General features: G+C 47.9%; 3 protein-coding genes across 5 annotated transcripts in view; 2 read left to right on the plus strand and 1 right to left on the minus strand.

Annotated features, from left to right (window-relative positions):
- Positions 1-5,130, plus strand: part of LOC104640366 (L-threonine 3-dehydrogenase, mitochondrial) — a 13,702-nt gene extending 8,572 nt beyond the window's left edge. For all 3 annotated transcript variants that reach the window (XM_075750379.1, XM_075750380.1, XM_010308695.2), the window contains 4 exons: positions 42-214; positions 1,088-1,178; positions 1,653-1,922; positions 2,154-5,130. In XM_075750379.1, the coding sequence (XP_075606494.1) occupies positions 42-214; positions 1,088-1,178; positions 1,653-1,922; positions 2,154-2,293 (674 nt within the window). In that variant the 3' untranslated portion in view covers positions 2,294-5,130. The remainder of the gene's footprint in view (positions 1-41; positions 215-1,087; positions 1,179-1,652; positions 1,923-2,153) is intronic.
- A 35,796-nt stretch (positions 5,131-40,926) lies between these two features.
- Positions 40,927-63,508, minus strand: FAM167A (family with sequence similarity 167 member A). Its single transcript, XM_075750381.1, has 3 exons — positions 62,595-63,508; positions 53,508-54,049; positions 40,927-43,705 (listed from the first exon to the last, which is right to left on the minus strand). The coding sequence occupies exons 2-3, from the start codon at positions 54,021-54,023 to the stop codon at positions 43,442-43,444; spliced, it is 780 nt and encodes a 259-aa protein (XP_075606496.1). The 5' UTR covers positions 54,024-54,049; positions 62,595-63,508; the 3' UTR covers positions 40,927-43,441.
- A 5,508-nt stretch (positions 63,509-69,016) lies between these two features.
- On the plus strand, positions 69,017-113,366 carry BLK (BLK proto-oncogene, Src family tyrosine kinase). Its single transcript, XM_075750382.1, has 13 exons — positions 69,017-69,450; positions 85,826-85,928; positions 88,063-88,111; positions 93,983-94,076; positions 95,090-95,188; positions 96,427-96,530; positions 103,121-103,270; positions 103,781-103,933; positions 104,858-105,037; positions 105,630-105,706; positions 109,421-109,571; positions 112,094-112,225; positions 112,601-113,366. Exons 2-13 carry the CDS (start codon positions 85,827-85,829, stop codon positions 112,807-112,809), a joined length of 1,500 nt encoding a protein of 499 aa, XP_075606497.1. The 5' UTR covers positions 69,017-69,450; position 85,826; the 3' UTR covers positions 112,810-113,366.
- Positions 113,367-142,726: the final 29,360 nt, after the last annotated feature.

A 142,726-nucleotide genomic window follows, 5' to 3' on the forward strand; every position in this document is an offset into this window, starting at 1 on the left:
AGTGCAGTGTATGTTCTGATAAATCCTGTTGTTTGTTCCAGGTTTACATAATGTTCTGGATATTGCAGCTGAGCATAATTTGAGACTCTTTGTTCCAAGCACTATTGGAGCCTTTGGTCCCACCTCTCCTCGAGATCCAACTCCTGATCTCTGCATTCAGAGACCAAGGACAATCTATGGAGTCTCCAAGGTTCACGCTGAGCTCATGGGAGAAGTGAGAATTTTTTTATTTTCTTTATTTCATGAAAGTTCTGGGAGAACTTCATTGCTCTTCTAAGATTTCTCACTGCAGTGTTTCCCCACCCCCATTTTTTCCTACCTTCAGGCTTTAGTACTCAGTAGTAGTCTGAGGCAGCTCTCAAGGACAAACATCTTTTGAGTTTTGTTGGAAAAAGTACAAAACATTGGAAGCTGGCAAGCATCTAACTTTCAATATCGTTTCTTTCCCTGGTTCTTTTGACTTTGGCCTCTCTGCCTCATCTGACAATATGAACGGCATTGCGTAAATGACAGTGTACAAAGTCTTGCGAAAGCGTGCTAGACGACGATGACTTCTGAAACAAACAAACAAACAAAAAAACCCAGAACCCCCCCCCCCCCAACAAAAAACCCAAACAAAAAAACACCCAAAAGGCTCTGAAGTCAAAGCCATAGGAGTCTGTACATGCACAACTTCTCTTTTGGCTTTGTAATTTTTAACAGTCATAACATTGTTAAAGCTGATATTTTAGATACAGTTTCCTCACACTTCAAATTTATGAATGACAGTGGCCGATGTGAAGACTGTATTAACCTGAAATGTGTCACAAACTTAGGAATTTTCAGTTTCTGAAAGCAAGAGTGAGACCCTACATTAGAAATCAATCTGTGTCTATTGGTGTGGATGAAAACTAGAAAAGGTCAAGCAGGGAGATGAGCTCTGTGCCAGGGAATGGAGACTGCTCAGTAGTGTCTTTTCTTTCATCCCTGTGATGGGATGGTTACAGAAGGAAGGTTCATCCTGTGGCAGATTTTTCCTGTGGAATCAATGAGTTGTGTGGCTAAGTTGTAGGAGTTGTAAAGCTAAGTTTCTCTCCTCCCTCCATAGTACTACCATTACCGATATGGCCTAGACTTCCGCTGCCTGAGATACCCAGGAATTATATCCGCTGACTCTCAGCCTGGTGGGGGAACAACTGGTAAGTGGCTTGTGCATATTTATCGGTATTGCAAGCATGAACAGCAGAAGCGTAAACCAATACAGTAATTTTTAATGTGTTTGTAGAAATTTAATCTGTGTAGAGCACCAGTGTAGAGATGCTATTTCAACAGCATTACAACATTTTTGTTCATTCCAACCTAGGGCACAATTACGTAGCCTTTACGTTTAAACAGTATCTGAGAGATTTTTAGATAAATTATACTCATTGAGACTGTTTCTTTTAAAAATATTTTAAACTCTGCTGTCGTGCTGCAGTGTACAAATGCTAGAGTAGCATCGGGATATTTTAGGATGACTTCTTAAGCTCCTGCGGTACAACGTAAATCATATATGGTTCTGCTGTAGATTTTAGACAGGAGACTTTGGGGATGGTCTGAGGATTGTTGACCGTCGTGAAGTGAACAATGTATTAAGGCAGATGAGTACACACATCCACTGTTCTTTTCTACAGATTATGCTGTCCAGATTTTCCATGATGCCATAAAGACTGGCAAATTTCAATGCAACCTAAAGCCAGACACTCGTCTCCCTATGATGTATATTGATGACTGTCTGAAAGCGACTCTGGAGGTCATGGAGGCCCCTGCAGAGGCACTGAGCATGCGGACATACAACATTAGTGCCATGAGCTTCAGTCCTGAAGAGCTGGCGCAAGAGGTGCAGAAGCACGTTCCTGAACTCCAGGTGACCTACAATGTGGATGAAGTCAGGCAGGCCATAGGTTAGTATCAGCTGCTTTGGCAGCGGGTAAGAAAAAACATGAATATTACTATATGTTAAGGGCAAAACAAAGTTTCTTTCCTTTTTAGGCAACTTGCAAATTGCTCCTGTACAGTTTAAGTCTTATGGTTTGAAATTCAGCTCTAGTAGTTCAAGTGGCCAGTGATGATACATCTTAAAGAAATTTTTCTTAAACCTCACGGTCCTTGTTTCTTCTTTCTTTTTACTGCAGCTGACAGCTGGCCAATGAACTTTGATGACAGGAACGCCCGGAGGGATTGGGGTTGGAAACATGATTATGATCTCCCTGAGTTGGTGACTACGATGTTTAGCTTCCTTGGGTCAGATTCCAGGATTGCTCAAGCTAACTGAAATACTTCGTAAGGTGTTTCCAGATTTCTACAGAGGACCAGGAAGAAATGGCTAAATTAGTTTATAATTTTCTGAGTCTTAGAGCATGTCAATTATTAATTTTCGTAAGTAGCAATAGAGTTGGGCAGAAACATACTGTAGCTGGAATGTACTATTAGATAAACAACATCAGTTGGTACTGTATGCAAGTACAGTACCAATGACAAACACAGAATTCTTGAACTTTCACACTTAAGCAGCTAGAAGAGAAAAAAAAAAAGCGGAAAAAAAAAAAAAGCACTTACTCCTGGCTAATGACTCTCCAATCATTCCTGCTGCCTGCCTCTTCTTTGGCAAACAACGTGGGACAATATTGTCAAACCTTGGCGTATCCTGCCAAGTTAACAATAGGTTTTTCATTTTCCTGGTGGAGGATGCTAGATTGTAGTAAGATATGATCCTTTCTACTCTTTGCTTGCAAAAGAGAGATCAGAAAAGCTACTTCATGTTTCCAAATTGCAGGGGTCGTTGCAATTCTAGTTTGAAATCAAACTTTGGTCAATAGTTCCTATTTATAGAGAGATATATATATATATTAGTGCTGTATAAACATACACTTTTTCTATACATGGGGCATACAAAGTAGCATTATTCTTATAATGCTTATAAATGTGAAGGGGAATAGGACTTGAATTCTCATTATGCTTTAACAAAACAGGGTTTACAAGCTCAGCTTTGTCCTGTTCTTTGGAAGTGCTGCTGCCTTCAGTTTAACCTCGGAGGTAGATCCGAAATCTGAAGAGCTGTTACGTATATGTGAATCTGGGGTGTTTTTCAAGGAGGCAATGCCCAGGTATGGGTTTCTTGTTAATTAGCACTACTTTTGGTTATCCCAGTTGTTTGCTGTGCTAGCATGATGACATAATGCCTGGAGCAAGTTTTAAAGGTGGGCTGATGATGGAGCCTTATCGTAGAGTCAGGTCAGCCTTTGAAATCTGTTCATGTTCGCTGCATTTTCCGTGTGCACGGTAAGTGTATTTGTAGATGCTATTTATATGTAACTGTCATATGCTTTTATTCTTTAGAGAGGGATCCAGAAGCTGAAACCATCTTCTAGCTACAGTTAAGGGCTGTTCTGCTCATTGAGTTTTATGCACAGGAGGTTCTGGGATTAACAAGGGAGTCTTGCTAGATGCATGCAAGGAAGATATGTCTATTCAAAAGCTACTTAGGAGACTTTGAGAAATGACAAACTGGAGAGACAGGAAAGCCATTTTAGGTAAAATACCAGTTTCCATGGATGTGAATCTGAGCCATCGGCTACTATAGCTATAGCGTGCCTTGAGAAACAGCATCTGGGAACTTTTGATTTTATTTTTTTTCAAAGAAAAAATATCTTTCATTTTCAAAATGACTGGAAATTCCCTATATGAAGCCCTCTATCTTTTTCGTCTTGTATACTCCAATAGCATGTGTAGGTAAACACATTCAAGTAATTTTTTTTTTTTATTTTTTTTTTTTTTTTTTGCCTACAACTTGTTTGCTATGTTTTCTGTGACCATGCTTTGGCAGTTGTGAGTCTGTTACACTCTCTGTAGCCCTGCGGTGTTTCCTCAGTAAGTGGATAACTGACATGACCAGATTTCTGTCTCTGTGAATGAGTCTATGTGCTGCAGGGAATATGTTTTCTCATGAAAGTAACCTTCAAATGAAGATTCTGTGGTGAAACCCAGTTATTTTAAACATTTGTTAAACTTGTATCTCTTGGTTTTATATGTATCTTATTGTTTCATCTGTTGGTAAAGTATACCTTTCCCAGGTATTTAAGCTCAAAAACCTCTACAGTTGTGGCCTGTTATTGAAACATTGATTTTTGTATATTGTTTACGTCTCTGAAAAGACAAGTTTTTAAACTTTGGCCGCTGTTGTAACTATCACATTGTTCAAGTGTAATATTTGGCCCAATGGGCCAGGAAAGTTGGCCCTCCATTCATACCCTCCCAGGAAGGGCTGGCTCAGGTTTTGTCCTCTGCCCTGCCAAACCAGGATTATCTCCTAGTAAACTGTTAGCTGAGCTGTCAGACGAAGGGCTTAAATAGGAGCTGAAGTGTCTTGTCCATTCCAGTCTCTCATAATTCAGACCCTGGGAACTCCTCATTGCCTCTGTTCCATGAGATGTGTAAAACAGAGTTGTTGATGGGTCTCACTCAATTTCTTATCAAAGTCATGGGCTCTGCTCCCCTCCCCATTGTTCAGAGCTCCAGTTAACACTAATGAGAGTGAAGAGCAAGAATGTTTGTTCTTCTGAAACACACTGTTCATGGTTGCGATATTGCACAAAAGCTTTGGGTATGGTGTTGCAGCGAAGGTGAAATGCAAACCTATGGCATTTTGAACAAAAGTTTCTTATTTTTTTCCTGCCAAAAGTTGCTGACTTCATTCAGGAGCAGCTTTTTAACAAACTTTTATTTTGCAAAATCTGAACAGAGAGTTGTTTGGAGGTAGAAAGGTGGTGATAGGGAATGTGATTAGAGATGTCTACATGGTCCGAGTCCTGTTTGAAATTCTGGTTTTCAACCTGTGACCAATGATGCACGTGTTGGGTTTTTTTTTTTCTATATCTTTGCCATTAACTTCTGTTGTAACTATGTTACAGTATTTTCTGTATTAAACCAATGTCATGTGGTACAAAATGTATAACTTCTGCTACTGGTTTGAAGTTTGACTTCTGGGCAGAAACATTTGAGCATTGTAGCTGTTAAATTGCCTATTCAGGAGAAAAAAAAAAAGTTAATATTTTTTTCAAATATTGTAAGTTGTAGATGATGCCTACTTTAATAAAATCCTATGCAGATGTACCCTTGTTTTGTCATCCTTTTTTAGAGCATATAAGAGCAGTAGTGAAGGATGCCAGTTAGTGCTGAAGCCTTTTCTTCAGCCACAGAAGTGATGCATGATTTGAGGCACAGAGAAAGATACGGCCCCCCCCCAGTCTGCTGACTGACTCTCAAACATCTCTATGTATGTGTAAGTTCCTCCTGATCCTTGCAGTTGTTCTGCAGAGCAGACAGTTGCACGCAGGCAGATGGAGCATGGTTGCTCTTTAATCTTCACTGAGCCACTTGGCAGGTGCACGGGCTGTGCTGGTGGATGGCAGCCATCCAAAAAGTGCTGGGTTTCAAATATTCCTCTGTCACATCTAGATTTCTTAGCCCTTTCTCATGTTGAGGAGTCAGTTGGTCTGTCTTCAGCCATGTTTCTGTCTCTCTTTACATCCGTGCAGCTTTGAAATTGCAAGAAAAGAGCAGTGGTGTTCTGAGGGAGGAGCTTTCACAAAACACAGGCCAAGAGTTTAAGGCTGTAGGGTCCTCGTTTCTGCTTCTGCGTGGGTCTTGATTCCACCCGTTGCACAACCAGTGATGTTGGTCATCAGGAGAAGTTTGTGCAGACATGAGTGAGAAAGCGTGCTCCTCATAACTTACTGTGGACCCACCCTGCCTCGTTAATCGATGAATAAACACTCCCTTCAGGTTAAACAAGGCCTTTCCCTCCTCCTACGCCTCAACTTTGTAATGGTGGGAACTTCTTGTGGAGGAAGCATTCCGCTTGATCGCGATTTAATGACTAATGCAGCCATTATGTTTCTTGCAGAACGGGTGAGGGTGTCACAGCACTGCGCTCTTTCCAGCTACTTGCTTTGATAATTAGTTTGACTCGTTTACACATGCTCAGTCTGGCTTCTGTAAGCGCTATAGGTGATGGTGGCTTCATCCACAGCTGCTGCAGCTGAGGAGAAGATTGTCATTACCCTTCAGGTACTCCAGGCCCTGCAAAAACAACTATTCCATTTTTCTCCTTTTCCCTCCACCCTGTTCTTCAAAGATTCAAGAATATTTGACCCTGTAATCATAATCATGCAGCAAAATCAAGAGCCTCCTAACCTTTTTGCTTTCAATTCTCAGATACACTTCTCCTCCTTGCTGGTTTGCCTTGGAGTCAGCGATTGGCTTCGTTGTCCTCACTTTGCTTTTCCTGTGTAAGATGGGATGCAGGGAGCTGAGGCAATGCTGACACCATGGTTATCGCTAGGCATATGCTAAAAAGCTTTAAAGGAAGGAGCTCTGCTCCTTCTCGAGGTGTGAGTGCTGATGGAGCAGGCCTGTTCAGCTTTCCCTAGGTTTTGAAGTCAGTACTGAACTGCGTGCCTCTATGGCAATGCGCTATTAATACCCAGACTACTGAATCTGAAACAGGACCCGGGGAAAGGGTCTTTTTGTCATGCTGAAAGTCATTGCCCAGGCCTGGGGTAGAAATGCAAATCCTGCCTTGGTCCTGTAGCAATGATTAATTCCTAAGATGTTAAACTTAATTCCTTTGTTTCAGCCCATACGGATGCAGCTGTGTATTGGGTCTGGCTGAGATGGAGTTAATTCTCCCCACAGCAGCCCTCACGGTGCTGTGCTGTGTATTGGTAGTTAGCAAACTGTTGATAACACACCACTGTTTTGGCTTCTACTGAGCAGTGCCAGCACACATCAAGGCTGTCTTTCCAACATTTCTTTTCCCCCCCAGCAGCAGGCTGGGGGTGGGCAAGATTTTGGGAGGGGACACAGCCAGGACAGCTGACCCAAACTGTCCAAAGGGATATTCCATACCATATGACGTCATGTTCAGCAATGAGAAGCTGAGAGATAGGGGGAGGAACAGGGTGGGGGCATTTGTTGGGGTTTTTTTTTTGTTTTTTCTTTTTTTTACAATGTTTGTCTTCCGGATTAAGGGGCACGCATACTGAAGCCCTACTGCCCAGGAAGCGGCCAGACATCACCTGCTGATGGGAAGTAGAGGATAATCTTTTGCTTTTTTGCTTTGCTTCCGTGCGTGGCTTTTTGCTTTAGCTACATTAAACTGCCTTTATCTCGACCCACGAGTTTGGGATTGTTTTTCTATCTTCCTTTCTCCCCTCCTTGCCTTACTGAGGAGGGGAGTGATAGAGCAGTTCTGGGGGGCACCTGGCCCCCAGCCAGGGTCAACCCACCACAAGCTGCTTTCTGCTCTTTGCTGCTGAAGACATCTGAGAGGGGCGCAGAAGAAGAGGAACCTTCTTCCCTCAGCAAAACAGCGTGAGTGCTGCGGGCGGTTCACCTCTGTGCTTTTGGAAACCCCCTCCTTTTGCTCCTTAGGACGGTGTTGGGCTCTAACTTACCATTTGTCTGGAGCTCTGCCAGCCTACAGGGAGGAGAAGCCAAACCTGGGGAAGTGAGGAGAGCACCAGGGTTAGCCAGAGGGCAGGAGCATGGCTCCGGGGGCTGGGATGCCCACCTCATGACACCCCATGTTTCGGGCAGGGTTGGGGGCTTTCCTGACACCCTCAGAGCAGATTGTTTCTATTTTAGGTGAACGTTAGCTGGCGTTGTGACATCTTTGCCCTTCTCCTAGAGGCTCTGGCCAGACGAGTGCTCTTCAGGCTATTTTTGGATTCATACCATAATTGTACGTGATCCAAAATTCCCCGTGGGTCTGAGCGCCTATGGCACGCTGGGGCTGAGGGGGAGTGCAGGGGGTGTGGAGGGGTGGGCTCGCACGTACTCGCTGGGTAGGAGCGTCACATGAAACAGGCTGTTGCTGTCCTTCCTGGGTGCTTCGTTTCTGTTGCACTGGCGTGGCTGTGATGATGCCTAGACCTCTTCAGGCCAGGGCCAGCTTCTGGAATAAAACCGGGTTTTTAAAGATGACGGTAACTCCATGCAGCAGCTAAGACAGTTGTCACACACCACTGACTTTCGTCAGCAGAGGCAGGGTTCAAAAGACATTTATGCTTCAGCAGCATCGTTGTAGATCTTAAATCTCGAGTAGGCATTGCTCAGCCAGAAAAGAAATTTGCTTCCTGTACCTGATACTGCAATTTGGAGCAATTTAGGACATTTTCCTTCAAGCTGGCAGTGATTATCTGCATATTTTTGAGGAATTAAGCCAACAGTTTGATAAAATTGAGATCCAGTTCAGCACTGGAGTAGTTGTCCACTACAACCATCATCCATCCTGACTCAGGGGTTGTTTCTATGCATTTGATATCTTCCAGTAGATGTATTTTGTATAGTCCTCTAATGAGCAAACTGAAGCTCCTGAGAAGGTGCAGTTCAGCTTTGAGGGGATTTCATCTTCTTGCCAAAAAATATAAATGGCTGAGTGCCATCTACACCCTGTGCTGCCCTTTTCCCCCTCTCTCAGATGGGTCCCCACAGCAGAGATGATCTAAAGTGTAGGATAATATTTCTTCTGACCTCAAGTAGAGCTCTGAAGCAAAGTCCTACAAACCATTCAATATTTCCATTCTCCTTCCCCCATCCTGTAAAATGTGGTGCCACATCGCTTATCTCTCATCCTCCCAATGGAGGTGTGAGATTTGCCGACCAATCTGAAGGCCCACCAAGATCTTCCTGGGAGCTGCTGCAGGCACTCCCTGCTAACTATTTTTCTAGCTGGAAGTCCCAACCTTAAAAATAATGGAAAAGGGCTGGTTTTAATGACATTTAATGTGGAAAATCTTTAGCTCTCCTACAAACGACATTTATTTGAGTGAAGTCAGAAACTTCCCATATAGAAGTAGTACAGGATGTTCAGTTTTATTTTTCCAGAGCAGCCTTTTATCTTGAAATGTGTTTCACCTCGGAGGATTTCAGACAGTTGGAATTTCTACTCCTTCCCTGATCCAGAAGGCGTTTCCCCAGCACAGAAGTGCTAATTTCTCTAGCTGCCACTTCTTCCCAGGCTGCTTGGGCAGACCTCATCTGAGCACCAGGAAAAGCAGAAACCCCTTACAGATGTCAATGTTTGAAGGTTGTCTTATTTCTTTGTGTTACTTTAGCCACTTTGGACTTTAAATACAGAGTGATCCCCATGCCGCTGTGCAGGCTGGAAAAATCATTCTGGCTTTAGAGCTTTTGTCTTACTGTGTGATGAGAGGTGGATATGGACAGGTGGAAGAGGAAAGAAAAATGGGCTGGGAGCCATGGTTGGAGGCAGATAGACCTGGATACTTTGAAGACATCTCTGTACATCTCCTCAGCTCTGCTGAAGGTTTATGTAAAACTGAATGGACAACAGCTGCAGGAGGGTTTTTTTCTTAGCACAGATGTAACCTCAGGTTTCTCACCCAAACTTTCCCAGAGGAGCAACTGAGACCCTTCACACGAGTTAGCTCCCAGCCTGTGGGCTGGTTGTGGACATCCTTGGATCCATGGCTTTGAATGACACCATCTGCCACTGTCCTGAGGAGGAAAGCAGCTGAGGTTCCAAATCCCCGTCAGCTTGGGAGCGAGGTTTGGGGCGGGAAGAAGATTTGGGGCTGGGGTTGAACAGCACAGTTTTACCTGGATTACAGCTGATGGCATCATCAACCAGCTGATGCCTGTTTTCATTATGTTACCTGCCAGCACCATCCCTGGGAATAGGTCAGGGATTAGCCCAGAGCAGGAAGCAGACAATTTTGATGCAGTGACCCTGTTTTGGAGGGCAAACAAGTCCAATATATGGCTACGGCCAGACTGCGCCAGCCAGGGAGGGCCCAGGCTCTGCTCAGGTTAGTCATGCAGTCCCTCGTGTGGGTGTCTCTGTGTCTGACACGGGGAACCAAGAAGCAGGAGAAAGGGGATGTGGCACGGCAGTGCGGATTGAGATGTGTCCCTCCTTGGGGTCCCACACCAACTGGCTGGGCCATCTCCAGCCTACCCTTTCCACCAAGTCTTGGGACTTGGCCATCTAGCCACACATGGGAAAAACCATGAGGAGGCTCTTGAAAATCTTCCTGTAATCAAATCATATGTCCCCTGGCCCTCTTAAGTTCAACAACAGATGCATCCTCCACCTTGCTGCTGGTTGCTCAGCATGTCCCTGCCTTTGTTCCCAGTCCTGTGGGCCTCCTCAGCCCCCTCCTCGTCCAGGGGAAAGGGCTGAGACCATGCTCCTGGCAGGATAAACACATCCTCAGGAATTCCCTCCTGCCGTGAGGTCACACCATGTTGCTGGATGGGTGGGATGATGTTTAGACCAATCCTCAGTAGAGGAGGTTCTTGGCAGGGGACGTCAGAGTGCAGCTCCAAGGACACCAGTGACCGATCAGTTTTTGGCAAGAAAGGAGCGTTGCTGCAAGGATGATTTCTCCTTACCCATCTGGTGCAATAAGTCCTTAATCTCTCCAGCCTTTCCGTAATGCCAGGTTAAAGACCTGTCATCAGCAGAGCTGTTGCAAAAGCAAAGTGTCAGAGGAGACAAAATAAAGTCCAGAGTCCGACCACTGACCATCTGTTTCCTCTTCAACTGGTGCTACTGGTTCTTTGGATTGGAAGCCCAAGATTCATGGGATTTGGTGCATTTTTAAAGCCCTACCTCCTGGAGTCTTGTGATTCTGAGAGGCTTTGAGGTTTAGACACAATCCCTATCTTTCTAAACCTTATAATTTCAAGAAAAATATAATCTTCTGAAAATGAATAGGAAATGTATGATCTCAAAAATATGTAATTAATTTTAAAAGTGCAGGGATGTAATATTTTATTAGTTTTATTTATAATAATTGTTTATATTTTAATTATCTCAATTTAGTGGACTCACAGTTTTTCACTATATGGCCACAGCAACATTCATACATTCCTTTGGTAAATACAGGAATTACACTGTTATTGCTCAGATACGGCTTGCTAACATTTCCTAAATTGTGATAAACGCTAAAATGACATTTTCTGTAGAGTCTCTTATAGGGAGCTCAACACAGAGTGTCTGAGTGTCTTTAGTCACACAAAACATCACCTCAAGGGTGCCGTTTCACGGAGTATTGAGCTCCAGCACTACAGAAACCTGGTTTGGTATGGATCTGTGTCTTTGCAGCTGACTGATGTATCTAACAATGGAATAAAAAACGTTCCTTTTGCAAATAGATGCTTCCTCCTTCTGCCTGACTCCAGCCCCCTAACGCCCACACGTGTCCCTCCACACTCTTCCCCTTGCACTTGCCTTTGGGGAATGCAAAGGGAGGAAAGGACAACAAATGAGCAATTTCCCTTTCTCAGTATTACTCCTTTTTAATGTCATCTCTCCTCCCTCCATGCCTACTTGGCGTTTTTCCATGGTTATGTGTGGGTTAAGCAGGTTTGAAGTTGTGCCAGGGTCCAATAAGTGTCACAGCTGGCCCTGCTGAGGTCAAACGTGCTTTGGAGACTGGGAATAATCCCAAATCCTCCTGCAATCTCTTCCCCACTTGAAGGTGGTATGAAACCTGACATATACAACAACAACAAAAATCCCCAATTGGGTAACAGCCATCTTTACCAGTGCTCAGGGCAGGAGGAGAGGGGGTCAATGAGGTGCAGATCCTGCTTGTCCAAGCCCAGGAGAGCTGCTCTTCTGATTTCCACACCAGACCATGCAGCAACCTCCCTGGACGAGCTGCTGCTGCTCGAGTGTGCTGACAGAGACCGGAGGGGTTTGTGTACAACGTGTGGGTAGAAAGTGGGCTCTGACAAAATCTGGGCTCCTGCCAGGAGCAACAGGACCCCAGTGCTCACTAGGGACTCAGTGTGCCACCATCACTCCACTGTATTGCACGTCCAAACTTCCCCGTGGACATCAGCTCCATACATCCAATTGTTAAGGTTCTGCCCTTCATTTGCACCATGGCACCACCATGGCTCTTTCAGCACTTGTCCATGCATATCTTCTCCTCCATTAATGGCAGAGGGCTTGCAAAGCCTCGTGATGACATTTGTATCTACCCAGAGATTTGCTCAGCTGCTTTCTTTGCTGGCTGATGAAAACAGCAACACCTTTATTTCTTCATCTGCCTGACCCTCAGCCTTGCTGTCTTCTTGCTGGGTGGAAAATCTGTCCCATCCATTGCACAAGAGCAGCAGGCTCTCACTCGAGACATGCCGTAGACAGAACAGATGTTTGAGGTGCCGATGACCCGTGGCTGCCCAGGGTATTTGCTCTGTTGGCCGCATGTCCCAGGATCAGCGCCAGGAGCAGATTTTCCACCTCCAGCCTCTCTGCCTGGCAACAGCAGCCTTGGCATTTGCCCGAGATAATGCTGAGCCTTTGGGAGAGAGAGGGGACACGTTTCCTACCTATCCCCAGGCACATATTCCTGCCAGTCACCTCTGCAGGTCCTCAGCTGGCAGGAGACTGGGGCCAGCAGGATCCGCATTGCATGGGAACCATAGAATCACAGAATGGTTTGGGTTGGAAGGGACCTCAAAGCCCATCTAGTTCCAACCCCCCTGCCATGGGCAGGGACACCCTCCACTAGCCCAGGTTGCCCAAAGCCCCATCCAACCTGGCCTTGAACACTGCCAGGGAGCCAGGGGCAGCCACAGCTTCTCTGGGCACCCTGTGCCAGGGCCTCACACCCTCACAGGGAAGAATGTCTGCCTAAGATCTAATCCAAATCTCCCCTCCTTCAGTTTAAAGCCACTACCCTTTGTCCTGTCACTTCTCCAGGCTGAACAAGCCCAACTCTCTCAGTCTGAGGTCTCCGTAGCAGAGGTGCTCCAGCCCTCTGATCATCTCCGTGGCCTCCTCTGGCCTGGCTCCAACAGCTCCATGTCCTTCTTGTGCTGGGGACCCCCGAGCTGGACGCAGCACTGCAGGGGGGTCTCAGCAGAGCGGAGCAGAGGGGCAGAATCCCCTCCCTCGACCTGCTGCTCACGCTGCTTTTGATGCAGCCCAGGACACGGTTGGCTTTCTGGGCTGCAAGGGCGCATTGCTGGCTCGTGTTGAGCTTTTCAACAATCAATACCCCCAAGTCCTCCTCAGGGCTGCTCTCAATCTATTCTACACCCAGCGTGTTGTGGTGCTTGGGATTGCCCTGACTCATGTGCAGGACCTTGCCCTTGGCCTTGTTGAACTTCATGCAGTTCTCAGTGTCCCATCTCTCCAGCCTGTCCAGGTCCCACTGGATGGCATCCCTTCCCTCCAGCGTGTCAACCACACCACGCAGCTTGGTGTCGTTGGCAAACTTGCTGAGGGAGCACTCAATCCCAGTATGAATGGTTGTACCTTGGTCCCTGTGGACACACCATGGCCCCATCCAGACAGTGTGTCTGTGCAAGGGTCCAGGCCAGTTTAGAGGGGGTTTGTCTTTCTAGAGATTGCAACAGAGGTACAGCCACCATGGTGAAGGGGGTTGCAATGGGCAAGGGCAGTTGCGCCGTCCACAGGAGGAAGAAGGCGTCATTGGGATGGGAACCTGAGGAGGAGGGACAAGGTTGGTGTCAGAGGTACATCTGGCCCAGGTTTCTTTTATGACTCCACAGAAACTGCTCAAGGAGGGATTCTGGAGAAGAGGGGAGGTGGAGGATGCTCCATCCTCAGTGAGCCCAGGCCAAAAAAACTGCTTTGCATTGCCACATCCTCTTCCCTCCCCATCCTGGATTTTGAAGGCCTTGTGCACGATGTATTGCGGGGCCTGATGAAGCAAAACTTCCCAGATACTGGATTTTGTTTGTGGTTTTGTTTGCTTTGTCTTTTTAAGGGAAACTGATGGTTGTGCACAACTGGGATACACGTTTATGTGAAAACAGCTGTCCCCTTCCCAACAACTTTTTAAAGCAAACTATTTTCCCTGCCTTTTTCCCTGTCCACCTGTGGATCAGCATTTCACGGTGAATCCATCATTATTCTGCAACCTGAGCAGTGCCATTACTCTGCAACATGACGCATTTTGCTTTAAACTTCCTTTTCCCCCTGTATCTCTTCCATGTGTTGGTGAGGTTGAACTTGGGTATCTGATAACGTCCATGTGCATGGTGATAACTCAGGGAACCCTGGTCACGCTGTGGTTCTTGCAACCCCCAAAGTGACTCCAGGTACCATTAGGGGCTTGCACGTGCCACACTGCTGCCGCTGAGCCTGTTCCAGCAGCCAGGAGAGGTTAGCAGCGTGGTCCCCAGCCCTGGGGAGAGGAGATTTCCTGCCCTACACCGTGCACGATGTCTCAGAAACCCACGTGGCCCCATAAGCAGGAAAGCAGGATGGGGAACTTATGGAGAGAGAGGAAAGTGGTCCCTGGAATAAATCCCAAGGGTATTAAAAACGGGAACTGGGGGTGTGTGAACCAAATGTCTGCTGAGAAGGCCAAATTCAGGCAGGGAACACAGCCAGGTGACATGCAAGGGGGTTTGCACAGGGCCAACATTGCTCTTTCAGTTATTTTCTAGAGAACTCAAAATCTGGCCAGTCTCCCTTGCTCCTCCCCTTCCCCAAGCTCCTGCGCCATAGGCATTTTTTAGTCTACGTCCTAAGAAAATGAAGAATTATACGCCCAACTGTTTGTCTGCTCGTCAGTTCTCCTGCAGCAGTAATTGCATCCCATGATTGATGTCAGCCAGGCTGCATCGAGAGCTAGAGAGACAAAAAATGCCAAGTCTGTAGAAATTTTGGGACACCGGCAGCTGGAAGGAATGAGAGAGACGCCACGGGGTGAGCTGAACCCCATATTAGACACCAGAGAAACCCTTCCCTGGCACAGGTCTCTCTCCCTGGGGCTCACAGCTGGTCTCCCCAAAATGTGGGCTTGTCTTGCCATCTACTGGTGGGAACCCGTCAGAGGAGCAAGAGCAGGGGCAGAGGACACTCAGGACAAAGAGAGTGGGAGGGCTGAGCCCTGCGCTGCTGCTGGCACCCCCCCATGAGGGACCAGCCTGATCAGGAGGGAACCAAGCACAACCTTGCAAGTTAATTTCTTGCTTTCCAGAAGGCTTTCCTTGCTCCTGTGGTCTACTAATATCTGCTGAAACGTGTACATACTCGTGATAGCATTGTCCTTCTCCTAAACCCCCCTCAGGGGTCCCTTCCCACTTGGTTCTGCAGCTTTGCCTCAGGGATGCTCCCTTCTCTGGCTTGTCTCTGCTGCCGCTCTCCTGGTTTCACCTTCCTCAACGCAGAGGTCCCAAGGATGAGATGCAGGTGGTCTGGCCCACAGGGGTCATGGCGTGGATTTTGATGGGGCTAGGAGGCTGTGAAATCCACCCCAGGAGAGAGCTCTGGCCAACGGGGCTTAGAGAAGCAAGAGGCCCTCTCTCACGTGCAAACCCCAATGCACTGGAAAGAGATGGATGTATGGATGTGAGGGAAGCTCACTGTAGGTCTGGGGGAGAGATGTGTCTTCTATATGCATGGCCGTGCTTGGCATGGTGCTGCTGCTGCTTTGATTTGGTTCAGCATGCTTAATATGGTTTTCTGGAAGAAGATTTGCTGAAGGACATTGCACCTGGTTATTCCTTCAAAGATTTATATGTGTGAACCATCACCAAAACTGGATTTAGAGGGACGCCTGAGCAACTCAGTGGTTTTGTTCATGGCTGTGGTCCAGACCTGATGGGTGATAAGCTACCCCAGTGCCTTCCCCACCAGCTTTTGGGAGGAAGTTTGGACCAGTAAAAGGTGTCAGAAGAGGGAGCCAGAGCCTCAGCTGAGAGCTGCAAGAGCTGCTGGGAAGGGCTGCTCACCGCTATAGGGGCATCCCAGGCTACACAACCACCCCCCCCCGCCCCGGTTTGGAGCTGGTCCCAGCGGCATTTGGGGATGCTCAGAGCAAGTCCAGCAAGTCAGGCCCTTCAGGGCCCTAGTTTTTGGAGACACATCCTGGTGTAGTCAGCACAAGAGACCAATACCCTGTGGGACTTTTTCCTTGAGTTTTAATCGCACTGGGTGCTGTGAGTGCTATGTGCTTTGCTGTTAGGAACCAGTATTCAGCTGACTCTAAATACTTTCTGTATATCTGAACACGTTGGTGTACACCTGTGTGTGTCAGCACATGGTGGTGTGTCCGTGGGGCCAGCCTGTGTGTGCACTGGTACACGCGTGTGGCCGTGGGGCTGGATGTAGGCATGCACTAACCTGGGGCGTGTTTGAGAGTTCATCCAGGTGTGCACGTGTGGTGTCTGCATGAGACAGACAGGAGAGACTTGGGCTGTGTTTTCAGGGTGTGCTGACATCCAAATTGCTTGGATTCATCTGCCTTAGCAAATACAATCCCTCTGTTCGGCTGAAGCTAAGAGGAGGTGGACACCTGTCCTCCCAGAAGCTCAGCTGATGAGAAATGCATCCAAGGCTGAGTTGAATCCCCAATTTAGCAAGACATGCCCCCTGTGCTGTTGTGTTAACTTCAGCTTCAGCTTTTTTGTCCTCCAGTTCTCCTTCTCCCTGCTCGCTGAACTTAAGGGATGCTCAGAAAGATGTGACAGCCTCATCCCAATGTCTCAAGGATGGTAAACGCGAAGCATTTCTACAGTGCCGGGAAGTGCACAGTGCTGAACGGATACCCTAACTCCTACCTTACAAATAAAATGCTGTTCCAGCAAGCTCAAAACCTTACTCAAGGTAGAGAAAAGCACAGAGATGAGTGTGGGAAGAGGTGATAAATGAGACTTGTGTCTTTCTTGGGAAGGAGAATTGAGCAGCAAGCTGGAGCCTGGCGGCTTGAAGCCTGGAGAGAAGCAGGATCCTACCATCTTCATTTGTCAGGGAAGCAGGAGAAAGGATGGGGAGCCTGAATTTGGTATCTGCCTACCCCTTGAAATGTATGAGTTATAGCACTGCATCCCATGTGTTCACCCATGGCTTGGCCATCCTGACCCCAGGGGCAGAGTGGCGTTAGGTGCTTCAGCAGCTGAGCAAGCACCATCCTGCATCTCATCTCCAGCTCAGTTTCAGAGCTTCCTGAATTATTGATAGCTCTGATGCATTAGTCTATAATTAGCTCCCCAGACCTTTTCCCTGTGGGCTAAAGCTGGGAACATGTTTTCCTTCTCTTTCTGTGGTTTTGCTCTGACTTGAGCAGACTTGAGAGGGAGGAGGGGAGCAAGGGATGGTGGGGGACCTTGGGGAACATCAAGGGAGGACCAGGATGGCTTCAAATGCATGAGGTGGCTTAACAGAGTGGCCACCCTCATTATAGTCCATCAGTGAAAGGGGCCTGGGGAGAGCCCAGGCTCTCTGAGGGGTCTTAAACCCAGCTTGTACGGGGCGGGGGAGGCTGTGCCAGGACCCAGGAGAAGGCCAAGGATCTTCTTCATGTCACCCTTTGGAGCCTCCTCAGCCACAGTGCTGGTGGGTCTACAGGTCAGAGGGAGAAAAACACTGAGCCCTGGCTGCTAAGAGAAAGCCAGACTTTATCTCAAGGGGACAAAAGGCTGTGTTTGTACGTGTGTGGATATAGAAAACGATGGGTTGGACGCACAGATAGGCAGCAAAGGGTCTGTCCCGCTAGCAGAGTATCAGAGTGAGCTCCACTTTGAGAGCAATTCATAGAGTAAAATGGCTTCAGTGAGTTTCAGGAGGTCTGTGTGCATTAATGTTCATTCCTCAAAACTGTAAGTCCCAATCAAAACAGGACCGTGAATTCTCTGTGGTTTTGCAGTCAGAGGCACTAGCCCTCGAGTTTAACTCTGTGGATTGCTTTCTGAAAACCAGGCAGTTTCAGCTGCAGCAAAGAGTGGTACCTGCAAACTACCTTGTCTCCCACAACCCTAATCCAGGGGCTCTGTAGTTATGCTGGAGATGTTTTGTTTATAAAGACAGGCAGAGCAGGAGGCAGGACAGCCCCGCCGTGCTCCGGGAGCCCTTCGTGTGAGAGCCGCTGACCCAGTGCCCAGTGCCATCAGCTGGCTGGGCAGGAGATGCAAGTCTCTGCATGAAGGGCAAGGGGATCCCCACCATGAGATGCAAACCAGAAGTAGGGTACTGTTAAATCAGCTCATGGCTTGGTTTATGGGAAGGGATTGCTGCAGTAGCTTGACCAGTGACTGCTCGAGGCCAAAGGTCCTTTCCAGCTTGAGATCTCCTTATTTCAGCTGATGGAAATCCCACTCCATGGTGTTAGTGGGAAGGACCAGCAGGTAAATGAGACCAAGACATTTTTGGTTACAAGATGAACTGTGAGGCTGAGTCTGAGGACACTGACCTCCCCTTCCAGCCCCAGAGCCTGTGATCACCGCAGCTAAGCGTGGCACAGAGCTTCCTGCAAGCCCTTCTTGCAAAAACCTTATGCATGGGGCAGAGTTTAGGCCAAGGCCAGCGGCAGGACAGGCTCACCTTAAGATTTGTGCCATTGCTGCCAATGCTGGTTTGAGTCTGGTGATGATCAAAGTGTTGGTGGGAGGGCTCCCATTCCCATGCCTTTGCTCCAAGGTAGGATCACGCCACCTAAACTCATCCTGGCAGGTATTTCTCTGGGCTACTTTAAAAAGATGGATGGAGATAAAGGAATTTCCCTTCCTGAATGAGCCCTCTGGTAAGAAACCCTTTCCCAATCTCTAATTTTGCTGCAAGGACTTCCTCTTTCAGCAGGACTCACCTCCCAGGAGATGCAGCAGGTCAAAGGGAGGCATGGCAAGGAACTGGGAGGAGGCGGGTTCTCTTCAACCCCAGAAAGTCTTGGGCACCTACTTCCAGGGCTACAGCATGGTGACAAGGGCTCTGACTCAGGGAAAAGCTGGTGATGGGGTCAGCCTGGGCAAGACTGTACCAAGAACCGCCCTTGTCTGCAACAGCACATCCTTTGTTCCCCTTGGCTTCATGGGGACTTCAGCACCTGGATCAGGCCCTTAAAACACCGAGGACCAACGCTGTCCTTGTCCCATCCCCTTGGAGATCCTTCGCTCAGTGCTGGGAGGTCTCTCTGTCCCTGCCACGCAGCCTGCCTTGCTGTAAGCACTTGCTTCAAGATAGACATTAAACATATATTTAAGAACATTCCCTAGAAAATTGTCCCTTTTTTGAGGAACCTGGCATAATTAAAGAGTTGACTTAGTTTCAACTGCGTGGGAAGGGCAGTACCGGAGCCAGTATAAAGCCGCAGGCAGGCTCAGAGCTGTACTCCTGCTCTGCACCCACTCACTTGCTTGGCTGTGGGCAAAGGTTTGGCCAGGATGAGTCCTGCTGACCCAAGCCACCCCTGTACATGTGCATGTGGGGGTGGTGGACTAAAAAAAATATCCTTTTTGGAGAAAAGATTTTCCAGAAGACACCACTAGGACTTGAATGGAGGTGAAGAACTCTGCTACCAGCCTCTCTGGCATCATTCTGGGGTGAAAAGGCAAAGCTAAGGGACGGAGCGGGGTCACTGGGGTATGCAGAGTCATGGGACCAAGCAGGGACAAAGGGGATCATTCAGTCAGTGGCAGAGAAAACCCAGGGCAGATGGGACACAGGTGATGTACATGATCTAGGTGTGATACTTGATGAGACCATCAGATAGATGCCACCAGCACTGATTTATGTGTAGTTTCTCCTCTCATGGGGCTGGGAAATAATCTGAATAACCTTTCAAAACCCTTTCCAGATCTATTAATCATTTCCTAAGGGCCAAGTGAGCTTGCTAACCTACTGACTGACCTTCCCTTTCACCCAGCAATGCAGAAACCCAGAGATGAGCGGATAAAAGAGCAAAAGTGGAGGTTTAAATTCAGGGCACAGGTCATGGGAGCCTGTTATAAGTAAACAGGACTTGTTTAAAACATGATATATGCTGCACTAATATTGTTCCCAGTCTCCCACTCATCACTGCAAGCTAATTACACTTCCTGGAGCCATCAAACTTTCCTTCGCATCTCATATGCACTGTGCAAGGACACGGATACGACCTAGTAGCTTAGGGCTGGGGCTGGCCTTTCTGTTTAGGTTTGTTTTAGCTTTTCTGCTGTAATTGGTCATGCAATTACACAGTAATGAACTGTGGCCTGGCCTCTGAGGAACTCTGGGCCCCTGCCACGTTTTCTTGAAAGAACATGGGGTTAATATGAGGTGAAGTCTCATATAAATCTCACATAAGGCTTTGTGCAAAGGGATGCAGGCTGCAGTGGGTTTTGTTAGCTGCAGTGGGTTTTGTTAGCTGCAGTTGGGCTGCCAAACAGGGTCCCCACGGGATGGAGGATGGATCATGGCCATCTCCACTGGGTTGTCGTGCTCCCTCGCGCAGTTTTAGCCCACTGCTTACAAAATCAGGGATTTCTGCTTCAAATCTGGAAGGGAAGGGGTTAGTGGTAGGATGGTGGAGAGACTGGGAATGGTGACTTCTTCCCCACTCTTTGGCTGAGAGAGACCATTAATTCCCATTTAATTTGGTCAAAGTTTGATGTTTCTTGGGACCACATTTGTAGTGTGGCATCATGGTGGGCAAGGTATGTCCCTAAGCTGCTTCATGTCAGCTCCTACTTATGTCAGACTGGGATTGGTGGGTCAAGACCCTCTCTTGAAATCAGTTCTTCTGACCTTAACACCACCCCATAGCTCCTGAGAGGAGGCGTTCGGACAGATCCTTGAGGACTGCAGGTCCTTGAGGCCAGTTCAGAGGTCCCTTGGCTTTGGGTGGTGGGTGCTGCAAAGTGCCCCTTGGCCCTCACCCAGGGCTCAGGACGGCTGCTGGGATGTGTGTGGTCCTTAGGATGATGCATGCATCCCTCAGCTTCAGTGGTATTCTATAAAAAGCAGAGTAGATGCCCAGCAAAGCATCTAAAGCATCAGAGGATGGCTAAATTACGGGTAACTCCTTCTCTGAGAGAAATGGAAGCTGCTGCCAGCTAATTCACCAAAGGATGAGCCCCAAGCCAGGGCTGGACCCAAGGGTGCCCCTGCCCAGAGCAGGTAGCACATGAGGTTTTGGGGCTCAGTCCACCCTGCTCCTCTCCATCTCCTTGTGGAATGCCTGAGTGGCTCACGCTGCAAACTTCACAGGTCTTTTTTTCTTCCTCCTTTTCCATCTTGCCTGCATAATTCATCAGCAATGCTAATTCTGTCACCCCGAAACGGTCTCCAGGCAAAGTGAGCTGAGGGGCAGGTAATAAATCTGCCATTGCTCTGATCCACAGCATCAATGATGTTTCAAAAACTAACTTGTCATGTAGTAAGTATGATTCAGGAGCTGAGCACAGACGGCTTAATTTCCACCTAAAGCCCATGCACCCCTTCCTGCTTCCAACGCCAAAGATTCTTGAAAGTTCATATGAAACAATGCAAGGATTTTTGGGTGTCTGCATCTGAAAATGATGCCCAGGGTTGCTTTGCTGGGCGCTGGCAGCTGAGCGGTAGCCCTGACCCCCACATTGCTGACTTTCTGCAATGTCTGACTGGAGGAGAGGCAGTCTGCACCTACCTGACAATCCTGATTAGTCACAGATATTTAGCCATCAGTACAGGACATTTTGGGGATGTAAATATAATCCCAACCTCAGTTTAGCTCCAGTGCAAACATCGACTCAGAACAGAATATAGACATCTGGAAATCAGGTGTATGGTGGCATGGATGGGGCCAGTTACCTTCATGGTGGGCTACCAGGAGGTGACCTGGGAGTCTCTAGAGTTGCACGCACTGACCCCACCGCTCTCATCTTTTCTCAGGAAAAAACTGGAGCCAAGCACAGCTGAAGCTAATTCAGACCTCTTGTTTTGGGGAGAAATTCCCCAAACCCCAAGCCCTGTTATTAAGAACAGATCACACAAGGCACAAAGAGCTGGAGTCTGAATTACATGAGTTCAGAGACCAAGGAGGCAAACATCTTTTTTGGCATGGGGTGTACAAAACCAGGTGGGTCAGACATGCAAAACCATCAGCCCTCATGGGTTAGGTGTATCTTCCCAACATCTCTGCTACAGTGTCCAGAAGCTGATGCCTAAGGGAATACTATAAGGATAAGGGAAACCTAAAATATCTTCCTTCAAGGACTCTTCCAGCCTCAGCTGTACCTCAAGGTATTCCTGAATTTGTCAGTGGTTTCTCTCTGCTCATTTACTAACACTCAGTTTCACTGTCATAAAATAATCTGGTCTCCCATCAACTGCATGTCAACTTTTAGCAGCAACGTCTTGCAGCAAGGAGTTGAGTTCCACAGTTCAGGTGCTCGAATATGTTTTTAAGCACTTTCCAAATTGAATTGAGTCTGAGTGTAAAAAAAGGGTCACGATCAGTCTCTGAGAAATACAGACACCTTCCTCCAGGTTCTGGGCACAGGCTGTCCCTTGAAAATGCTGCTGCCTTTGAAGCAAAGATGGGGACAACAGATCCTTTCATACCTCAGCAGAGAAAGGAGGAGGGCCACAAAGCAAAACACCCAGATTTTCCATGTTTCTGGGCTAGACAGGTGGAAAACAGGACTGCCAGCAAAGCAAAGAGGGAAACCTAAACACTTCAGGTGCAGTGTTTCATGGTGCTCCAGCCAAATTTGGAATTCTTCCCCCTGAAGGTTTTAAAATTGCTTTTCCTGAGACTGAAGATTGATGGGTTCATTCCTTCCTTTCCCAAGTGTCATTTCTCTTACTCTGACCTTGTTCTAACAGCTCCAAGTGTTTAATGTCTGGGATATATTCCAGATGGTTTAAACGCCAGCTTCAAGGGCTGACTTGATGGTTTCCTGCTTTAGTATATCCTGCAGTTGGATGTATACTGGATGCAGGTGATTTCTGGCCACTTTCTCTGTAGACCAGCAGCTTTCCATGGGATAATGTCGATGAGTCTGGCTTACCCTTTCCACATATAACACCTGCTTTGTTTTTTGAAAATTACTCCAACATGCTGAATCTGAACAGCCCCCAGGAGATCCCCATTCCCACCTTTGAAGATCCTCCTGCAAGGCTCTGCTGTGACATTTCTGGATGAGTGGTTCACATCTATTTCAGGTATTGGTGTCACCAATGTTCTGGAAAAGTTCATTTAAAAAAAACCCAAACCACCAGATGTAGCCCCCAGGGGTGAAACTTATTCCTGGCCTGGTGACTGGTAGTAGTTAGTTTATTAGTACAGACTACAGCAGCAATTTAAAATCATGGAATAATTCAGGCTGGAAGGGACTTATGGACCTCATCTTATCCTACATCCTGCTCAGTGCATGTCTAATTAAATTAGGTCACCAGCGAAGTCTTGAATACCTCCAAGGATGAAGATCTCACAGCCTCTCTGAGATGCCACCCGGGAATTTGTTTCTACTCCTTTTCCAGAAGCTACTGCCTGTAGCAAAGCCGATAGTTTCCTTTCACAGGCTGGCACAGCAGCGCAAACCTGCCCACCTGCTGGCATGGGGCAGGGATTCCCAGAGGTGTCCACTTGCAACCTCTGCTTTGGGAGAGGTTTTGCTAATGTTGTCCACACCGTGACTGTTTCAGCTTAGCAGCTTATCCTGGGTGGGTGGGTATGATGTGAGATGATTGTCCCAGCGCTGTGAGTGCTATTTACACCATGCTCAGCCCCTTAGTGGGTCTGCAATGGCCTGGAGAGACCTGCAAGGACCCACCCTGGTCACTTCCCAGTCTTGCCAACACTGAACATGAAAAAACCAACCCGTTGTAACATCTGCCTTCACTTTTTGGTCTAGGCATGGTGTTTGTTGGCTTTAGCTGTAATCTTTGCACAGGGTACTAAGCAGGTAGCAATGTGCTGGGTATGAGTTATCAAAGCCCATGTGAGGTGCCATGCTTTGGTGCTTGCAGGCCAAGAAGGGCTTGGCCATGCCATGTAAAGCTTTGAGGCAGGATGACAGCCTTTTTCCCTTGTCCGATATAGTCTTCCTGGTCTAACATAGCTCTGTGGAGACATGATGAATGCATGCAGCCCTGCAGCCATGGTACACCTAGATTTGCACAGGGAAACATTGTTTGCTATGGCCTTCATGGACCTGGGCTTTGGAGGTTTGTGCCTTCCTTGGTCCAAACCATATGGAAGGCTCATCTGGCACCATGACAGACTTCTGCAATCACTTCATCTGCCAGAGATGAGCCTGAGCTGCGTCAGGCACCATGACCTGGTGTGATTCTGCCTCTAGGAACCACCATGGCCATGGCTGGAGCCATGGGTGTTAAGAGAGCCTTGAAGCTTAGCCACATTTGGAAATGGGTTAAATGAAATATGAGTCTGCACAGGGGCACTGGAAGGATAAAACAGGGCTTCACACTCACACCCATCCTGGTTTTGCCATAGACACCCAAGGTGCTCTTGCACTAGCTGGAAATCTGGCAGCAGAGCAGGACAGAGTCCTTCCAGTGTCTGGGACACCTCAGGTTGGAGTGAGACCCCAAGGTGCTTATATTCTCCATGAAAAGGGAAATACTCCCTGGTGTTTAGCCAGCCAGAAACCCTGGGGCTGGACAACCTGGCCGAGAGCTCTCTCCAACAGGACACATTTCCAAGGGCTGTGGGAGAGGAAGAGGTGTAAGTTGCATGTGTTGGATGGGAGCCACCGACCTCCAGCCAAAGGACACTTTCTGCTCTACCGTTCTGTTCCCTTTTTTTCCTCATTAATGCTACTTCCATGCTCGACAGTTGTGATTTGAATAATTTGGACTGATTAGTGTTTACATAGCAACATTTGGAGGAAATGAAACCACACCACAGCCAACAGCCAACCCAAGGCTCTGAAATGCTGTTTTGTTGGGTTTCCTGAAGAAAGGGGCTTGCATGGCTGTGCAGACCCATGCCACTTGCTTGTCTGCAAGGTTACTCACCTTGAAATATGTGACACATTGCAGCCATGTCTGATCTAGGAGTGCAGGTCTCAAAGACATTTGGTTCTTGCAGGTTTTTAGTTAAACTAGTTGCTAGCTGGGGGACAGGAGATGCATTACTGTTGGTACTGAAGGAAGGGCAGGGGTGGCAGCGCCTCAGACTGTTTTGTATCCACTAGAGCACAGACACAGTGCCTCTGCCCTGTTGCTCAGCACCTGTATAGCTCCAAACAAAGCCAAGACATGGTGTATCCACAGCCTGAGAGCCAAGGATGGGTAAGAGACAGGAGGATGGAGGAGAGAAAGGAAGTATTGCACCTGGGAGATCAAGGGGACTTGGGAAGGATAAATGAGGGTTATGGGATTATCTGGGAGTCTTGTGTGAGTGGGTGAAAGAAGTCTAGGAGTTGTGGGACACAAACCTGAACGCTGTAATGATTTATCCATTGCCTGGATTGCCTTTTTTCCTGATCAAACACCATTTTTCAAAGGTAGCTGAGTATGCAGAAACCTTTTTAGTGAATCCTTTGCCTTTCTTCATCTCTGCAGGCAGAGACCTTATCTGATCTTTTTCTGGGAATGGATGTCCTGCCCCCTTTTTCAAAGGTGCTGGTGGAAATTGTGATCCTCGAAAATGTTACGTGCAAAGCCAGGAAGATTCATCCTCCCCAATCTGCTTTTGGCACTGACCATCTCTGCTTTTTACTCATCTCCTTGGGGCTCAGCAGTTTTCTTGAGCTGGCTCAGATGACCCCAAGAAGTATCCTGGTACCTCCAAATTCTCCGGAGGAACAGTTTCAAGGAGGATATCTGAGTGCAGGGGGACATCTGAATGACCTCAGTGGAGCTTTTGATCTCTCCTAGTCAGCAGTGGAGCTCTGAGAGCAGCAACACTGGTGAGACATGGGATTCCCCAGCACAGAGGGACGGGGATGGGACTAGCATGAAGCTTCAGAGATCTTTTTGTGCTTTGGTCCCTGTAGTATTTGCCCCTCTCTTCCAAATCCAACCTGCAATTTCCCCCACTGGCATTCACCTGACGGGGGGGCATTTCCCACCACCCTCGCTCTTCCTTAAGCCCCAAGCAACTAGGAAGAGAAGGAGAGGATTTAACAGAAACTGAAATAACCAAATCCCAAAGCTCTTCCCCCAAAGCTGATCTTTTATCTGAGGAAGGGAGCAGCTCCCAAGCCCCCTCAGTGCCTCCTGGGAGTTTAAGCCGAGTACTGATATTATTCAGGAGATGCTCCGATCTCCAGCAGCGAGCTGAGGGTAAAATCCTAGGAGAACTACAGTAACCTTCCTGTATTGACTTGTTTATTTGACACTGTGTGCGTGGGCATGTTTGTTTGTATGTATAGGGATTTCTAAATGAACACAGGCTTGGATTTCCTTGGTGGTTGTTTTGGTTCTTTTTCCCTGAAAAGGCTAAAATGTACCCTTCTAATTTAGGTAGATCTGAGTGTTGGCAGTGACCACACACACCCCAGGTGCCTTCTCAGTGTCTCTGTGGATGCCTGAGAAGAGCCTGGCTCTGGCCAGGTGTCCGTGTGCTCTCTAAATGCGGGAAGAGACAACATTTCTGCCTTTTTGTTTCCTGCCTGCACACGATACTGCCAAGGAAATGCGAATGCATCCCCTCCCGGCTGCAAGAATTAATAACCAGTTTACTGAGACAAATGACACCAGCCTCTCCGTGTTCACAGCTCAGCAAACACCGACACTCGGCTCTCGGTTGCTCCCAGCTCTGCTCTGCACGTGATGCAGATGGAGATGGAGAGCTGCTCCCAGGGAAGATTATCTCCCCCAAGACACCCATTTCCTCTGTTTTCCAAGGTCTCTATCCTTGCAGGACTTCTGGGTGATGTGACACGTCTCTGCCTTCCCCCATCTGCTGCCCCGCTCCCCGGCTGGACCGTGGGGTCCCTCGGGATGTGTTTGCACAGCCCCTTGGGCGGGGGGCATCAGTCCCAAGAGCGATTGTGAGGATCTGAGTCGTACAAGCAGGAGTGGATGTAGGAAACATCCCCGAGGATCAGAACATGGTCCCTTCAGCCCACGCTGGCCAAAGAGATGATTTTTAGGGAGAGCTCATGAATCAGCACCTGTCCATGGACCAGTCCTCAAGTGCTTCCCCAGCATCCTTATCTCTGGGGTTAGGGACACTCGGGAGGACATCCCAGCCTAGTCTTTAACATCCATTTATGGCCTTGCTGTCCACAGCTATTTCTTGCTCTTTTCCCAGAATCCTTATACTTTCTGATGCCCGCTGTGCCAAGAACTAATTTGTGTTACCTGTTTTAAACTGATGCCCTGATGGTTTCATCACTTGCTCCCTAGGACTTGGTGAGAGGCAAGTCTGCAGTTATCATATCCACCACCTTCGTGACCACTTGATACGTCCAGGGGTGCCTTGGGACAGAAGACAATTCCAGGGACTGATTAGTTAACTGGTATGGACATCGTTACTCTCAAGTATATCCGCTGCAGGATAAATACACTGATGGAAAAGCACTTGAGAAACATTTGTGGGAATGTGACATCCCTGAGGTTTACTGCTCTGTCAAATCTGGCAGGGATCAGGAGGTTCCAAAGTTGTTTGGAGGGAAGAGGGGGTGGACAACAAACAGCGATACACAATTGGCATAATTCATAAGTGTCGTAGAAAAAAACACAATGACACTCCAAAACCAGCTTGTGCATCACAATCAGAACTGATACCAAGAGAAGGAAGATCAGGACAAACAGGGAAATCTTACAGGCATAATTAATCAGATCCACAAAATAAATCACAGCGCTGCCTCTGAGGAAGCCGGAGAAGCAGAGAGGCACAAAACGAGGCTGAGCCTCTCTCTCCCCACACCCAACATGCAAATCCATCCCAAGCAATTTCTGGAGCAGCAGAAGGTCAGTAATTGATTTGGAGACCTGAGTTTCTGACTACATCACGATGCAGATGTGCTTCCCAGCCCGGCTGGCGGCTGTGCAGCTCCCACTGCAGCAAATGAGCTCGGAATACGAATAGAGAAATGGAAGGGGAAGGAGCACACTCTTCCCTTAACAAGCAAGCAATGGAGAAACAAAAAAAACCCTTCCATGCCTAATTAACCCTGTTTTGTCTCAAGTTGCAACCCACTCCCTGCCTCCCTTTGCTCCCCAGAGCAAAATGCTTGGTCAAGGTTGCCTTGCTAGGGTAAAAGGATGCTGGAGGCAGAGGAGGAGGAGGAGGAGGAGGAGGGGATCGCCTGGGGTTGCTGCGGTTGGTTTTTGCTTGAACTGGAAGCTGTTTGCTCTGGAAATGATGTTGCAGCTTCAATAGCCAGAGGGACTCTGTCCCTCCCCGCATCTCATCCGCCCATCTCAGGCATCTTTTGGGAAGGACTGAGAGCGCAATGAACCTCGTCCCAGGGCTGAAACCATCACAGTGCAGTGGGGAACAGCTGCTCCTGGCAGTGGTGGCTGAGCACTGGCCCAAGCCTGTGCAACAGAGGCATCTCCTAGCCTGGACTTGAGCATAAGCCTTTGGAAGCCCTCAAAAACCTCCTGACTCTTGGGCTACTGCATCCTACCCTGTGCAGCCCAGGGAGTATGGAGATTCAAGGAGGGGAATAAGAGAAATTCACGGAGGATTGGTCTATCCGTAGCAATTGAACACAGTCTTGCTCAGGAAAACCTTACACTGATGGCAGAAGCTTAAAAGTGGGGCCCAGGATGAAGATGCACCCTCAAAATTAAATCCTGAGGAGGGCAGGGTGACTTCATCTTTTTCCAGTGAAATCCTGTGCCCACCTAGCCCTTATGATAAGGATAGCTGCTGCTGTTGCCCTGACCGAAGGGCTGTCATGGTTTAATCCCAGCCAGCAGCTCAGCCCCACGCAGCCGCTCGCTTGCTGCCCCCACAGCGGGATGGGGGAGAGAATTGGAAGAGTAAAAGTAAGAAAACTGGTGGGCTGAGATAAAGACAGTTTAATAGGCAAAGCAAAAGCTGTGCATGCAAGCAGAGCAAGACAAGGAATTCATTCCCCACGTCCCATGGGCAGGCAGGTGTTCAGCCATCCCCAGGAAAGCAAGGCTCCATCACATGTAACGGTGACTTGGGAAGACAAACGCCATCACTCTGAATGTTGCCCCCTTCCCTCTTCTTTCCCCAGCTTCACATGCTGAGCATGATGTCATATGATATATCCCTTTGGTCAGTTGGGGTCAGCTGTCCCAGCTGTGTCCCCTCCAACTCCTTGTGCACCCCCAGCTACTCGCTGGCAGAGGGTGTGAGGAGCAGAAAAGGCCTTGGCTCTGTGTAAGCACCGCTCAGCAGGAACTCAAACATCTCTGTATTATCAACACTGTTTCCAGCACAAATCCCAAACACAGCCCTGTATTAGCTGCTACGGAGAAAATTAACTCTATCCCAGCCAAAACCAGCAAGTTGGCCAATAAAGGCTCTTGGGGTGATGAAACCACCCTTCAGGACCTGGATGGAGAACCATGACTTTGTGTAGGGGATCTTGCAGATCCAAACCAGCTGCACCTGTGGTTTATGGGTTTTGGTACCTGATCACCATAACTTCGTAGTATAAAGCAGCTGCCCACAGCAGTGACTGTGTTGGGAGCTTTTGCTGTGGTTTTAAGAAGTTCAGAGGTCCTCTAAGCTCAGCTTTGTAGGTTTTTAAGCCCAGCCTGCATGATTACCAGCTCTGGATTGTGCAGCAGTGGAGTTGGATGAGTATCTCAAGAGTCACTATGAAAAACCCAGGAAAAAAAGGAACATGGTGCCCAGAAGAGCTCTGGAAGTGGTGCATGCGTGGATGCAGCCCCAGCCTGGCAGAGACAGAGGAACGTGGTGAACCAGCTCCATCTAGAAAGGGATGTATCTCCAAAAGCGCAGCTGGGGCTCCCTCCCTCATCATCCTTGAGGATGATGCAGGTCCTGCCTGCTGCAGACTTGGAGTTTGTTTGTATATAATGCTCCAAACCCCACAGCAGTCGAGAGGAGGGATCCCCTTGGATACAGCCAGTGCAGGATGAGCACTAACAACTGAGCAGAGAAATACCTGGGAACATGATTTAACAGTAAAGCAGGACCAGCACAGTTTTTATTTATTTCCTCTTTAATTATGTCCCATCTTTTAATGAGATCTACACTGGTACAGAGGACAGATGGGCTGGGTGAACTGAGACCATTTTCTCCTCCCCCTCCCTTTATTTCCACAGAGATGCTGCAAGGAAAAGCAAATATTTGACTATTTGGGATGCAGAGGAAGGAGAAACCTAAACATGAGCCAGTGAGCAGCTCCTCACTGAAGCAGGGCTTTCTGCAGCATCGGCACGATCCTCTGTCTATATTGGAGGGGCTGGAGTAGCAGTTTCTGGCAGCCAGCTGGAAGGCAAGACTGAACGAAGAACATCTGCATCCTTTTGAAGTATGTGCCCTTATCTCAGTCCCACAGCTGAGGGCATTTCAGAGAAAAAAGGGAGGGAAGAGGAGCTGGAGGGATGCAAGGAGGGGGCTTGGGATACTGGTGTAGAGGAGGAGAGGGACATTTGGGAATGAAATGTGCCAAGAGGATCTTTCCTCTGATAGCCCACGGGGTGACACGTCCCCAGGGCTGGTTTGCAACCCCACTCTGGAGCATCGGCGTGTTCAGCTCTGGAGCCCGGCTCTGCTCGTCTTCGAGGACACATCCTGAAAATGAAGATTAAAATGAGTGTTGCAGTGAGCTACGTGCACCGTACCAGCCCTACACACTCGTGCACGTTGTGTTTGCGCAAGTGCACAACGAGACACACGCAGTGGTACACAGGCATGTGCATGTAAACGTTGTGCGCATGCTTTGTGGTCTACACTTACTACACAGGCATTTTTCACACACACACTGCTGTGTTCAACACACAGTGATACACATATGTGCACAAGCATGGTGGTACACACACACACACGCTGTTTATTACCACTTTATTATGTTTTGAACATGTTACCTGTATATACACACATACAAAGTATGTTATACACACGAGCGTGTTCAGCATAGTCTATGGGCATGCACACACCTGTGGTATACACCCGTCTACGCACTGCGGCACACACAGACACACGCTCCATGGTTCACGTTGTGGTACATACACGCAGTCATGCCCAGCAGATACATCACGCTCCTGGAAGCCGATCCCCAGCCAGAGATCTCTTTACACATCTGAGGCAAATTAATGGGTTTTGGCAGCCATGCTAATAAGTTATAGTCCCTTTATAACAGTGCACGGAGCCCTCAAAACCTCAAGCTCTGTGACATGTGATTGCCTTTCTGAATGCTCGATGCCGGCTCCGACCCCTCGTACTTCACCACGAGCATCCTCGCCTGGGTTGGTGAAGGCAGCCATGCTCTCAGGGAAGTCAGTACTGAATTTTGTTTTACCAGGGTGGTTTCCTGATGCTCTCAAAACCAGGGCTTAATAAAAAGTGATCACTCAGAGGAAGGGAGGTTTAGCACAGATGTGACCCCATCCTCCCTGGTCCAGGTAGACAACAGCATCCTGGATGTGTCAAGGTGAGATTTGTGCTCATGAACATGTACCCTGGGGCTTGGAGACAGATGACATCTGAGGAAGGGTGTTTTCATGTAGGGAGGAGTGTTAACGTCTGTAGTGCAGGCAAGCAGGAGGGCTTTGGAGGTTTGTCTGGGGACGTCCTGCAGCCCATGTAGGCATCCAAAAATCCTGACCCTGCTGTCTGCTCCTGTGAATCTCCCCTTCTCATCACTCACACCGCAAATGCAGCACCATCTGTAGTACATAGGCAGCCCTGCGTGGTGATGTGCTCCCCCCCAAGCCATAACCATCAGTGGGGTCCTGATGGCCGCATCCAGTTTACGCTGGACTTTGTGGGACGGATGGCAACACGGTAGCCAAGGGCTGTCTGGAACAGTGACCCAGACGTCTTGCTGCTATGCAAATATGACTATAAGTCAATCATCTTACTCTATAAATAGTGGACAGCCCAGAGCCCATTGAGCTGTCCTGCATGGCAGAGGGCTGCATGCCAGCATCTCCCCTTGCATAGGGATGCCTCTCAAGGTTACTCCTCGAGGTGGAGAGATTCCTTGCCAAAACAGATTCTCAGTAAGTGACTAATAGCATGATAAACTTAGAAATTTTAGCTAAGTGATGTAAAGGATTGATTACTCAAATAGAATCCTCTACATATAAGCCATTGATCAAGTCTGGGACTAGGATTGGATCCAGCCGCACCTAGACTACTGTCTGAGAAGGAGTTTAGAAACCAAGGGGGTCCTCTCTGAAAGTCATCACTCAATGGGAGAGTGTCCCTGAGACAAGTTCTGTCTGACCCTGTCTTCTATGCAGTAAATAAACAAGCGTACCTTGCCATCAAAACTTGTTAAACCACTGTCGCATTTACCCTTGAACTTTGTTAACTCACTGTTTTATATCGATAAAGCGTATTGTTCTTCTCTCTTGCAAGTGAAGTGCATGACTACATCCGTGACAGCCTGCAGGAGAGCACGGCCAGGAGCACGGCAGCATGCTGTGGAGCAGGCATCCCTGGCACAGGGACATTGCCTCCTTATTTCCCTAAATATCCCATACCAGAAAATTTTGGCCCTTCAGCCTGGCACAGCCACTGGACAGATGGTCGCAGGAGACAGCTCAGGTATGTGAAGGCAGCTCCTCCATGTTCAAAACCCTCCCTTTTCCCTCGGGTTCCAGGCAAGGAAGGGGCTGATTAGCACAAAATCCATGGCAACCCGGCCAGCAGCCTCAGAGCCAGCTCCTCGCTCCCTCCCCGCCTTGGCGCGCCTTCATCTGCCACCGGCACATCCCTCAAGCCCTCACGTTTTGCTCTCCTCCCAGATTTCAGAGGGAGCACCTTTGCTCTTTCCTTCCCCCCGGGCACTGCTGGCTGGGGACAGAAAAGACAGGTTTTCCCCTCCTGCAAGAGACTTAACCTGCAAAAGACAGCTTTGCACCTTTTCCTGCATCACCAGCATTACAAAACCCACCAGCGATGTGCACAGACGCTCACTGGGAGCAAGCAGCGTGTTGGCAAGGGCACGGGAGAGCTGGTGTGCATGGGAGCCTGCAAAAGCGAGCCAGCAAAGCTCCTGGGGAACCTCTCTGTAAGAAGCCAAGCAAGGGCTTATGCTATCAGGATTCATAGCTTGTTCTGGAGGTGGGTAAATAACCTGGACTGCCACTCCCAAGCTGATTTCCACCTGCAAACAGCCCAGTGGAAAAAAAAAAATAATAAAAAATCAGGCTGTGACTGCAAAAATCTTCTCAACAGCAACCCAGCAGTTACAAATCAAGGTGTTCCCCTCAGAAAAACCCCTACAGTAACACAGAGGTACAGTCACCTGTGGGGTTAAGGGCACTCCCTGTCAGCGAAGCAGTGTGCTTTCCCCACGGAGGGGAACAGTAAGAGCTCGTGCTCAGCCTGCTGTTTGCGAGCAACCCTGCCAAAACAAGCCTGGAGTCGACGACTTGCACGCAAGGATAGAGGTCTGCAAGTACAGCCTGCAGAGGACAAACCAGTACCGTCGGGGGAATTTGCCACCTTTCCAAGCAAAAACAGGCCAGAGGGAATCCCAGAAAACCCTGTCTGAATCCTTTCCGGCTAAGCTGACTCCAGACATGAAATCCATGTTTCCTCTTTTAAGGGCAGCCGTTGAATCCACCCTCTTCTCTGTTCAGGCAGCTTCCCCCTGGGAAACAGCCTCCTCTGCAATGCATGAAAACCCTGCAGGTACCTGGACACGTTGAATTGAATCTCTGTATCCCAGGAGGAGTGTCAGCACTGTGCTGTTGCCAGAGACTCTTGACTTTCCCCCTGTCCCCTTAGCAATCACCTCGGGAGACTGGGGTGAGCCCCTGAGGAATCCTGTGCTGGCAAAAGCCCCCCCAAATCCTGGCCAAGCAGCCCAACATCCCTCTGGCTGGCACTAGTAAGTGATGGCAGACAACCACGGCAGCAGGAGCACCATCCCCTCTGCATCGCCTCGCCTGGAGGCTTCATGTTCACCACCCTGAGTGCAGACCTGGGGGAAGGCACGGAAAAAGGGTGACTTTGCAGCGTGGGTCGGGGCAGGGCATTTTTGGAGTACCCACAGGAGGAGCTCCGATGCCTGGCGTGATGCATTCCTCACCTCAGTATGCGAGCTGTCTTGCTGAAGCCGGTAACGCTGCTTCTGCTTAAAGATAAGCATGTGCTTGCAGCCTGGGCTGGCTGGAGCCCAGCGCCAGCACAAAGAGGGCTTTGTACGAGCAGGATGCACAAGGCGATGGGGCAGAGCTGCTCTCCGAGGGAACTGGAGGCCTGTAGACAAAACGGGTCCCTGGGGAGAAGCTAAAAGGGGATCTTTCTTTCTTTGCTTTTTGCGGAGACGGAGGAGAGCTGCACATCATAATTAATAAGCCGCAGGTGATCAAACCCCTGCAGCCGCTGAGCGGTGAAAGGAAAACAAAGAGGCGCGGGGGGTAGCGGGGAGGCAGGAGTAAACACTCTCCGCAGGGCACTGCTAGGAAAGAAAGGAGAGCTAAGCTGGGAGGGGTGGGAGGCTGAGCCACGATGGCATCTCTCAGATCTGCCGGGCTTGAACTCATCAAAAGCCTTATTTCCTATGGGCTACGCTGCTGACAGCCAGGCTTGAGATAGACTCTCCTACCAGTTGGAGCAAGGGGAGAGGAAGGCAGCCTGGTATCGGGGGAAAGTATGTCCCTGTGCTCTTTACAGGAGCTAAGTCCTTGGCCAGGCTGGGCTGGATATCTGGCCCAGCAGAGGAAACACTGCTGGTCTGGTGCTTGGGGAGGGGGCATCTGCAAATCCCACTTGCCACAAGCGTTGGCTGAAGTATTGCAGCTGAACTTTAGCAGATGCAAGACCTTGGATTCAGGCTCTGTAGCTACATCTATGCCAGTACGTAAAACAGGTCAGGAGTTGGGACTCTGGCCCAAGAACCAAGTGGCATGATACAGATCATGTCGTCCATATGATGACATCCATACCTGTAGCTAAACATCGTTCCACCCCCAACAGGGCAGCTGTATCGCACTGCTGCTGGAGACCAGCCCATGCTACCATCAGTTCCCAGGTGCGGTTTGGGAAGGCGTTGCTGGTACGTGCCAGGGAACACGGGGCTGGCTGTGGGGCTCACCCTTGGCTCTGTTTTCTTTGCCAGTTAGACACAACGTGTAGCTCCGCTAACAGCACAGCCTGGTGCTGAGGAGTTGAGGGCTCCTGTCCCTGTCCCCTCCTTCCTACCCTTCTCCTGTGTGCTGGCACACACATTGGTGCAGCCATGTGGTGAGCTGGAGTGATGAACCCATCCAGATTTTAACTAAGGTGGCTAAACCATGCAAAAACCCCGAGGCATAAAGTCGATCCTGCCCTGCCATGCTTGGGATCATCACATGGGGGAGAAGGAAAAAAGTGTGGAGGGTGGTTAGCAGGAGGTAGGTTGGCACATGGAAGGGATCCAGGCCAGTTCCAGCGAGAGCAGGACTGGCCCTATTTCTAACCCAGTTTTCTAGGAAAGAAAAACTTGCACCATCAGGGTCTGTCATCTGTCTTTAACTACCATCCTTGCCTTTCTCTTGCTAACTTCTAAGCTCATCAGCTCTCCTTGGTCAATGCCTGTCCGTGTTCATCAGTGTGCTTGACCTGCTGCTCATAAACATGGAGGAGCAGAGGGCAGTTGTGGTGAGGGATGGCAGCTTTGTGTCTTGTAGCTGTGAGATGACTGGGCTTGCATCTGGAGAGAGGCTTGAGAAGACAAGCTGTGGATTGAGGACTCTGGACCTCAGGAGAGTTGACTGCAGCTTATTTGGGGAATTGGGAGGTTGCTATGAGGGGAGAAGGTGTCTAAGACAGCTGGCTGCTTTTTTTTTAAAGAAAACTTATTCAGAGCTTGGGAACAAACCCTGCCTTTGCACATGAAAATCAGGAATTTCAGCACAAAGCCTGCTTGGCTAATTAAGACGCTTCTTAGTGAACTGAGCTGCTAAAAGGGAGCATACAAGAAATGGAAATAAGGAGAGAAAATGAAAGAGTGCAAGTGCATTGCTTGGGTTCTTCAGGATAAAAGCAGAAGGGCTAAAGACCAGCTGGAGCAAAGACTGGCCAGGGATGCTAAGAGTAACAAAAAGGAGGTTTGCAAGTATTTTAACAGCATACTTCAGAGAAAATGTAGGTTGATTGGTGGATGGGGGAATAGCCTAGTGATGGATGATTATGGAAAAGCTTGAATACCTTTTTTGCCTCAGTTTTTATAGGTCAGACTAGCTCAAAACCTCCGCACATAACAACAGCATTTGGCAAGCAGAACAGTCAGCAGTGGGGAAAGAAAAAAGGTTAGTGACTATTTAGTGAAATTAAATGTATTTACACCCATGAAACTGGATGAGATTCATCCTAGTGCTCTGATAGAGCTCTCTGATGTGATGGTGAGGCTGCTGCCTGTCATCTACAGAAAAAAACAGCGTCTGGCCTCTGTATCAGGTGTCTCCAAGTGTTACACATATCTTAAGAAAGGGAGAAAGGAGGATGTGGAGAGCTATAGAGGTCAGCCTCACCTTGGGCCCTGAAAAGATCATGAAGCATGTCCTCCAGGAATTAATTTCTGAATATATGCAAAGCAAGACCCCAAGGGACCCCAAGCTACAGAGCATGGTTCTGTGGAGACTGGTGTACAAGCTGCTCTGCAGAAACAGATGTGGGACATACGAAAGATTCTGCTTTTCTTGTTCGGTGGCAATGACTTCGAATTGTGGCCAGGAAGAAGGCTTGCATTTCGGGGGTGTGAAGAAACCCCTTAATACTGAAGTCCTGGCACTAAATCCTTTCCTTCTCTGCCAGAACCCTCTGATAAATAATTCCCTTTTCTTTTACTGATTGCATCTTGTTATGAGGATGTCTAGGGAGCATCCTGGCATCCCAGACCACTGCTCAAATTGGCAGCTAATGAAGGTAATTATAGTAGCCTTTCTTAACAAGCTGGGCAAGCTTTCCTATGGGGATCTGAGAGGACTGGTGTCCTCTACCTGTGTTAACTGGGCTTGTAAGAGACCCAAGCAGGGAAGAAAAACTTCATCAGGACTTCGGTAGTTTTTGTGCTGTGGCTGTATTTGTGCTAGCAAACCAAATGGCTGAGGACCATTTCCAGGTGCTGGAGTTCAACTGTTCTGTGGTCATCATAGTCCCTGGCAGGATTTAGGCATGGGACAACATTCCCCAGGCAAGGTTTGGGACCTTGCTTGGGTCAGGAACCATTGCAGCTGTGGCTGCTGTGTTTTGTAGTCAGTAATATGGACCTGGCCAGATTGGCCTCTTGGCCTTAGGTCAGAGAGTGGATCCTGGTTGCTGGTGGAGATGTGGTTCTTAGTATTCCCCTCCAAATGAGTTATCCTGCCTTTGGGTGGGAGGTTTGTATGTATGTCATGAATCAAGAAAACTTTGTCTCTACAGCCTTGGCTTAAAAGTGCACTAGGGAACTGTCCCTTCACAAGACTAACGAGTCACTAGCGATTGCTGCTTTATCAGAAGGATTTATTGCACACTGTTCTGACTGCATTTCTTCATGCAAATGTTGCAACTCTATTGGTGAACAGCACCAGGGCCCCTCTTCTGTCCCTAAGACCAACTGGTACGGCCCAGACAGGTTCATATGGTTAAACCCCAAAAAAAAGTGACAGCTGCACCCAGACTGCCTGATCGAGATGGTCCCTGGCTTACACTAACTCCTGAGCCATACCTGCTGGTTGTTTGAGTAGATGCTAGCTGGACTGGACGGACACCATGCCAGGAACCAAGCTGATTATTGAGCAGGCAGAGCTTGTACCAAAACCACTGAAGCTGTGGCAGCAGGGTAAGGGGGACAGGGCTGTCTAACAAGCTGCTAATTTTACAGGATGAGCCTAACAGCATTAAGAACTTGATCCCTCTGACTTGGTTAGAAGCCTTGCAACAGGCTTCCACTTTTAATTCACTGGCAGGACAGGCCTTCTTCTAAAAGCCCAGTCCCAGCAGCTTCCAGGGTGGTGAAGGACATGCTGAGCATGCCAAGGTGGTGACATCGGAAAGTCCAGAAGGTCCAGTCTGTATCTCAGACTGAGCAGCCACAGCATGGGGCATCCCACATCTCATTTTCCACCTTATAATCAGAGGATGATTGTTCTAACTACCTTCCTGGGGTGGTAGGAAGGAGCTCTTTGCAGATCTCTGCACAGCACTGTTAACATTCCTGCTTCCCATTGAGTTGCCTCCTTAGCTACCCAGGCTACAAACTAAAGCAGTTGGGGGGAACTCTCTCTGCCTCCCCGAGCAATCCCCATCCTAAAGAAATCCCCTCGTACCACATGGCATTTTTGGAGCATCTCCTTCCTACCCCCATTGTTCCCGGGAAGGAGAGACAATGATCTAAGAATGCAAAGCTCTTGAAACCCCTCCAGAAAGCTGAAATTTATGAGCAGCCTGTTCCAACTGGCAGAGGGAAATCATCAGTGGAACAAAAACATTGTGTAATAACCCCTGTCCCCCTCGGGGGGGGCTGAGACAGCTACCAGGGAGAGGGGGTGTTGGGGTAAGGGCAGCGGGTGAAGCACTGAGCATCTTCCACCAGCATCTCAGGGCTGGGGCACTACAGACCACTCATGGTGGCTCACCCAGAGTGTTTTGCAGCACGGCCAAGATGCTGAAGGCAACTGCGACCAGAATGGCTTGGCTGCCCCAAGGCTTGGACCACAGGGACTCTGCACTGCCCTCCTTCTGCAAGGATGGGGCAAGTCCAGGTCTCAGCTGGTCTGAATGAAGGCTGCATGGAGCTGGCATCTTGGTCCTTCTTCATAAAATATATGGAAAGAATGAGAGAAGAAAGCCTGAAATCAAGGATTTGCCCCGGATCTGACCATCACGTACCTTACAATCCACATCCAACCATTGCGGCTTGGGGGAACCGCTACACAAGAGCGAGTGCAGTCATCCAAGGCTCAGGGGTGTCCCCTGGTCAGAGAGGGGAGGCAGGTGCTGGTGTCATTTCCACATCTCCTGGGTAGCACGGAGACCGGTGAGGATTTCTGGGAGCGGTTTGCACATCTTCTGGTGCTGGTCCTTTGGGGGACTGCACGGCTGCTCTGGATACTGGCTATGAGGGGTGATTTCTCCCCGAGGTTTGGGGATGTCTTGCTGCCTTGTGCGTGTCTCCTCAGACACAGCACTCAGTTGTAAAATGTGCAGCGAGGGAAGTGAGTCTGATTCTGGTTTCGGTGTGTAGCCTGCCACCTCCTCCTTGCAATCCTCCCTCCCCCCCCACTTCTGTCTTCCTTGATCTAAAATAAAACACACTTAGCAGACAGCTTCAGTCTGCTAAAAAGAAACACAAGGTGCCTGGGAATACTCCAGCTGGGTTTGGGTTGGGTTTTTTTTCATATATATATATATATATATGTATAAAAAGGTTACACTGTGATATCTGTGATAGCAGAATCTGAAAATTTAATCTTTAAGTCCTTAAACATGTCATCTCCTGGCTTTCCCGGCGTGAGTGGGACCTATTAGGGCATTTCTGTGATGATATCTCTGTTGAATTTCATTAAGATTTATATGAAAGCAATTGTGGGAGACGTCAAAATACAAATCACTCGCAGATTATACGATAGCACTTCCCAGTGCCAAAAGAGTGAGGAATGAGACACTCTCCGAGGAGCAATGACCGTTTTTATATCGTTGCTGCAGTGGAGCTGTGACAGATGAGCAAGGTCTTGTCCATTAGTAGGTTGTGGCAGATCGTGCCAGGGAGCGTGGCCAGTTGACCATAAGTTAAAAATGTGTAAAATTGCTTTGTGCTTCCTCTTAATTGACCCAAAGGAAGTCAGAAATCAAGCTGGACAAATTCGTTTTTAACTCATATCTTCATGCTGAAAGATATATAGAGCTGTAGGTTGACTAAAACTTCAGGGATCAGGTCTAGCTGGATAAATGGCTGATACCCAGTGAAAAAGAGAAAGCAGAAAAGTTGCATTAAGGCTATTTCAGGGAAAATATTTTGACTGTTCATTACAGAACAGTTTGAAAAGAAAATGAGGTGTTAATGGTTTCAGTTTTAAATTAAGATTTTTAGAACTGTTTTAAATAAAAGCAAAATGTAACCAATTAAAAACTAGACTGACTCCTCCCATCCAAAACTTGCAAATATGTGAGCTTTTTGGGGCAAGAAAAAATTATCTGAAATTTGGTCTTCTAGTTAGCCTGGAGAAATCCATGATCTTCCAGTCTGGACATTTAAATTAAAAATGCAGTTAATTATTTACATGGACTAGTCTCAAACTCATTCTTTAATTTCAACGAGGAACGTATCTCACTGCTGGGAAGCTGTGGACAACCCTTGAACCAATGTCCAGCAGAGCCCTGCTTCAAATGGAGCAGCACCCACCTTCATGATGCTGCGGGTGCTCCAAATGGAGATACCACAGCCTTGATTCAGTGGTCCACACACATGGTTGTATTAAAGGGTATTTTCAGGATGGACCCCAGAGATGTCAACCTTGGTTGCCAGCAGCCTTTCTCTGCAGGCTTTGTAGGCCATCTAGGAAAAGGGACATGGCTGTAGGCCACTTGTATGAGGAGAGGAACCAGCACTTGAGGGCAAAGCTCATCTCATTGCAGACAGCTGAGACCTGGATTCTCCTTTCTGGGAATTTTGTGGTGGGAGCAGTGACCTGAAATCATGTTCCTCAAGGTCCTCCCAACCTTTGTATGATTTTTTTTTTTTTTTAAACAAAGTTCAGCAAAAATCAGACACAGACCTATTTATTTTTCTTCCCTAGCCTGCTATATTTTTTTAATGCCTGGACCCATTTTTGACTCAGTGACTGACTAACAAAACAGCATCTGACATAAAAGAGTGGTTTGTTTGGGGTTTTTTTTGGCTTTCTTTCCTGTACATTTTTGTCCAAATACGTAATAAGTGCTCCCACCTTAATTTCTTCCCGTCTCCTCCAGACTGCAAGGTGGAGCAATTGCTGATGGAGCCGTAGGGGTGTCTCGGTGATATGTATGGATAGAGAAACCTGACTGGAAACCTTGCACATCTGTAAACCTTGAGCACACCGGACTGGGGCTTCCCCGACCGCTCTCCAGACAAAGCTGGAGCCATTGAACACAGAGACAGAAATCAATACGGACATAATTTTATAATTAAAAAATTGTGCATTTCGATGAACAGCTGGCAGTTATAACCATATCCCGTTCCACTTAATGCAAAAAATACATGTCTGGAACTCAGACATCTGATATTTCTAATGCCACATATCATGACCTCCTAAGACTGTGCTTGTACTAACCTCCTGCATTCAGTTACCAGACAAGAGCCCAAAGGCAGGCCCACCCTATCGTCAACTCTAGCTGATCCTAGAGAGAACCAGTCCCCCTCTTCCAAGGCATTATTTTCACTGAAAAGTCATCATTGCTATCTTTTGATCGAAAATGCCTCTGAAAATCAACATGTGGGACATTAATTGATTTTTTTTTATTAAAAAAGTAAACAAAGAATTTTAATGAGATTTTCTTTTTTTTTTTTTTTTTTCTGTTTCAACATGTCCATGGGGAAATAAGGCTGTTTCTCTACTAGTAAACTAAACAGCATTGTGGCCCGTTGTCTTGTCCAGAGGCCAACTGGCAGCCTGGCCTCAACTCAATTAAACCTTCACAGCCTGGGCAGCACAAGATTCAGCACCCAGGCATGGCGCTGATTAACTCACTAGTATAGACGGAGCTCCAGTGCCCAGAATACCTCCTTCCTTAGCAGAAAGAAATGATACTCAGTGAGCTTTAAAGAGGAGGGGAAGGCATCACCGAGGGGTTACATACTATGGGAGATAGAGGACTGGACTCAGCTCTAGAGTCCCCTGCCAGTCCCTAGCCCCGTGTGGCTGTGAACCCCTTCGTGATGTCAGTTTGTTCCTCCCACAGAGACCTGTGGAGGCAGATGGATTATTTGTCTTCTCTGCATCGACCTAAGTTCTCTGTGGAAACCCCCAAGTCTCGAAGCCTCATTGCATCTTCCCAGGCATGGCAGAGTCTCATCGGTTTCTGGTTCACATCACGTTTGGGAACAAAGACGTGGGTCCACCACTCAGCCTCCCGATAGAGGCATCCTGTGGGCTCACACGCACACACACACACAACAACTTATGCACACACACGGCTTACAGACACAGTCAGGCACAGGCACGTCAACACGGCCACACAGCTTTCAGCTCAGCGCTGGCTCGCATCTCCCACTCGTCCCCAGGGCTTGGGCTGGTGCTGCATGGACACAGTCACATTCACCCAGCCACAGAGCTCTCCGTTCGGGCACGTGGCAGAGAGCAGAGCTGGGGTGATGGGGTGAGAGATTGCACCTCTCTGACATGGCCAGGAGAGGTGTCAACACAGGAGGGAGAGCCTAGAGGCACCCACGCTCCCTCTAGACAGACTGTCTTGGGTGCCAGGTGTCCCAAGATTGCCATGGCTAGACCACTTGTGTCCCTGCCCTTGCTGGGCTACACCACGGGTGTCTCTGCCCTCCGTGCCACATACAGGCAGGTGTGCAGCTGCGTGCACTGAAAGGCAAGAAAATACAGCATCCGTCTTACATGCTGCCAAGCAGGGAGGGAATCCCATGTGTTTGCAGCAATATTTCTCCCTTTAATTTTAGTCACAATTTGTGTTCATTACACAGAAGTCCCTTTTCTCCTCTTGAAGTTCCTTTCTCTGATGGATGTGTGTTGCTACAGAGGATCCAGGATTTGCTGGTGCTGCTATTGGGAGAATGTCAGTCTGGGGTGATTTCTCTGATACGAGATATCTCAGATGTAAGTTACCTCCTGTGCCTTCCTGCTTGCAGGGGGCAACCACACAGTGTCTTGTGGCTACTGCTGACAAGAAGATCAGGAACATGTATTGCTCTGGGTAGGACTTCTACGGCACACAGGTGACTTCTGGCTGGCTGGAGTCTCTATATAGATTTGTCCGTGATCTGTCCATAATCTATACCACAGGCAAAGTTAAGCTAGAGTACACAGGACTGAATGGAGCAAGCCAACAAACACATCCCACCACTTCTCGGGCCTGCGTACCATTTAACCCACAGTCCTTCACCTGCTGGAAGGGCTCCTTTCCACTGGAAATCAGCTTCTCACCTGGAATAGCCCTGCGGACCCTGTGCTTGGGCGCAAGGAGACATCCAGGGAGGAGGCCGACTCTGAAGAGATGGCTCTAACCTGGGAGGAGGTAAAGGGGAAGGGAAAAGGGATTTTTCTTTGCTTTGTGGCTAATCTTTGACACCCTCCTTTGATTTTTTGAGTACAAACAACCACACTGGAGCTGCGTCCTCTTAATTACTGTGGGGGAGAAGAGAAGGAGAAGGGACTTTGCAAAGGAGCAGGCTAAGTGCACATTTTGGGTTCAGATGCTCTCCGCGCTTCCTCCGTGCAAGTCCTGTCTTCTCGACAAGCATCTCTGGGCCATCTCAGTGCCCAGCTCTGCTGCTCTGCCCTGCCATCAAGACCAGCTGTGGGTTCCCTGTTTGCTCCTGTTCCCTCTGCCCCTCTTTGGCCTCTTTTCACCCAGCCGTCAGGCAGAGAGAGCCCTGGCACTGCCCAGTCCTCTCTCTCTTTCTCCCCCATCCTTCCCTCTTCTTCCTCCCTTCAGCACAGCGAGAACCGGCGGGAGTTGATATTCATCTTCGTGACCCCGATGAGCTTGAGTGGCGTGGAGAGGCTGAAGGAGCTCATGAGGGGGAAGTCGCAGAAGAGGTCGGAGAGCTCGTCCCTCTCCTCCAGCTCGTACGTGGCGTCGTTGAGCATGCGCTGGTGCAGGTGGCAGGTCTGCTCGATCTTCAGCTTGTTGATGTCGCTGCGAAGGCGCATGAGCTGCCTCGCCAGTTGCTGGTCCTGCAGGCGCATTTCTGCCTGAAACACAAGATGGAGGGTGGGGAGGGAAGAGGGTATTGGCAAGGGGCAATATTTGCAAATTTGCTCATCATGCTGCTTCCTGCTAGAGGCTGCACCAAATCATTGGAAATGTAACTCATCTAGAGATGCTACGCCATTGTAAAGAACTGGGAGGAAGACAGGGTCTTCCAAGCCACCAATGCATCCCAGTCAAATACCAGCTCAGGATGGTGAATTTTTAGCATTCAGGAAGCCTGTGCCTGTCCAGATTTTCAGGAGCACCAGGAAAGTGGAATTAAAGCCAGCCATGCCAAGGCTATTGGCTTGGGTATCCATCAGCCCAGGCTTCACAGCCTCCATCTCAACCTTAAGCCTGATTTAATTTTGCTCATAAGGGAGCAGCCACAGTGAGAGGTAGCAATTAGAGATGGAAAGGACCTATTAAAAGAACCCCAGAGAACCTATCCCCAAATACTCAGCCTGGGTTTCCAGCCTGCATAAATCAGAGCTGATTCACGGCAGCCGGGAATGTGGCCCTCCACATCCCCTGTGGCTTATCTCGCTGATTTAAAGTGGCTCTTGGGATGGGACCTCCATGGTTTCTCACAGGAGAGAGAACAACTATCCCGCAGGCTAATGAGCTAAGTGTTTCAGATGTTTTTTTTTCCTCCCCTGGCACCTAAATTCAGAAGGTGGAAGATTAAGAAGTGATGAAAGAAAAGAGCTTTATTTTTTTAAAAAATTCCAACTTATAATTAAGTAGAAAATTTATTGCCACAGGATATTGGGAGCAGAGAAGGAAAGAGGTGAACCCGTGGTGAGATTCAGTGCAAGAATCAGCCTTTGTCTGCGGAACAGAAGCAGGCAGAGCTAGAACAGCAGATGCCGAGAAGACAATCCCCACGTCTCACCCCACATCCCTCCTCACAGAAAAGCAACAAGCCACAAAAGCCACAAAGAAAAGACGGTGGTGGGGGAGAAGCCAAACATCTCTTAGCAAACTTTGAGGCTTAAATCTTTCTGTAACAGCTGGAGACAAGGAGGGAGCAAAATGAGCTGGAAAACAGTCCTACATCTGGCCCAATGAGATGTCCTGCCTCTTCCCTTGGTGTTGCCTCCATCGCAGGACATGGACTGGCACTGGAAGGAGCCCCTTGGCACCAAGGCTCCAGATTTTGTTTGATTTTTTTTTTTTCCCCCATGCCAGTGGCTCCCTGGGTGAATCCTGTCCTCACCGACTTCTCAGGGCGTGAGATCTCATCCCCAGCTGCACTGTGCAGCTGCCCTCACCCCAAACCCATCCTTTACCTCGCTCCTTTGATTTGCATCACTGGTTTCTTGGCTCCCTGAGGTTTGAACGAGCTCAGAAACAGACTGAGACTACAGCTATATGTTAAATAGTGCATTGCAACAAAGTCTTTCCACTCAATTGCAAGCAATATCCTGGCATCCTTTGAGCTGAGGACAGCTCTCACAGGCCTAAGCAATTTCCCACAGGCACTCTTCAGGAATTAGCTCAGAGGGATTCATCCTTGGTAGGCATTTGGGATACAGCCACTTTGTCTGGATTTTAACAGCATGGACGCAGCCAAACCATACCAGTTTGCCTCCAGGCCTGAAAATGAACTGTTTACAAGTACAGATGTAGCTCTGGGGGTGCGGGGTAAATTTATTCCTGGTCTTGTAGCTCGTACAAGAAACTGCAGAAGGGAAGGGAAGAGGGAAGATTCCCCTCGGGAGGCTCCGCAGGTAGCCCGGGTATTTCTGCATGAGACCTTTCTGATGCCTGGGCTGCTGCAACAAGGCTGTCAACCTCGGGGTTGCTCTAGCTTGTGGCATAATCCCTCCTCCTCCAGACAATGCCTCCAAATGCGTCAGGATTGTCCCTTGCAGCATTGCCAATCTCACAACAAGGTGAAGCAGCCACCTTAGGAGGTTGAAGGTCTTGGAAGGAAGCCTGGCTCTGCTTCAGCTGTATTCTGCACCTGCCGGGAAGCCCTTTGCAATGCTGTGCTCAGAGACTAAGCAGAGAGCTGACATGAGTATAATGAAAGTTAATCCAAACTAAGCAAGGCTTTTCTCACTCCTGCACCATGGAGGAACCCTGGAGGACCTTGCCTGGTGCTCTCAGCCAGCAATTGGACTCCCGCTCGGTTGCCTGGAGAGGATTAAGTCACCTTTGTGCAAATCTCGGAGTGAATCTCTCTCTCTCTCTCTCCCTCTCCCTCTCTCGTGAAATCTCTCTTGAATTGTTGGCAGGGTTGTGGCCATTTACCTTCTTCAAAAAAAACCAGTATTTTCTTGCAGACCTCATAGCCTGTGCCCCCAGCAGAGTAATGCCACTCAGCAGGTTTTTCTTCTCCCATGTGAATTGCAATGAAAAAAAAAAAAAATTGTCAATATTTTTCTCTATGTCACAATGAATGCTGCAACTTGACATTTTATCAGGAAGGCAATCATGGATGTTATTGAACATGGATGTTATATGACCCTTGGTCATTCTTTCTTGTCAGTTTATCAAGCTACATAAGAAATTTCAACAAATGCTTTTATTAAGTGCTTTGAGGAATGTGGGATTAAAAACCCAACAACAACAAACCACCAAGAAGGGTTTAAAAATGAATTATGAGGCCATTGTGGAGAGGGATGTGAGTTTCGGATTGCTATTTTTCCCTTGCAAGCCAGCTTTCTGCTTTTTGACTGGTTCTTGCTTTCCCTGGGCTGCAAGACAAAGCCCTCCAGTGCAAGTCCTTCAGGTGCTCAATCTCCAGTCACACTTGTTTCCCCCATCGGACCTACTGGCCCTGCTGTTTGCCAAGCTAGCCACGTGGCCCGCTGGCCCACCTGCAGGGTGGGGGCAATGTGGCATGGGGCGAAGCCACTACCCATCTACATTGATCACCTAGGCTGTGGCACCGTCTTGGACACAGCCCTTTCTGGCTGTGCTCTGGGGCTGAACGGGGAAGCAGGGGTGACCTGTCAAATGTGCACTACCAGCCAAGGCTTTCCCAGGGGAATAAAGCCTTCTTCTGCCCTCCAGGAAAGAAAGGTAGATGGGTGAGGAACAAAGTCTAGCAATGGTAGACTAAAGGATGACTTGCACAACGAGGAGATTGCACAGGGGATGAGGGCTGTCACAGCTTGCCTTGGCTTCCTGAGGGCTTGGGATCTCCTTGCATGATGACAGGTCCCATGGAGGTAGGTCCACAGGGTGACAACTGGGCAGGGGGCAGAGCACGAAAGGCCCACTGTAGGTGGGGAGGGTGGGCTGCTCTGCAGGGCATAGCCTTTCTCACTCTTCCCACTCATCAGTGGGGCTTGGCTTGAGATGTAATCACCCTGTCCTCCCTTCATGGACTTGTCCTGTTAAACCCTGCTTTGCTCAAAACCTCCCAGAATATTCACAAAATTTGGGTCAGAACCCAGAAATCCTCATTCTCCTGCCCTTTCCTTTTCTCATGAGTACGAGAAACATTCACTCCGTCCCATGCTGAGGACCAAACCATTGCTATAAATGAAGAATGATCTCTTTTTAAAAGGAGCACTATTGGGTCAGCAGAGCTCCACAAAGCGTCCTGGAAAGATAACGGGATTACAGGGGCCACATAGCAGGAAACCATTGTTTTTTGATTTACACAGTTCACCCAGAAGGCCAGTCACTACAAAGTAACTGGATGCACCAGTTCATCTGTGTCGGATGACAGCATGATCCCACACACTGTGCAGTGTCCTAGAGAAACCCGTGGGGAGCACCCAGCAGAAGCCATGCATTTTGCTTCCCTCGAGTCTCACACACCAAATGCAAGAACAGCCTCAGGTATGTCTTGCTCTCACAAACTGCTTTTTGCCTTTCTCCCACCTCTTTCTGCACATCCAGCTCCATCAGGCAAAGAGCTGCCTTTCATCTGCATGGTTGGATCACGCTGTTGGGATGGACAGGCTGCTGGTTTGAACTTCCCCGGGTGGGAGTGGAACCAAACTTCCTGGCAGAGGAGCTACTGCAGCTCCTAGACTGAATCACAGAGCTGGACCACAGAGACCCAAAGTCTTATGAACTCAGGAAGGATTTTCTGTTTGGATTGAGACTCATAGTCTCCTGGGGATGTTTAATATGGGGGACAGAGAAGTTTTGGATGTATCTTTGCCTGCTGTCCAGTCTAGGTGGCTTAGCTCAAATAAATAGGTAGAAGTAGCTCAGGGTATAGCCTAGACTTGTCTTCAAGTTTGCCTTAACCATATGGTCACAGAGGGGAAGACCAATAATGTTCCTATTGCCCGCGGTCCATCTCCTTGTGTGGGAAGTACCAGCAGAGAGCACCTCGTGGCATGGAGGTGCGGAGCTCCTTGGGACCTCTTCCCAAAAGAGAAGTGCCCTGTGGACAGCATCCCAGTCTGTGGTCCATGAAGCTCAGGGTGATGGTCTATGAAGAAGTGGCTGCTCCCATGGGACTAGTCCTTTTTATTTCCAAAAGCTCAAAAGAAACTTAAATCTAAACTGGTGCTTTCCTGAGTGCAGACACTTGGATTCAAGCATGGAGAAGCACAGGCCAGTTATTAGACCCTTGCCGAATGCTTCGGAGAAGTCAGTGAAGTCTGTGTTTTGGTCTGAGGCTTCATCTTCAAAAGTGCTCAGATGCCACCCTGCCATGGATAATTTTAGATGCTCATGCCCTTGTGGTGCAAAGCCCCAAATCAGGTGTCTCATCTCCTTCTGCAGTGCTTGGGAGTCACACATGACCAAAGTCCAGGATACTTGCTAGCTGACACATGCAAAGCCTGATGTGTGTCCCAGATCTCACCCTTCTACAGTGTTGAGTGTAGTCTGTGTTGACTCCCTCAGAATTAATCTTCATATTACCTTTCCTGAGGGAGGTAGTTACATCTCATTTTTGTTAAATTAAGAGGTGCTAAAATGCATTCAGGTTTGGGAATGGTGTACCTAGGACAAACCCCAGTGCCAGAGGAAAAGCCTGGCTGCTTAGCATGAGTGAGACGAACAGAAGAACATCTCAGTTGACTTACTCAGGAGAAGACCACATCAATTCTCAGATGCTTCTGCAGTTACATTTCTGCTACGCACATAAATCCACAACCACTCCATGAAACACCCTCCCTTTCCACAACAGGATGGCTGCACCCAAGCTGCCCCTTGGGGATGCTCCTGTTCTGTGATAACTCCTAAACTGTGCCCCAGTTCTAGCAATTTAACAGTAGAGATGACCCCACTCTGGTGCCTGTGCTGATTTCCTTTCACTGCTTTAAATACAAATATGGACAAATCCTTCCTGGGCCTGCTACATAGCAGAGGACTCCCAACACAGGCCAATCATCTCCATCACAATATCCTTGCTCTAGACTCCTTCTCCTCTCCACCTCCAAACAACCCCAGAGCAATCTGCAACAAGGCTCATGTCAACACTTTTTTTGGTGCTGCATTGTTTAAATTCACTTAAGTACTTGTTCAGCCAATATCAGTATCCCAAATGGAGATAATATTTTATAGTAATTGTCTGACCAACAGGACGTAGGTGGTTTATGATTTCCCAGGAGAGAGCATCAGACATTTGTGTCCCTTTTCAAGAGTCTTTCCTACATTCTGGCTCTCACACCTCAGATTTCAGTGCCAAACATTAGTGAATTTGAGACAGAAAATGTATTTTCATACTGGGACAAAGTCAGAACTGTCCTAAGATGTCCCAGTTCATAGCAGAGTTTTGTTCTTTAACCACATTTAGGAGGAAAATGATTTTGAGGGCTTAATTTTAGAACTTGTAAAACCTGACAAATTCCAAAAAAACAAAGAAGAAAGTACAGTCTGACCACTCTGATCCTTGGGTCTGTCACCGTACCCTGGCTGATGATGGCTTCACTTTCAGCATTGATGAAGAGCAGCTACACTTGACAATGCAAAGGCAAACACGAGGACAAAGAAGAGGCAGGAGGAGCTGAGGAGGGAAGTGGTCTAGCCCCGGAGCAGTTCAGCACATGCTGAGCAATGCAATTTGCTCGTACACCTACACAGAGCCTCTCAAAGGAAAAATAAGTGCAGGAGTTTGCATGTCTGAATAAATCAGCTTCTCTGGGCCAGATTCTCAGCAGGTCCCAGCTGACGTGGCTGGCTGGAGCTCAGTGGACATATGTCAGTCCTATAAACCAGGGCCAGGACTTGATGTGCAGAATCAGGTCCTGGGACAGGTCATGTGGGGTGAAGGACCAAGAATAGCAGATGCACGATGAGACCTTGGGGTTGTCCTTCACTTCTGAACAGGAGGAGCCTGGACCTGGCTGAACCTGAACCAGATCAGACTCTGGAGACATGGAAGCAGATTCCTTGCAGTGTTGGATGGCCGCTTTTGTGTTGACTGGGAGTAATGCTTCAGATTTAAAAATTAACTTTAATTTTAAAGATGGGCACTCCTGGACTATCAATTCACCAGGCAACTAACCTGTGTCACGACCTGTTCTGTAGCACCATGGACAAGCAGAAGTTTGGGTATATGCATACTACTAAATTCACTTTGCTGCCTCTACTGGTTTTGGCTTGGATGGAGTTAATTCCAAAATTGGGTGGTCCCGTACAAGTTGCCTGTTGGGAATAGTCCCCAGCATGTGCAAACTCCTGAAGCTCTAACTGTTTGGCAGGGTACTAACTGATACAAGCCAAAACTATGCTGGGGCCATGCTATTGAAATAACCCAGCCCAAACGTGCTGGTAGCTGTGAGCGGGGTTGCACAGTGTGGGTGATGGAGCTGCACGCCCTGCATCGTTGCACTTCATTCAGTAAGGACATGGGCTGGTGTACTTCTTTCCTGGGTAGAAATCTCTACATGGACCAGGTTTTGCCCTTTCATTGGCTAGATGAATCCTACATACTCTAAATGACTTCTCATGAAGGACTATGTAGAGTGGAGGAGAATTCACCCTGCAGCAGAGGACAGCGTGGTGGAGGCAGATTTCACCCCAACTATGACTACTGGATCATTTCTGGATGATCTTCAGAAAGCTTCCTGGGACACCGACACTTGCTTGGGCCAAGGATGGGTTGTGTGGTGCTCCGAGGTCTATGGTCTTCTACATTAAACTAGACCAGTTAGGTGTGACCTTACCCAAGGTGCAGGGTGCTGACCCCCTGCCTGGCCCCCTCGAGCAGGGTGCTGAGAGATGCTGCCCTTTCTGGCTTTGGCTCCTGCCTTAAGTAAACATAGAAACTTAGACATAACCATATCCTGCTATGAAGTCTTTCTGATTGCTTTACTATCACAACATGGAGATAGATAAACAAGGGAAAAAATCCTGGCTGTATTGGGATGTGTGGAAACTTGTTCGTTTATTTGAAAAGAATCTGGGTTTCATCCTTGAAATGTAATGTGAAATGCATCTTTTTGTTCCAGCATCCTGTGATGCGATGGCCTTGCTGTATTCTCACTGTTTGCTGGCAGCTCTTACCCAACAATAGTGCCTCCAACGTAGCTATTTGGCTGTGTGGTCAGTCAAATACATACTCTCTCTTTTGGGGAAATTGTTCTAAATTACATGAGTCACGTCCAGATCCAGAAAAGACTGGTATAATTAAGAGGCAGGAAAATGGAAAGTGAGGAACAATTAGGGTTTGCTTTGCCCTTTTTCCTCTTTAATTTAAACTTTTAGTTTTCATCAGATGGTGGTTTATACACCACACCCTAGTCTAAAGGGTAGAATCAGACTCTGAGACAATTTATACTTCCCATCATGGGCAGAAACTGACAGAACAAACCAAACCTTTGAAAATTCAGGGCTCTGTGAAGGAAAATCTGCTTCTTACTGTCTTTGGGCATCTTGAGACTTGGGTTTTACATCAAGTGCACTGTGAATTTAAGATTCCATCACAGTTGGAAGCACGGACTCAGATTCAGGTCTCAGATCAGGAACCGAAATTCTCTGGACCACTAAGTGATTTTAGGAGATCGGCTCAAAACTCATCAAAATAGTCCTCGGCTCTTGAAAGCCCTCACTTGCCTTGTGGAAGCCATGGTCCTGAGAAACACCTCAACCACCAAAACTGTGACATCCAGAAGTGTTTCCATAAATAACGTCTCTAGAAATCAATCTAGCTGGGCAAGACTTGATGATCCTAGAGCTCTTTCCCAACCTTAAAAATTCTATGATTCTATGAAATACAGCAAGAGCAACCAAAAGTTGACAAATAAAAATTCTCTGGAGGAAAAGTCACAGAGAATTTTAAAAAGCTGTTATTTGTCGTTGTGCTTGAGAAGTTTTCCTCAAAGACTTCTAGTGCTTATCAAAAGCAAAGCATTTGCACATGAACATTTTCACAAGTGCATCTGAACCACAAGTGATGTCGCAGTTCCCTGGGACCGTATTGCAAATATTTCTTCTGTCAATACAGTTGCAAATGCTGGTGGGACTCACAGGCAAATGTCCAATTAGGCAACAGAAACAAAGCCATGTGACACGCGTTGTTTCCAGTCATGTGGGCCAAATAACAAAGATTTTTCATTGCAATGAGAAGGGAAGGATCACTGAGAAGTGTGGTCTTGTGTCTGCTTGCTCCTATTCTTGGGAAGAACACTGGGGCCCATTCTCCAGCCCTGAAAATAGCTGCTCTGATCTGGTCGTGTCCATCCTGTGGCCTCCAGAAAAGATATGCTGCATCCACGCTTCCTCCTGGGAATTATTCCCAGGCTGTGCTGACTCCTGAGCGGGGTCGGGAGCTGCTTGGGTCAGCACTAGTTGGCCCAGGGCAACTTTGGGCCAAAGACCATGATAGCAACATAGCATATAAAAGATGAGCTTCCAACGTCCACGCCCTGGCTCTGTGTATTTTCCTAGCATAGGTGTAGCATTTTTGTCTTGTCTTCCTCTCTGTCAAACTACCAGTTCATAACTACCAGAAATAAACATATGTGCAAGATAGGTCCCGAGATTGGGATGGGAGGATGACAGAAATGTGGACCAGCTTCTAATGAAGCAGGAGCCAACAGACGATGAACCTGTAAGAGCTGGATGAGGATGGGTCTGAGATAAGGTTCCGATGTCATGCATATGGCATGGAATATTATTCATTAGATATTTCATGGTCAGAACAAGGGGATCCCACAACAGTTTGAAACAAAAGGAAGCACTTGCTCTCACCGTGCAGAAATGACTTGGGGGAAGCAGGTTACCACAAGACCTCATAGAGAGTTATGAGTTTAAAAAAAAAAAAAAGAAAAAAAAAGGGGAAATCAGACAAACACTTGGAGGTTAGATCTGCTAATGACTGCTAAATGCAGTGGTCAGCATACAGTCTTCTGCTGGGGGAGTTCCTAAACTGCCAATAGCCACAAGCTGCAAGAGTAGGTCCAGGGGATGGATCTGGTCATGCTTCCTTCCTGCAGCCCTGAGGAAGCATCCCCTCCCGATCCCCATCAGAGATGAGCTATTGCACCAGCAGTGTCCACATATTCATGGTGTATTCATACCTGCTGTATTCATCTAGTGTTGAGATATAATTAGAGAAGCAGGGGAGGGGGCAAACTGCTAAAAAGTCCTAGCCAGCAGAAACTACCTTATTTCCCCAGCCTGCTGGATGCCAGCAGCGATGCTGAGAAGGGCCTAGCTCCTTCTCTGAGGTTATGGATGCTCTGGCATTCACCTTTTCCCTTCCCTGGGCTGCTCTTGCTCCTGCCAGCCACAGAAAATGCAAGGATTGATTGTTGTCTTTTCATCTGGGGTTAAAGGCAGGTAGGAACAAGGAGTCACTTGTTTCCTCAGTCTTTTTTTTGTTTTTTTCCCCTCTTGAAAAAGCGTGCTATCTAACAGGGACAGGTAATCACTTACCAGTTCCTTCCTGAGCCACGTCAAAGCTTCATCGATGCTCTCAAAGCCACCTATTCTCCCTGAGGTAAGAGTCACCTTGTCCTGGGCAGGGTTCCCATTGAGATGCAGCTGCACTTTCCTCAAGGGGACAGTCTCCCCTGTGGCTTTTTTGTCCTCAACTGCCTCCTCCTCTCCCGCTGACTGGGGGCTCTTCCATGCCTGCTCCTCCAGCTTCGCCTTCCACTCCAGGTAGGACGGGCGCCTGGTCTCCAGTCTCAGCTTCTCTGTCAGTGCCTTGAGGCTCCTCAGGTGGTCATCAGGAGGAGCAGCACCTCCAGAGCCAGCTTCTGTGCTGTCCAGTGCCTCTTCTATTTGGATTTTGGGTAGAGACATCCTCTTTCGGAGTCCAATGGCATATGGGTGTGCTGCAAAGGACCTGGGATGGAGGTGGGAGACCCTCAGCACTGGACCAGTTCCTGCGGTGTGCCAAACACAGCCCCTTGGAGGACAGCTGTGGTGGTGGTGGCTCCTGCTCATGCACCACGCTGGCCCTGGATGAACACCTGGAAGAAAAGCAGATGGTTGATTTCCAGTTTGAGAAGGAAAAGTGAGCGAGAAGGGAGAGACGGCTCCTGCTGCAGTGGAGGGAGCAGAGCGAGGGCTCCGGGAGAGGCACAGTGCCAAGGTGCTCCTGGGGAGCGTTACCTCATCTCAGCTATCTGACTGCTTTTGGGGCAGGAACAGACAGGCTCTGGCTTTTAGGGAAGCTCTGGTTACCTGCATCTCCAGTCTTAACTGATGGGGCCATGAATGGGTTGCCAAGGAGCCCAGGACACATTCGCAGACTCCTCTGGAACTTTATCACACAACCCGACGTCCTCTGGAGTTGCTGGGGGTTGGAGTGTCTATGCACACTGTATTGCTGATTTCCTGGCTGGCAAATCTACATCTTTCCACTTGGGCAAAACAGGACCAGGTGAAGTAAGTCAACCCAAACTTCTCCCAAGAGTTTGAGCCAAAAGGAGAGCTGGGCAAAGTGACTTCCCCGCCCCCCTAGTTTTACAGATTTGTGTTTAGGTCTAAGTTTGCTAAAGATGCCAATCTACAGCCATAAGATTCAGCTCTCTCCTGTCCAGCAGTCTCAGGGCAGGAGCATGGTCCCCAGCCAAGTGTGGGAGTAACTGGGGTGCTGGCACGGCTTGGGTTCAGATGCCTGTGCTCAGACAGACTTGGCCTGTGGTTTCCATCACTGGACACATCTAGTCTGCCCACTGGGAAGGGTCCCAATGCTCCCCTTGAAAACACCCAGGTGGAGGACTAGCACAGAGTCCTGGAAAAACTCCTAGTTCCTCCTGCCATGAGCTGTGGGCTTGGAGAAGCCGTGCCCACAGCCAAAGGTGGCCTACCAAACCTGCCTCCGTGGGACCTGGTGGGACAGAGGACTCTTAACAACTCCGCAAGGGTTAAGCTCAGGCAGCTTCTGCATTCATTTCATGGTAGGATCAGATAAGTGACTTTCTCAAGGTTGTAAGCTCATCTATGGCTGAGCTAGGAATAGATCCAGAGCTCTCGTCTACACGTCGAACACAAAACAAAATACTTTTTTGCTTGCCTGGTAACATGCCAAGAAAGACCAGCCGGGACGTATTCAGCTTTCTAGCTGGATGCACTAAACCGCAGCGATATGAGTTACTCAGCCATTCTTTTCCTTGCTATTTGTGCCCACAAAGACATGTGTAACTCTGAAATCCAGACCATAATTATGCCGCTCGAACCTTTTCAGTAAGAAGATTCAATTTAAAATAAACACCAACAGAAAGCAAGATTTATCCCACAATTGTGTGCAGGCACATGAGCTGAACGAGGAGTTGATAGTATACACACAGACAGTCTGGGGGTGGAGAATTAATCATGTTGTGGTCTTATTCCTGCTCTTATTTATGTTAATGAGAGTTTTACGGTGAGCGGGAGCAAGCACAGATACTATATCTGGTTGAAGCCAACAGCTCTCACGTCTGGACCAGCAACAATTTTCCTTTTTCTGTTAAAAAATAGGTTGTATGGAGGGGAAGGCAGAGGACTGCCCTGTTGGAGAGTCAGGTCCTGCACCAGGTCTTGCACGGATGCTCTGCAGAGCTGAGGGCCTGTCGATGAATTTCACTTGCCTCCAGAAATCAGTAACGGAGAAACACCTAACGACTTTAAAGACCTCATCTTTGAGGTTTTTTTCTGTCCATTGAGATGGAGATTGCTAGGGGTGGCCAAAACCAGCAGCCCAATAAAGTCTGCTGCAGCTCCACACTGGGCTACTGGGTTTGGTAACCCCTAACAGAGATAATATTTTTATTGTAAGGCTGACTTTTCTTAATGCCACAGCTACAAAGCAGAGCCCCAACAATCTCCTTTGTCTTGTGTCTTCAGCATGTATAAAATCCTCAGGGTGGAAGAGTCTATTTTGAGTCCTGGGTACAGCTCAGTTAGCTTTAACAGCATTAGACTCTGAAAGCACAGCAGCAGTCTGGAGCATCCCCTTTGCCAGGACCTTGCTGCCATCTCTCCTTCCCCATCACCATCTCCTGGCAGCTGTGGAGGGATTTGATTTTTCTGCCCCGAAAACGGCACGGATCCAACCCATCCTTCACCTCCTCCCAGGTGCAACGCGAAACCTCTCATTCATTCTGTAGGGACACCCCCTAAATAGGTACGTCTGTTTCCCAGCCTGTCCAAACTCAAAAACGACAGAAAGGAGACGCCTATAATTTCCTATCAATATCTTGGACTTGGGTCAAAGATCTGCTGTAGAAAAAGAGATCTGAAAGTGGTAAGCGTGTGAAAAATGTCTGTGTGTGAGGCTGTAATACAAACCTGTTTGCTGCCTGAGACCTACTTAATTCCCAGGAATAAGCCTGGCCTCTGGCTCAAGACAACAGACGTCTCCCGGTCTGCCTGCCCCAGGCTCAATTTCCCCCTAGGCTGCTCTGCGCAGGGCAGTTTAAGTGATTAACCCTTGATTTGTCTTCATTAACACACTTGCCAGTCTCAGGGGGCTGGTGCCATGCCTAATTAGTAGTAACAGGAGTTCAACACCAAAATGGGATGAGGGTCTGCTCCCACCTCACTAAGACCCTTTGCTCAGGGGTTTCCCCCTTCCCTTACATAAACCCTGTCAATCCTGAAGGCACATGACACATCATATCATTGAGACAATTAAAAAAACCCTTTAATTTCTTTCTTGGGTTAGGATTCCATCAGAGAAGTCAGCTTAACTGACCTACTCTGCAAGCCATAATGCAAAGGGATTAGCAGAAGCACAGGACACGGATGGAGAAATAACAGGACTGGATTGGGTGTGAAGTCCTACCACGCCAAGACTCACGGAGCTGGCATGCCCTGAGGCTTGGCTTTCGCATGGTTGCAGGTCAGCCATGCAAATCCTTCCCTCTCCCACACCAGACACACCTTGTGAAGCTCATGGGGTGTCCTTTGCTCTATGAAACCAGGTCCAGCGGCAGAATCTGCCACCACAATGTCCCACTGCAGCCATTCCTCCAGCCCTGAAGCAGATGCAGAAGAACTGTCCCCATCACACACCCTCGGACATCCCTGCCCATGCATTAGAGCCAGGGAGCAGGAGAGCCACGTGAACATCCCCTGACAAACCAGGTGCGATGGGGCAACTACTAAGAGGCAGAGGAACGTGCACAGGGGTGTGAGAAAAGCTTTGCTTTATCATCGCTGATGATGGATAACAATAAATTCAGATGCTGTTCACAGTCAAAAGGGAGATTGCACAAAATGATGCTAGGCACAGCCTTTTACCCTGCGGGAGTTTTACGTGCCTGAGAAGTTTCATACGTCTGTACCTTCCCCGTCAGCTCTCTGCCCTGGTCAGCTTTGAACATGAGGCATTCATGAAACAGCATTGCTTGGTATGTGCTGGACCAGGGCAGCACAAATACAGCCTGTTAAATTAAGGGCTATAAATAAGGATACACGGTACTTTGGAAGGTCATGTGCTAGGGAGCAAGAGGTCAAGGAGAAGAAAGAAAAAAAAACAAAGGGAGAAACACTCAGGATGGAAATGAGAGGGAAAAAGCAGAATAAATAAAACTATCAGCTAGGACAGAGGTGTGGGGAACAAATTATTCTTCTCCCTTCACTATTCCTGGTGGACTGCAGCTGTAATACCATTTTTTATTGCAGAGGAGCAGCAATAAGATTCTATATTATTCTGATCATCTAATCTCTGAGAAGAAAAAAGAGCCTCAGTATGAGACAGAGCCCAGGCTGAGGGAAGTCTCTTTGTGAGATGACGGCGTGCCTGCATGGCCCATGGATGACATTTCTGACATGGGTTAAACAGGGCAGAGATAATGGTTCAGCTTGTTAATGACCTTCAAAAAGCATTTCAGCCCCTTTTATGCCTCAGTTTCCCTCTCACTGAGTAGGCAGTTCATGCAACTCTGATTGAGATTCAGCTCTGGTATCTTCAGGTCTCTCCATCTCATCCGGGACCCTATGCTCTGACTATAATTGGTGCAGGGGTAATCTCTGTGAGCCAAGGAGTTTGGAATGTGGTTCCCCTGACCATTTGCAGGCATTTGCTCCAAGGGTTTCTATAGGTGTCACCCTATGTGCCGTATAGACACCCCTTGGTCCTTCAGAAGAAAACCCTAGAGTCAATTGCACCTGCTGACACCATCATAGAGCTCTGCAGGTCCCCGTGGGTGAGGACAACCCTGAACCTGAAACAGCGGGCTGAAAAAATACCGAGGTGGAGCGAGAGGTGGGGTGACAGTGCCCGGTGTGCATACTCCGTGCAGGGAGAGCTGTGTTTGCTTTCTGTCACAGCATAGCGAAAAGACGGGGATGGTGTGGGGGTGGGTGACACCCCCCGTCCCCGGGAGGTCTGCAGCAGGTTGACAGCGGGGCAGCGAGGAGAAGATGCCTGTGCAAGGGGGTTGCCATAGCAATGGAGTAAGGGAGGACTCCAGCTGCTGCACGGTGGTGGATGGAGGCTCCAGAGCATCCTCCGGGCAGTGGAGATGCCGAGACCCCGGGCAGTGGACGAAGGGAGGACAGACCCATCTGGGTCAACACTGCGGCTCCTTTGAACCGGTGGTTCCCTTTCAGGGAGGCTACACATGAATAACTCCTTTCCCCATGCCAAAATGACCTCACTCAGGAGAGGAGCTGCTGTGCTGTGTGGGCTTTGGTGAGCTCAGGCTCTTCCTCTCCCTGGGGTCCCCTGCCACAGACACCCCAAGCAGCATGGTTGTAGCATGCTGCTCTGCACAAGGGTTCAACAGAGATGGAGAGCAAATCGCTCTCCTGGCTGTCCCACAGGCTCAAAGGAGAGCCAGTCTCCCTGGGTTATATTATCCAGTGTTTGGCCACCCGATCCCTTTCTGTAGCACCTGAAATCTGCTCCTACAGAAAACTGATCTGGTTCCCAAATGCCTTTCTCACCTGTCCCAAAGTGACCTTCAGCCTCCCTCCCCTCAAAAGGAGACGATGCCAGCAGCCTGAAGATGAGCCCAATCCTGAATCCAGGACTCTCTCCAGGGCAGAGGCTGCCGCTGAAATCGCCGTGTTAGGGTCAGATGCTCTCTGCCTGCTCAGCGTGGTTGGGACAGGATGGAAGGGGGTCTGTCCATGTAAGGCTGGAGGGGTCATGGCAGAGTCCCCAGCCCTCGGTTAGTGCCCACTGGACATAGTGCCCATGGACACCTCCTGGCCACACTCATGTGGGCTGTGACCTTGGCCCTTCTTCCCGGGGACAAAGACACCAAAGTGACCAAGCTGGGCATCATAAGCAGGAATGCAGGTCTACGTTTGGTGACCCTTCCTTCAGGTCTCTTTGCAGGGCTGCCCACATTGGCTGTGCCCCTTCACACACACAGAGACCTGACTTTCAGCCTAATACACGACAAAAGCCCAGGCAGGAGCCAAGTTTTTGTCACCAGGCTGATCCAGAATGTAATGCCCTTGCAGGGATTTGGAGAGGAGGTCACAGAGATGCACCATGCCCCCATGCAGTGGGCTGAGATATGGGCACAGCACCTGGCTTAATGGGATCCTGAGTGCACCTGGATATTCCCGCCCGTTTACTGCCTTGAACAAACCCCCAGAAGACCTCCCAGACAACTCAGATGCTAAGGTCAGCAGTGGGGAAGCAGCCCCTCCTGCTGCTTTAGCCCTTCAGATGTAGATGTGGAATTCACAGATACACAGGGGCAAGAGGGAAGAAGTGGGGCTTTCCATTCACGTATGACCTAGAGGAGGGTGAGGGTTCACCCTGGCACATCCTTCTGCCCAAATGACCCCCAGATGGACCCGCAAACAGTACAATGAAGGGAGGAGGGGAGGGCAGTGGGTGACTGCAGCCGATCCACCAGCCTGACAAGAGGAGCAGAGCAGAAATGCAGAGATAACAGGGGACCAGTTTGTACTCCCTGCCCTAAGGTATTTCTCCTATGCTGATCTCCAGCATCACTAGCAGAGTCAGAACCTGCTTCAATAAATACATCTACCCCTTCCTGTCTGGCTACCTCTTATCCCTCCTGCCTCCCCTGCACAAAATCGAGCAGGCTCCTTGCAAGGAAGCAGAATGGAGGTTGCTGCCTGCTTTAGATGGACCTGGCAGCTCCATTTTCAGACCAGCTCAGTTCTCATCAATCAGCAGATTTCCAGTGGTCGGGTGGAAATCCTACACGAAGATGGGCATTGCCAGATGTTTGGCATTCCCACAAACCAGTCTTCCAGCGAGTGGGAAGCATTTGCAAACTGGGAAACTGGAGGGGGGGGGGGGGTCAATCCTTTCAGCCCATCAGCCAAAAACACCTCTTGGTGAAGACACCCCATCCACCCCAGTCATCTCTGGTAAGGTCTCTTGAGATGCAAAGGGAGCCACAGATTATGGGCAAGGGTTGCTTCTCTGTGCCTTGCCCCAGGGTCCTAGCAGGTCCTGGGATGTAATCCTGGAGGTGGCATGCCTAACCTGTCCCAAGAAATGCCCCCAAAGGACCTGTGGTTTGGCAGAGCCAGTTCCTTATTTTATTTTCCCTGCTGCTACCCCAAACACAGCCACGTTTCAGCAAGGAAAGAGCAGATGGAGCAGGCAGGAACCTCTGTGCCCGTGCAAACAGGGTAATGTGAAGGGCTGGGACTCCTTGGGAATGAGCCAGATCAAGCTGAGAAATGCTCTCTTCCCAAGAGACTGGCACAGGGAGTTATTTTTTCCCTAAATGCAGCATGGAAGGGTATATTTTCAGGAAAAAAAAAAAAAACAAAACACACCTCTCTTTCCGTCTTTGCTGGACTTCATTCTGCCCAGCGCTGAGCTCCCCCACACTGAGACAAGCCACTTGAGACCCCCAGGCTCCAAGTTAAAGTGATCGGGGGAGCAGGGTCAGCCCCCGGTGATCCCCGAATCCCCTTTACATGCTCCCTGTCCCATCCAATTACCTGCCCTGGGAGTTGCCTGAGCAATGATCGTACAAGAGCTGTATTCAGACCTGCCTTCTCCCAGTGCTGAGCAGCACTTTGTTATTTAATATTATTTAAGGCAAGCTGGTTGCAAACAGACCTCGACTCCCTCCCCCCCCCAAAAAGGCTACATTACTCTGAGGCTGATTATTTATTTTTTTCTGCAGCGTCTCTGCTACATTTTGCAAATACCTAATGGCTGCGGAGCTATTGCAAGCCCAGAGCCCGGGAGAAGCCGGATCCCTCCCATTCTGCTTTATTTTTTGTGTCGTACAGATGCCCCCATGAAGAGGTACCACTGCGATGGTCATTCGAAAGCAGAGAAGACCTGAGATGCAAATAACAGTGACAGCCCCAACGTGCTGAAATGATGGCTGGCAGAGAGAAAACCCACAGTAGCCAAAACAGGCTTGTTCCCACTGAAAAGTGGGGTGTCCATAGGATACTGGGAATGAGCAGACAAAGCCAAGGGAATCAGCTGGACACAGATCCTTGCTGGAAACAAGGCACTTGGTTTTCATCCATTTTACCCCCACTCCACTGAGGTCCCTGATGTAGAAAAGCTCCGAAGGGCAGAGCAGTACCGAATAATACAGGGAGCATCACAGAAAAATAGGGAGGGGTCTCCTTAGCCCTGCGTGGGTGCCCGTTGTGGGAGAGGTGTCGGTCTGCACAGACTGGAGAGGGTGCAGGGGTGCAGGCTGTATGATTTGGGAGGTGTGGGTGCAGGGCTGTGCATCGCACCCGGGCGTGCGGGCTGGGGTTGCACAAGTGCTTGTGCTGGGAGGGGTGTGGGCTGATGGTATTATTTTAGCAATTAGCCGTAAGCTCTTCTAAAGGGCTCTGAAGAAGTTCTGGGTGATTTTTTTTTTTATTTTTTTTTTTTATTTTTCCCCTCAGTGTTAACATGAGCTGCAAGGGCCAGACCTGAGCAGGTGGAAACCTGCTCTGCTCAGCACACAGTGCCTGCTTCAAAAATCAAAGGTAGCTACGCCCTGCGAGGCCACCACGCTTTATCCATTATGTCTGCACTGCACAAGCCGATAAACCTTTCCAGGGCTCTTGGCAATCTCGGGGAGCGGGCAGAGGGAGCAACAGGTGATCATCCCAAAACCTGGCCAGACTCTTCCCCATTACACCCCAGTCAGTGCAGAAAAATCCCCCTGAAGGTGGTGAGTACCCCCACACTGCTCCCAGCTGAGAGCAAAATCCACAAATCTTATTGTAAAGGAGGACTCAAACCCTGCTCTGATTTCCAGCCTGTCCCAATCAATGGGGATCCACTGTGCCGGCCATCTCCAGGGGATTTTGGCAAGGCGGGAGACTGTGGTTGGGGAGGACAATGCTAGCCCCCAGCCCCACCACTTCGTAAGCAGCATGCCAGACCCCAGTGCTCAACTTCACAGTGCATGGGGTCCCCTTCGTCCCCACCTCGATGCTCCCCAGGGACCTGATCCTTGCTGCTACCCCTTTCTGCGGGGCTAGAAAAGCTGAGGGGTCCCCTCTAGCACCGGGCATCTCTCAGACAGCTCCCGACCTGGGTGCAGCGGGGTGTCCCCAGGGTGGCTGTGCTCTCCCACAGCCCCAGCACGGCCAAGCCAACGCAAGCAACAAACTTACCGGGGACCGAGTCAGAGAGAAGATTGCACAGACATCTTGGCTCCCTCCTTCCGCCTCGGGTCTCCAACTCAGTATTTGCAGAGGAGTGTCACCAGTGCCTTCAGGAGACTGTCTCATCCTCCTCTCTGTCTCGCTTCAGAAATCTGTGTGTGTGTGCTGGGGATTTTTTTTTTTTTATTTAAGGGACTTTTTTTTTTTTTTTTCCCCAGCGGTTGCGTCAGGCCTGTTGCCTGGAGACAGGCGAGCTATTCCAGTTTGAGCTTTTCAGTCCAGATTTCCTGTCTCTCTTTCATTCATACCACCAAGCCCTGAACCTACCTCCCACCAAGCAATAACCCTGGAGAGACCTGAAAGGGAGGAGCTGCACAGCCTGGGTCCTAAACATCCTCCGACTCCGGCACCCAAACGAGGGAGGAGGGGTAGCGATGCCCTCGGCGTGGGTAACAGGGATGAAGGGGTGCTGTCAAGGGCAGGGACCCAAAAGGCTTGCAGAAGGTGCCTGGAGAGCTGGTGTACTCCCAAAGGAGCCTGCGGCTCTTCCCGACATGAACCAGGCTGGTGTCCCCGCGGCTGTTCTCGTTGCATGCTGCGGAGAGCTATGAGCCCTTCTCCAAGGAGCCTGGGGTCCTCTGGCACTCGGGAGAGCTCTGGGATAACGTTTTCCAGATGCCACGGCTTGCCCAGGGGTCAGTGCGTTTGTGGAGGGGAGTTTTGCAAGGCTTCATCAGCGTGTCCGGGAAGCCCTGGGGTGGGTATCTCAGGGCATCGTGGCTAGTACCCCCTTGCTGGCACCATTCATCCCCAGACAGAAACCAGCTCAGAAAACAGCCTTTGCCTGTCTTTTGTACTGGGAAAGTGCCTGTTGCTCCCATGTCTCCCCCAGTGGGGCTGGAAACCATTTTAACTGCCTCCAAAGAGGGAGTGGTAGAGGCACGTGCCCCAGCTGCTGGCTGATTCAGGACCAGAAGCAAAGGCAGGGGACGGAGGGGATTTCTTTCCTTCACAAGAAGCTGAAATTTTAACCCCTCAAAGCCTGGGGACAGCTCTCAAAAGCATCCCACACATCCATCCCTCATGCAGCTATGGCACGTCTGGTGTCTCAGGACCACTGGCCATGTTTGCAAACCTGGTGGTGCAAAGGGTTAAGTGTTGGCCATCGACACCTAACCATCCAGGCTTCTTCCCACATTCAGCTTTTGTGAGAGAAACCCCCTCACAGCCTCCTTTTATCTTTTTTTTTTTTTTTTTTTTTACCCTTCCTTTCTCCTGCCTAAACCATCCCTCCTCTCCCCCACGGGCATCAGGGAGATATTTACAGCCCTTTCCTGAGTCTGGCATCCCAACAAGGGCCTTACAAAACGCATCACAGGGCTGGGATTTCCCACCTCCCTTCAAATGCCAGCCAGACTGGGGGTGCCTCAGACCCCCCCAGTAATTTAGAGGCTGTGTCTGTACAGCACCCGGCACAGGGGCAGTGGGCACCCTGCAAGATACAGCAATGCAGACTCAACAGCATTTTTTATGCAAATGCAATTTTAATTTTTTTTTTTTTTTTTTTTTTGCTTTGCCAGCACCTTTTTTTGTCAGATTTCAGATATGCATATGCAAACTCAGTCTGGTGATCAGCTCTCGCTGTGCTGCAGCTTGCACCCGCCCTTCCTGGGGCTGGTGATGATGGAGAGGAACCAGGGAGATGGAAGAGCTGTTGCCTTCATGCTAAAACCATCTGACATATCTACAGCTGCGTTTAAGCTCTTAGCAGCAAACAAATGGTTCAACATTTCCCGCAACATCTCATCAAAACAAAAACTAGGTCTGTGCCGATGAACCAAGTGGTGTGAGGGAATGGGCACAGGCACAGGGGGCTGGTGAAAGACACTCCCTGGTCTGGGTTTGATGTGGGACGAGCAATCCCAGGACATGGCTCAAGAATGAGCAAAGACCAGGGCCCCTTCCCGACAGCCAAGTTGGATTCAGCCACCCCGATTTGATAGCCGAGAACGTTTCATTGCATGGATGTTGCCAGACAGGGTCAGTTGGCCTCAGGGCCAAAGACCAGGTCTAGCATGGGTTAGTTTACTAGCAGAGGTGTCGCTACTGAGGCTGGACATCTATCTCATGGCAGTAACAGCCCACACACTGTCACCCGCTCCCTCTTCTGTAAATGTTTATTTTTAATTCAGTAATGTAATGGATTTCAAATGAGCTGCCATAAGACACCAGTGAAAGCCTGAAGCCAGGTCCCTCTGAAGTCTCTTCATGGGTTTTGAATGTTTTTTTGGCATGGATTTATCTCATTTAAGTTGTCTTCATGCCCCCAAAAATCCCCAAAACCTGTGGTAGGGATCTGTGCTTTTTTCCTTCTACAAAAACCCTTCTGATGGTGAGGCTTTAACCCCAAACACCTGCATTGGTCACCTGAAATTAGGTGTGATGAGTCAAAATAAACCTGTGCAACATTAACACTGCCCGTACTTATGGTTCAGGTTGGGTTTGTTTTTTTCTTTTACTGAGATATAGCGCAGCCTTTCTGTTGCACTCAGAGATGCAGAAGATGCCAGTTCCCCGAGCTACATCCCAGAGCATCCCGGGGCACAGCACCTTTTCCAGCAGACCCCTGAATCCTTGGGAACACTTGGATCCAAGCCTGGGTCCTTGCTGGGATATGGTTTTGTAAAGCCCAAGCTGGGAATTGCGTGCTGTAGTGGTAATTCCCTCCAGACTTTCTTGGGAAACCCAAATCTCCTGTGCCAGTCTGAGCACCACAAATGCCATGAGACAGATGTGCCCTATAGCTTACTAAATCTCATCTGGACCTTCCGAGCTGCCTCTGTGTCACCAGAAATGGGCAGAAATGGCCATTTTTCTTCCGTAACAGAAGCAGTTCAATGCAGCTTGGATTTGAACCATCTGCTTCCTGCCCTGGCTCCCGGCTTTGAGGAATTCCTCCTTGTAGGCATCCTGCCAACAGAGCATGGAGGAGCTGGACCTCCCAGTAGGGCAGTGTGGTCTTTCTGTGGGACCATGTGCTGGGAGCATCTTGGAGGAGCATCAATGGTTGCTTCTCAGTTGGTCACCAAGTAAATGCCTTTCCCTCAAAGCAAAGTCCCTGGGCCTCAGCCTGCCCAGGCTGGGATGGGGAGAAGAGGCTGTGCTGCACTCAGCCATCACCATCCTCTCCTATCCAGGTGCAGCCTCCACTCCCTGCACAGGGACTTGTACCAGGAAGGTCCTCTGGTATGGTTGGAGTGTCACCTGGGAACAGTCAACCTGGAAGTGTGGCAGAAGCACCTACAGAGGGCAGCAGGTCTCCAGCTAATGCTGTCCCTGGTCACCCCAAGGGAACGGAGGCAAGCACAGATGATGTGCAGAGGGTTGTGGCCATCTGGCTGCTTATCTCCATGGATCACTGAAGGACCTGGGACTGGTCTTTTGCAGTATTTCTCTGTTGTTTGGTGTAGGTCAGCTTGTTTAAGAGATGTCTTTTCCCAGCTGGGCTGGCACAAGGTTTCTGAGCAACACAGGGGAAATAGCCCACTGCAAGGACAAGACCCTTGCACCCATGTGTTTGGCCCTGCTCTGCTTCTGGATGATGCTGAGTATCCACCCCTCACCCTGCCGAAATGATGTGCATGCTGGGACTGAGGAATTGCCTTTCCCATGGAAAGAGTTGTCCACCCATGCCTTCAGCCCCAGCCTGGAGTGTGATGCAGATTAATTGCCAATTAATGGGACGTTGCGCAGGGAGGAGTTGGGCTCCTGGGAGTCTGGAATAACATGTCAGAGAGTGTTGGGGCTGTTTTAGTGTAAAACAGGTGCAAGCGAGAGGGAAGCTGTTTTTTGGACCATATACCCTGCATGTGGATGGAGACAGAGTAGCGATGTAGGGATATAGGGGAAAGACAGTGGCGTGTGAAGTGCTCCAAGAACAAGGCAAGGGGCTGTAAGTATTTCATCACTATTTGGAACAGTTCTTAACCTTGACCCTCCTCATTCAAATACCATCCCTGTGAGCCATTAAGTTTCTTTCTCAATATTCTCAGAGGTTGGTATTTTGTTTTCCTATGAATTTCCAAACCAATTGTATTGTTGGACCATTCATCAACCCATCCCACTAAATAACTTGCAAACTTTCTGGTGAATTCTAGCTGAGTTTGGTAAAGGAGAAGATGTTTCAAAGCTGCAAAGAGGTGGCTGAGCGTAGGAGTGAGGACACTAAGTCCACTAGAGTAAAAGCTTCACAGTGAGCACCACCAGGGTGTTAAACACCAAACTATCGACAGGAAATCAGATTTCATAAGTTTCACCGTCATGGAACATGGTGACTTTTTTTGCATTGTGTGTTGCCTTGGGGTATCAGCGATATTTTCTCCATGGGTTTCTCCCAGGTGAGTCAACATCAAAGACAAAAGCAAAGGACAATTGTGCTTGAAGTCCTATGGAAATCATGGTGGGAATTTTCAGCCCACCTGTTTTTTCATAGGTAAAAGGAAATCAATTTGGTGACTCCAGATCTAACTTTGCAAGTGTGCATATTGAGTTAGCAAATTATTCCTCCCTCCAACTCCAAAAAAGTTCCCAATCCCTGAGGAACTAGAAATGACTTCTAAAGAAAATCAAAACCTTTTCCAAAGATTTTAAGTGTCTCATTTGTAATTGCTTTCCTTTGATAAACCTGCTAATCCAATTCATTGCAGCAACCCATCGAAGCAAAAAGCATGTAAAATCTCAGGACTGGTATGCATTTTTTTTCCATCTCTCTACATTGCTGGGAAAAGGACTTGAGTTCCATTTTCACTCAAAATATTTGTTGTAAATTATTTTCCAGAACTGCTAGTGAACCAAAAATTCCCCTTCCAGTCTTACCTGGCTACCCAGTAAGGCATCTCTACTGAAGAACACAAGAGTGGAGGGTTCTTGGGTGGACACCATCTCCTTGAACTCCAGTTAAAATTTCTGTGATTACCCTCAACTTCTTTCCTTGGCTTTCTGAGCCAAGGAAGGGAAAGGTGAGGAAAGCCCATCTCAGATACTTGTTTTAAGTTGGGATGAATGAGTGATGCAGAGACGAGCTGCAGCATCCCTGTCCCTGTCACCCCCCTTGGTGCCAGAGTCAGTTTCATGGCAAGAGCTGGGTGAAATTTCCTGGAATTGTAACTGACTGTCAGAAAACAGTTTCACCTCAACGGCCAGTGGCTTGAAAAACTGAATCTGGACAATAGCTTCAGCTCAGGGCAAAAAATGGAAGATGAATAATTGGGTTTGACTTTTTTTCAGCCCAGCAGTTTGATTTTTCATTTTCCTGCATCAAACCAGCCCCTTTTGGGAGCATTAAAACGAAAACAACAAGTGAAATGTTGTTGCTTGCTAGATTCTTCTGCTTTGCTGTTTTTTTCAGCCTAGAAAATGAACCATAAAGTCAGATGTGACCCCTGTTCCAGAGAGATCCATACTTTGGAGGTTGTCTCCATCCCCCAGACAGCCATCAGCAGGAGGCTGTTATCTCAGTCAATGATGCTACCTGGAACTGCAGGACCAAGACTCAAGATTCAGCCTTCTCTTACATAAAGTTGTCATCCCTCATCTCACAAAAGATAAACAGCCCATCGCTCAGCCAGCCTCAGGCAGGATCCCTGTTGTCCTGTTTGATGAACCTTTGGCTGGCTTGCCTTTCTGCTTGTCTCAACATGGCACAGGCTTTATCCAAAATCCAGCAGGATCAGCAGGTGACACACATCAGCTTCCTGACCTTCAGGTGGGTTGGTGGGTCTGAAACCCTGCTGATGAGGGTGGAAATGAGAATGATGGAGCTTCACAGTATTGCATGGTTGGAAACAAAGCTGTTCCCAAAGACCCTTGAGGATAGCAGACACCGAATGACCCCGTTGTAGTGAGGTCTGAGCTGATCCCTGCACACAACAGCTCCAGGTGGGCACTGGGTGCTCAGCCCAGCCAAAGATTTTTGCAATACAGCAAGCACCTAATTACACAAAAAAAAGATGGAAGGCAGACCTTACCAAGAGCTTACATACAAGTGATAAAGAGATATCAGGATGTGCAGTCAGCTGTCTCCTGTACTTGTCTTTCCCCCATGCCCGAAATGGTATCAGCTGTCTTGTACTTGTTGCCGACAGGCAGCCAGCTCTGAGGAGGAACACGACCATTCTCTTTAGATGAGATTTTAAGTAGAAACAGAACCTCAAATGGAAAGTGAGTGAGATTACAGCACCGTAACCTAGATGATTACAAAAGGGGAAACTGTTCAGACTAGAACCTGACTGGAGACAAACTCTCCCAAAGGTTAAGCGCATGCAATAAATATCTGCACCCCTGCTATTGGCCCAGACTGCTCTTAGCTGTGAATGGGCCAATCTAGAAAATTCAAGGAGCCATATTTCTCCTCCCATTTGTAGACCAGTTTTACATCCTGTGGCTCGAGGGGATGACTTTCAACTCACACCAGCCTGAATGAGAGCGATTCAGGGCATCATTTGTAGCGGGACGGTACTTTTTATAGCTCGACGAACCTTTGCGGGTAACGGTTCTTCTAAGGTAGACACCGTGCTAACATTAGCGCTAAATAAGCAGTGTGGTTATACTACCAGCCCTTAATTGCTATAAGTGTAACAAACCAGTTTGATTTGTCATTCAGCTGTTGTCGACAGGAAACCACTAACAGCAGTCAACTGACAACACCAAGAAGAATTAGGGTTTCTCTTTCTACGTGCTCTAAGGATTAAAACCTATCAAGACGAGCTTATGTTCTCAAGTACGCACCTTACAAGGGATTTTTTTACTCTGGTGGACAACTAGGATTGAGCAGGATATGATTTGATCCAAACATAGGACTCGCCAGGTAAGTGCAAAAGATTTTCCATCAATTTTTGCTTCATTCCTGCTGCCTGTTTATTGTCTGGCGCTCCATTGGGTGCATCTCCTTAGAGCATTTAAAGATTTGGCCCATCTCTGGTTATTGTCTATGGACCGGTGGTAATTAAGCCCTTGAAGATTGGAAGTGGGATGTTCAATGGGCCATACTGCTGCCGCGGATCAGGGCAGGGTGCATCTCTTTCTTTCCTTCTCGCAGTGCCTCAGCGCTGAAATCGGAGCACACTCTATGGTGGGACTGATGCTCTAAGTCAGACGCTGACCTGGCAGGTTGTCTCTTGGGCACAGATCAACCTCTTTCTCTTAAAAAAAAAAAAAAAAAAAAAAAAGTAGATGAAAGCCCTTTAAATAGAAAGGGGTGAATGACATTCTTCCAGCTGAATTCCTTGGAGAGGAGAGGGGAGAAAATGAAATCATGGATGCAATGCTGAATTTAAGGGGAGGTGGGAGTTTAGATGCTCAGTCTCCAACTCAGCAACTTTTGCTGAGTTGAACTGCTGGATGCTGTGTACGATGCAGAGAAAAGTAGAGGCTTTAATTCCCCTTCTGCCGAGGGGCACATCTGAGGCTGAGGATCTTTGCTTTCTTTTGCCCCACAGATGAGTTGGACAGTCTCCTTGGAGGTAATATTTTGTTTTCACCAACTCTTCCGTTCAAGCTGGTAAAACCAGTGGCAGGTTAACGGTGGTTGTGGGCAAAGCTTCTGGCAAGTTGGAGATCTCCAGAGGAGCTAAAGGAAGGATGGACTTACTGCTTCTCCCCTGGTCACTTCCCATCCTCACACATGCAGAGTCTACACTAAGTCCATAACTTTCATTCTTGGTTAAAATTTAGGCCAGACTCAAATTTCCACAGTGCTCTAACTTGGAGCCTGGATATCTCAGAAGCCACCTTGTTTGCTGTGCTACTTCTGGCAGGGAAGAGCAGTTGCGGCATCTTGAGTATTTGCATCTCAGACCTCCTCAGGTGTTTACTCTGGGCTTTGTGGCCACTGATGCCTGGCAAGGCAATGCTCTTCAAGGTGCTTCAGTTACCCCACTTGTGAAATGGGGACATTTCTTGCCTTTCTTGCAGGGCTGCTCTGGTATTTAATTGATTACAGATCTTTAAAAGTGCAAAATCAGGACAAAGTGCGTACACCCTCAGCAGTGAGCGTTTCTGCTACACACAGAGCACACACACGTGGTCCCTGCTCTGGTACATGCTGGAGAAAAGAAGGCAGATGGAAATTTAGAAGGAAAAAGGACAGCTACAGGGCAGCAAAGGCACCCTCATTAATATGCTCCATTAGTCATTCTGTCAAGGTTTAAGTAATTTTTATCAGATGATTTGAGGGCTGCAGAGCTTGTGTTTTCTTGCCCGCATTTTGTTTTTTCTCCCAGACCTCCCGCAGCATTATCATTATACTGATGCACAAAAATCTGTGAAAAAACCTTCCATCCCATTCTTGTTTTGTTCTGCCAAAATAGGGTTATCATTGTACCTTGAGGGTACAAAGTTGAATGCTGAATTTTCTGATGGAGGAGGAAAGACCCAAGATATATTTAAGTGAAAATGTTACGAAGGTTCTACTGGTTTTTCTTTATCTGCTTTTCTAATGATTTTCTGTGTTCTGCTTAATCAGTGTGGGGGGTTCTGTCATATATTTTTACCCTGGAGTCTCAGCTGAGACAGTGAGCTCCCCTGCCCCTGTTAAATAAGCCCACGATATCCCAGGCTAAGCATCCCGCTTCTACCCAATTTGGGCTGTGTGTCCATTTCAGAAAACTCTTGTATTTCTGCTTTATGTCTTCCTGACTGACTGACCTTTCAGCCTTTAATTCTCCGTGGCACCTTTATGGGCACATCAGAATCCAAAAAGGCCTTGAGGCCGTATTTAGGTGCAGAAAAGGCTTTTTGTCATCTCAGTCAGGTGTGGAAACAGGCCACCATGGATTTCACGGGGGTCACAGCACTGTGTTGAGCAGAGTAGGAGCACTTGGGCACACTATTACTTCATCATTATTTGTCTTCCTTCCTTCCCCTCATTCTTTCCATTCTCTATGTTGAGAAGGGAGTTTCCTCGCTGTTCTTCCACAGTTGACGAGACTCTGGAGGCAACCAAGCGTTGACTCCATGTGGGTGAGCTCCCCTGTAGTCAATCATTTCCTCCAGGGCCACAGGCTTCAATCATGGGCAAGAATTTTGCAAGATACCTGGGGCTAAATCCTGATGGAGCCGTCAGCAGCCCCAAAGTTTCCATTCACGGCTTCATTTTATGTGGTGCAAGTCAGTTTTCTCATTAGATAGGCACCACACTGCAAGATTAGAAGTAGCTGAGGGGATAAAAAAGGACGCAATTCCCCCTTGGCAGAGGTCTTGGCAAGAGATCACAGCCTCAGGGTCCCGCTGCGCGTTGTGGAAGAAGTGGCTGCACCGCTGGACATCACTGTGAAACTCAAAAGAAAGTACATCACCGTACGAAACAGGATATACAGGGTCATGGTTATTGATTAAAAATAAATGCTACGGCGCAACATATGCAATCTGAACGTAAACCAGACCTCTGGTATTTCATGCTGGACAAGCCATGTGCTTCTCACACATCAGCCTGTCTTCCATATCAGGATTAAATCCATGTGAATTCATTTCACTCGCTAGCCGAAAAATATCCTCCCAAAACACAAAACTCAAAACACAGCAGCTCCTTGTGTTGAAATAAAAAATAGGTTTCTAATTAGGCTTTTTTTCCAAGAAAATGTTGCAACTGAGCAGGAGAACAGTGTTTCTGCAGTTTTATGGAACAATTTTGCCTTTGTTAATGTTGGTCAGTTTTAATTGGGAAAACATTGTGGGCTTGCCTATTCAAACTTCCAAACCTAATTATAAATGCCTGAAGGAGAGAGACACACTTGAGCAAAGGTGTGGAAGGTGTGATCAATGAGGAATTTTTGCAATTGTTTTTATCTGCTGAAGCCAGTGCGAAGAAGGAAGGAATAAACTTCTTGTCCGCCATGATGGGCAGGACAAGCAGTTGTAGGTCTTTTAGTGAAGGAAATTAGTGCTGATCGTTAGGAAGTCATTTTAAGGCTACGGGAATTGGAAGGCTGGGATAGAGTGATGGGGAGCAGTGGGAATTTCCATCACTGAAATCTTTGAAGCACAAGTTAGGTAGTCTCTCCAATGCAATGTAGGTCCACCAGATTAATGACCTTCTAGGGGCCAGTTCTACATTTCTGCCATCCTGCAAAATATATGTGGCTTCTGAAGTGAAATATGCTTTTCAAAATCTCTCTCCTGCATTTCCCCCTTTTTATTTATTTATGTATTTATGAAATTATTCTCCAACTTTGACTGAATATCACTGATCATTTCTGCTTCTCTGGAAACCATGAAATGTGTTATTGATCAAAAAGCAGCGTGCAGGACCCCTCGGGTCCTGCGTGTCAGGCATGTAGAAGACAGAGCAGAAATAGAAAACACATGGTTTACAAATTAATCTTTTGCTACCTAATGAAAGGAGATGAGTGAAAATTATTCAGTTATCCGGGATATCTGGTTTGCCTTACCAATCATTAAATATGCAACATTTTTGTTGGATAAAAGTTGGTTGAAAAAACTCTTTGTGCCATCTGCTTAAGCATCTTTATGGCCAAGAGGCAAAAGAGGCAATTGGCCCAAATCCCTGGGGTCCCAATTTACTACATTATGGTATAACCTTGTACACAGAAGGTCACAGCCTCCCCTTTTCTCAGACCTCGGTGCTTCCCTGGGTTGTGGTGACTAGTGCTGAAGGACCATCAGGTCACACGAGGTGTCCTCATAAGAACGTACCCCTCTTCTCCGTGAAACCTTGGAGTAGGAAAGAAAAACCTTGACAAAATGCCATGGGCAGAGGAACTGCAGGACTTCTTTCAGCCCAGCCGATCGCCTGCCCCACACCCAAGCCACGATGGCATCCATGTTTACATGAATAGCTGCTGATGGTGAATGGCTTGGAACCATGAAAATTTGGGGCAGAACATCTAAAAATATGTGTATGGGAGGATGATGCTTAAAAAGTGGGCTTTGAATAGAGGTTAAATTTGATCAATGGAAAAATCAAGGTATCACTTGCGATACGTGATGGAAGGAAGGAGAAATAAGATCATACTAAGCAAATGGAGAAACTAATATAAAAGCTTTAACTTGCCTTTTATCTCAAGAGTTTTTCCTGGCTGTCTGTTACGTATTTAGCCTTCACCATTTTAGAAGCACAGGAAGAAGATCACAGCTGCTTGAGACATTAATATAGCAAACTTCGTGGGGAATTCTTTTTCCAGTGAAAGATGCCAATATGTACGGTATTTTTGTGACAGAACCTTTTCAAGGGTGACGATTTCCCATGGAATGCTTTTTTTCCTGGAAATTTTGGTGGAAAAGTGGGAAAAAACATTCTGTGTAAAAGTTGCTGGGTGGGGTGCCAATGAATAACAACTGCGCACGGAACGGAATTGATACCACGGGACTCTTTACAAGAGAGGTTTTAGCCCACTGGGAAGAAATCCTGGTTGTTTAAATGCAGTTCTGCATGGGCATCAACCTGTCCTGCTGTTGTTAGAGTATGGACACTGGAAAAGCAAGAAACTTAAGGAAATAAGATTTCTTCTGACTGTGATGCAATAGAAAAATAAGATAAGGTAGTGGATGAGTCCCATCACTTCTGTGCCATAAATAATGATTGCTGCAATAGACCTGGCTGTGAGGTTTGGCTTCCTTCTACTGTGTTTCTGTCTCCTTCGAGCACCATAGGGAATTTTGAATGTTCTTTTAATTCTGAAAGTCAAGCTCATCTTCTAATTTTGAATAAGGGATTAAAAAATGGTGGGTTTTTTTTTTTTTTTTTCCTTTACTAACATCAAAGGGAAAATAATATTGAGGCAGAGTTTTTGCTGCTGCAGGTAGCCAAGATCAGGCGTGGTGTGAGCAGTATAGAGGAAGCCTGGCAGGGAGGACTGGTGTGGGTAGAGAGAAGAATCAGCACCATCATGTCCAGCATGGGCAGGCTCTCAGAGCAAGGACCACACGCTTCTCCAGCAAGGTTCTGTGAGGCTGATCCTGCCTCAGGGCAGGGGGCTGTGCTAGATGCTTCTCCAAGGGCTGTTTTCTGCAAGCAGTTGTACTGATTCTGAACAGTGGAAATTTAGACTTCCATGAGGTCACCAGAAAGGTGTCTATTTTAAAATGTTTGTGTTTCTCCTCATTTATTCTCTTATTTATATGTGAAAGGAAGAAAAAGAAAAAAAGTCACTTTCTCCTTCCAAAAAGGCTTTTCCAAAGTAGCACCAGAAAAAATTTGTCATTCCTGTTAATAGAATATCCCCCAGTTACCATCAGCCAAAGCCAGTGCTGCATTTTCATCCCAGTCCCTCAAGATACCCCTGCAGTGCCCATGGTATTCAGCAATAAATAACAATAGTGAAACAAGAGGGACCCCATCGCCACCCTGCGCTTGGGGTGGTCTGATACCTGGGGCCACACGAGTTGCCTGTTTCTGAATGTCATCCCAAACACGGTGACGTGTTTAGGGTAGTAAATCAGGGGAAGAGGGACAGCCTGTATCTTGGAAAGCAGAGACCCAACGGGTGTGCAGTGCAACTTGAGCAACCAGGCCAGACACTCATAAGCACAGTCCAGGAGCTAGCACGGGGTAGAGACTACAAGGAATTTGGATGCAGTCACCTGCTTTTGAAGGGTGAGAGAATGGGCCCTGATACTGTCTATTTTACTAGTAGAGATGCTGCCTTGGAGAGCTCAGAAAGTCTAAAAGTGGTCAGAATGGAGGTTGGTGGGTTGGTTATAATACATCAGCTTCTTCCTGGACCAACGGCACGTTGTTTTTTATCTGCTAGAGGAATGGAAACAGGGAGGTTCAGGTGGCAAATTAGGCTACTCATTATTAACAGGGAAGAGAAGAACATAGCCAGACCATGAAAGCAACATCTGGAGGGAATGATCTGCCCAGCTTTCATGGCAGGGGTATAGGGAAGAAGTCCTGGGGGCCAGTTGGAAAAGGAGAGGTGCCTTCATCCCTCTTGGTGGTTTCAGATCACAGCTGGTCACCTCTGCAGCAGACACCTTAACAGGAATATTTTTTGTTTGGTGTGAACTGGATAAAACGCAGTGGGAGCGGGCGCTGCTGCAGAAGGAGGTTGTGCAGTGGGCCACTGGTGTAGGTGTCTGGCTGAGGGGTCATCATGGTGGGCTGTGGATCATCCAGAGGGAAGCTGCCACATTTTCTGGTCCATCTCCACATCCTGTGGAGTGGTAGGTCCCAGAAGTCTTTCTTATGGGCAAGGCCATGGGCTGGACCTCTGGTCTCCGTGCACATCTTATAGGGGACGGTAAAAAGTAGCAGAGACAAGGCAGCCTTGGCATTGCAGACTTGTGTAGAGGCCTGCAAAGATACTTGAGAACATCTGGGGACTGACGTATGAAAACAAGGTGGAAACCACTGTCGGACAGACCCTACGTGACTGGGTGAGATTACAGCCTGCGCTTTCAGGTCAGGGAAGTGGGGGCAGGTAGAGCCCATCTGGAGTGACGCAGAAGCTGCGTATGAGACACTTTCTCTCTTTTTAGTGCCCTTTTTCACATGCTTTCCTGATGGTCTCCCTCCAGCTGCTTTCAAAGGACAACCCTGGGCTGTTGCTTCATGATTTCTGAATAAGCAAATTGCAGAAGGTCACTCACTGCCTGGGCCTCTTGACTGCAGGTCTCATCTCACAGCTATGAGATGCCCATTCTGGAGGCAGGCAGGATGGAGGGATGTGCCCCAGGTGACATGCAGGGGCACAAGCAAGATATCTTAGATATCAAAAAACCTCCCTAGGATGTGATAGGCAGACCTCACCATATCTAATTCGTTTTATTTTTACTTCTCTCTTCTGACCCGCTTTAACTGTGGCTGTTGCTGGAAGGGTCTTTGCAGCAGCCCTGGCTGCAGCTGCTGGGTTTCCCCACTGTCAGCATTGGGACCATGTCTCAAATCAGAAGCAGGTTTCTGTCTGGAGCCACCACGCTATCGCCCTGTTTCCCAAGATGACTTGGCAGCAGCTACCTTATTTCTAAGCCTTTGTTGCACCTCATGGTAGCTCCTCCTTCCTACCTCAGCAGTGGATGACAAGCAGCTTTCTAAAAAAGCAACTTCCCTTTTCATAGGAATAGGAAGTGAAGCTTGCTTAGCAAAGAGTGGTCAGGTACCTCAGATGTGCTCTCCGCCAAAGGATGAGCCCCTGCCCTAAAGCTCAAAGCAATCCAGCTAACCCTGAAACTGTCCTCTCCTTCCCCACCCCCAACCCAAATGCCTCCATCTGTGTCCTGTCTCCTCTGCCTTTAGCTGGAGGAGAAATGAGCAGGCAAAATGCAAGCTGACAAGGGAGAAGTTTGATGAATCTGCAAGGGCTTCCTCATTTCTGTATGTCCTTGATATGCAAACGGCAGGCCTGAATCTACAGCACACCTGGCCAAGGGGCGATGGGGTGGGTGTCTGTCCTGGTTGTCTCCAGAGTCACCCTGTGCTGGCCCTTGAGGGTAAGGGGCATGGTGCGACCCCAAGCACTTGCAGACCCCTACTTATGGCTCAGAGCTGCTGCTCACACAGCATCGTGTCCTCAGCCAGCCTCATCTTGTCCTTGCGTCTTATGGCTGGTAAAGGTCCTCCGCCTTGACATCAGCTTAGATCTGCTCCATGAAGACTTTCCTCCTGTAAACAACATCATCAGCGTGTGGGTGACCTTTAGGTTGAGCATCACACGCGGTAGATGTCGGCTTGTGTTTGTCTTTCTCAGTGAGAGCGTCTGAAGTGCAAACTACGCGAGGTCATTCTAGCCTTGGGTGGCTGAGACAAGAGTCCCTTCCCTCCTGCTGCCCCATATAACGCAAAAATGACGTCATGCAATTACCCACAGAGGTTTACACAGTGGGTTTGTGGGGCCTCATCTTTGCAACAGTTTAAGCAAATACACTGAAAACATCCTGGAGAAGTCAGCTCTTTATGCACCCTACGGGAAACTTCAGGAGTCTGTAGAAACAAATCTTGCTTCTTATACAACATTCATCTCCCAAGACAGAGGCCTTTTGGTCTCCTTATTGAACATGCTGAGGCAGAATGAAAAAGTCACTTCCTTAGAGCCACCCACAAGTCCCTGTCCAGGTCCTCATTCGTTAGACCACACTGCTATGGTTGAGTAGGTTCATAGAGGGTTGGGGCTCACTGGAACAAGATGCATTTCATCTGAAAAAGGCCTTTTTTTAATCACAGAAAGGAAAGATCATTGCAAAGACAGTTTGTTCAGCTGTTTCCTAAAATTTGGTGGTTTGCATAGTGGAAACACAATCCATTCACAGTCATTGTAGCTGTTTTTAATGACAGCTGTTAATAGCCTGTGCGCTTTGCTGGGGTTTGTGTCTAGATTCTCTTTGGGTTTCTTGCCTTCCTCACTCATTTTCATTGGCCAGGTTGTATGGGAAGTGCAACTCCCACCCCCTCCCAGATGATAATTTTTATATTCAAAATAGAGCAAGGAATCCTTGGGGGAGAGAAAAGAGTCTGTTCTGACACAAAGACCTGATTAAAAAAAGAAAGCCCATTAAAAGCATTTGCAAAATCAGGCTGCTTCTGCAGTCTGGGAGTGCAACATTCAAAGCGGTCGGTCCCATGGATGGTGTGGACGTGGTGGGAGCCAGAGGTATCTAACAGAGAAATTCTGCAAGGGCCCTCAGCCCCATGGAGCATCTGTCATGGGTCGGACCAGTGGTTCGTCCGTCCTCGGATCGTGTCTCCAGGAGCAGCTGCATAGGAAGCAGGCAAGTAGGGAACATCCCACCCCTATCCGCATTCCCCTGAGGGCTGGGAGAAGCCCAGCAGATTTTTCTCTGCCCTCTTCCTCTCTCCCATCCCTCCTTCACGTGATGCCCCCCCTGCCCTGTTTCCCTTCCCCGAGATCTCTGGGGTTGAGAGATGATGGGGGCACTACAGCCCCAAGGGATGGTTTGCAGGGATGCCGTTCCCTTGGTTTACTGCAAAAAGAGAGGAGGACAAGTGCGTGCCAGGTGTGCACACCCTGATACTCTCATCCTCCTCCATTCTCCCTAGGACTTGGAGGGGAAGAAAGTATACATGTGTGGAAGGCTGGCTGGAGCTGGACACAGTTCTGCATCCAGCAGCTGTTTCTGATGTGGCTTTCCAAGTGGCTGGAGGTGTTCAGGTGGGAAACTGGAGTTGTACATCTTTCTTTCTCTGCAGCCCTCTGCCTCATAGGAGCATGGTGGGAGGGAGCATAATTTCTGCTGAGACTTGAACCAAGGAGGGGGTCTCTGAGAGCATCGAGTGCCTGAGCACCAGCCTCATTGCTCCTCTTGGGACATGGCTAACACTTCCTACAAAATGTTGTCCCTTTGCTAGAAAAAGGCAGCCTCTGGGATGCAGGGCCTCTGTGAAGGGCCTTTCCCAGGGCAGAAATGTGGGTGGCCACATATAGAGGTGTGGAGAGACACCTCATCCATCTCCTCATGTCTCCATGCCTGTGAGGGCCAGGACCTCCCCACATGTCTACAGACCACTGTGATGAGCCCACAAAGTGCTGTAAAACGGAGCATCATGGGTTTTGGTCAAGCAAGTATGGACTGCGCCCACTTCCACAGGACTTAGACCTCAGTTAGGGGTGGTCTCCAGAGAGGACTTCTCCCTGCTGTGCTCCAACTTGTGCTCCCATCCACAAGTCTGGTCCATGCCCATGTTGGGCAGTAGATAGAGCTGAGTTGAAATTTAGGTTGAAATTCAGGTTGAAATTCCAGCCACTGCAGAAGTTGTGGTCAAGCAATGGAGTTTCATGATAAAACCTTTCACACCTGAAGAAGCTCAGAGATGCTTCAGGTACCCAAAGAGATGTACCTGCTGCTCCTGCCCTCATCCTCCTCCTTCTCCCCTCCAGTGCATCCCAACTCCCTGTGCTGCAGGACCTCAGGTCCCCAGCAGACATTCTACCTGGCTGATGCAACACCTGGGATGAGCTCATGAGGAAAGCATGTTTAAGAGAGGTGGGATTAGCAGCCTGTCCCCCTGCTCTTCCCCTCCCCAGCCCCAGGACCCTGAGCCCTGGCTCCTCTTCCTGGCCCGCAGCCTCTTGCAGCTCAGCCGAGCATCTGCCAGGTTCCAGCAGGGCGCAATGCTCAATGTAAGCAGCCATTTTTCCTCCAGACACATGTTTTGATTAGTGAATGACCACTCTGGCAAGAGGCAGCTGTTTTCTACTTCTGGAGAGTGCAAAAAGCTTTTATTATCTTTTTTTTCCCTTTTTTTCTTTTTTTTTTCCCCTTGCCAAGAATCTTTTTGCATCTGCTTAAACTCAGACTGGAAATTTGTGCGCTTCTACCCCTCAACCTCACAAACAGCCTTCTCCCATGGGGTGTCCCAGCTCTTCAGAAAGGTCTGAAACAGCCTGAATTTCTGCTTGATTCATTTGCTTGGGCCAGGTTCACCTGCAAAGCATAGCCTAAGAAAGACGATAGATTCAGGCCAGACTTAGGATGCAATGGAAATGGCAAGCTGGCTAGGATTGCAGGAAGAGATCCCAAAATAAGCCAATGGGCTCCAATCTCATTTCTGCAATGTGTATCCCTCACCAAGGGGTAAATCGCGGGAGCACAGAGCTCCTGGATTTGTCCTCTGGCTGCCCTAGGTTGGCAGGGGCCACACATTGCCAAGACCAGTTTGGCCATACTGACTGTGCTCAAGACTGGGACCTCCAACAACACAGCATCAACATTAGCACTTCACCAACATTAGCTGGAGAGCCTGACTGCTCCTGGGGGTTGACTTCATGCTCCCTCAAAGGCCTTTTACATGAGTCTGAATGTTTGAAAGAGGTCTCGATGCAAGCAGAAATGCAACCTGGTATCTCTATCCAGCAAGGACCAGGACTAGATGGGATCTGAACATTTCCAGTAGGATATTCCCAGTTCTTCAGTAAGGATGCAACATGCAAACCAGCTCTCTGCTTCACTCCCCAGCAAAAAATATGATGCTTCTTGCTCCGGGCTCTCCAGCTCTTCACAGGGACTTTTTGCATTGCTGTAATTCCTCCTCACACAGCCTGGTCCTGCTGAGCAGTTAGCTGGAGATCCAGCACTGTGTGTATCATCACAGGAGGTCTCGCTGCCCTGTCACTTCAGCAAGACTTTGGCCACTGCATCCTTCTAAAGGACAGCGGCCATGACCTCCACCTTCTGCCTCTGAGACAGACCTTCTGCATGGTCAGTGCTCTTTATAGCACAGTACACTTGTTTGTAACTGTCTTCTAACCACCTCCTAGCAACAAAGCCGCTAACCATTTAAAAAAAAAAAAAAAAAAGAGCTTGACCAAAACCCAGCAAAAGTAGAAAACAGTCACAGTAGAAAACGCTTTGGTAGCAAATCTTCATTCCTATTTAAATAGCTGATCTCACCAGGATCTTCAGTAATTCTCCAGTTTTGTGTCTTGCAAAGCAATCCAAGGGTGCCAGGTCGTGAAATGTATTGAAGAGCCATTTTGTTGAGAAAAAAGAGAATTTAATGCATCCCAGACGTGCCTAGAACTGGGGGGAAATTTTTTTCAACTAAACTTTTTTGTTCCTCGCTGATGCAAAGATGCAAATCTGGAATACTTCAATTATTGTATCCAAAGTGAGTTGATTCCAACAGTTCTTTCTGGACGGAGAACGACTTGCAAAGAGAAATTCAGTATTTAAAACCCTTCATAATTGACTATATCTGCATTGTGAAAGTAATTTTTTATGGGTTTTTTTATGCCGTTTCCTTTTAAAATGTGTTTTCTTAAAAAAGACATTGTGAAGTTTTAAAGTGAAGTGAAATATCTAATCTTGGTGAACTATGAGAACATTTTGTTGGACCCACTCTAGAATCTGAGTGGAAAGGGGGCTTATTTTGAGATTTCACTGGCCTTGAGGGGGGCGGTTTTGGAGCTGCCCTCACAGTGAAATACTATTGGCTTGCTTGGGTCCTAACCTATTTTTCCATGGAACAGTTTCATGGGGGTGAGGCAAATGATGACCTGAGACTTCTGCTTTTCTGCTAGATTCTGTCTTGGTTTTTCCCCGTACCCACCCATACAATCCCAAAGCCGTTTATCTGTGTCGTCCACATCTCTCTTGCAGAAGACATTGCTGCATTCATGTCAGAAACAAGTTTTGAGCTCTCGTGCTCTGGTAGCAGAAACCAGCCAACCGCAGTAGATGTCGTGCCCATAGTGCAGGGCTGCTTTCCGTAGAGCCGAGATGGACAATAAGCCCATGCTTGCAGCGCCTGGCTTAGCCCAGGTACCTCCATCCTACCCTCTCATCTGCTGCAACAATAGGAGTAAGCGCATCCAGCAGGTCCAATTCAACACTGTCCTGTTTGCTTTAGGCATTCAAAACACGCCGAGCATAGGGGCAAGAGAGGTCTCCAAACCTTGTGGCCAACAGAGACTTGTGTCCACCTCAACTGGACCTGGGTCCTCCTGGAGTTCCAGGTTCAGCTTGATGGGTTGCTCCTGTAGGGTATGTTTTCCAGCCCACTTTGAAGATGGGCGAGCAATAGGACATTTAGTCACATCCTCTCCTCTCTACCATAAAGACGTTGTCCAAATGCCAGAAGAAGCATTGCTGGAGCAGGGCCCTGTGGTGGGATCTTCAGAAGACCTCCCCTTGCCCCATTGCGGGGGAACATCTGTACCTGTGTCCAGCTCTCGCTAGCCAAAATGTCACCTCAGCTGCTCCTCTGAAGGTTACTAAAATTGCCTTCTGCTGTCCTACAGCACAGGGGACACAGCATGTTTTGGAGGTCCTACACAAGCATCCAGTGTGCCCGGGACGTGCATGTCTGTCCCACACGCGTTCAGAGCTCAAAAGACTTGCTTGACCCCCCTAGGAAGACTTCTGCATCAAATATTTTTACTCAAAACTTAGCAGCAGCTAAGTTGGACTATTTTTTGCTAAAACTTTTCAAGCATATGGAGAAAAAATTGTGTTGCCTTAAAATTTTTTTGATCCGTTTTGAGTTCTGGTTGCTTTAAAAAAACCTTGTTTTATAAATCTCTTTTTGAGCTTAAGTGAGGAAACGAGTTTCCCCACTCTCAGTTATTACAAATAAACATTTTTAGATATGAAAAACTGTAAATTCACAAAAGGAAATTATCGTGCTTTTCTAAGTTATTGTTTTCTCCTCAGTGCTCTTTTCCACTGGGGGAAAAAAACAAAACAAAACAAAAAAAAACCAGTAAAAAATGGGTGGGAGAACTATCAGTTACTTTTCTCAATGTATTTTTGTGAAGCTAATTTTAAAAAATATTAATCAGAAGCAGAAACACTGCGGAACAACGTACTTGCAACTCAGCCATCTTTTTTTTGAAAAAATAAATAAATTACTTTTTTAAAAAATGAAAACTCCACCAGCTGTGGGCTGGGAGCTCACTGCATCTGACAACATTTGTCTGCAGCGCTATTTTGGGATGTTGTATAGCACCTGCCAGCATGAAAGATGGTCGCGTTGGCTGCCAAAGGTTGGATTTCGTAGGGACTGTGAATACCTAGAGCAGCGGTAACGTCTTTAGTGCGTGGGTGGGAGTGAGTGACCTTTGTGGGAGACTTTTCTCCGGTTGCATTTCCCACCCGTGCCGGGACATGCCGTTCGCTTCTTTGTGCTGCTTTTTGCGGATGTGTCTTTGACACATGCTTGCGGGCAGAAAGCTCGGCTTATGCAAGCATGCAGAGAGGTGCTACCAGAGAGGGTTGCAATGACCTCCTAGAGATGGGAGCACCGTGGGGAGATGCACAGGTAACAGCATCGTCCCCACTCCTCTAAAATGCTGTCAGAGGAGTTGGGATGGCCACAAGCCCCTGGTGGGACTTGCTGCGATTGACCTTCCTCTATGTGCTTTCCCACTCTGCCCCACCAGTGTCCTGAGGGAGAGCAACTCAAAACCCCAAAACGTGCATCCACCATTGTGCAGATGGTCCATCAATCCTCTTGTAAGATCATCCTGGTGACATGGCTGGCTGCTGAAGCATATTGCTGACTCGTGCTATATCTCACATCCCCTAATGCTGTAGAAAAGACAGCGATTGCTACATCTGTATCTCCCATTCAGGGGCAGATTGTGTCAAAGACCCCGAGATGCTCCAGTGAGGTAGTAACAAGGACCATAGGTAGATGTCCAATGCATAGGCAGACTCTGTGCCTTTCATGGTTGGTAATGAGTGATACCTAAAACTTATCATCCAGCCTTGACTTAAAATGATACCTTGCAATTCCTTGGGTGAAAAAGGAATTCCAGCTACTCTCACTTTACTATCCTGGCAAATAACACTATTCGGAATCAGACATTCCAGCACAAAGTTAGCGTCCACCAATTTGCAAGTGGAAGAGCGGGAAAAGCTCACTTAGTAAATCATGTGCCATTGCATGACAATCAGATCTAAGCAAAGCAAACCCTGGTTGCAACCTGGAGGGGAGGCTGACAAATGAAAATGAACTTGCTGCAGGAAATGCTGTGGCTGATTCAGTGGGTGAAACTTCCCCTCCAACTATGTTGTCAATGCCCAGAAAGCGGTGCTGAGACCTGGGTACAGATGGATGGGCCATCTGTAAACTCAGGTCAGAGAAGAGCTGAGAGAGGTTTGGATGCTGAAAAGCTTTTAGTTGGGGGGAAAAAATGTGTATTTAGCTATCCTGAAATATTTCACCAATTCCTTCCATTTTGCTCATTTTATCAGTGAAAATAAAAATGAGGAAGAAGGGAGAAGATATTTCAAAAAAATAATGCCTTAAAATATTGTGATGGCTCTGTTAGAAACCTCATTTCAGAGACCCAGTTTTTGAAATATTAGGTCTGTGCTAGAAAGCAAGAGAAATAGCTTTTACTGGCATATTTCCCCCCACAACTCTGGTTTGCTGCAAGCTTTCTTGAACATATCTGTTGGAGTCTGACTATCACGAGACAGCACTAGACTGACATTTGGGGGAACTGACTGACTACATTGGTCCTTGTACTTCCAGTCCCTGATCCTCCATGTTCATTGCAGACCTTGAGGTATTTTTGGCAAGAATACAAGTATTCAAGAGTTTGTGGGTGATTTTTTCAGATGTGTAGCCCACATCTTTCAATGCCTTTGGTTCAAAGTAGGGGCTGAGGCAGACTTTGGTGCTGGATGGCGCAGATACCTTATATACCCGTGGCAACAGCACTGCAGTAGTGATGGCTTCAACTGTTCCCTACTCTTTCAGGGGGTTGAGCAGGCTAAGTTTGTGATAATTTGGTTATTTTGGCTACCCAGATCCAGTATGATGCTAGAATCATCAACCAGAGCTAAAATTACATTTCTGGGTGGCAAGTTAAACCAGCCCTCAAGCACAGGTGTGGAAACCCTAGTGTGGACTAGAGGATAGCCCATGGAAAGGGTTTGATTCCTTTGTGTCTAGTGTTTCTTGAGGTGTCCAGAAGGTCTGACACACACACACACACGGGGTTGGGAAACAAAATCCAGGATGTACAGCAGACTCACACCTTGTGAAATGCCAGGGCACATCAAATGGTACTAGGGCATCGCACAGGGACAACAGAGTCAAGCCTTAGGCTCACACTTAACAGGCAGGACGGACACAAGCTACATCATGTTAACTCCCTAAGCTCCTTGCAGTCCTCCAAAGTGTCCCATCAGGTCCCATGCCTTTGTGGACAAGCTGAGAGTGTGTCTGTGCTGCTTAAGCAGAAGAAAGAGTGGGACTGGTACCGCACACATGACTACCACATCTGTGTGCTGCTCTTGCTGCATGGGAGGGACATGACCCACAGAAAGCACTGAGCAGCATGAGTACAGCTTGGTCTTGGTCCAGGGACTGTGTGACATTCTTGAAGCCCTGGTACAGCAGAGTTCCCCAGCATCTCCAGCATCCCCTCTTCAACCCTCCAGCAGTGCATGCATGCAGCATCACCCAACTCTGCAACAAGTCTTCTCAATGCCAGATGGGGATCTCTGAACTGGACAGGGAATGTATCCAAAGCAGTCATTTGTGTCCATTTTTTTTTCTGCTGACTTACAGTATCTGTCTGAACCTCATCTGCAAAGTCTTGTGTGAGAACAGAAGCTATGGGTTTCACAGGGTCGAAGGTAGTAGGACTGTAGACAAGATGTTTTTAGACTCTTCTCTCCACTGTCCCAATGCCCTGCATTCTCATCTTCTCCAACTTGTTCTTCATGAACGAGAAGATTGTTTTGTTCCTCAGCACCTGTCCCTTTCCCCAAGAGCAATCTCGTTAAAAAGTCATTTCTGTTCTTCCTTCCAGGATGGGGTTGCTTGGGAGCAAAAATCAGCTGACCCCCAATGAGAAACACACTTCGGGAAGCAACCCAAAAACCAAAACGAAACCTCCTCCTGCCCCACCCAAGGTAAGCCTTCAGTTTTTTGTCCTTTTGGGGCTCTCCACAGCTCAGTTAGTGTCTGGAGTGATGCAGGCAATATTTGTGTGTACCAGCAGGAACTTGAGCACTTCTATTTCCTAAAATTTGGTCAACCAGTGATTCAAAGGGCAGAAGACAAATGTTTATCTTGGCTTCCCCCCACAAGCTTTTTAATATGGGGTGAACTGTGCAATCAACCCTTTCTTGCTCTGGGTTTTTTCTCTGTCAAAAAGGATTCCATTTTCTCTCTGGGACAATGTTATGGCTGTGAATTGTCTGAGTGGGCTAGGGATGGTAATACTCTGAAAGGCCATGTCGTGTTGAACCTGGCACAATTATTTGCGTCAGCTGGATTGGAGAGCAAGGCAGGGGCTATGGAGAGAAGGTGCAGAAGCCACTGCCCCGTGTGCCGTGCATCGCTTGGACACAAGTCCTCTGAGTGGATCCCTGTATCTTTTAGACAGGGCTGCTGCTCTCAGCACTCTGCAGCCCAGGCTGATGTTGCTGACTTGCAAACGGCACAAAGATGGGTCAGATCCAGGCTAAGATTCAAAGCTGCAAACCACAACGGAAACTTTGCCATCAGGGAGGACAACGGGTTCACTAAAGAGGGTCTACAGCTAATCTGTGTTGGGGTGGGCTGAGAATCAGGAATTCTAGGATCTACTGCTCCCTTTGAATTCATACGGCCTCTCCTTAGATGGGCACAGATCAGTAAGCCACTGGGATAGGATTTAGGATACCTCCATGACGGACCCCTTGTTTAAACCTGGAAAATCACTTTTTCTGTCTGTCTGTTGCTGTGCAGAGGACATGAGGTTGTTTTCTCTTTTCTTGCCCTTGTCGGCACTGCAGCCAGCAGCCAGCACAAGACGAACTCTAGTTGCAACTGTCATATGAAAACCATCTTGGGTCTTGAGCTCTGAGAGGGGGGAGGAACTGCCTGTCATTGTTTTTGATGACAGGTGGAGATGTTTTTCGCTCCTTTAGTTTCATTTCTGAGTTATCCCATGGTTATGAAGTCCAGTTTTCATGACAGCAGACGTCAAATTGACCAAGAGGATGTTCTTTTCCTGAATTTCCTTTTCTCCAGCTCACTGGAGGGGAGCTGCTATCGGTGTAAATACAGTATCATCAATCACCTTCTGATGCACTTTTTTTTTTTTTTTTGCCACAGGCACTAAGCTCTCACATGTCAGGGGAAGTCCATATTTCTTTCAGCTAAATTAGAAAGAGCAGTGGTTGAGCAGCTCTCCCACCCCACACTGCTGCTAAGTAGGAGCCAAAGTGTGGTGCGGACAGAAAGCACTAGATGTTTTTAATTCAGTGTCTGTAGTTCACTCCTTTCGAAGATGTATAAATAGCCCTGGCAATGGCCAAACACCCACTTTAATCACCAGGCACCGTAGCTTGGACTGATCACAGGATTGGTGTTTGAAGATGGGCAGAGGCCAACAGACCCCAGCTGGCCGTTTCCATACTATTAAACTCTTAGCCCACAAAACAAAGTGGTTTCATCCCAGCTACTGGTTAGGAGGGTCTATGGTCAATCGACCACTCTTGGGGTCTGGGCCAAACCAAACTAAGGACATGTCAATGTTTTAAAAGTGTACCTAGATGAGTTGCAGTACCTTGCTGCTGTTTAATTTGCTAATACCGTCACTGCCTATGTTTTTTAAAGATATCTCTGAGCAAAGGATATTCCATGAACCTTGGGACAACTATGGCAAAGAGTATCCTGGGTTTTCTGCTTCAAAAAATATTACAATTGTCATTTCTTAATGGCACCATTCGTGTCTCATCCCCCATTGATCTGAAATATGGCATCAGTGAACAAGAGTTGGATAGACCAGGGCCTAAATGAGTGGATAGCAGATTTATGCTTTTATTCGGAGGGGAGCCAAGGATTATTCAAGCTGACAGTTAAGACAGCTATGAACACGTCATGGCAAAATGTGCTAAAGCCATCACGACACATACGGAGCCAGATGCAGGGACTGTTGACTGACTACAGTGGGCTCTGGATCAGAATCCCACTCATCAGTGAAGCTGAGAGCAAGTCTTCCCGCAAACATAGCAAAGTAATAAATGTCTTATTTTTTTCTTTCTGTTTCTGTCAAAGGGCAGACAATTTATCAACATCCCTCATCTAAACCAAGCTTCTGTACAAGGTAAGATTCTTAGCTCAATTGCTGTTTTCTTTGCCTTCCCGTGGGGTTTTGCAAGGTGGTGGTCCCCCAACAGCAGGTCTTGAAAACAAGCCGTCATGTTGCAGGTCTGCGGTTTCTGTATCTTTAGCATTGCCAGGCAGGGAGTTTATCAGTGTGTTTCAGAAGATTCAGTTTACATCACTAACTGTTTGTAGCTGCCAGTTTCCCCTGCTCATCAAAGAAATTAAGAGGGAAAAGCACTCCTTCTCCCTTGGTTGTGCAAAGTGAGATCTGAGACATCAACTGCATGAGATTTCTCTGTCTGCTGCCCTGTCTGCAGTGTGGCAACTTGTGGATTCTATATCCAGCCAGCTGAAAATTTCAGAGGGAATAGCAGGCATGTGAGAGCCCAGAGAGACTACAAAGCAGTGAGAAGAAAGGAAAGAGCAGAAAATAAGGATGCACAGAACCCCTGCTTGGAGACTGTTTGCTGGCTTCATCCACCTCTGCAATTATCTGCAGGTTGCAGATGGCGTTTGGTAGATGATTGCCTTTTAGCAGGGAGCCCGCTGTTACCTCTGCCCAGCCTCCAACAGCAGTTTGTATATATTTGTGTCAAAGAAGTTTTGCAGTTTAAGGGCAGAGAGAAAGATGGAGAGAAGTAGAAGAGGGCAAAAAGTAGAAGAAGCTTGGAAGAAAGCAGTTAGCAACACGTGAGTTCCTCACGTTGGTGAAAGTGTAGGATTAGGGGAGACAGGGCATGAGGAAAGAAAAAAGTGGGGTGACAAATGAATAGGATGGGTGGAACGGCAGACCTAGGTCCTCGCAGTCTTATGGATGATGGTGGAAGGTCTCTGCCATGAGGCAGACAGAGCAACTCCTGCAACGTCAGAATGTTCTTCAAAATTGAACATTTGTTATGGAGATCAAATTTGTGGAAGGTGTAGCTCTTCAACCATATGAATCAGGGTGCGTTTCCATGGAAGTAACATTTTTCCAGAAACCATGCTTTCTTTTGCAAAATTGTTTTCATGGCACATTTCCAAGCAGCCATGCTCTCCTACCTCCACAACTGAGCAGGCAGCACCAGTTTTTCACAGGGTTTTTATCAACCTTCTCACTCTGGTGAGAAGCACAACAGAAGCTGGCTTCAGGGAGGAGGCTTTTATTTCTGCTTCATGCCAGAAGGCAGAAGTGGAAAGATGCTAAAAAAAGCATTTAGGTACCATGTTAGCCATTTTCAGCTCTCAAAAATATTTTGGTTTGTTAGGTTCAGTTCCAGTTTTGGGAAATATTCACACTGACAGTCTGGGGGAACTTCTTATTTTTCACTACCAGTGTCTGAATTTCCAGAAATGATGCTATGTTTGACTCTGTCTTGTGTGGCAAAATGGGCTGATAGGAATCGCATAAGATATTTGAGCCATCCGATATATTCTCGTGCAAGAAGGCAATTCAAGTGAATTGATAGAGAAAGGACAAAATCTAGGCAATTCAATCATATTAAAAAATCAAAGGGCTGAATTATATCCTTAGGAGCATTTCAAATTTAGTCAGGAAAATTTGATGACTATGGAAGTGTGGCATGTAACATAAAACCAAAACCTTTTTTTTTTCTTGGGTTTTGGAGGGTTTTTCTGCATTTTGTTGCATTACTTACATTTTGATATTTTTTTTTTCTGGTCTCGGTGTTGTGCAACTTGTTTCACAGTTTCAAGCTTTCACACTGCTGTCTCAGAGATCATTTATTTGCTTATAGTTAACAAAAGCCTAATTCCACCTGACATTACTTAGATTAATAGAAGTAACACAAAGGCAGGCAGGCAGTGCATAACTGGATTCAACTGCAGTGTTGGCAGCATCACCGATCCACTTTTCACTTGGGATGGGTTCTTCCATGGTGTGAGTCTCTCATTCATTTTAGCATGGTTCCCTAAGCAATCACAATGTCTTTAAGGTCAGTTCTAGACTCTACGGAGTCAAAACTGACCTTTAATTCTGCACTTCTAAAGCTCCTGGTACAACAAAGTCCTGGCCCATGATACTGCTCCCCAAACACACCACCTCCATTGCTACAGCCGCTGCAATTCGCTTGCACTGGAGAGATAAGACGTAGCAGATAGGTAGAATAACCCCTGCCCTTGCCCTGCCGGCTGCTCACAGCTGGATTTAAGTACCACTGATGGAGAGAACTGGTCATTTTGGGTGCTTTTGCTGTGACTGCACAAAGATTCGGTCTCTCTGTAAGGTCATTTCTTCTGATTGAGGAACTGCAACTTCTTCCACCTCTTCGGTTGCTTTTGGTTAACCATAATATGAATAGGACTGATTTTCAGGGGGTGGGAGCTTAGCGTGCTCTGGAAATTGAGGTCTTTAGAGGCATCTCAAGATTAGCATCAAAGCTTTTAGTCGTTTTTGTTGTTGTTCCCTTAATATGCATTTGAGTTTGAAAGGAATGCTGTCAGAAATGTGCTTTTGAGCTTAATTGGAAATAGGAGGGGTTGTTTCTACTGAAAAAGCTGACTTTTCAATGAGAAATTAAAACTTCTCATTAAAAAATGGCCATTGCCAATCAAAAGTAAGAGAGGGAAGGAATATTTGAGGGTATTGCCCAAAATATTGTTTTCCTAAAAAAAATAAATTATGATTTTATGAGGAAAGTAGAAATTATCTGCAAAAACATTCACTGTGCAGAAATCATTTTCCTAGTGCAAGTCTGGATGTGCCCGGTGACATGTCCCACACCATCCCACCAAGGCTTGCTGACAAGCTAGGAGATGTAGCAGTCCCAGCACATAGTCTTCTGCATCTCCATCAATGGGATCTAATCGTGTTCCGCTTGGTGACAGCAGCAATAAGGCTGGCGTGCCACCAGCAGCTGTGTGTTTTGAAGGTGTGCTTTTCCAGCACACGTTTACCTTGGTGAACCAGCCCATGCCATGCTGAAATGGAAAGCCGGACCCATCTTCAGCAGCAGTAACTCATAGCTCAGTGCACCCAGCCGGCCAACACACATGCTGCAAGTTGTCATTTACCCCATGACCATCCTAGCATGGCTCTAAACCAAGTGATGGTCCTCGGGGGGACCCTGGCAGAGTCTCAGCCCAGCTCCATAGCCATGAAACAGTTACAAAGACCTTCCATTCATGGCGAGGCAGTGGTGGGAAGACTGGTTTAATAATTTCTATTAAGCCATCAAACTGGCACTCAGCCTATGCAAACCAAGCTGGTATCTAACTTTCCTGACAGCAGCTCTGAGCCAAGATGTATTTGGCTCACAATCAAAGTCTCTGGGCTGCTAGCATTATCTGCAAAGCAGTCACTCCTAGCAGCCCCGACGGCTTCTCTGCTGTAGAGTCACTCATGACCTCACTTGAACAAATAGGCCAAGAAAGTATTATCACCACTGTTTCTCAGAGGAGTGACAGACTCAGAGACGGGAAGAGTCACTTTCATCATGAGACGGCAAGTCTTTCTGGCTTGAGCAGAGAGCTTTTCTTCTGGCTCACTTAAGTGTGCGGTGTTTCTCAACACCTATATTGAGAAGGGGATAAGAGGTGATCATAATATTTTTTCAGCATATAAAACATTTTTGTTCTTGCTATATTTGCTCTTTTTCTTTCTCTCTCTCTCCTTTTTGTTTTTTGTTTCATTTATTTGTACTTACGTCAGTTGCTTCAAGATCAAAACTATATTTTTCATTTTATTTTCGGGAATACACACCCACTCTGTGCTTGAAGTTGTTTACGTATTTGCTTCTATTTTTCAAAGAAAAAGTGTGACCACTGCACTATTTTACTTTCAAGAGGAGCGGGATGATGCATGTGGATGAGCATATTTTTGGGGGACAACTTGCAGCACACGTCCCAAAACCTTTCATGTCAGAGAAGCTGTATGATAACAACTTCTTTAAGGATGCAACAAGAGTTTGGGTGCATTGCTAATGCCTAACACTTTGAAATCCCTCAAGGGAAGCCCCCAACCGTGCAACCTATTTTAAGACTTCAAAGCATTCTCCCTTGTGACCGATCATCCTTTTTCCCCATACGTAGAAGAGAGAGAAGCTCTGCTGAAACTTCTTATGGATCTCCAAGTTCCTTCTCGCAAGCCTGAAGGGAACTGCTCAGGGCTTCGGTTTACAAAGCTGCATTTCCTCCCACGCTGACCTTTCTCTTCCCTCCTCCCCAGTAAATTGCCAGCAGAGCAGCAACAAGGCCTTGCACAGACACAAAACCCAAGTTGCCCCAGAGACACGTTATCTTGCGATGACAAAGGGCCAGTCTGGCTCTTTTGCTGGTGGCATTATTTGAAAAGGTCACACAGAGACTGTGGCTTGACAGTCTGTTTTGAAAAATGCTAATAATAGACCATCCATTGCTCTCAGTGCATTAATTAGGCTATGTACAGCCTAAAACCTTTCTGCAGCAAATAGTCTCCTTTTTCTTTTTCCTTTTCTTTTTCTTTTTCTTTTTCTTTTTCTTTTTCTTTTTCTTTTTCTTTTTCTTTTTCTTTTTCTTTTTCTTTTTCTTTTTCTTTTTCTTTTTCTTTTTCTTTTTCTTTTTCTTTTTCTTTTTTCTTTCTTTTTCTTTTTCTTTTTCTTTTTCTTTTTCTTTTTCTTTTTCTTTTTCTTTTTCTTTTTCTTTTTCTTTTTCTTTTTCTTTTTCTTTTTCTTTTTCTTTTTCTTTTTCTTTTTCTTCTCCTCCTCCTCCTTCTCCTCCTCCTCCTCCTCCTCCTTCTTCGTCTTCTTCTTTTTCACCATTGTGCTTTTGTTACATTTTTGTGTTTGCATGCGTGTGCTGATTGTCTTTGTAAAGTTTGATCTGCCCCAAAATAGCTGCTCATTTCTGCTTCAGTAGCTGTGAGCATACAGAGCACATGTGAGTGGTTGCACAACCTCTCCAAGAGCTGCACCAGCACAACCTGGGCATGCAAACATAGCGATTCAGCTCCAGCCCACAGAGATCTTCCCCAGGGTGTGTTAGCACCCTCACAGCACATGTACCAGGGAGCAGCTTTGCCACACACAGCATGGCTCCTCTGCACCAGAGAGCAAAAGTTCATTTTGCTGTGCCAAAATTTAGGCTTGTCCAACGTGGCTGGAGTAAAAGCAACATGGTAGGGTAGGGGATGGGGATGCAGACTTGCTGACAGCCTCGGTCCAGGTGGATTGCAAGCAAAATGGGAGACACAGAGCACTGGTTTTGTGGTCTGGAGCATCTAAAGTGCATTGGGGCCAGGGAGCAGAAAGGGCATCCTGGAGCCTCCACTGTTCTCCTGGGAATTTCAGCTGAGCAGAGCAGCCAGATGCTATAGAGGTGGTGGTTCCAAAATGGCAACGTGACTTAGACATGGTGGCACATCAGCAAGGAACAGTGCATAGATGGCAAGAGAGAGGCTGAGTTGAGAGCATTTGGAGGGAGAGTTAAATCCTAGCAATGCGCTCAAATAACAGAAACTGAGACAACTTTATCCCTTTTTCAATCAAGAAAGCCTCATCTTTTTGAGTCAAATCCCAAAGTCACCCTGGGAAATGTTGCTACAGCAGTTTTCATTTACCACCATGTAAAACTGAGGCCAAACACTGACAGGTTATCTATGACACTTCTTATTCCACACAAACCCTTTTTTCTTTCTGACACATTGGGTTTTGTGGATAAGGAGAGTGCTTTAAAAACACATACACAGGAAACAGCTTGGTGAATCAGCTTCAGTCTCCAAGAAGTTGTGGTTGGCAGGAAAGCTGGGTTGGTGGAAAGCTTGTTTTTTGGGGGATGGAGGGGTTGACAGCCCCTGCTTGTGTGTGTGGGTGAAAAATCTCACCATACACTCAGGTGTACATCACTCCCGCAGCAGGGAACTGGCTGTATTCAATGGTGCTGCTTCTTCTTTCAGATAACTTGATTGTGATTGCACTGTATGATTTTCCTGCCTCAAGTGACCGTGACTTGCAGCTGGTCAAGGGGGAGAAACTCCAAGTCCTCTCCAAGTAAGTGACCTGCTGCCAGAGGGAAGTTCAAAGATGAGCATGGTGAGGCTTGGGAAGAGGGGACCTTGGGGTCAGACCCCAATTTGCAGCCCACCAAATGTGAGCCTGTGCCTTACCTTTGCTCCAGAGTGTGACTCTGGGTACCCTCTTCTCTCTGCAAGGTCGAGAAGATGGCATTTCCATGCTTTTCTTGGGTTATGGATACTTTGGGGTCATGTAGTGTCCCTGCCCGGATACTACTGGGACCTTCTTCACTGCTGGTTTGCGTGGGTGCAGAAGTAGCATAAATAACAACAACCTAGCTCCTGTTTCATATTTTGTGCTGATAGTGTTTTTGCAAAGGATGTGGGTTGGGCGTAGTCAGAGGAAAGGACAGAATCGAGCCAGAGAGGCGCATGGTTTCATTTCACCTTCTTCTCAAACTCACGGGAGAAGAGGCTGAAAGTCCATCTGCCCAGTCCATAACAGGGCAGAGGTGGGCTTGGGTCCTCTGATCATTTGGCCTTGTATGGCTGCTCCATCCTTGACCTCTCTGTGAGGTGGCCTTCAGAGACGACATTTCTCACCCAGATGCCGTAGTCTGGGACCCACGGGGCAGGGGAGACTGCTGGATGCAGATGGTTTTTGGTGGCAAAGCAGTGAGGTGTCTAGCAGCCAAAGGAAGGAGCAGAAAGGGGGAGCCCCAATGTCCCTATGCAAGAGGCAAAATAAACCCACGGTGCCTCAGATTTCCCTCCTCTCACTTGGGGCACGTAGCAGAGGTCTGCGTCTGTGGTGACTCCGCATCTCCTCTGCATTCATGGGAAGAGACTGTCACCTTCATACGTCCCTGAAGGACCAACAGCCTTCAGCCTGGTGATGGTCCTAGGAAATTGAGAAGGACATGTAGAGTGGATTGAGGAGTGCTGGCCTATTTGCAGTGCTCAAAACCCCAGAAACCATGCTGTCCTCTCAGCCTTAGCTTGTCATGAAACTTCTGGGCACTCACACTTTCTCTTCTGCTTCCTTTGCAGTGATGGGGACTGGTGGCTGGCAAAATCCCTCAGCAGTGGGAGGAAAGGCTACATCCCCAGTAACTTCGTCGCACAAGTAGACAGTTTGGAAGAGGAGAAGTAAGTGTGTAAGCTTATGTATGGTCAACACTTGATGGATGCAGTGCCCTGTCTCTCAATAAGCTACGGGAGCAGCTTTACTTGCCAGCAGGAAGATGTGACTGCTGGGCTGTATGACAAGAGGTCTTTCATCATCACCAGCAATGCTGCCCAAAAGTGCAGAAGTTTTAAGCACCATGCGGGTGCGGAGCAGGGAGGATGAGGTGGCTACTGGGAAAGTGGGCAAAGATTCCTGTCCCATGGATTGCACCCACCATGGAAAACAAGGATTTGGGGAAAAGAACATAAAGGTTATGTTTGCACTTGTAAATTAGCAGTGCCAGGGACCACCCTCTGGCCCCAATGGGCCAGTCCACCCATATGCATGATGTTAAACTTCCTCAGCCTCCAAGAAGGTGTCCATATGCAAACTGGGACTGAGGATCACTCAGAAGGGTGCATTGATCCAGGTTTCAGGTGTGCCAGGGACCACACTAACAATTTAACGAGGCAGACAACTGAGTGCCAGTGCCCAGACCCACAGCCCGGTGCTGTTTGTTTCATTAGCCCAGATACAGCCTTCTCGTTTGGCTCCCTGCAAAGAGGATGGCAAGAAAGACTTGAGCCAAAAGGGTTTATTATACCTATAATACAAGCAGCAGCAGAAATTGTTTCCATGACTTATTATCTTCTATGGAATTCAGCTAGAAATTATCATCCCTGCTTGCAATCTCCTCTAGAAGGAACAACCATCATTGAATCCCGTGAATATTTAACAGTGCACAGAAATGTGATTGAGACATAAATGCTCCTTGTATCCAAAGCATACATTTAAATGGCTATGGGCACCCTATGCTCAGCCTCCAGCCCACGTATCTGCTTTATTTGCAGCCTGCCTGGGCACTGCTCAGGGCTTACTCACTTGTCAGGTGAACCATGGGTCCCTGCGGGCCTCAGAAGCCACACTCTGGCTGAGCTTGCACGTCTCTCGTGTAGGGGATAATGCACATACCATCTACTCTCTGCTCTGGCTGAATTTCTAGGCTGTGAAACAAGACCAAAGTGACCAAAATCTGGTGTTAATCTACTGAAAATAGTCTATTACTGCCACTTTCCAGCAGATAAAAAGCTATTAGCTGATAAAACCAGCCCTCAGTTTCAGAGTGTGATGGTAAAAAGAATGAACTAAATGGAAAGAATTTGGGTATTTTTAGAGCTTTTCCCTTTCAAACAACGATTTTGCCTTTTCTGTCTCCCAGGTGGTATTTTAAAACTCTGAGCAGAAAAGATGCTGAACGGCTGCTGTTGTCTTCTGGCAACAAAGTCGGCTCTTTCCTTGTCCGAGAGAGTGAAACCAGCAAAGGTGAGATCTGCAGAGCAATGGTAACTCCTCCTTATTGCCACGGGTTGGAAAACCTTTCAGAACTCAGCTGCAAAGTTCAGCCGTGTCAGTGTTTCTTGGATCTGGCTGGGCAAAATAGCGCTTGCTGGGTTCAGCAGGGCTGTAGAAGTGAGCTGGGGATTTGGAAGGCAAAGATTTGCTCATGATGTTACTTGTGTGTATAGTTCAGGCTGTGGTAAGGGTGGCTTTTGTCACCATAGTTTGTGGCAGAGATGCAGGAGCACAGATAAGCAGAAAAAAAATTCCAAAACAATGTGTATGGGGTTTATTTTCCATTTCTCCCTGAGGAAATGTTATTTTTTTGGCAAAAGGAGATTCTTTTACACACTCTTGAAGAAGCATTTCTCCTGCTTGCAGCAGAAACTTGCAGGATTTTGGAAAAAATGTTTTGGTGAAATATTTTCCCGGAGGAAACATGTTTTTCCTGATAGTCTGTAGCAAGGGGAATTGATGCAAACCACAACTTTTGGAAGGGGACTGACAAGAGGAGGAAAGGTGGACTTCACCCACTTTCCTACCCTATGAATGTGGCTGGCTTTTGAGGAAATGACCCAATGAGGGTGGAAAGGGCAGAGCATTGTGGTCACTTCTCTCAGGCAGTGGTTATAGTTATTAACTATAATACTTAACTGTGTAATTGCAACTTCTTTCTTCTGTGCTGTTAATTTCTAGGCAGTCTGGAAGCTAGTTTAGGTTGTCACATGGGTTTCTCACATTGTTTCTTTCCTACTTTTCTCTCTTTGCATCCTCTGGGCCAGCAGGTGTCTTTAAAGTGTGGAGGAAATGATGCTTGTTGTGGTCCCATGGTTTTGCTCTGAACCAGCTCCTTACAGTAGTTCAGGAAAGTACTTCAGTCTTGCTGCGCTTTGGTTTCTTTCCTGTGAGATGGACATAGGACTCTTTCCTTGCCACATGAGAAAAGGTGGTTTGTGCCTTCCTAATAGATCAGTAGAGACTTGGAGCATCCATCTGAAGGAATGTGGGACCTTCTTTTCCTTGACTTGCTTCCCAAATGCTGCGACAAGGCCCTGGCCAAACAGTAATAGTGGGAACAGATAAACTGGATCTTCCATTTTACAAGTTCTTGCCTACGGTAGCATCTCCTTCTTTCTTTCTTGTCTCTGTTTTCCCCCATTCCATGGGAGGTCTTCAAGGCAATGTTTGTCCCTTCCTCCATGGCTACATCATTGCCAGTAAATTCAATAGAGCCTGGATGCAACAGCTGGGTCATCTACACAGTCTTTGTGCAGGTTTTGTCCTGGTGTCAACCAGGCACCATTCCCAATAGTCAATTTGAGTTCAGTCACCCTGTTTCAGAGGCTGAGGTAGTTACATGGTGTGGATGTGACCCCAGTGCTAGAGAACAGGCTCTGTCACGGTGCAGTTTACTCACAGATGTAGTCTGAGCCCTGGCCATGTTGCAGATTTGGCCATTTCAGCCACTTCCAACAACAGGATCTCACAACGCAAACAGAGTCAAGCTGGAGTGCTGGTCTTCAGCTGGTGTGCTATCTAGTGTGCTAAGTGGGGCAACATGATGTTCATCTTCCCGTAGCTCTCTCCATCAGCCATCAGGTAGGGGTGCTGTGTTAGCATTATAGCAGCTTGCTTTGACTTCCCTCCCTGCCCCATGCCTGGGCTCACCTCCACATGTCCCTGCTGAGCTGATGCCAAGTAGGAAGGCTGCTTTCCATGCAGATTTGCAGTTTTCAGAATTTTTAGGGAACATTCAGGTCGGGAAACATCAAAGAAACTTGTTTCTAAGCATTTCCCTTTACAAGTACCTTGTTCTGCTTGTATATTGGTTTCCCCACTGCCTTTGTGGTGCCTTTGAAATGATGAGGCCTGGACTAGTCACAACATGCTGCTCTTCCATTTATCCCCTTCCCACTCTCCCTTTTGTTTGCTGGGATATTTGAGTAGCTGGGGTGTCTGTGCATTGCACCCAGGAAGGGTAGGAAGCAACACACATATCGTGCACGAGCCCAGCAGACACTTGTGCATTGTATCTGAAGATCTGGGAAGGAGTGAGGCCCTCTGTCCACACATGATCCTAGTCTTTGTGTCATCTCTAGGTGCCTTGCATGGATGGGATCAGACCTTTCCCCACACTTGCTCAGGATGATTGCCTCCTATTTCTGCTAACCATGAGCTGCAAACATAGGATGAAATAATTCCTTGCAATTCTCTGGAGTGTGGGTGGGTCTAGGTTGCACAGGGCTTGGACAGAGGTGGTGTAGTCCTGACATTCAAGGAGGAATAACCAGGCTAGACCTGATCTTTAGTGCCCTGTCTCTGCTGTCTAGAAGTAGACTTAGCTGGAGGTGTGTGATATTCTGCATTAGCAGACGTGGCACGTTCCACTCCATGAAAATCCCATGTTAGTCCCAAATGGTCAGGTGTCAGCTTCTGCTCTGAAATGTGAGTCTTACCTTTGCCTTTTCTGATATTTAGTATTCTGTCTTAAAATATGCTCTTATTCCTTCAAACACCTCATCCTCTGAATTATCCCACGTGATCAGCTTCTACCTGAACACCTTGTGCTTTAGACTGCCTGAATGGCCATGGTGACACCATCTGATCAGTCTTAAACACAGCTTCTTCCTCTCAAGATAAGAGGAAAAGACAAAGCCCTGCATCTTCAAATGTGCCATGAAACTGAGATCACTAATGTAAAGCACCCTGTGGCCCTCCACGAGATGTCCAGAGCATGCCATGGAATTAACCCTGCCCCTCAAACCCCACAGGTACTTCCTATTTTCCTCCTCCACAAGGTATATTTTCATTCACTTTGCACGTCATCAGCAACATTAGATCTTCAGGGACGAGTACTAAGTCAAGCTAAGGGCTGTAGCCTCCTTAGCTGCATGCACTGGAGGGTGGTTGTCTCATATTGGGTTGTCTTAGCCACAGCGGGACACATTCTGCACCCTGCCTAGGAGTGGCACCTATTCACAGCCCATCCTAAGCAGTGTCTTGTTTTGCTCATGGTTAAAGATACTGAAGATCTGCAAACCTGGGGTCTTCACTTTCAGCCAGCATTTTGCAGGGGCCATGAAAGGCACGTTCAACATCCCAGGAAGATGGGTCCTTGTCAGGACAATGTGGGAAGCAGACTAGCAGTGAAATCATCGGCGGAGAGCTCGTCTTGCCAAAGCTGCTGGAAATAAACAAATCTTCTCCTGAAGTAATAATAATTCTGAAACCTGCAGGAACACAGTCACACAGCTGTGCCGAGAGACAAACTCCTGGCTTGCAGCAAGACTGCTGCGTCTGTGCTCCCGGCAGGAGGGACCTCGCAGAGCTCAGCCACCGCATCCAGCTGAGCCCCTGTGTTTCCCATCGGGAAGGAGTTAAGAGCCTGATGGGACCTAAAGGAACAGGAGATGCCACATGTGGTGGGACTCAGTCTGCGATGCAGGCATCCAAATGTAGATATCACATGTGGCAGTTGCCGGTGGGGCTTGGTTTTGAACACCTTAGTGTCATCTCCAGGTGCTCCACCAGGAGCTGTGGTTTTGCACCGTATCTTCCAAGCCCATGCACATGTTCCCAAACATCTCAAGTAGTACCAGACACCCATGTTTAGGTGACTGAATCAGCCCTAGGTATGATGTGAAGTTGAATCCCACCCTTTACATCTTCCGTTGCTCTTTCACATACAAAACTTGCCAGCCTTTGAACAGAAAGGACATGTGAGCCCTTGTAGGATGGTTTGGGGATCCCAGAAGAGGAGGATCTGACACCCAGAACTGCCCAGGGCAAGATTTGTTTGTGTTCACACTGCTCTGAGCTGATGTCAAGTGCAAGTGTGGACCTCTGTGTGTCAGCCCAGGTCTGTGCCAAGATGCAATGCAGGACTGTAGGACAGGTGAATGTCCTTGTGCCTGAGCAACAAGAATTCCTTTCAGTCATCCTGGCTATTATTGGAGGAGATTAGGAGTCCTGCCATCTGTCTGGCTCCTCCCCCTTTTTTTTTTTTTGAACATTTTTAATTTGCTGCTGTCACTGGGAGAAGTGAAGCTTTTCAGCCCTAGTGCTTTTGCTTTTACACTGCAGCTCCCAAGGGAACAGTAACAGGCCACGGTGAATGACAAGGAAAGCTCTACCACACTCACTCCAGCAAACTAAGCTCTGACTTGGGGTGAAATACAGTCATTAGCTCTAATGACAGGATAAGTATTAATGCTGGCAGTAGGTAGCTGATAGATTGGCCTGGAGGGTGCCCGGAGCCCCTGTCACCGCTGCATGTCACTGGTTTGAAAGTTGCAAGAGGGTTTTAAAGGGTCAGTGGGGTCTGGAAAGGAGGTCCTGCAGGAGAGCAGGCATTTTAGGTGCAACCACGCTAACAAACAGATCGGGTCTCCTCTTCTCTGCTGACTCTCAGCCCCCAAGCACCCACTTGCACACATGTTAGTCATTAAGTCCTGCGCTCCCTTCTGCAACGCTGTCTGCCGTCACTGCAGCTGGGTTCACACCGCGTTTGGCTCCTTCTTCTAGTGGGCCTTGTCTTGTAAAAATCCCACACATACCCTAAGCCTCTTGGACTTGTGCCAGATAAGCTCAACTCACTTTGGAATTAAAATAACATCATCATCATCAACAACAATAATAGATGATGATGATGATGATGATGATGATGACAATAGTTTATAAACTTATAAATCATAAACTTTAATTTTTATTGTTGTTGATACGATTATTCTTGTGGTTATTATTATTATTAGCAACTTAGGGCCACAAAGGTACCACAGAAGAGCCAGAGGAGGTCTGGGGCCAAATGCTAGGGAGTGTGAATGTGACTACTCCACTCTAGAAGGACTTGTGCTGAGCACTGCGAACACAAGTCATGCCAACACCTCTCTACACGCACTAGGGACCAAAGATCACTCCCTGGGAAAGACACCCTTAGCCGTGTAGTGACCTTTGGTCACTGACATAGACTGCAAAATTGAGCCACTCTTTTGCCCTTCCTTGGAGTTTTTTGTTATGCTGTTGAAGATGCTGCTTCTCAGAGGTTCAGCTGCAGGAGTGATAGAGCCAAAGGGTCTTCTCAGGTCTGTCTTCTGCCTGTCACTTATGGTGAAGGAGAGCTTCAGAAGTGCAACCTCTGTTGAGAAAAACCCCACTATGCTGAGGCTGTGTGCTTCCAATCTAGAGGTTCCTTGGCTCTGCATTTAAACTAGCAGGTCTTCCATGAACATTATGACACCATATCTCATAGTCTGATCTCTGAAGAAAGGGAGTCCCCCAAAAACAATGGCTAGCACTTGGGAAAATTTTAGACTCCCAAATTTTGTTTGTAAAGATTTATAATCACTGCAACAGAGCAAATATCCACAGAAGCGGTTTCCTTTTGTTACTTTTTAAAAATGTGAATGGTTTCCAGCCGTGGTGCAGGGAAGTGCTGATGCTGCGTTGGAGAAACACCAGCCAGTGAGTGTTAAATGTTAGTAAACTTTCCCCTCGCATGCAGGATTAGGGTTTCAGAATCACTGTGGAAGGCTCCACTTCTGCTTATGATCCTAGATGACAGATACATACTTTTTAACATATATAACTCTGCCTTTTCAAACATTAAAAAAAGCAGCCTATCAACCCGGGTGACGTATTAGACTTTTCACAGCCCAGCAGGCTTGTAACAACTTACTCCGGAAATATGATCCAGACAAAAGGGAAAAAAAAACCCTCCTAAGCTGTCTTGAAATTTACACTGACATAGGCTGGACGTTGCTGCTCTGTAGCAACATCTAGTGATGTTTTTGTGTGCCAGAAACCCCAACCCTTTGGTTTAGATTATAAACCCATTATAAGGAGAGAATAGCAGGTTGGAGTGGTAGATTGTTGAGTAGGTCCTTTGAGGCCAAAAGGCCCCTGAAATTAGATCTGTATCTAGACGTGGTTTAGCCATAGTCACAACTTTATGGCTGAACAAGACAATTCTCCTGAACCACCCTTCTGTACCTCCCAGCTGAACCAGTGACCTTGGCACATGGGTTATACGGGATAACAGGGACATGGGGACCTTGGATAATGCTGAGAAGGAGCACGTATCTCTTGACCTCGTCTCTTCCACTGAAATTCTGGTTGTGCTGGTGGGGTGGTTTAACTTCTTGTCAGTCCTGTGTTTGTACACACTGGTGAGACTGCAGTGACTTGTTTCGTCCAGATGAGATGGTGGGGTTGAGAGAGCTCAGATGGGAGACATGGAGCTGTGGGAAGACCATCATGACCTAAAGAGTGTCTGATTGCTCTAACTAGAGATGTGCTATTGATTGCCATGTTGCTTCCTTGGGGCTGTTGGCCATAGGCAGGCCTTAACCAAGTCTCCACAAGCCTAGTTAAGCTCTGATGAACCTTTATCCTCTCCACTTGCCTTGGAGAGAGGGAAGTTTGTAGCTTTGCAGTCTGGTGTGACTTGCCCTGAGAAGGCATCAGCAAGGGCTGGGAGAGGTGTCTGCAGCTGTAGGCAGCCGAGGAAAGAGGACGTAGCTGGTCCCTGAGTTGGGTGCTGCTTATCCTCACAGTTCCTTCTTCTGCTCATTCTCCAGGTGCCTATTCCTTGTCCGTGAGAGACAGCAACTCTGCTCATGGGGACATCATCAAACACTACAGGATCCGTTCTTTAGATGGCGGGGGGTATTACATCTCCCCCAGGATGACTTTCTCCAGCCTGCCAGAGCTAATCCATCATTACAGCCGTAAGTTGCTTGCCTTCTTTAATGGGTTTGTCTCCTAGCAGAAGGTGAGCATGTGGGCAGAGGGAGGATGGGCTTACTAGCCATCACCATCACACCATCCACTCTCATGGGCCAGGTGTACTTCTCCAAGCAGAACTTGGGCACCCATGTCCTATCTTTCATCCTAGAGCATTGTGAGAGTGAGTTCTGCCCACAGCCCTATAACCAGGGAGTTTCTCCCACCAGGAAAGAGATGAATGCTGAAGAGATATACAGGAGGGATGCTTGGAAAGCAGGGTTTGGACTTGCTGGGCAGGAGAATTTTCTCCTCTATGGCTCCTTTTGTGCTTTTTCCTTTAATTGAATCAATTCTGGGTGCCTTGATCCCTGTGGCTGAAACATTTGTGTGGTTGTGGAGGTTTCCCATGGGTTGACTTTTTCCTGGCTTGTGTAAAAGTTGGAGGAGGGTAGCTCTGGGGCTGAAAGTTCAGCCTATCCCATTGAGCTGTCCTGTGCTTTGTCCTCACGCAGAGAAGGGGGATGGCCTGTGCCAGCGGCTCACAGCTCCCTGCATATCCCTGGCTCCCCAGAGACCCTGGGCACAGGATGAATGGGAGATCCCACGGGAGTCTCTGAAGCTTGTGAAGAAACTTGGCAGTGGGCAGTTTGGGGAAGTGTGGATGGGTAAGTATAATTCCTCCCATTCCAGGAAAGAAATATTTAAACAGAGGAGACAGAAAGCACTCTTTCCCTAAGACAAGATTAGTCTGGGAGTGGGGATCGTAAAGTATGAACACACATTTATGGGTACACAAACAGCAGTAGATGCCATACTCCTGGGAAGGACCAGACCAGTTGTGTTTACACAGATCAGTGGTTGAGCATGGATTTCACAGGCTAGACACATATGAGAGGTGTTGAAGTAACTACATACTCATCTCCTGAGACATGCTCTCGTTCTTCCTGGGAATCCTGGGCATGGCTGTAGGATCCTAAGTTACACACAGCAGTGTACCTGGGTGGCATTATCCCACTTTTTCCTGTTCCACTTTCTAACCCAAATCTGAATCCCTTACAGCTTCCTGCCCACTGCTTATCAGTGGGAGAGGAAGTGGGGTGAGCTCAGCTTCCTTTGCTGTCCTCTTTGTGGTTGCCTGTTGCCTTGGCAATTGAGATTGTGGACAGGACCAGACTGAGTCGACATCCTGACTGCAGTGTCCTGGCTTTCTCAATGGCATTTGGATTATTTGAGAACGCAGCTGATGGGAGGCCCAGGGGTTTTCACCCAGAAGGAATCTTGCAGGGCTGGGATGACTGCATGAGGATGGGCTTATCGCATGGACATCCACCACCTGGAGCAGAGATGATCCCTCCTGAAGCCACATGGACTGACAGTTGTGCTGTGTCTTTCCCTTCTCTTCTCATACCTGTTGGATGCTCAGAGCCCACTGGCACTGAGATTTTCCATTTGTTTCTTGCCGGGAGACTGTAAGCTGTTGCTGTTGTTTTCTGCTCCCTGATCCACATGCTCTTCTGCTCCTTATTGCACAGCCTGATAGAGCCCATAGAGTCACCAAAATTCCTCAATGCATCATTATCTCTCTGCAGGCTATTACAAGAACAACATCAAGGTGGCTGTGAAGACCATGAAGGAGGGCAGCATGGATCCTGATGCCTTCTTGGCAGAGGCAAACTTGATGAAGAGGCTCCAGCATAGCAAACTGGTCCGGCTATACGCAGTAGTCACGAAGCAGCCAATCTACATTGTGACAGAGTATATGGCCAACGGTAAAGAGACTCACTGAGTTTTTGTTGGGTTTCTGCAAAATCAGGTCAGCAAGCCTGCTGGTACTCCCATGCGTAATGGGGGTGGGGAGGAGGGAATTGTACCGAATCTGTTAGCAGAAGGACTAAGTGACCCACAGGTTTGTTCCTAGTACTGGAAGGGACTTTCTGGATGATGAAATCCTGCCTTTTTTGGTCTCATATTTCATAAACTACTTCACAAGATAGTGATGCTCCATTTGAAGAGTATTTAAAGTCCTCATCTCCACTGTTCCTACTGGAAGTTTGTTTCAGTCTTTTACTCCCCCATGGTGAAATTTTGCTTTCTTTTGCCCCTCTTGTCTGTAAGGCTTTGAGTGAAGGATGGCCAGCAGTTTACAAAAGGTCTGTGCAAAATACATGGGAAAAATGGGCTGCACTTGGGAACTTTCCTAATGGAAGATGCTGCTGCAAATGCACACTGTGGTTCCTTGGATCTTCTCTAGGATGCAGGCAGATTTGTTGTACATATTCAGAGAAGCACCAGGAGAAAACAAATGCTTATTTAAGCAAAGGCTTATTCAGAAGAGTCACAGCAATCTTTCCTCTTTTGCAGGGTGTTTGCTGGATTACTTGAAGACAGAAGAAGGAAGCCAACTGAATCTCCCAAAACTCATTGATATGTCTGCTCAGGTTAGTGAACAGCCTCTGGGAAACACACTCAAGACCATGATTTGTTATCGCCTCAGTGAAATTCTCGCAAGTCTGAAGTCTGTCGGAGCGTTGATTTCCTGGAGAAAAACAGCACCTCCTGGTGTGCTCTCTGAGGGTTTCTTTCTCAGCCCTCTTGTGCTGATGTGCATGTCAGCTCAGCAATGCTCTGCTGTCCTCAGGACAGCCTCTGGGGAACTTACTGCAGTGCTAGAGAAATGGGGTTTGTTTGCTTGGGTTTGGGTTTGTTTTGTTTTTTTCTGGCTTGCCCGGCAGCAAATAAGTTTGTTTCTCTTTTTACCAAAAGGAAGAAAAACATCAACAAAAAGACTTTCAATGTAGAGGCACGCTGGCTTTCAGTAGTTCTTCCCTTCTGATGATTAGGCATAAAGGATGTTCTGACCCTCAAATCTGGGAATATTGCTCCTTATGAGAACTAAAGGTTACGTTTGTTGGATTGTTTCCTTCTAAGCGTCCCCAGGCTGTAAATGTTAATAGCTGCAGCTGCACTGTGACATTTTAGTCCAAAAAATGCATCTAAAGTCAAATAGGTCAAAGTTAGGGAAACCACAACCAGAGTGGCAACAAGGTGTACATGAAGGATGAGATGGACAAAATCACTCCATTTTGTTCCTAGGCAGCTGTGACAGAGTATGGCTCACCCAGAGAAGAGTTAGACTAATTTTGGAAATATTGGGGGGAAAAAAACCCCAAACATGAAGCATCAGTGTCACGGCTGAATACTGTTGTTTTGATGTGCAGGTCTGGGACTTACCCATAAGATCACTCGGCATCTCTTGGCCAAAGTGAGCCTGAGCAAACAATGTGTAAAGGCTGGCCACTTGGTTCCAGTCATCATACAGAATTATTTTATAATGTATTAAAACCCGGAGAATCTTAATATTTGAGCAAATGTTATATGATAGCGAAAGATTTTCCTTCTTGCTTTAACTAGAATGAAAATACTTAAATACTTTAAAGCAGTATCCCCATCTGTCATTTTTATTTTCCTCTGCACCCCTATGAAGGGTGGAACACATTTCAGTGCCTTCCGTCTTCACTACTGATAAATCTTCCGTATCTGGCGCTTTATCTTTGCTGTCTGTGAGAGGCTATGGGGCCACCTGCAGCCTCCCTGTTTAGTATCTTTCCCTTAATTTCTTCCTTCCTTTCCTCCTTCTCACTTTATCTCCCCTCTTCCCTCCCTCCCTTTTTCATTCTTTCAATCCTTCTCTTGAAAGTTACACCCTGTGGTTTGTTTTAAATTCCTGATGACAAGCAGAATGGTCCAAATTAATCTGTATTAAAGAACCCTTGGGTTCAGCAGGAGCATTACCCCAGAAATTGGCTTGATGCATTTCTATGCAAGAGGTAAGTGCCATAGCCAGAGCAATCTGCACTCAGGTATAGTCACAGGGGTGACCCAGAGCAAAGCTGTTGGCCAACAGTATACCCAGCTTTGAGGCAGGGACAGCAGAAGCTACGAGTACTCGTGCGTTTTTTTTATCACAACATTATAACTTGCATTGAGCACATGGAATAACAAAGCATTTCCAGGTAGGTGTGTGGAAGCATCTGGGGAGAGGTCAGTGATCTTGTCTGTCCCAAACAGGAGGGTGGTACAGGTCTGACAACACATTGGCTGCAGGAACCCCTGGGAGAAACCTGTCCCAGGGCAACCTCGTTCACCCAAACCTCCTCTCTGAGTTCAGGGTTGAAGTCTTGAAAGTGATTGCATAGCGTGGCCAGAGCTGGCCAGAAACCCATCCACCACAGTGGTCAAATAGTCCCCACAGTGGGCACCATCACTGGGGTTGAAAAAGTGCACATAGATGTCCCCTCTCCATGAGCACCTGGAAGCACTCCCCTACCCGCATGCCTTTCTCGCATCCCTCCAAGCACTTTGCAGCATCCTGCACTGTCCATCACTTCCAGGACCGGGAGAGAAAACACAGACCAAACTCACCCCAGCAATGTAATAACCCACACAAGCCACCCGCAGCACGTGGGGTAAGAAGGATTTTGCCCATTCTTCGAGGCATGGGTGTCAATCAGAAGGACAGCTTTCATCGCTCCCCCTCCCACCCCAGCACCACGTCCCCAGGGCAGGGACTCAAAGACTCACTGGGTAGCTCCAGGAGGAGGAGGAGGAAAAGGGTAGTCTCTTGAGCTATTTTGCAATCTGTTCATCTGCGGTGTTGGGATGACATCATGGCCTGACAGACCCCCAACCCTCTCGTGTGCAATTTTGGATCCAATAGCATCCGTCGGAGTTAAAATTAGAAATCTCTGGCCGATGCACTTGATCCTGTGGCCAGTCTCAAGGGTACATGCTCAAAAGCACGCTGGGCTGGAACGGGCCCATCGCTGGGTACTATCTCATTAACATCAGGACAGGAAATTACATCAGTTCTTCCACTTTCCACTGCAGCAAACAGCACTTGCGCTGAAGGGGTGTTGACACAGGTTAGAAATACAGCATTGGAAAGTATGTGTTAGTATCCTGTTTAAAACCACATGTAAGTCGAGATGCTGATGTGAATCTGTATGGAGTGGAAAATTGCTCTGCCCTCACCCACAGGCGCATAAAAGCTTTAATAGGTACTAACCATTATTAGCAGGGGTTGCGTGCATCCACTCATCCTCCTGATAAATACCTAACCCAAATCTGAGACTTGACCGATAGAGCAACTTGGCAATCTCTTTTTTCTATATCTCCCAGCACCCAGCAATAAAAGATTGCTGCCATCATTTATAGGGGTTCGTCACACACCAGGCACTTCCCCAGGGCTGCTCCCTGCTCCAAGGAGCTAAACAGTGAAAAATGGTCTTGGGAGCAAGAACCTCCCAAAGTAAAGTTTGGAGATGGTTGAAGAAGGCAGCACGTGCCCAGGACAAGGGATTTGTCCAGGGACATGCTCTATATCCCAGTCATATTTTTATGGATATCTGGGTCTTCTGCTCTAATGCATCCTGTAGGTAATAGGGGGAACTGTATTCTGTCCTGGGTCCTAGTCTGGATCCAGCACAGGGAAAGAAAACACCAATCTCAGTTTTATTGTGGAGGGATGTTCAGAGGTCTCCTCCCCATCCCAAAGCAGACCAGTGAGGGAGAACAGAGGAGGTTGCTGAAGAACATCTAGTTGTCCTAGCTCTGAACTCTGCTACTGTGACTGAGGGACAGATGAGCTCTTTGAGCGTTTTTTTTCTTTTTCTAATTCATATATTTAATCTGGAGTGTTTGTGATTAAAATCCCGACTAGAGGGGAGAGTCTTGTGGCAGAAACTGGGAATCCAGTGATGTGGCTTCAGGTTTGCGTCAACTTTCTGCATCACGCTACAGACACAACTCACAGCTGTAACTTCGGTGCAAAACAGAGAGTGATGCTTCTGTTCTGCTTGACTTGGCTGCTTAAAGCTTTTGGAGGCTGAGTGCATGCTGGTAGAGCTACACATATGGACTCGTACATGGGCAATATCTCTTTATGTATGTATGTATCTGTCTACCTCTTTATCTGTCTGTTGATCTACCCGTCCACCCATCCATGGAGCACGTATGCATGTCCATGCACATGGAGGCATGTGAGCAACCCTATACGCATGCTGTGCTTTTGTAAAGGTGGGTAAGATGCAAGCAGGCTAGCTTGTTATCATGGGGAGGTGACTGATGAAGATGGACTCTTCCTCCTCTCCTAGGTGGCAGAGGGAATGGCGTACATCGAGCGAATGAACTCCATCCACCGCGACTTGAGAGCCGCCAACATCCTCGTCTCAGAGACGCTCTGCTGCAAAATTGCTGATTTTGGCCTGGCCAGGATCATTGAGAACGAATACTTGGCACAAGAAGGTGGGTGTCGTTCCCAGCTTTGCCTCACCAACACATTTCCCTTATCTCTAATCCTCCTGCCACGCAGACGTGCCGAGATAAGGGGCATCCAAGGGCTGGGATGGGTCCAAGCACAGAGCATCACTGCCGATGGCGTGAGACCAGAGCCCACGTCGCTGCTGTTGTCAGCACCCAGGCAGCATGCAGAGCAAGCAAGAGAGCCAAAAATGGGTCCCAGGAGAAGCAGCACTGCTTGGGGACAATAAAGAGCAAGTGAGGTTTGCAGAGGGAAATGGGAAAAAAGACTTTTAGCACTGTTTTGGGGAGTCCTACTGAATCTCAGGTTGTGTTACTGGAGAAATTTGACCTCTACTAATGAAACCTGCTGCCTGTGCCTACGTGTCCACAGCGAGTCAGTCCGCAGGGAAGGAAACTGCAGTGTAACTGGGTCACCGCACGCTGTGGGACTGCAGCGGGCAGCTGGAGCCACAGATCTGGACCTAAAAGCAGTTTCCAGATGTCCCAGGCAAACCAAGCCCTGAGTAGATCTGGTCCCTTCCGTAACAGAAGGACAGCTTATGAAATGTGGGAGAGGGTTTGCAGCTTGGTGTTTCTCATGGGAACAGAGTACCTTGAGGATCTAAATCAAAACAAAACTCCTAAACCTCCTCCCCTGCCCCGCAAAAAGACATACAAACCCCCATGTTAATGTGAAATCTCCTCATAACTCCACGTGCAAACCCAATACCCTTGCTTAGGCTGAGCCTCTGAAGTGGTACAGGAGACCGTGGCCATGAGAGGTCACAATTGGTTTGGTTGGTGCAGAGGTCCGTCTACAGCCATTTGACAACAGGGTAAAGTCAAATTCCTCTGGCGGCAGCTTTTTCTCTGTACTTTGAAGTCAATTATGAGATCGTGTCATTCAGATTGCAAAGAGTCTTTATGGAGCACCAGGGAAACAAGCAGAAAGGATTGAAATAAAACAATTAAATCTCGCAAAAGTGGCACTTACCAGAAGATTTTCAAATTTTATAAAACCATCCTTGCTCTAGAGTTAGGATGAAGCTAAAATTCCCTATAAAGAGTACTCTGGGGAAAGAAAATTTAACAGATTTTTTTTATCTCTTATAAGATAGGAAACTTTTCTTTCAATTTGCTGTTTCCAAAATACTTTATGATACAAATTATGCCCATTTCAACATGTAAAACTATTTCAAAGTAGTAAAAGCTCACAAATGTAATCTGTGAAATGTCATGAAGGTGTACTGTGAGATTGTTGCAATTTTTTAAGGCAGTTTTGTCCTTAAGAGAAGTTTTGATGAAATTAATAGGAGCTACATTTCCAGTGGAAAACAGTTCCTATCAGCATTGTTCCAGCTAGCTTTAATCTGAAATAACAACTGCCTCTCTACTTTGAATGATTTTTCACTTTATAGACTGCATTTCCGAGCCTCGTCAGTCTCCTTGTCAGAGTATGGTGTGCAAGAACAAAGACACTTATTTCACACACTGCATTTGGACTTTCAGTACGGAAAGGATATATACAAATAAAAATGTGGTTTCCTCTGCAGTCTTTAACACATTCAGTTCCTTCTTATCAAGGTGTTTTGGGGTTGTGGGTGGGGGGGTATTTTTGCCTTAGCTAAACTGAAATTGCAATCTTATGGTCATTGCTGTCCACAGCATGCAAAATAAGAACCTGGTGGACAAAGTAAAATGGAACTTTTTATTTGTTTTGATATATATATTTAGCTTTAAGCTGGAGAATTTATATTTCTATATTGTTTATGCACTTTTGCTAAAAACAACCCCCTTCTAGTGAGTGATTCTATACACAATAAAATACTACCGTTGTTGTCCTCCAACAAAGTTACTCGAGGCATTGACTTTTAATAGGGGATACACATAGTTTGGTCTACAGAAACCCACTGATTCCCCATGGCAGGTTGCTACCTGAAGGGCGATGTGTCTCTCACAAGAGCTACTTGATGCCCAAGGGCTGTACCTCGCTCCCAGCATCGCACGCTCGAGGTGCACGGCGCTGGTCCATGCTGCTGTTCCTGGCTCCATTCCTGAGATCCCATTGCTAAACACACAAGAGGTGCAAAGGTGTTATAAGACTGCAGATTCCTCCAACTTTGTCAGTAAAATAGTTTACCTAAGGGTTGGGGTTTTTTTTAATATGCATATTATCGGTTACCTAAAGCACTAAGTTTTTTTCATTATTTGGCCTCCATTTATCAGTATTTATGGATGTTTATAAGCATATACATATGAAAAAGTCTTTTAAGATTAAATAGCCTTGATAGCACTGGAAAAAGAACCAAGAAAGGCAAAGAGATGCCAAGTAGAAATGACCTCTTAATAAAACCATGAGATAGGCAGCAATTACCATCCTCTGGCCTTATCTCCATAACTCCACATCAGTAAGTCCCATCGCAGCCCCCCGATGCAGTTTTGGGGGAACAGCTTGCAGGCACCTGTGGGAGCAGAGGGAGATGCTGTACCTCCATGTGCTATTTCCCTTTGCTTCCTCCGGACAGGTGCTAAATTCCCCATCAAATGGACAGCGCCGGAGGCCATTAACTTTGGAGTTTTCACCATCAAATCTGATGTATGGTCTTTCGGGATCCTTCTGACAGAAATCATAACCTACGGCAGGATCCCTTACCCAGGTACGCTGTGAATACGGGATGAGCGTGCATCAGCTTCAAAGCATCTAGTGCTGCTTTATGCTTGGAGACACGCACGCAAGTGTGCACACGTGTGCCCAGACACACACTCCTGTCTCTTCATGCTGGGTTTCCTCTTGTAGGCTTCCATGAGCCTCAGTTATACCCATAGTAGGCAAAACCTATAGAGACGGGTCAGGGAGGGGACAGAGGGGTGGAGAGGGGAGCGTAACCTTGAAGAAGGGATGGTGCCCAGATATGGCCCAGCATCGTGGTCCCTCATACCCCTCCAGCCCTGCCTGGATGTGAGCTACTGGGAGCACTGAGCTTCTCTCCCAGGGTGCTGAATAACTCCTGTTGGGCTGCGTTTCTCTCTAGGGATGACCAACCCCGAGGTGATTCGCAATCTAGAGCGGGGCTACCGCATGCCCTGCCCAGACATGTGTCCTGGTGAACTCTACAACATCATCCTGAAATGCTGGCGAAACAAGCCTGAGGAGCGCCCGACCTTTGAGTACCTGCAGTCAGTCCTCGAAGACTTTTACACTGCCACGGAGAAGCAGTATGAGCCGGAGCCTCAGCAGTAAGACATGGTCCCACCAGCACCTGGGGACAGATCTGGAGGAAACCACCACCTGGCAATGGCTCGATTCATGCCTTTCCCTTTCTCCCATGTGCTGCCATGATGCATTTGGAGATGGGGAATGAGGAGGGACATGAGGAAGGTGGATGCTGCCAGCTTTGTGCTTATGATGGAGACTGAAGAGGTGGCTGAGAGCTGGCACAGCTGCTTCCTCATTCACCTTGGAGGTCTGCACCTACTTTGCAGTCATCACCTCTGCCATGAAGGACAGCAGACTCTTTCGTGACCCACCTGGAGAAAGAAAAGCCCCTCAGCCCTGCAACTGCAGCCCCAGGAAGAGGGGACCATGGCAGGGATGGTGGTATGGGGCAGTGCACAATCTCTCCCCCACTTCTGATGCCACTGCCAGCAATACTACAAACCCCTCCACCCTAAGGGCAAGAGTGGGAACGTGTCCCATCTGCACCTCCTTGGGCCATGCCAGGCTCCCAAGGTCTGGAGCAATCTCTCCAGATGGTGCCACCCCTCTTCCCCAAGTCAATAATAAAGAACTGGATACCACCATTTCACATTTCTTTATTCAGGTGTCAGGGCGACAATGGGAGCCTGTGCTTCCCGTGCCCCTGGAGGGAAGGGGAGAGGCCATGGGGCTCCCCGGGCAGCTCGGAGTGATGCTGGGGTGGTACGCGGGAAAGGGAAGGGGGATGCCCAGGATCCACCCCACCGACCGCCCGCACAGGCGGCCTTGGAGCCCGGAGAGATGTTCGTGGTGTGGCCACGAGATGTCCCTCCTTCCCCAGAAATCTGGGTGGGGGAGAATTAAAAATATATATATTAAAATACCTCAAAAATAAAAAAATACCCTCCCTGCTTTGCTAAACCCTTTACTGCACAGGCTCCTGATGCAGCATCGGCCCATCGTGCCAGCCCCATGGCAGGTCCCACTCCATGCCCAGCACCAGGAGGGTTCAGATGCCCTTTCCCTGCTCTCTGGTGCATCTCTGACCCACAGCTCCAGTGGGAATGTCCACGTTACGCTGCAGGGTGGTCTTCGATCAGCAGTTGCACTGGGTTGTGGAGTGGAGGATGAAGAAATAAGGCACAGATGGCACACCGAAGGGGTGCTAGGACCACAGCAGTGAGCACCAGGCTGGGACTCCCCTTCAGGTTATGATACTGAGCAGCATCTCTCTGGGGTGTTTGGTCTGCTGTTTTCTACCCCATGAACCAGATTTTGAGTCCTGCTGTAGAGAGTGTTTTTCATAGTGTCGTAAGGATGCTCCAAGAAAGAAACAGCAGAGATGACTTCTGTGTGCCAGAAAAAATACCTGACCATCACCAACGTGTGACACAGAGTTACTTGTGCACACTACTGCTGCAAGAGAGCCTAGAAGGAAAAAGGAGTGGGAAGATTCATAATAAATCTATAGGGACAACTGGGCTATTGGCAGCTACATTCAGTGCAAGGCCTTGATCTTAGGTGACATAATGCCCCTGTCTGTCACCTGTGATGAGACAAAATCCCCCACTGTGATGCCAACATCACTTCCCGGGTGTTCCTGGTGGGGCAACATTGCTTGCGTCAACACGAACAGCACTTTGCCTGGCTTCCAATACTGTTTGTCCCTTTTTTGTAGACCTGCAACTGGGAGAAAGAGTATGTAGGGACTGGTTTAACATTCACAGGAGGTCAAAGTGTCTGGAGATGGCTGATTTGCACAGCTTGGAAATGTCATTCCCTATATCCTCAGGAGGGAAAGAGGCTTTAATAGCAGAAAACAGGTGTGCCAGCCACCAGAGGAAGGGAACTGGTTGAGATGATAGAGCATGAGAAATGCTAGAACCAGTGGATACAGCTGAGGGTGTCCAGGATGTTTTCACCGGGCTGGTGGATAGGAGTCTATGGGAGACCTGCAGCTGGATCTGGATAGGAAACCTCAGAAGGTGGAAAAGAGCATTAGACACCTGTGTTCAGGAGGTGGGATTCCCCCACCCCCAAAGTGTCGAAACCTGGAAGTGAATCAACTTCTGGTGTCCCCGAGCTCTTTTCCTATCCCACCCATAATGCATCTGATCTACAATTGCTTTCCGTAGCAGATCCATGGGCAGCTTTGCTCCTCATGGAAGAAGATGAAGTTTCCTCCCAAGCATTTCGGGGAGCCACCAGAAGTCATCCTCCAATTCAGCACAAACAGCTGGAGAGCAGCTGTGCGGCCAGGGCGTGGACACGGTAGACAGATCTCTTCATCAAATCATCGGCAAACCTCATCCACCCATCTCCATCTTCACAACCTAGTTCCTGGGGCCTGTGAACCCAGTGCTAGTAGGTCCTTGTGCTAATTTAAGATGGAACAGACTCGGTTCACTTGTTTCATGGTTCCAAGGGACAAGTTGTATGCACTACAACTATAAAAAGCCCATTTTAAAGAAATATTTATTAGTCATTTATTCAATAATTTCATTGCAGTTGAAGAAACAGTCTTTCCCACTGTTTGAATTCCAGCTTGGTCTTTCACATTTACCAGGAACTCCATGCAGAGCTAGAAGGTTTCTATTAATGAGATGACACACTGCAAACAAATACAGATGAAAGATATGTGATACCTTCGCCGCAAATATTTTATTGAACTGAAAACTGTGGATCATTTGTGCTGGAACAAACCAGGAAGAAGTGTTACAGGGTTTCTGCTAAGCACTTGTGCGTTGCATTATCACCCAAGGCCAAAGAGTCGAGTATTGTAGCTCAATTTAGAAAGGAAATGGATATTTTTATGGCCAATAGCAACACGTGGCCAAGCCCAGGGTGAACATAACAAAGAGACTGTAATCTGTGCTTCCTCTGCACTGGACACTGTAGCTTTTTTTATTCATGCTGCACAAACATTTATTGAATTTTGTTCCCTGCCATACCTGTGATAAACAGATGGGGCAGACACAGGCTGTCCAGAGAGGTTGTGGAGTCTCCTTCTCTGGAGAGATTCAAAACATTGTTTATTTTGTGCAGGCATCGGGCTGTGCAAGGTGTTTTACAAGAGGTAATTCCTGCCATAAACAGAGTATGAGCTCTCTGAATGGTGAGGACAAGGACTAAAAGAGGTACCTAATGATATGTATCTTGCATAACTACCAAGATAGTCTTCTAATTTCTTCCCCAGGTGCCAGGTGGTCTTTCCAAAGACCACTGGAATGGTCTTTCCAATTCTCCTATGGAAAGACCCAGACCGCTGTTATTGGTCTTTGCTACTGCTTTCCCATGCAACCTTGGTCCCATTAATTCATCCCCATCCTCTGTGTGAAAATTCATCTGTGCAGGTAATGTCTAGTCTTCTGCTGATGTTGGGTTCATCTGTCTGTTTGCAAGTGGTTTGAGGCACTGGAGGGAAAGTTTCTGTGGTATTTCTCAGTTCTCTACCTAGCAGATGTGGAAAAATCCCCATGGCTGCAGCGTAAAACCTTCTCCAGACAATATCTGTGCACCGTGACATCTTAGCAAAGCAGAAAGAGCATCTGGAAACTTGGAGCCAGGGCCAGGGGGTGAGACAGGCATGGAAAAATCAGCAGGTGCTCAGAGAAGAGAGGTGAGAGGCAGAGCAAAGGAAAACCAGTGAGCAGCAGCGCTGGGGAAATCAGCTGGCTTCTCTGATGTCTAGTAAGGTGTGAGCTCCAGCTGAGGCTTTTCCCATCACCCAGGCATTCATAGCAATGTGGATTTTCTCATGTCTAATAAAAGATTAAGCACAGCACACACTATAGCCTTTCCTGAATGTCTTTAGGAAACTGGGTAAAAATCAGAATGGGACAAGATTAGACGAGACGGAAGAGCAGAGGAGGGAGAAGGGAGAGGTAGGAGCGCATGGCCCTGCTCAGGGGATAAAGACCTTGGGCTTCTCAAGGAAGGCTCCTCTACACTCTTCTTTCTCCCCGTGCCATATTAACACCCCGAACTGCCTGACTCTGGCTCACACTGCAACCCTGTGTGTGCAGGACTTAGACAGGGCAGGGGTAAAGAAGAAAAGTCCATTACATTTCCAGAAGTCTGGCAAATGGGGGAGCTGGTACCCTTTTTGGGAAGAAGGTTGCTCAGCAGGGAGATGCCCGCATCTACTTTAACAGGCTGAAGCTGGACCCTGGAGCTGTGAAGTGGGTTTGTTTGGCTGGCGTAAAGCAAAAGCAAAGCAGCGGTGTATCAAAGTCCTGTGCTGGGAAATGAGCTTTTTGCAATGCCATCCCATGCTAGGATCTTGTTTGTCCTCAGCAGAACAGCGTTGGCAAGCACAGTGTCACCAACAGCACATGCTGGTTTGTGCTGGGAGCTCAGGACCTCTCCCAGGGTGATAAAGAGCCTGGCACCCTGAGGATCCAAGTGTCCCCACCCGCTCCGTGCAGGACAGGGTGCCTGGAGCTTGCTACACTGCCACCAAAAAGCGAGGCAGGGCTACCAGTGAAGGGAGGTGGCGAGGAGCCCTCACCTTGCTCTGTTTTACCTCCACCCACACACAGCAGAGCAAATATCCCCTGGCAAATACTGCAGAGCAAACAAGGGCATCAGTGTCCTGCCAGCCTGAGCCCTGGTCTCCAAGCTGCTCCATCAAAGGGAACAATGACCACTTTTTTTGCCAGGAGGGCCCCCTCCCTGGCCAGGCAGCTAGCTAGCCTAGTGCTTACAGCCCAAGGAGACTTCATCTGGCTTGCTTCTCCAAGAAGAAGTCTTGGTTCAGAGCATCCCCAAGGGCTGATGGTGGTCCAGGCTAGGTCTGAAAGTTGTGGGTGGCCATCCCTGAGCACCCACTAACCAAATGAGAGGTTGGGGCCGTGTGTCACAAACAGGCTGTGTGGGTGGCAGAGAGCAGAGATGCATTACTGATGTGAAGCAGAGATAGAGTCCCCAGCAAATCTGCCCAAGGAAAGGCCCCTCCATCCCCACCGGCCACTCAGTGCAACGTCCCATCTCTGCCAGCAGCCAGAAACCCCTCCATGGATAACAAGGCTCAAGGGGAGCATTTTCGTTATACACTCAGGGCCCACAGCTGCTCTGGAGAGGTTTGTGGGCTGTGTCAAAGACACTCCCTTCAGTCCTGCTGGGTTGCAGGCAGGAGGGCTGGAGCTGTTTCTGGACAACTGCCCATCCTTCAGTGACTTGAGTCAGGTGTTACGACACCATCCCCGGCTTGGAAAGTCTCTGAATTGCTGATCTCCTTGTTCTGCTCTCCCAGGGCTCTTGTCGCACGCTTTCCCTGTTCTGCCCATGGCATCTGCAATTGCCCATTGGTAGAGACAGGCCTTGCTGTGACCTGCCATGGGTGCTCCTTTTCTAGGCTGCTTCCAGACCTCCTTTCTCCAGAGTTTCCTTCCCCACCAGTCTGTTCAAGGTCATTCCCAGTTAAAATTAGCAGCTTATTCAGCGTTGGAGAGAGAGGACAGCCAGCTTCCCTGGCCCACTCGCAATCCTGGGAGCTGGCGTCAGGGGATCCAGCTCTGACTCCCCTTAGAGGTGAGGGAGCCTGTGCTGGCCACCCTCGCAGTCATAAGCAAAGTACCTGCAGCCAGTTCACCCTCTCTGCCTTAAATCTGAGCTCCAGCTCTGTGCCAGCAAAGCAGGAGGAAGGAGCATCTCCCTGGAGCCTCCAGTTCCCACCGCCATCCCCTGAATGCCAGATGTCACCCTCATTGTACCCAAGCCAGATGTTTTACTGGCCATAATTGTCTCTGTGATAACAAGAGAGTTCCCCCAGCCTTTCAAATCTATATTTAACTCGTCCTCACCTGATCCCTTTTCCCTGCTGTCTTGCTGTCTTATCTTTTTTTTCCAGGGCAGGCTGAAGCCACGGGGTGGAGATGGCAGAAAGGCAGGCATGGCAGGGTGATGAGAGTTTTGCTGTGGTCAGGCCCCAGCCCTGGGTTGGAGATGCTCGGGAGTGCGATGTCTGGTCCACCAGGAAAGGACACAGCTGGTAAAGGGAATCAGGACCTCAATCCCAGTTTGATGCACAGCCCACGGAAACATCTTTGCACGTTGCAGCAGTAACACATAGCTTGTTCCTCTTGTAACATATGCAGCAAAATTTGGTCCCAAGGAGGAAAAGCATCCTTGTCTCCTTGATGTATCAGTCAGAGCATCTCCTCCAGGCTGAACTCAACCCTCAACTGGAACATCGGTGCATGAGCCACTGGCAGCTGATGTGGGCAACAGAGTGATGGCAAAAAAAAAAATGAAATCACGTGCACCTTGTGAGGAGGAACGAATGACCCTTGCACTGGGCAGCTGTGAATGAAAATCCCTGTGGGGGCACTGCTTAACAGAGGACATTCTTCAAAAATAGAGGTGTCTCTATGATTCAAAAGAAGCCAAGAGAAACTGCTGTAACACCCAAGACTTTCCCTATCCCTACATGCCACCTGAAAATATCTGGACAAAACCAATTTTTTCACAGAGAAAATATGCTCACTTGAACTGAAGCTGTCAGGCAGACTCTTGGGGTTGAGAAACAGTTAACCACAACAGACGGGTAGGAGAGACTCATACCAAAGAAGTTAGGGATTTGGTGGACTTTTTGGGGTAAAAGATGGATATTTCAAATGCTAAATGCCCAGCCTAGTGTTTAGGGCCTTGGAGAACAGCTACTTGGGTGGAACTCCTGTGCTACAAATCTGCACAAAGGGAAAGAGCTGGAAAGGATGAGGTTAAAAGAAGCTGTCCTGGACTAGCACAGCATCATCGTCTGGGTCTAGAGAGCAGGGCCTTGGGGACACAGTTCCTCTGAACCTTCATCCTTCCAGCAGCCTGCTGAACTTGATATTACCTGGCTTCTGGCCACCCAGGTGAGGGAGGAAAATGTCTCTTGCTGTACTCCTGATTCCTTGGCCAGAAGGGTGAAGATCACGGGGGTAGTATGTTCCTGTGAGCTTAAAGGAAATGGGCTGCTGAAGAGAAAAGAGGCCATGGATGTCCTTTCCGAGGGAAAGTCTGTAGCATGAAGACAGTCAGGAGCAGACAGATGTTATGAATGCCTCAGATGCAGAAAAAACTTCAGATTGGAGGACACATCTTATTAGGCAACAAATAATCCAACTGCACGGACCCTCCACAGTGAGAATACAGTTAATTCACCCACATTTCCCAAAACACCTCTTTTGGATGGAAAATTTATTTGGTCTCAGGTGGACCATCAAAATATTTCCAAAATCTCAAAAATACTGAGACAGTGGGGGAAAAAACACTTCTCCAAATCTTCTCTCTGTACCTTGAATCACCATGTGCCCCTGTGGCCTCCCTACAACAAGATCCCTTACAAAGCTTTGGACAGCAGCAGTTTTATTTCAGTCTCTGGTCCTATCTTGCAGTTTTCATTCTGGCTTTTCCTTCCCGAAGATACCACTCTTTTGAGGAAATTCTTCAGAGTGAGGTGCAAAACAGAGGTCCCTAGAAGCAAGTCAAGGTGCTGAGTCCTTTTGGCAGCCAAGCCTGGGCAATGTGGGCCTCAGGACGGGGTACCTTGCTTAGCTCTCATAGAATCACAGAATGGTTTGGGTTGGAAGGGACCTCAAAGATCATCTAGTTCCAACCCCCCTGCCATGGGCAGGGACACCCTCCACTAGCCCAGGTTGCCCAAAGCCCCATCCAACCTGGCCTTGAACACTGCCAGGGAGCCAGGGGCAGCCACAGCTTCTCTGGGCACCCTGTGCCAGGGCCTCACCACCTTCACAGGGAAGAATTTCTTCTTAGCATTTAATCTGAATCTCCCCTCCTTCATCTTAAGGCCACTACTCCTTGTCCTGTCACTCCCTGCCCCTGCAAACAGTCCCTCTCCAGTTTTCTTGTAGGCCCCTTTAGGTACTGGAAGGCTGCTATTATAAGGTCTCCCCAGAGCCCCTTCTCCAGGCTGAACAATCCCAACTCTCTCAGCCTGTCTCCATAGCAGAGGTGCTCCAGCCCTCGCATCATCTCCATGGCCTCATCTGGACTCGCTCCAACAGCTCCATGTCCTTCTTGTCCTGCGAACCCCACAGCTGGATGCAGTATCCAGGTGGGGTCTCAGCAGAGTGGAGTAGAGGGGCAGGATCACCTCCCTCGACCTGCTGCTCACGCTGCTGGACACGCAGCCCAGGACACGCAGCCCAGGACACGGGTGGCTTTCTGGGCTGCCAGCGCACATTGCCGGCTCATGGTGAGATTCTTGTTCCCCAACGCCCCCAAGTCCTTTTCCTCAGGGCTGCTCTCCATCCATTCTCTGCCCAGCCTGGAGCTGTGCTTGGGTATCATGTTGATACCGAACTCAGATATTAACAATACACCTTTTTTTTTGGCCTCACAAGGACCTGAAACATTATTACTTCTGGATTTAGACATTGTGGTGGTCACCACTTCTCCATCAAGGGACAGCAGGCAATAACAGGAAGCTCAGGTGCAATTACCAGCTCGTAATGAAGTCTTTGAAGGATAAAAACAATAAATGTGATAAGTAGGGTCACACTGAGGAAGGTTCAGTGCACATAGGTGTGGGGCTGTTCATGTGGACCCACTTGACCAGAAATGGGACCTATAGCCATATTGCTGTCTGGGAATGAGGACACCTACTTTTGACCTAGCTACTTCCTACTACCTGATGCTCACATATCTGTCTGCAACTCTCTGTGTGTGACATATTAACAGCGACTGCAGTCACTTTTCTGAGTTTTCCTGGAATGTATTTGCCTGGAGTCTCTGAGCAAATAGCAGAGGAACAACTCCAGATCAGGAATTTCAGTGTATTTCTAAGTGGAGAGGAACATGTAGGAACCCAGCCTAGAGCTAAGCTCACCTATTTTATTTGGGAAGAAACCCTTGCAAGAAAGATCTGGCCTTGCCTCCAATTCCCCTGTGCTACGGACTAGCAATGTGATATGACCAACAACAGACCTTCTTCCCACTGAGCCCTACATGCATGGCCTGTTGCTCTCCCCTGCCCCACAAGCTAGGGGTCCCAACCAGGCCCTCAGCTTACCCATAGGGATCTATTAGGAAGGTTAAAGGCTAGACCTATATGGGACAGTGCCCATTGCTAAAAGTGCCCACTTGGAAGGCAGAACATAGAGCACCTACAAGCCATAGGGATAAGCCTTGACTGGGGCCTGTGCTCTTGCAAGCAGAGGGATGTTCAGTTGCTCTGAACAAGTAAGTGTGAGCGCATTTGTCCCACATTTTCTTATCCAGATCAAACCTTCAGAACAACTGGCCTGGCCTGGAGTTCAGAAATTAATATCACAACAAGTCTGCACTTGAAATTGGACTCTGCCCTACAGCGTGTGCTCTGACCTTCCTTCTCTATCAGCACCTTGCCTTTGCCAGCTTCGTCTAATCACCTTTGCCTTTGCCATCTTCAACCAAGGACCTTGACAGCCTTTATTCTGCAGGACAAACGCTGCTAGAGCTGGTCTGAGTGGTGTTGACTCTGGAGTACCTTAAAGTTTTGATCTGGCAATTACAGCTATGCTGGCAAACAATAAAGTACCTGGCCTGTCCTCTGGCCCTGGAGTCAAGTGGCCTGGCATGGCCACATCCATACTATTAAATTCTCTAAGCCTCCAGAGCAAGGTGGACATATCCAAAATATGTTTTGGGAATGGTCCCTGTTGTGTGCTGTCTCCAGACCAATGCCCAGGGGTTGTTTGGGTCTATGCTAGTTGAGCTGGGCCAAGCTGATGCTAGGGGCATGTTAGCAATTTAACACTGCAGATGATAAAATTGATGGCTGTGTTGAATTTACTAGTACAGATATATCCACTAAGCTCAATTTTGCCTGAAATCACAAGCATTGGTTTTCATCTGGTGAACAGAACCACCTTGCTCCATGGGCCAGCACCACAGAGGAGGTTAATCAGCCCAACTGGATAGACTGGGGAAAAAAACCTCTGCCATCTATGAACTGGAAATTATTTATCCTGGCTGATTAGGTCCTCGTATAGGTTCCCAGCCTTGGACCTATATGGGCCAGGAGCCCCCTGTGTAGACTGTATCTCTAGATCTCCTCTCCTTGAGCTGTGCAAGATCGCCACACAGCTCACGTCGCACCGTAGGTGGTCCTCCAGCCCCACCGCATGGTCGCTTCCCTCTGATAACTCTGAGGTCTTAAAGGTCAACCCAAGGGCAGCGGGTGGACATGTATCAACCAGCTTCGACATGCTGCACTCCAGGAGTAGCTGTGTTTAGACCCAGCAACTCTCTGATCTTCAATAACCTGGCAGCAGCTTGTAAACAGTGGGCTTGACGTGATAGCATCCTCAGTGAGCAGTTTACACCCTTCCCCCCGATCTCCCCACTCTCTTTTCACTCCCACAGCATTGGGAGCCGGAGGCAGAGGCAAGCTCAGAGCCAAAATTGCTGAGAGGCTCAGCTTGTGGCTGAGTGTCAGCTACGGTGGGCTGGGGAGTTGGGGGAAGTCTGAAGGGATGGAAGCACTCATGTGTGTGCTCTACATGCACAGCTTTGTGTCCGTGGTGATAGAGAAGCACTTATAGGTGCTTTTAAACCATTGTCTTTGTTTCTCTCTTATGTATTTGGTCTAAAAAGAATGGGATGGTGGAAGACTGTAAAGCCTTCAGCGTGTACCTGTAACATCCTAGCCCCAAGATGTGACCTGCAAATCTAAAGCTTTGTTGAGATAAAAGCAACACCCACCAGGCTGGCGGTCTGAACATGGCTCCTGTTTCCCAGCCTCAGGTCCTTGCACACCAGTAAGGAAGGTCTGAGCCCTGGGGATGGGCTGCATTTTACTCAGAGGGTTTCTCACAGCCTTGTCCCCTTGGACGCAAAAGGATGGGATATCAGGACAGCTCACCTCAGGGGAAATGCCCAGCCACTGTCACCTCTGAAGCAGGAGGAGCTCACAAAGATGGATGGAAGGAAAGCGGACCACCACATTGCTCTGTGCCACACTGAAACATGGGAAGAAAAAAAAAAACAAACCTTTGAATCTCCATCTCCCAGTTATCCATCCTGCTGAGTGTGGCACAGGTCTGGCTTGGCCTGGCTAGCACTGACCCAGAGGAGTCCTAGGCATGGTTTGGGGGTTATCATGGGCCAGGGACCATTTCCAATAGTCTTTTTAAATGTGGCCATCCTTTTCTGAAGATGAAGAGAGCTTAAGAGGATGGATCCCATCTATGCTGGTGTCTACTTCTCTGCAGGACCAGACAGTGAATGTGCCCCCTGTGCTCCCGTTTGGCTTCACCTGAGAAGAAACCGAAGTATGAAGGGAGGAGAAATCAAAGGGCTCCCCAGCCAAGTCTCCCCCTTTCATTTTCCCCTAGCAAAGCAGCGAGGTGAAGGCCACGGGACAGAGCCCAGCTGTGTCGGGTTATTTCCAATGCAGACTCCCATGCAATCCCTGACGGCGGCCCCGCTCCTCCTCCTCTTGTTTGGAGTAGGACTGCAAAACAAGCCGACCGTATCCCCGCTCACTCCGGAGCTGTTCCCCGGTGCTCAAGGTAACAGGCAGCGCACATCTGCGCCCTGGCCCCCCCTGCCCACCCCTCGCCTCCCCACGGGAATGTTCTGTACCCGGGCGCAGGAGCGTCACAGCAGGGAGCTGCCTGCGTCAGGCTCTCCTGCCGCAGGGACCTTGACTTCTGTCTGGGAGCGGGAAGGACAGGCAAGGGCTGTGCTTGCAGACAAGCATGCAATGACGGGGCTTGGGTGCAGGATGCTCTGGTCCAGAGTCCCCTCTCTGAGCTGCTGACTCCAGGGTGATGCTTCACTCAGGAGTGGAGCAATTGCATTGAAGGATGGTGCCAGATACACTCAGCAGCAGGATGAGCAGCTGCCATGGGATATTTCTTCTAGACCTCTTTTACCTCCTCCTGTCAGACATAAGGGTTTGTATCCTCTACAAAGCCCTGGTATACCCTGGTATATTATTTAAGGTCTTGCTGTTATAACATTGGATTTTCTTGCTATCCATATAAGCATCCACTCTGTTTTCGTGTGGATTGTAAACCCACCATGATCTGGGCTGCCGTGCCATCTTGTGGAAAGGATTTCCCCTGGTTCACAGCCCCAGTTGCCTGTTAGTGATAATGGCCTGGACCTGAATGAGGACAAGGAAACATTAAGGCCCTGCAATGCCTGGAGATCAGATGCAGAAGCGCACTTGAACCTGCACACACTATGCACCGGATAATGTCTTGACCTTTGCTGCCGTCCAGCCAGCCCACCCTTCACTAGTATTGATGGGAGCGGGGGGAAAAGAGGATTTTTCCGTCCTGGAGAGAAAGCTGATTCTTAGCCAGAGAAGGTCCTCTCCTTCCCTGGTCATCCACTGACGCTAAGGCTCTTAACACAACACTCGGTCCATACTCAGCAAGGAAAAAACAACCTTTTGGTGAAATGCAATGTTTGATCTGCCCAGCAATGCTTCTTTCTATTCTCTCGCACTTCCTCCTGTTGTTTCAGGGGATGTCTACATATCTGTCTGGCTTGTGAGCTGCCTTTTCTCAGCACAAGTCAAGAGCAAGAGAGGTTGGCCGCCGCACTGCTGAACAGATATGGGTAGGCAAGAAACTGTTTGGCAGGGAGAGATGACATTAACTGCTCAGGCTATTTAAAAAGAGTGATTTAATCGTCCGAGGTATTTCTGCCCAGCTCCGTGCACGGTACATGTGGCAGTTTGCTGGAATCGGACCAGGGTCTTTTATCAAGGGGAGTGAGGAAGGGAAGGAAAGGGCAAAGCAGATGCGGGTGTAGATGAAAAAAAAAGAGGGCTTCCAAGGCTCTTCCATAAAGGAAAGCAAGGAAGAGAAAACAGAGTTAAAAATAATATCATGGCATGTTCTGGGCAGAGATACCAGCGTCCTAGGAAAAATATATGTGTTTATTTTTTGCCAAGAGGGAAATAAAAGGGAGGATGAGGGAGGATGCTGAAGCTGTTCTTTGATTTGAAAATGAAGCAAGGCCAAAGAGCAGAGCTGGTCACTGGGATTTTTCAGCAGAATGTGCATTTTATAGCTAAGGCAAGCTGGGTTTGAAACCTGCCAAGTGCAGAAATTTGCTCCTAGGGAGAAGGGCCAGATCTGTTAACATCGTGTGGTGTGCTACCAAATGCTCCTCAAACAGTACTGTAAAGAAAACTGTGCAAATCCTTGGGTGTGGGTGAATGGAGGTAGTGTGAACTCTGATTTTTGTTGGTGGTCATTGGTTCAGTCCCTTCTGCTGTCGAAAATAGTCGTCACCATATAAGCATGAAGGGCCAATGTCATCCAAGAATTAAGTACTAACGCTCCGTCATTTGAGAGGGAGTTAGGTACGTGCATTCCTTTAAGAAGTTAACCATAAAGACTTGTCTGGGAAGACTTTTGCACCATTTTAACTTTATCTCTTCAAAACAGCTCTGGGTTTTGTCTGAGCTGGCTGAAATTTTTCATGACAATCATTAATTCACTAAAAAATGCAGGTTTTGGCAGATCAAGTCTCTTTGCAAGTTCAGGCCAAATTTGGCAAGCTGTTTCAGCCAAAAAAAAAAAAAAAAAAAAAATGGAGAAAGCTTAGAAGCATTGTGCCCTGAGTTTCAAAATGAAATTTCTTGCCTTTTCTTTTTTGTGCAGTGGTTTTGCCTTGAAATGAAGCTCTGATCCCCTTATTCAACTTCTTGTGAGATTAAGTAATAAAACCACATAAAATGAAATATTTGTTATCATTTCTCCTTCACCTCCAAAGAATAATCTGTATTCTTTGGGGAAGGAGGAAAGGATTTGTCCCCCAAACCAGAAGCCCATTCCCTCCTCACCATTACACCATCCAGTTTACCTGAATGGGGATTCCAGGACACCACACTGGGAAACAGGCACTGCAAAACAGCAAATATCAGCTAAGCCATAGCTTAAACCCTTGAACAAAACAGGCTGAGTGAGAGAGAGTCCAGTTGTGCCAGTGTAAGTTGCATCTAGTCTGGTGGCTCCTGCCAGCACAGTTTTTCCTAGGCAGGGACCACAGCTCTTCACCTCCAGCTTTGGAGTCACCACTCAAGCAGAGAAATCTCTGGTGGGAGATATAGTTATGTTGAAGTGAAGGAGCTCATACCACCAATGCTTGTTTCTTTGCCTGCTCCCGTTATCCTCTCCTTCGGTCTCCTGCCTGCCTGATACTCTGATGCCAGTTCCCCTCTGCGCCCGAGAGCTGCATGAATAAAATACGACATCCCTAAAGCCTGGTTTTCTGGTCTTTTCAACCTAAAGCACAGTTGTTTTCATAAAAAACGTTGGCCGTGAGGTGCCGGAGTGTCATGTAATCACACAGCATGGGACCCACCAGGTCCTTGAGGGCATCAGGGATACTTTGGCATCCCATACTTACACATTTGCTCCACCAAAGACTATGATATGGCCATGGACAGAGGGTGGGACTGATCACAGCCCTCAGGGAAATCTGATGTCTGTCAGACAGAAAGACCCTGCATCATTTTTTGCCTCCATCTGGGGACATGAGCCCCCTCATGCTAAAGGTGTGACCACAGAGCCGAGACACTGAGTTCAGCAGCCTCCGCACAACACAGTCCTTTGAGAAACTCACCCATGCTGTCCCCACCTGGCTCCATCTCGTCCCCACTGCCTCCATGGGGAGCTTATTTCCACCCCTGATGGTGAAAACACTTATTCCCATTTCTTTCCTACTGTGAACACAAGAAGAATCATCACAGTCAGGACAGGTGAAGCTACAGACCCGTATCCCACTGGTATATAGACTGCAGCGAACTCCCGTGTATTCATCTCTCTGATGGTTGTGCCAAGCCTTTTTTCACAGATAGCTCTTTGGAAGAGGGGCCCCTCTGTCTGGTGCCTTTCCTGGACTGAATTTGTTCGGCATGGCTTTGTAAACAAGGAATAAGCACATGCACAGAGTAACACAACTCGCAGAAGCTAACATGCTCAGAAAATATGCGTGAGAAATGAGCTAACAGGCCTGCAAAGTCATTTCTGGTTTGGCCCAAAATAGGAAGTAAAGAATGTGGTTGCACCACAATTAAAGAAAACTTTCTAATATCCCTTGTGCAGAAGCAGTAAATAGTATATCTTTCCCCAGTGAATTTGATTATTCAGCTCAGTTCACTGATAGAACATCAGCTTTCACTGTAAAATCTGAAGATGGCAAGTGCTGAGCCACTAGTGTCTGCAGAAACTACTGGCTGTCTTTCAAGAAAACCTGCACACCCTGAGGTCCTAAATAGCTCCAGAGATTAGCAAAAAGGCAGTAGAGGGGCTGCCATACGGACTTCTGGTTTGTTTTCAGCCTAGGATAGCTGTACTGGAAACGCTTGCATCAGCTTTTTGGTACATAAATGTTGATTCTGGTCCATTCTCAAGCATCTCTCGATGCTGAGACACAAAAAACTGCCACACCAGCTCACAGTGCTACAGGCATTTTCAGAGTGCTCCTCCAAAAGACGGTCAGATGGACAGGCTGGGTTGGATGGACATGCTTGTGGGACACCATTTCGTCATGTATCACTGAACATCTTCTCCCCTTCCCAGATAAGTGACACCACCAGGATGTGACTCTCAGTGTTAGATCCAAAGGATCCCCCAAAATGCTAAACACCTGTGTTCAGGCATCTAAATTCATCCCAGCCAATACAGTCAGTGGAGCCTGGGGAGCAATTCAGCTGGATGCAGGTGCCTGCTTTAGCATGAGCTGAACCCCTCCAGGTTCTGCTGACTGGACATCTCCAGTGACTGTCATAGGACCATTAAACAGCCATCGTGAGCAAAGGGGAGCTGAAAAACTGCTCTGCTGAGATATTTTTCAATGCAAAGGCAATAAATGATTAAATCTTATCCTTAGTCTGGAGTCTGATCTGGAGGAGGTGATGAAATGTGTAGGAGGAGGCCCAGTGTCTTAAGATTTGGGAGGCTCCTTGTAGCACCGGGTTTCACTTGGAGGAAGTGGAAAATCCCCCGCGGCTGCTGGAAGCTGCCGTGTTCATTACAGCGTTGTGAGTGACACGCAGGGACTAAAAGCCAAGCTTCCCATGGTGGACATTAATTCCTGAATCACAGACCACTCTGCTCCCTTTTCTCCTTGTGTTCGGAGCAAAGGTAGAAACCACAACATGTATGTCCCAGCTCTTTGCCCCAAGCACCACCACGAGCAGATCCTCACAACACCCGAGTTGTTTCAGCAGTTCCTAAACCCTGTGGTTTGAGAAGAAACTAAAACTTCATCACTTCCCCCTGTTACAGTTTCAGCTAGAGTTGTAACAATCATATTTTTTTGTAATTGGACCACACAGCTTCTGGGGCATTTTAAGGAAGCCAGTAGTTCCTAGGGGATGCTGAAAGCACCATTTCTCCAAAATGGTCTCCAGCATGATCTGCCAGGTCTTGCTGCCTTCACGATGCACATGTCTATCTGGAAAAGAACTTGTCCCATGTCTCAGGATGCAGTTCACAGACATTTTTTCTGATGAGAAAGCTGATTTAGGAGGGTCAAATAGCAGAATACAGAAACCAGAGGGGAAGACTCCCATCCCATTATTCTGAGAACAGACCTTAGATCTTTATTTTTCTTTTTATGTTAGCCCCAATCACTGCAGTGATCTGGCACAGCACCTGAAATTTTGTTATTGGGGTAACTGCAGGTTTGGCAGTTTGTGGCACAGACCTGGGGGAGGTCACTAGGGCCAGACACCCTTAAACTGGCTTCACATCCACAGGGAGTCAAACTTGGATCTAGACCCTTAGTCTCTGGATGGGTTTGCTCACAAGCACCTGTAAAATGCTGTAGTTGACTGAAAGAACAGCTCTGACAGCATCTCCACTTCCATTTTTGTTTCTTTTCTCCAAATGTGGTTGCTCAGGTGAATCCCACCCCTTTGGACTGGCAGGTCCATATAGTCAGAGAGTAGCTGTTGTTCAAGTCACCAGTACAATCCTGGTGGCACATCTGCAGTTCTTTCACACATGAAATGCAAAGTCAGTTTGTCTCACATGTCCTGAGATATCCTGGGCTGGAGCAGAGGCAACCGGGGAGCACACAGGCAAAGCCAGGCTTTGTGGCACCTTCCCATGTGCCATACCTCAAGCCCCTGAAGCTCCTATCACATTAGCATGAAAATCGTGAGGTTTAAAAAGCGTTGCTGAGTTTCAAGTATCTTCCCCTATCCTGGAGAATTTCACTTTTTCTCCACAAAGGTGGGGACTAACAACTTTTGAAGCTGAAAGCTTGTGCCGCAATCAGGGATGTTCCCAGAAAAGCTGAGCCAACAGTGGATTTGCAGCAAATCTGTGATGGGCAACGTTGCTTCAGGGCAGCTCCTGAGGCTGCTGGGGAGGAAGAGCCCAAGCAGTTGGGGCTGTGACCATGTCTCTAGCAGGAGCCAGACCCTGATCCCTTTTGTGGTATCTTCACTTGTTGTTCCTTCCACCCGGCGATCTCCATTTCTAGTTGTCAAGGTGCTTTTGGAGTATTTCTTGGTTCGGATGGGTTTGTTTCCAGGAGGGTTAAAGGGATGATCAGCTCCTGTTTTGTTCTTGAGGGATAACATTCATTGCAATCAACCCTTGGTCACAAGACACAGGAAGAGCAGTGAACGTTGGGGTAAATGAACAAAACTATGATGTTAAAAATGCAGAGGGATTGCCAGGAAACACTCAGAGGATATCTGAAACACAACAGGGGAAATGAGATGGAAGCAAGGTCTAATTTAGGGATGAACTATCCAATTTGCATTTATTATCCTTACCCCCTCTTTCCTTCCCTTTGGCCATTTTTAGATCCAGAACCTTTTTTTAGGTTCTCAGATATTCAGGATTGTTTTCATATTTACTCCAGCCACCCACAGGAAAACGATCCTGCATGATTTGCTGCCTGGAAAGAAACCAGAGGTGAATGAAATCTGCACAATAGGGACGTACACAGCTTCACCCAGCAGCCCCCTCCATCTGGTTTGCTCAAAAAGGTGGTAGCAGCCCCACTGCTTCCAAATCCATACCTAGGAGCTTCCTCCAGCTGGGGGAAAGCTGACTTTCTACTGGCATTTCAGATCTTCTCCATGCACCAAATTTCCAAAGACAGGAGAGCTGAAAAGCATGTAGTTGAGCACCAAAAATATTTTTCAAGAGGTTCTTGCAGGTTAGAATTTGCTAGTCTGTATTTTGTCACCTTGCACAAGCAGCGCAAGTCACAGAAGACCATAGGGAGAGGGAGTCTATAGATCAGAGACTTTAGCCTCCATCCCCACCGTCTTACGGCAAAAGCACAGACAGCAGCAGAGTCCACCTGTGCAGGGGAGCACCCTAAAGATGAAACGCACAGCCAGCCTTCCCTCCCCTCGGTTACCTTCACGGTCTACGAGTCACTTATTTTTTGATATATAGTTGGCCAGCTTCGGCAAGAAGGCTCGAGAGGAGGTTGTGGCTCCTCCCTGGGAAACAGATGATTTCAGAGAAAATTTCCTGAGCCTGAGAGGGGCTATGAAATGAAATCTCTTCTCCTCTGCCAAACTGCCCAGCCACAGGGCTCTTCTACCCCTTTTCTGCAGTGCCACAGACAGAGTATCCAATCTGGGACAATATTTGGGAAAATAGTGGGGATGGTGACCCAAGCTGCTCTCACTAGGAAATCTCTCTGTAGCCTTTCAAGAAGGAAACTTGTCCATTAGCAGCCACAATGTGAAGCTTTTACAGTTTTCAGCCATTCCTTCTGCTGATAACAAAAAAATTTCTACCGCAAAACGAGGCAAAAGATGGCCCAAAAAAAGCATTAAGAGGAAAACTGAATTCTCAGTCCTGTATCCCCTTTTCCCTTCCCAAAAATATTTCAAGTGAATAATTTCTGACTGCTGCTGCTGCAGTGCCACTGGCAGAGTGAATGGAAGCAGCTGAGACCAGCCAACTCAGTGCATACAGGGCCAGGACTTGCAGCTGGGAGGAACCACAGGGCACCGGGTCCCCTTCGCTTTGCTCTCAGATCCCCGATCACTCATCAGCAGGCTCTGAAAAGAGATGCAAGTCACTGCAAAGAGTCTCACTGATCTGGGGGCAGGGGATGGGGCGAAATCAGTGTTTTCTCATAAATCCAGACAACGTGTATATCACTTTAATTGATGTCAAACTTTCAGCCTGACATGCTTTATAAACCCTAGGCAGCTTTGATCTCCTTGTCTTTGCCTATAAATGCAAGGATTACAAAAACATTCCTAAAAACGGCACCAAAAAATGTCTTTCACTGAGGTACTTTGCTCCAGCAGATAAGGCTAATAAGCAAAGAAACCCCAGGTATTAGGAAACGAGGCTTTTCAGGAACATACTCCGGGGCAGAGAGAGGGGGGTTGAAGCGTCTGAAGGATATTGATGCTTATGCTCCCCCTGTCATTATTTCACAATATTGTTTATATCCCCGAGATGAGGATAAAGGTAGCTGTCACTTCTGGCACCGCTCTCCCCCCCGGGAGATTACAGCGAACTGTGGCTGACACTGCCCAACGTTGTGTTGACTGACAGCCCCCCGTGGCATGGTTACTGTCAGAGCCCTCGGACGGCTGGGGGTGCCCGGGTCTGCGTCGCACAGGGAAGCGGAGGGGGGTTTTCAGAGAGCGGTGGGCTCTGCTTGGCCTCCAGCACATCCCCATGCGGGAAGAGGCAGCTCCTCTCCATGCAGGGCTCAACAGTGCTGGTAGAGTTGAAAGAAGGTGGTTTACCATCCCTTTCAACTGTACAAGACTCGAGTCCCAAATGTTGGGGTCCCTCTAAGGTGTTTCAGTGCCCTGCTCCAAAGGGATGCTCAGGGATGTAGATGGGATGGGGTCCTTCAATGCCTCCACCGAGCAGGGCAAGGGAGGTCCCTTTGCATGGGGAGAAGAGATGGAAATGGAGAAGGTAGACATGAAAACAGAGCAAGGGAGGCTGTAAGACTTAGTACACTAAGTCAGGACTCAGTTGTGGATTAAGGCTAATAAATTTCTCCAGGCCAATGTCTCCTTATGAGCTGGATGTCTTAATTCCCTTTATATTCCGTTTATTCCCCATGGTACCCTTAGACACGATTCGGCTGGCCAAACAGAGGCACTGGGAATGTCTGAAAGCACCTGAGATATCAACACAGGGTGAGAAGATACAGCACAAGACTCACAGCCATGCGAATGGGAGCAGGATCTTTGGCTAAAATGAAGTTAGACACCCATGTGGCAACCAAATCACACCCCAGTATTGACTGGAGCCACCACAGCTACTTGCTCCACTCAGCAGCAGAGACCTAGGCTTGGCCAGCTGGATGACTGAACTGTGGACACCAAAATGTGGGTGTCTTATATCTGCCGACCAACAGCCTTCCCCAGTCTCCTTTCACCATGGGAACCACTCTTCCCAATCCCTGGGAAGCTGGGAAGTGTCTGAGCCTTTGGGGAGCTCTGTGGAGTTATGGCATTATCTTTGAAGTTAGCTATGAAGTTATCTCCTTGGTGGTGGGAAGGTCTCAGCTGGAGTGCTGGGCCCCCTCCTGGGCCTGGGGCTTCAAGGGAAAAAAGGGGTCAGACTGGGGACAGACCCAAAAAAATGCAAAGAGAATGACTAAAGGAGTAGAAACGACCGATTAAGGAGGAAGCACTGAAATTGGTTAGTCTGCAAAGACACTTGAGGAGTGACATTCCTTCATGAAAGGTAAAAGAAGGGAGGGAGGAAGGGAGGGTAGGGACTTTTAATGGCAAGGACAGGGAAGCCTAAGAAGGAGAAACTGCCTGGGAAACTCAGCATCCTTCAGAACAGCCTCTGACAAGGATAAGAGTAGGTAGATACGGTTGACTCTGCCTTGAGGCATATGCAAGATGCCCTCAAGGAGCCCCTTCCAATCCCACCATGCTTTGACTCTTGTCGGCTAGGGCTGTGGCAGCTGCCATGAGATGTGACTTGCCCCAGGCGCCTCAGGACTTTTGGGGTGGAGCAGGGAATGAGACCCATCTCTGCGGGCGCCCACACCAGTGTCTGGCTGCAGGGCCACCCGCTGCATCTGCCTGCATCTGTCAAACAAGCTGATTAAGAAATCTGAGAAAAGCAAAACCCAGGGGCTGGGACTGTCTTTTGATGGCATTACTTGGGTCACACTGGGTGAACTCTAACAGGCTTTGTCAGTGAAAACAGGGGGCAGGGATTTCCAGCCCTGGTAAACACAGCCCTGCCTGTACTATTCCAGGCTTTGTCATATTTCTCCAGGACATTTTCCCCTTTCTCACTTTGTAGGCTTTTCTTCACACAAACAAAACCCCTGCAAACTAGATTTTGCACTCTCCTTTCCATAAGACAGAGGAATGCAACTAAACTGTCCATGTGATGGGTTTTGACAGGAACATGGGTTTCAAAAAAAAAAAAAGGAATCAGACATTTATATGAATTAAATGACATTGTTAATTAACATGATTTAAGATGGCAGACCATCTAGAAGGGACATTAACTCTTCTGCTTTGAGGTTGAAAGCAAGCTCCAGTTTTTACAAGTCCAGATAAGTCTTCTTTGAGAAACGGGAACTTGGCTCCTAAATCAATTAGGCCTGCCAACTCTACAAAGGGAAATTTATAACTGAGCACAGAATTAACCCTAGACCTTGCAAACTGTATGTCAAGCTGCTGGGCACTCTCTCTCCTCTTTGCCTACTACAGTCGCATGGCCTGAAAAGAGAAATTACTTTGCAGTAACGCTGTCAGAGACCAAAGCAAATCTGATGCTCCCAGACATGTGAAGGGCACAGGCCTTGACCTGTGACTGTAACCATCTGCAAACAGAGGATCAACCCATCTGAGCACAAGAGGAAACCAAAGACTGCAGCGTCACTGGTTTTCTGCTAACTACCTCTTCACTGGACCTGAGCTGGCTGTGTGAGGAGCCCTGGCAAAGACCAGGGTTGTTCTAAGACCCACCAGCTCATGCCCATATGGTCCTGAACTCACCTCTACACACATCATCTGTCCTCATGAAAGACAGAGCTTGGACTCTTCAAGGAGGCATGTTGGACCACTTTGCCAGACATCACGACCACAAAGACTGACAAAGGGCACACAGGTTGCAGTTCATGCCTAAGCGATCTTGTAAATATGACTTTTGTTTGTTTTAAAGTTTGTTTTACAGCATTTGATCTCTTCTAGAACAAATGGGTCGCTCAACAGCCATTTGCGGCATGGAAACACAAATCATGGATTGCCAGTCAATCTGGCCTCAAGCCTGACTTTGGAGCCACTTCTTCCCAGCCGTGTACACAAATCTTGGTCAGCTAGGGCCAGGCATCCAGAGCCCAAGTCATCTTCTTTGACTTTAGCAGCTTGATTCAGTTACCCATGAGTAGGTATCAAGTGACATTTTAGATGCCCTCTACCAAGTGACATTTTAGCTGCTCTTCAAGACCTGTACAGGTCTCCCATAGATCTGTTGTCATATCTGTGTGACACCAGATAAATTTAAATGTCTCAAAAAAAAGTCTTGGGATTGGAACTAGATGATCTTTAAGGTCCCTGCTAACCCAAACCATCCTATGATTCTATGGTAAACCCTAGAGAATCTCAGAGAGAACTAGGTGCCTACAAGTGTGCAGTTAAATGGATGCATCCGTTCAAGCTAATGACTCTAGGCTCCCTTTCCAGTCACTGCAGACCCTTGCAGACAAGCAGGCATGAATCATTTGACCTCTTTGAGATGCCTGCCTTAGACTGAGACGAACTGCGTCTTAGAAGTGCCTGTCTCTCTTCTCTGACTACAAAGGGACCTCAGGGTGATTAGCTCAGCTCTGGATGTTTACAATGCATACGGCAAAATTTGACCAGAAGACTCTCACCCCTGGGCCTTTGCTATTCCGCATGTCCCTGTGTCCCTTCCAAGGTTGAGTTTCTAATAGAAAAAGGGAAAAACGAAATACGAAGAGGCCCTCCCACTCTGTCTCTGCTTACATTGTCCTTACGCTAAATGGAGAGGATCCTAATAGGATATTTAGAAGAGGTTAACTCTTCAGAAGCCTCTGTCTCTGCCCTACATCCTGGACGCCTGCCAGAGCAAAGCCAAGGATAACAAACCAGCTTTCGTTCAAGTATTCTGAGCCAATTAAAAAAGACAAATTAGTTTGGCCTTATCTCTCCCTCCTCCTCCCCCTTCCCACCCGAGAGACAAGAGGGGATTCACGGAGGAATGTTTCTCCTCTGTGATGGCTCTGCCTCGCTGAACTCTTCAAGGTCTATGATGGATGAAAGCTCTCTCTTCCATTATGCTTCCGACAGCTCGCTGGGTCCTAATGGGACGGGGGGCAGGGGCAGCGGTGGGGGGACTGAAGTGGCAAAGTAGGGAGAAAGCTTTACATGGGGAATGAAGGCGATGGAGCTAATGGACATCTCTTCCCCATCCAAGCTCAGTCTGAGGATCTCTGCAACCTTGCAAGCCCCAGCACGAGATAAACAAGAACTACCCTGTGCTATCTACCCTTTTCTTTTGTTGTTCTTTCTTCCTCTGCATTTTTTGACACGCAGGTGCTGCAAGCAGAAACTCAGGCATGGTCTGGGTATGAACGCCAGGAGGGGAAAAAAAATTGCCAGGAAAGGCTTTTGGGAAGAACTATCTGGTTCAGTTCTGGGCTTTTTAAAGATATCACGTGCTGGTTTGACCTCTGCCGTGGTCTGAGCTCATCTGCATGAAAAGCAGGGCAAAAACTTCTGAGCAGCCGCAATGAGTCAGAGCAGAGCTCTATCTGCTTACGCGCTCTTTCCCAATCCTGGCCACTAGCAAATGTTTATGCAAAGGGTTTAAAAAGCAGGGCAAGAGGAGTGATACATCAACAGGCTCAGCTGTGCTGTGGCCACATGCTCGCTGCACCCAGGGTGGGTTCAGATGGGACACCCCAAAAGACTGGGTGCTCCACCGGAACCTCATCTGGGTGAAGCAGCATCCCTGTTCTTGGACTGCAACGACATTGGTCTCTGCAGATTTAGGATGGCTTAGGTTGGCGCTAGTTGGTTTAGGCCAAAAATGTGCCAAGCATCGTGCTAAGGATACAGACAACCAAGTTCCAGTATCTGTGCTTGGCACTGTTTAATTTGTGAGTAGAGCTGTGTCCTGTGACAGAAAAAAATCACCTCATTGCCAAGATTAGAAATCCACTTGTTCTTGTTGTTCATGATAACGCTGAGCTCTCTTCATCCCTCTCTTGCACTGTCTGTATTTCATGGCTGGGGAGACACATGCCTTACCTGAGAGACACTGCAAGGAGGGGAGCTTAAATCCCATCTCACTTCCCAAAATAACACTCCACCCACTGGGTGACTAACTATGTCTCACCTGGCTAATTGGTTTTCTGGGGAAGGCAGGGACAGGACCCAATGCAGACTGCAGATAACCCAAGGTACTCTGTCCCCACTCCACGGACCTTGGGCTGAAGAAAGTCAAAACATCCAACCAATTCAGGAGAACTAGACTCCTTGGTTTCCATCCAGTCTCAATCACCTAGATTCCTTAGAGATTTTGCAATATCCTGCTTCTGCGGGTCTAAGAGAAACGCTCCAGGTTGTCTTTAAGTAAGGCTGTGTCTTTACAGAAGGAGAAAGAAAGAATTTATAGAAAGGTCTTGGGGAAACCTCCAGTCCTCTTTTGTGAAACATCTATTGGGAGGGAGTTGCATGCACTTGACTTTCTGCTCATGCTGTCCAATAGTTCGAAATGTGAATAAAGAGCAGCAGATCAGGAGGTATGGGGACAGCAAGAGGATGGGCTCTCAGACACAGAGAGAGGATGAAAATATAAATCAAGTCAGAGGCCCATAGAGAGAAGAAGATGCTTATTTGCACTTTGTTAGTTCCATCTGATTTGGGCTGAGTTGGGTTTGAAAGGTTGGTGGGAAGTTGTTCTCCTTTATTCCGATTTAATCAGCATGACCAGCCACTGCTGTTAAATACAGGATGCCAGAGAGGTCCAGATTCCCACAGCACAAGCATCTCAGACAACAGCAGTGCAAGACTCCTCCTGCCTCACCCCACCACTTGCCTCTTCCCCACCACCACCACTGCTTTGGTTGGAGATCATCACAGGGAGGTTAGTTCCTGATCTGCATCCTTACATCTGCCCTGCAGGGACCCTGCAGGCAAGAGTGATTGGGATGGTATGGACACTCCTTGGGTAAAACCCAGAATAAGGAAAAGGGCTCATGAATTACCTAGGATGTGGTAGCCATGTAGAGCTCCTGGAGATGGGAGATGTGCACAGCCGGGGCGGGGGTCACACTAGATCCTCTGTAATGTCAGTTTTTTAAGGACCTGGCCTCTGTATAGCATCTGCAGCAGCGGGGACTTTGCAGACACACGGGCCAACGCCAGGCACAACCTTCCCAGGGCAGAGCTGTGACTATACCCCACGGGCAAGGTGCCAGGAGGGTTTTCTAGGAACCACTCAAAGGACCTGCGGGGCTTGAGGTCAACACTGCAGCACTTTCACGTCCATCCCGGGGACAGAGGGTGTAAAAGACTGTCGGAGGCACAGGAGCAGTCTCTCGGAGGGGCTCCAGCCGGGCTATAAAAGGAGCTGGTCTCTGCTAAATTCCACAGGGAGGGAACATGCTGTAATTACGCCGGTGATGTCTCAATCAACAGTGGCACAAACCAGAACCTTCCAGTTCTGTGGTGGAGAACAACAACAGATGAAAAAATGCCTTGTGCCCTTGAAACAGGGAGCGTGCAAACTAAAGTTTAGTCTGAAGCTCCACTCCTCTGCAAGCTCAGCCCTGGGCTTGGAAAGGGGGTGTGCATGTGGGCTGCTGGGAGACAGAAACAGTGGGAGAAAAAGCAGGAAAGGGAGAGGTGGAGGGGGAGACGTGAAAAGGAGAAAAGAAAGATTTAGGATAAACATATCCCAGCTGATAAGCAATCAGGGTCAAGATGGGAGGGGCTGGAAACCCTGCTCAGAAGGAATGAATGGAGGGGCTTGCTTTTATTCAGCCATGCAATGAAAGGCGTCGGGGCCTCTCTATATGCAAAAGCCTACAATCCCTCCCTGCCATGCTGAACGCTGTGTACACAGGGCATGAAATACTTGATGCCCCCAAGGGCTGGGAGCCCACCTCCATCTCATATGGAGATGACCAATCTGATTTCCAAAGGGTCTGGATCACCACTTAGCAAGAAGAGAGAGAGGACAGTATTTCCACTGGCATCTTGGTATAGAAACTCTGTGCTGGGAGCTGAGTATTTGTGAGAGTTCAGGGCAATCACCATGAATCAAAGGGTCATAGGAAAAAGGAGGATTTAGTAAAGAGATCCTGCACGCAACAATCTAGGATTGATGGAGACCAACCATAAGGCAACAGATCAAGAGGAACAGAAGAGGATTTGCAGTGCAGATCAGAAGCGGAGCATAAGTCAGTCAAAGGAGGTTAACTCCACACTGGGAAGTATAACTGGTGCATAACCTGGTCTACAGGAGGTCCAGACTGCTCAGTGCTGCAGCACCGGGTCCAGCTTGGGGCATCACATGAGGATATGGGATCAAGTGGAGGGAATGCAGATGATGGTAATGGGTATGAGCAGGGCAGTGGAAAACACAGATGATGACGAGCAGTTGAAGGACATGGAGTGTTCAGTTCAAAGATAAGACATAGGGTAAATGTGATATGTGCCTCATTTGCCTGTCTAGGGAGAGAGTAGAGGGGAAGAACAGTATCTCCATCACCAGTGGTTTACAAGAACAGGCTGCACAAGGAGGAAAGGTTATGGAGATCTAATCCAGTTGAGGAAGGAGTGTTTGGACTGGCTGAGTTTTTCAAGGGCCCCTACCTGTTACAATATCCTTCAGTCCTGGTCCCTTGAGCTGGAGATTTGCTCAAGATTTGCTCAAGTTGCCCTCCTGATGGTCACACCTTGCAGCCTATAGTCTAGTTGGTGTTTTTAGACCCTATTTAGCTGCTGGCAGCTCTCCTCAGTGAAGATCCATCAAAGGCTTTGTTCAGAATGGGAGGCAGAGCTCAGGAAAAGCATTTTCCAGGCAACACATTTGGCAAAAGTCTGTCCTACAAATTTGTCCAGTGAGAAAACTCCACGTTGATGATGAAGCAGCCAGGAGTGAAACATGCCTTTAAAGAAAAATAAAAAATTAAGAGGAACAGAATGAATAATAAAGAAAGGACAAGTCCATTTTGAAGAGGTGAAGTACTAAATCACGCAACCTTCCTGTTTGCTTATGACCTGCAAACCCAGCAGGACCAGTATGATAACACCGGTATAAAAGCACAAGAACACATTTGCTGGATTACTCCAAGTTTTCCTGGTGAAAATTGTCACTCTGGTTTCTCCATCACCTTGGTTTGCCGAGCCATTAGCCTTACCTTGAGTAGAAGCTCCATGGCTATGAATAAGCTCTTGTAAGCACTTACCAAACTGGCCAAAGAGTAGGTGCCAGGTCTCCCTCAGCAGTCCTTCCAGGTTTGCCGAAGCAAATCCAGCTGGAATCTCCATCCACCAGTTGGGTAACAACAACAACAACAAAAAATCTGCTGCATCCTTTTCCTAAATCCCCCTTCAATTTTCATGAATCTCAGCATTCAAGGCCCCCGTGGTCTCATCTCCCATATAGTTCAACCTATTCTATTTCAGCACTGTAAATATGATCTTCAGATGTAGCTCCCACCAGTAACTCAATGGCTTGCACTTGAATAAAACATTGCTTCCAGAAAGGCATCTGCTCTTAATTTAAAGGCATCCAGGGATGAAGAACCTGGGTAGCCTATTGACTAATTACCTTCAGTGGGAACCACAAGCCTGGGTGGTTTGGCTCTGCTTTGCAGCCATGGGAAGGTCATTTTCTGCTAGATTAAAGATACCTTTTGCATCAGGCATTTTTCTCCCCAAGAAATTCTTCTCTAGTCACCTTTCCACCTCCTTTTCTGATAAGCTGACCAGAACAAGTCTTTTGAGCCTGTGATGCAAAAGCTTTCTCTTCACTCTTCAGATAATTTCTGTAATTTTTTTTCCAAGCCTTTTCTCATTTTTCAGTATCTTCTTTAAAGCAGCAGTGTGGCTTTCCCAGTGTCTATTTCTGCCTTCACAGAGAGAAGACATCTCTGGTTTAAGCTATATGTGGCTGGTTAGCAATGACAAGAAAAGAGCCAGGAGTTTTTATAAAGGTAAAGAATTTTTTTATAAAGGTAAAGAAAGATTTTCATCTTTCTTTGTTGATATTTTTATTTGTTCCTTCATGTTTACAGTGAAAAATCATAATAAAAATTTGACTACAGAATCTGTATTTGAGGAAACTCCTATATCTATGGCGGGTCTGCTTTTTGCCTTTATTTCATGAAAAGATTGGGAAAGTTTCAGAAATGGGAACATTTCCTGCAGATTTTTTTCTTTCCACTTAGCTATGCCAGTCAAGGAAGTAGAACTGGGAACACCTGTTGGTATCAGCCCACAGTCACCCACGCCATTGTTAGCAAAGTCTTTGCCATGGCCTTCACCCTTGACCAACCAGCAGTTGAGCTTCTCAACCAGCAGTTGAGCTTCCCAAGACCTAAATCCTACGTGGAAGGCGTGATCTGCATGAGCAGGGATTGCCTGCCCACAGCAGCATTGACCCTGGACTGCAGGGACCTCCAGACCTTCCCCTGCCTCTGGTCCCCAAGAAAAGTTGGCTAACTAACAGAAGAGCCAAAGTGCAGTATTGCTGTGTAGTGGAGAGAGGTGAAGGAGATGTTGCTCAAACAGGGACTGAGGGATGTCTTAGGTGAGCCATAATGCCTCACAAGTGTGGCTTTCTTTTCAATACAGCTACCATGACCAGGTCCAGGGCAGACCAGGACCACCCTACCTTTGAAGCAACGCACATCCCGCAGAATATTGGAAGTGGGACCTGACCTTGTTTTGAGACACAGCAAACATGAAAGGTCACCAGAGGCCAAGGAGTGCTGGGTTTCATGGGCAGAGCTTTGCACCATCCTGTTCTGCAGCTGAAACAAAACCCACAGAGTGTATAAAAGTCGGTGTCTGACCTCCTCTCCAGTAATGCCAATGAAATAAAATCAGGGCAAGGACTGAGCAGTGCTTCCCCAACACACTCTTCCAGCCTTGAGCAAGTTACATCCATGTGACATCCTGAGCTGGATGAGCTGATCTCATATTTAATGGCCCTCAATAGACTGTTTTTCCTCCACCCAACTGTCCAGTTGCTTTTCTGAACGCACATGAACCTCTAGCTGGGCTGGAGTTCAGCTTGCCAGGTTTGATCCCGTGCCCTGGTGTCACGAGGCCAAGCTTCTTGCAGACGTTTGAGGTTTGAGGACGCGGTGGGGGCCAGAGAAGCCCTATCAGCCTTACCCGCCTTTGAACTCCTGCTGACACCGAAAGGAGCCGGTCAGACTCCCCGGGATGCTGAGGGCAGGGGAACTGCGCAGGCCACATCCCAAACAAACAGGAGGGAAAAGGCAGAAATTCGTTCACGTAAAAAATGAGAGAGGGAAGTAAGGGGCAAAGTGAGAAGGGAAACGTCTGATTCATTATGCGCTTGTTTTGCTTTTGTCTTCTCCAAGGAGGAAGAGGATGGAGCACTTCGAAGACAGAGGCAGAGGATATTTCCTGGCCCGGCCTGGGAGAGGATCAGATAATGGGCAGATAACAATAGAAATGATGACTGAGACGAAACTGCAGCCACTCGCCGGGCAGAGAGAGCAGCCAGCCCCACCACGGGTAGCCGGAGGCTGAAGAGGAAGAGTCAAGAGCACAAACAGCTTTAGTGCATGAGCTGGCTGGTCAGGTAGGACCTCTGTGAGCTGAGAGCCTCCAGGGCTGCTGCACCTCATTACATGAGCACTTCCACCTTTCTATTTGAAGTCTGAGGACACAACAGCAAATTCAAACCATAGATGTGGCTGAGGATGGGCAGTAACCATTCACCATGACTCTGCACATCATGGTTTGTGTTCCTACTCATGCCTTCCCTTCATCAGCACTTCAGAC

The sequence above is a fragment of the Balearica regulorum genome, chromosome 3 (genome assembly GCF_011004875.1).
Source record: "Balearica regulorum gibbericeps isolate bBalReg1 chromosome 3, bBalReg1.pri, whole genome shotgun sequence".
Lineage (NCBI taxonomy): Eukaryota > Metazoa > Chordata > Aves > Gruiformes > Gruidae > Balearica > Balearica regulorum.

Bases quoted from the DNA above. Each gene is read 5' to 3' on its own strand.
- FAM167A (XM_075750381.1), bottom strand. From the start codon at position 54,023: ATGAGCAGGAGCCACCACCACCACAGCTGTCCTCCAAGGGGCTGTGTT. The intron at 43,706-53,507 runs GTAAGTGATTAC...CTTGTGTTTCAG, and splicing joins CGTGGCTCAGGAAGGAACTG to GCAGAAATGCGCCTGCAGGA.
- BLK (XM_075750382.1), top strand. From the start codon at position 85,827: ATGGGGTTGCTTGGGAGCAAAAATCAGCTGACCCCCAATGAGAAACAC. The intron at 85,929-88,062 runs GTAAGCCTTCAG...TTTCTGTCAAAG, and splicing joins CTCCTCCTGCCCCACCCAAG to GGCAGACAATTTATCAACAT. The intron at 95,189-96,426 runs GTAAGTGTGTAA...TCTGTCTCCCAG, and splicing joins GACAGTTTGGAAGAGGAGAA to GTGGTATTTTAAAACTCTGA.